General features: G+C 50.3%; 4 protein-coding genes and 1 non-coding gene across 6 annotated transcripts in view; 4 read left to right on the top strand and 1 right to left on the bottom strand.

The window, feature by feature from the left end:
* The window catches only part of MEI1 (meiotic double-stranded break formation protein 1), a 53685-nt gene extending 49170 nt beyond the window's left edge, over positions 1–4515 (top strand). Inside the window, exons 28-30 of the mRNA XM_065405142.1 lie at positions 2747–2853; positions 3599–3730; positions 4162–4515. Of these exons, the coding sequence (XP_065261214.1) occupies positions 2747–2853; positions 3599–3730; positions 4162–4515 (593 nt within the window). The remainder of the gene's footprint in view (positions 1–2746; positions 2854–3598; positions 3731–4161) is intronic.
* A 2372-nt stretch (positions 4516–6887) lies between these two features.
* TRNAD-GUC (transfer RNA aspartic acid (anticodon GUC)) lies at positions 6888–6959 on the top strand. The gene has a single exon. It is a non-coding gene; the product is annotated as a tRNA-Asp (tRNA).
* Positions 6960–26864: 19905 nt separating this feature from the next.
* On the top strand, positions 26865–36625 carry CCDC134 (coiled-coil domain containing 134). Of its 2 annotated transcripts, XM_065414085.1 has the most exons (6): positions 26865–26967; positions 31644–31765; positions 32224–32308; positions 34039–34220; positions 34471–34542; positions 36500–36625. In XM_065414085.1, exons 1-6 carry the CDS (start codon positions 26865–26867, stop codon positions 36623–36625), a joined length of 690 nt encoding a protein of 229 aa, XP_065270157.1. The 2 variants fall into 2 exon arrangements, with proteins under 2 accessions (XP_065270157.1, XP_065270163.1); XM_065414091.1 differs by lacking the exons at positions 32224–32308; positions 34039–34220; positions 34471–34542.
* An 11642-nt stretch (positions 36626–48267) lies between these two features.
* On the top strand, positions 48268–87301 carry SREBF2 (sterol regulatory element binding transcription factor 2). Its single transcript, XM_065411756.1, has 19 exons — positions 48268–48349; positions 57109–57492; positions 58620–58801; positions 63574–63720; positions 64980–65201; positions 66599–66713; positions 66914–67095; positions 68026–68218; positions 69125–69306; positions 70462–70735; positions 72379–72548; positions 74069–74237; positions 74772–74892; positions 77208–77317; positions 78507–78639; positions 79718–79886; positions 81665–81850; positions 83128–83239; positions 84142–87301. Exons 1-19 carry the CDS (start codon positions 48268–48270, stop codon positions 84360–84362), a joined length of 3354 nt encoding a protein of 1117 aa, XP_065267828.1. The 3' UTR covers positions 84363–87301.
* A 15377-nt stretch (positions 87302–102678) lies between these two features.
* Positions 102679–128358, bottom strand: SHISA8 (shisa family member 8). Its single transcript, XM_065399535.1, has 4 exons — positions 127796–128358; positions 106769–106896; positions 103592–103762; positions 102679–103061 (listed from the first exon to the last, which is right to left on the bottom strand). The coding sequence occupies exons 1-4, from the start codon at positions 128356–128358 to the stop codon at positions 102679–102681; spliced, it is 1245 nt and encodes a 414-aa protein (XP_065255607.1).
* Between the last annotated feature and the right edge of the window lie 13439 nt (positions 128359–141797).

Raw genomic sequence — 141797 nt, 5'->3', positions numbered from 1 at the left:
GCCCTAATAAAGCACCAAGTATATATATTTCTGGTCTGGACTTAATTCTGCTTTCCCATTATAAATGCGATTAATTCATGATCACTTGTACCTAAGCTACCATTAATTTTTAGTTCTATGATTTAGTTCTGCTTTTGTGGGCTGTGTAAACATACCCAGAGAGAGAACACCAAAGAATGAATGAACATCAAACAAAAGGGTCATTGTTGGCAGGGAGGAAACTAGTAAATGAAAATGTGATGTTACAGATGAATGCCACTCAGTAGCCCAAGTTTGTCTCTGATAAAGTCCCCATAGAACAAAAGAGAGAGCAGATTAGTAGGAGGTTCCACTGATTCAATATTAAACAGATCACATGCTGTTTCAGCATTTCAGCAACAGTGTAATATATCACAAACTGTGGAGTTTGGAGTATCCTAGTTTGGAATTCTAAGAAAGGGGGAAACAGTATGGATCTGTTTTTATGGCCGTAGTGCCCAGAACCCCAGGTCAGGATTGGGGTCCCATTGTGCTGGGTGCTATAGAAATACACAGGAAGATATGCTCTCTACCCGGGTAAGAGCTTACAACGTAAGAAGGTGAATGACCTACAAAAGGTGGGGAGACAACCAAATGGGTACAGTTTTTCTGTACACTCAGCTTGTTTACACACCCAGTTGCACCTGTTTGATTTAAGGTATGATTTTAAACCGATTTAGCTAAAACTGGTACAGAAGGCTATGTGGATGCTCCTTTTGGTCTGAACCAGGCTTATTTAGCTTAAAGACAGACTAGGAAGGTGCTTAAGCAAAACTGAAATAAGCCACTCAAACTGAAATGGGAGTGTCCACAGGGGTTTTAGTCAATTTAGCTAAACTAGTTTTATTAAACCATTACAAACTTTTGTGTAGACAAGGTCTACTCCTTGGGGAATTCTGCACCAAAAAAATAAAAATTCTGCACACAATATTTGAAAATTCTGCAAAAATCTGTATATTTTGTTTGTCAAAATAACACAATATAATCATGCCAGTTACAATTATTTTGGTAATTTATTTCAAAATATCTGTCAGCAAGTATGTCTGTAACAATACAGACCAAAAAAAAAGATTCTGGTATTTTTTTTTTGACAGATAGATTCCTTACGAGGCATATTAAGACAGAACTTTGTGTTATTTATTTAAATTACAATACAGAACTGTATTTCTTGCATCTGTCAGAAGCAGTGCAAAGGCTTGGGGGATTTGGGGTAATGGAGGAGCTGAGGGAGAGAGAAGGAGCCTAGGAGTGAACCACGAGGGTGTTGGGTGTGGGTGGGAGGTTTTTCTTTGGGGGTGGGGATTGTTGTGTTGGGAAGCCTCCCCCATGCAGACCCTGGCTGACCCCAAACCTCTCCTATTCAATCAGGCACTTCTGCCCCTGTCCCCGCATCCCTCATCCCCATGGGTCTCTGCAGCCCCCCACCCCGTCCCCAGGCTCAACGCTGTCACCCCACTAGCTCCTGAACCCATGCTCCAGTCTGTCCCCCCCCCCAGCCATTCTGAACCCGTCTGTGAACCCCCAGCATCCCTGTGTGCCCCACTCTGTCCTAACCTGGCTCCGCAGGCTGGGTGCTGTGATGGACTTCTACTCCTGGGGGAATTATGCAGAACTGGGCATAGAATTTTGTATTTTCCCACATAAAATATATTTTGCCTAAGAAGTGCTGCAGTTCCGCCTTTTGCCCACCAGAGGCCGCTGTGGCGCTAGTACAGCTGGCATGAACGCAGCTGGCTGTTCTGGTACCACAGCGACCTCTGATGGGCAAAAGGTGGAACTGTAGCACTTAGGCAAAATGTTTTTTATGCGGGAATATACAAAATTATGCAAAACAGATTAATTCTGTGCATCCACACATGCGCAGAATTCCCCCAGAAGTAAAGGCCTAAATGTACATACTGAGCTCTTGTTTTCATTACTAAATGCCCTTCAAATCTAGCTGACTGCCCCATATCCTATCCTTAATTAGTTGGCCTAGTCACTGTGGGCATCACAAAAGAAATGGGCCTTGCAGAAGAATTTGAAAGAGGAGAAGGTAGTGGCCCTTTGGATGAGGCTGGGGAGAGACTTCCAGAGGTAGAGGCAGTGTGGAAGAAGGCATGAAGATGGCTGTGGGTGAAGTGGGCAGACAAGGCTAGTATAAGTCGCAGAGCAGAGGGGAAGGGGTAAGAGGATTTCTCCATGAAAATATAATGAGGTGTAATTATTTATAGGTGTACAATATTAACACACGGCCATATGTAGGTGATGATAATATCTCTCACAGTGAGAGCAGAACCTAGATTTCCCTTGTAGTTCTGGGCTAGGGATAGCTCCCTCCTCTTTCTGAAAAGTGCCCCTGGAGATCTGTTTAACCATCGCTTGTACAAATGCCAGAGATGGGGAGAAGGCAACTGGGTTTACTATCTCAAGACGATTGGCTTATCTGATACTGCAGCCCCCACACCCAGTACTTCAGTGTCTGAATTAGATATGAGCTCAAGTCCTGCTGTGAGGCCCCAAACCAGAAAGCAATGGTTGAAGAAGTGGCTAAGCCTTTGGCCTCCTAGCTGATAAACCCTCCCCTGATGAAGGGATATAAAACAAATACCACTTTTGTCTCCTGTGGCTTGGTGTCTCGCAGGAAGAACAGAAGGATTTGGCATGAAGGAGTGCTCTTACCTAAGAGCACCCTTCCATTGCGGTTTTTAAAACCACCTGTGATGGGTTTCTCTTCTTGCTCCTCCAGCGCTCCATGTCGTCTCACAGCCCTGGAATCGATTCCTGCTTTTCACACTACTGGATGGTGGCGAGAGCTCCTTCCTTCGTCCAGAAATTCTCAGGCTGATGACTTTGGTGAGCAGGGGAGGAATAGACAGTTCTGCGAATCAATTGTGTATTAGTACAATGCAGGTTTGTACGTTATTGGATGGTACATCATAAGTTTACCTCCCAACATGCACACTTCCATTGCTTTCACTCTGTAACTGTATTCTTGGCCCATAATTGGACAACAAACTAATAATCTTGAAGTGCAGAAGGGAAGTCCCCTATACATTTTGACCTTTAGGTGGATATACCCTGTTCTTCCTCTGTGTAACATTCCCATGATATGTGGGGGCGGGGAGAGAAAAGAGAATATGTGGTTTTCTTTGCTTTACTGCATTGTTGAAGCAGTGGTCTCACATGTCAAATATGTGTGAAGATATTGTTGAACGAAAGATGATGGCAGCTGATCTAAGACTCTGCCCTTCCCTACCTGAGGTCTTGCTTGCACAAGAAAGTTGCACTGGTTTAACTTCAGTTTCAACTGATTTAGTTAAACCGGTGCAAACCCCTGTGTGGATACTCTTATTTCAATTTAAGGATGGCTTATTTTGGTTAGGCTTCAACTGATTCTTAATTGACTAAAGCTAAACTGAATTAAGCCTGATTTAAATCATAAGTAGAGTGTTTGCACAGCTTTTTTCATCGGTTTGACTAAACTGGTTTAAAATCTCACCTTTGGTTAAGTGCAGCTTCCTTGTGTAGCTGTAGATGAGTCACCGCTGGAATCAGTGTGACTTCTGTTATTAAATGCCCCTTTTTCCTGTTGGTCAAGTTTGTGAGATATCGGAGCAGCGATATTATTTCTCAAAGTGAAATTAGCCAGATACTCCAAGAGGCAGCAAAAGCCAAGTTAGCAGAGCTTCCTGGTGCCACATCCCACGCTCTACGCCTCTTTCTACTTCAGGTAAGAGTGCTGGCAAGGCCCAGGAGGAAAAGGGAAATGGGGGCATGTGGGAAGAGGTTATAAGAAGGGGATCCTGCAAATAATCTCTTCTGTTTTTGCTATGAGACTTGGGAAACGCTTCGGGTTCTGTGAGGTAGAAGATAATGGGGTGGGGAGGATCATGCAGATGATCAGCTTGGCTGTTTGTGTCTGGTGCAGTCAGGGAGGTACTGTGGAACAGAAAAGCAAAACATTTCAAGCAGTGCCCAGATTGTATCGTTTATGTTGCTATGAGCCCCTCTGCCTATTGAATCTCACACTTTGTAATAAGAAGAGCGTGGGGTTCATTGCCATGGATGGGAGAGTGGGGGAAGTAAGGGATGGAGATGTGAAGGAACAAACCAGTTAGTTGCCCTTTGGTCTGGAAATCATCCCTTTCCTTTGGTATTCAGCTTCAGAGTGGGAGTTGTGAGAGGGAGCCAGCCCAGGAAGGGACCATTCAGACCTTGCTGGAGAGCCTCCAAGCCAGGACCCGGACCCGGACCCATCTAAGCCCACAGGACATGGTGTATCCTTTTGCAAGACACACATCCTTGGTAAATGACATTGCTAAGCAAGGCGCAGCAGTTGGGCTAGGGGTGATATTTAATCTGTTGCTCCATGCCATCTTCCAGCTAAGATTGAATGAGAGTAAGACTGTATTCAGTACATCTCCACTTGTTGCAGATGCCAAGACCCTCATGCCAAGAACTGGCCATGGGCATTGTGTGGTGAAAAAAATCCTAATTGTGCAGAAAAGGGATTAATGATACCTAGCCCCTCGCTACCTGTGCTGGGAACGGTGTCCTGGTGGGATGATGCTTGTCCATCAGAGACAGCTTGAGGAGTGAGCACAGGACTGGGAGCCGGGAACATCTGATCATGGCCCCGTCACTGACTCCTCCCTAGGACAAGTGATTCACTTAACTTCTCTGTCTGCCTGAGTTTTCCCATCTGTTAACTGGTGCTGCTACTCATTTTTCCTTCCTCACAGGGGTGACATGGAGATAACTGGATGCTTGTAAAGCACTTTGAAAACAACCACCATTATGCAAGGACTAGGTATTATTGTTAGCCCTTGTTAAAAGGGCAGGCATGCCTTGTGGCATTGTCAAGCATCTCCCCCACCCAGCCTGGGCTAGAAGCAGAGTTGATGGGCACTGCTTGCAATTACAACTAGCTCTTCTCAACCAGAAGGGTCATTTAGCCCAAAGTTGCCATTGTTGGGGGTTGGGAAATAAATGAGGGAGCCTAGAGTATATGCCTAATTAAGTGGCTACTTCTCTCTAAAATTAGCTGCTTTAGCCTGCCTGGCTTCTTTGCACTGCATTGTCTCAGCCAGCTAATGCCCCAGACACTGTCTCTTTTCTTGTGCCTGTGCAGGGGACTCTGTCCAAAGTGCTGCTGAAGCTAATGCTGTTGCGAGCCACCTGTAGTGCAGTGACTGTGAGGCATCTCTGTTGCCTTTGACAGTCACATGGGAGTCACCCCTTAAGGATCTATCTTTTAAGTAAAACCCCCACTGGGTGGCTGGCGCCACCCTCAGGATTCCTGCCAGAGTGGTTCCACCATCATCCCATGTTGGGAGCAGAGGTTTGCTCCAGAACAAAAGTTCTCAACCTGCACATATTGATCCCATTCCCCGTGAGGTTCCCTGCAATTGTCTTTTTTGCAGGTAGAGGGGGTAGTGCCCTGAGCCATCTCCCTTATTCCTTGCCTCTGGGCTGTTGCAACTGGTCTTGCGATGCGAAGGAGGCCCATAAATCCTTGCACTGTTTTTTACAAAGGATTCTGGATGCATCTGAATAGGAATGGTGATGAATGACTGCATGTGAGGGTCACTGTATGGAAGAGTGAGAATCCTCTAGTTGAAATCCAGGTTTTTAAGTTTAACATTGTCTGGAAAGCCGTTCCCCTCCCCACAGCCAGAACCCAGTTGTAGGGAAAGGACAGTGTAGTAGCTTCTCAGCAACATGTGTTGAGCACTGCTCAAACAGGAAATTACAACAGCGAGTTGGGTTTTCCTGGCTTGTCCTTCCCTTTGGTTTTCCATTCATGCCATTAATGTCAGATGCCTGGGAGGAGTGGCAGTGTCTCTCTCGCACATTGCAGACTGAAACAAGAGGAGGGAGCACATGGAGCAGAGAAATAAGAAATGGACAGAGAAAAAAACCATTCCTGCCCTTTTTCCCAGACAGTGGCTTAGAGAGGAGCAATAACAGAAATGGTTGGTAGCTGGTTTTCAAAAGTTATGTGTTTACTGTTGTTGAAAAGCAATCACAAAATAAAATCTTTCATTCCCTCTTTTTTCTATTCATGTGTTAGAAATGGCTTGGTTGAAACCTGCCCTTCAGGTCAGACTTGCATTCATTGGGAGCACACCACAGCACTTCCCAGGTGGTATGCGTGGGGGGAGGGGGTGTCTCAGCCTGTAGCAACAGTAAAAATAGATTGAAACAGAAGGGGGAGCTCTCAGCACACTAACCAGCAAGGAGAATGAGCGCTGCTTACCTAAGCCAGAGCATGGCAGCTCCTCTCTCCTTATAGTGGAGATGCAGGATCTGTGTCACAAACAGACACAGGTAACCCCTTTACATTAACCCTGGCTCTGCAGCCTCCTCTCAGAGCCCCTTCCTTCCACTTGACAGACTTGTAGATGCAATGAAATCAATTCCCTACTTCTCTATATAAGACTCACTTCTCCAGAACTGTGGTAGCATCTGAATGTGTCATGGATCATAACTCTCATTATCACGAGCCTCCAGCTACTCCTGCTGGCCACAGCCAAACCTTTTATGTTAATTGCTTGTTCCTGAAACACCTCCAGTGGTTTACCATCCATTTTCTTTCCCATTCAAATGCCCTCTTCTCATCCTCAAACACGTTTACAACTGTCGGTGAGGGAAAGGTCCCAGGCAGGTGTTGTGGGAGGAGCTGTGTAGCCCCCAAAGGGGGCCTGCTGGGCAAGCGGATGTAAGGAGGGAGAGGGCGTTTCCCAGGGCTGTTGCTGCAGCCAACCAAAGCCTTTAGGAAGGAGAAGAGAGCAAGCGGTGTTGTTGCCCGCTAGGGCCCATGGTGTCATGTCAACTGGCCATAGGTGGTCTCCCGCAGCTCCACGCAGTGCGCGGCCCAGCCCCTTTCCTCGTTAGTATAGTGGTGAGTATCCCCGCCTGTCACGCGGGAGACCGGGGTTTGATTCCCCGACGGGGAGAGAGCGCTACCTTTTGAATGGGGAGAAAGAAATGCCTTGCCCGGCCAGCACATTCCTCATCTCCTCCTTGTATGGCGACTTCCGCTCACACTTCCCGCCACGGTGCTGAGTTTCACCTCCAGAGAGAAAATTAGCCCGCAAGGCCACCCCTGCCCTAGCGAAAGCCTCTACATCGCCTCCGGCCACTGGGCCCAGCTTCAAGACCTGCACGTCGGGGCACGCTTCAGAGTCGCAAAGGGAAATATTCTGGCCAAGGGCATGAGGACAATCGCCCGGCCTAACGTGGTGGCAGCTGGTCAAGGGGCAAGGAAGAGAGAAAAGCGGACAGGCAGCAGGCTGGCCTCCTGTCTTTTTTCCTTTTGTTACGATTTTAACTGTGACAGTCATGGGGAGACTTGAGAAATAGCTGTGGCCGTAGGTGAGGTGGGCGGCCGCCCCGAGAGCACAGAAGTGGGCAGTTCCCATTCGGCTGCTGTGTCACCCGGCGGCTGGCCGTGATTGTCTAGTGGTCAGTAGTCTGCACTGTGGCCGCAGCAACCTGCCTTCGAATGTGAGTCGCGTCTTTGCTTTTTGGTGGGGGATCTTCTGACGCACGCCCAGTGGCTCAGCCCGATTGCGTCCATTTGCAAAGAGAGCCAGCAGCTGGTGCCTAGTTTCCGCTTGGTAAAGGAACGTCAATGAGGTAAATCCATCAGAAAAAGAGTAACGGGGATGAGTAACGGGAAGTTTTCCTGGGCGCCAACGTCCGGAAGCAGCATATTCCATCCTGGAAAGGGCTGAGTTTGGAATGTGCAGCCACTGCGCGTTGAAGGGAAGGATCTTGCGGGCCTGAGAAGCTACGGCCCTCGAGAGGGGCTTCTAAAGCCAAAGGGAGCTTGGGTGAGTTTGTGATGGCGTGAGTTTGAGGAGCGTGTGAAGTGTGGAACAGGGAGGGTGGAAAGAAAGGGTTGTGAGAGGCAGAAGGTGCTGAGCAGCCCATCGGTGAGGGAAAGGTCCCAGGCAGGTGTTGTGGGCGGAGCTGTGTAGCCCCCACATGTGGCTTGTTGAGAGACTTTTCCCTGCAGCGGGATGAGGTCTAGAGATGGGAGGTGCATCATGGCTGTTGCTGTCCTGGGGTACCCGTGGGCCAGGCCGGGGTGGCTCCAAGCTTCGGCTGGTCCTGGTCTCCTCTGGTCGTGGGCAGGGGGGCTTTTGATCCTCCAGCCAGTGTTGGGCTCCTCTGGCTGAGAGGGGGGTGCGTGGAACTCCTCCAGGCAGGAGGGGACTTGTGGTCCTGGCCCTGGGGAAGGGAAGGGGGTCTCGGGAGTTCTGCTGTGGAAGGGGAGGTGCAGGTGGAATAGGCAGAGCCGGGGCTAGCCTCCCCTAAGGTGGGCTCCACCCCCCGCCTATGGTGCTCCTCTTCTCTCACTGACTGACTTTCCTTCTTATCTCTCTGTAAAATAGAACTATCTCCAGACTCACCTCTTCCGTGGTGACTTCACCCAGTAACCCAACAAGCACTTTTTCCCAATCATGGTCCTTAATATTGGTGGCCCATTAGCTCTTTTCTCGCTGACTCTCAAGTACCTACCTAGCCCTTCTTCTTGTAATATATCCAGAGCCATAACTTTTCTAGGTTGGGAGATATTAATGTGACTGTGGCATTATATGACATATATACTGTGCTTTTTAAAACAGTGATTGAGTGAAATTATATGATTTTCAGAACAAAAAGTCAGATACAACTTCCTTTGTTTTTCTGCTGGGTAGTCCTCTTTCTTTAGCAGATCTTTTCTGCATCCCATCTATTTCAATTTGCTTGTCGCACTCAGAGGTCTTGTGTACAAAAATTTCTTTCTAGAAAAGTTCCCCACTAGTGCTGAACGTTGGTTCAGCTTCACTGGGGTTAGCTGAGTTGGGTAGACTGCTGCAGACATTTAACTGTGGATCATGTCTCCCTACCCAGAACAGATCTAAATAACATGGTGTTACAAGTGCCTACAGTGGGACTCCCAATGTTGCTAACAGTAAGACCAATGACAGTTGCCCCATGGTGGTTGGTGTTTCTTTGAGGTCTGCCATCTAAGTACTGGTTCTGCTTAGCTGATGGATCACAGCACTTGGTGGTGCAGCTGCAGGCGTTCACACTTTAAGGACTTAATCCTGCAAACATTTATGCAGATGAAGTGACCCAATTTTATCCATGTGAGCAGTCTTACTGACCTCAGTGGAAACACTGGAATGAGCAAAGGCATATATGCAAGCACTGGCCTGAGCTAGCCTTTTGCCTGTGCATATTTAACACTTTAAATCTACACATTTTATTTTGAAGGTTATCTTTTCATTTTCGTCATTTATTTTTGATCCATTTCCACTCCATGTTCTGTATGATTCATAGATTCATAGATTCTAGGATTGGAAGGGACCTCGAGAGGTCATCGAGTCCAGTCCCCTGCCCTCATGGCAGGACCAAATACTGTCTAGACCATCCCTGATAAACATTTATCTAACCTACTCTTAAATATCTCCAGAGATGGAGACTCCACAACCTCCCTAGGCAATTTATTCCAGTGTTTAACCACCCTGACAGTCAGGAACTTTTTCCTAATGTCCAACCTAAACCTCCCTTGCTGCAGTTTAAGCCCATTGCTTCTTGTTCTATCCTTAGAGACTAAGGTGAACAAGTTTTCTCCCTCCTCCTTATGACACCCTTTTAGATACCTGAAAACTGCTATCATGTCCCCTCTCAGTCTTCTCTTTTTCAAACTAAACAAACCCAATTCTTTCAGCCTTCCTTCATAGGTCATGTTCTCAAGACCTTTAATCATTCTTGTTGCTCTTCTCTGGACCCTCTCCAATTTCTCCACATCTTTCTTGAAATGCGGTGCCCAGAACTGGACACAATACTCCAGTTGAGGCCTAACCAGTGCAGAGTAGAGCGGAAGAATGACTTCTCGTGTCTTGCTCACAACACACCTGTTAATACATCCCAGAATCACATTTGCTTTTTTTGCAACAGCATCATACTGTTGACTCATATTTAGCTTGTGGTCCACTATAACCCCTAGATCCCTTTCTGACGTACTCCTTCCTAGACAGTCTCTTCCCATTCTGTATGTGTGAAACTGATTTTTCCTTCCTAAGTGGAGCACTTTGCATTTGTCTTTGTTAAACTTCATCCTGTTTACCTCAGACCATTTCTCCAATTTGTCCAGATCATTTTGAATTATGACCCTGTCCTCCAAAGCAGTTGCAATCCCTCCCAGTTTGGTATCATCCGCAAACTTAATAAGCGTACTTTCTATGCCAATATCTAAGTCGTTAATGAAGATATTGAACAGAGCCGGTCCCAAAACATCCCTGCGGAACCCCACTTGTTATGCCTTTCCAGCAGGATTGGGAACCATTAATAACAACTCTCTGAGTACGGTTATCCAGCCAGTTATGCACTCACCTTATAGTAGCCCCATCTAAATTGTATTTGCCTAGTTTATCGATAAGAATATCATGCAAGACTGTATCAAATGCCTTACTAAAGTCTAGGTATACCACATCCATAGCTTCTCCCTTATCCACAAGACTCGTTATCCTATGAAAGAAAGCTATCAGATTGGTTTGACACGATTTGTTCTTTACAAATCCATGCTGGCTATTCCCTATCACCTTACCACCTTCCAAGTGTTTGCAGATGATTTCCTTAATTACTCGCTCCATTATCTTCCCAGGCACAGAAGTTAAACTAACTGGTCTGTAGTTTCCTGGGTTGTTTTTATTTCCCTTTTTATAGATGGGCACTATATTTGCCCTTTTCCAGTCTTCTGGAATCTCTCCCGTTTCCCATGATTTTCCAAAGATAATAGCTAGAGGCTTAGATACCTCCTCTATTAGCTCCTTGAGTATTCTAGGATGCATTTCATCAGGCCCTGGTGACTTGCAGACATCTAATTTTTCTAAGTGATTTTTAACTTGTTCTTTTTTTATTTTATCTGCTAAACCTACCCCCTTCCCATTAGCATTCACTATGTTAGGCATTCCTTCAGACTTCTCGGTGAAGACCAAAACAAAGTAGTCATTAAGCATCTCTGCCATTTCCAAGTTTCCTGTTACTGTTTCTCCCTCTTCACTGAGCAGTGGGCCTACCCTGTCTTTGGTCTTCCTCTTGCTTCTAATGTATTGATAAAAAGTCTTCTTGTTTCCCTTTATTTCCGTAGCTAGTTTGAGCTCATTTTGTGCCTTTGCCTTTCTAATCTTGCCCCTGCATTCCTGTGTTGTTTGCCTATATTCATCTTTTGTAATCTGTCCTAGTTTCCATTTTTTATATGAGTCCTTTTTATTTTTTAGATCATGCAAGATCTCGTGGTTAAGCCAAGGTGGTCTTTTGCCACATTTTCTATCTTTCCTAACCAGCGGAATAGCTTGCTTTTGGGCCCTTAATAGTGTCCCTTTGAAAAACTGCCAACTCTCCTCAGTTGTTTTTCCCCTCAGCAGGGCCGGCTCTGGCTTTTTTGCCGCCCCAGGCAAAAAAGCCTCCGGCCGCCGCCCCCCCCCCCCCCCGCGGGGGGGGGGGGGCGGAGACCGGGGGGGGGCGGCGAGCCCCGGCGGGGGCTCCGCTCTCCCCCCGGCGGCCGGGGGCCAGAGCGCCGGGGGCAGGGCGGCGAGCCCCGGCGGGGGCAGGGTGGCGAGCCCCGGCGGGGGCTCGGCTCTCCCCCCGGCGGCCAGAGCGCCGGGGGCAGGGCGGCGAGAGGGCGGCAAGCCCCCGCTGGGGCTCGGCTCTCCCCCCGGCGGCCAGAGCGCAGGGCGGCGAGCCCCGGCAGCCGGGGGGAGGGCGCGGGGGGGGGAGGGCGGCCAGAGCGCCGGGGGGAGGGCGGCGAGCCCGGCTGTGGCCCCGCTCTCCCCGGCGGCCCGAGCGCCGCGCCGCCCCCCTCCAGGTGCCGCCCCAAGCACCAGCTTGGTTGCCTGGTGCCTGGAGCCGGCCCTGCCCCTCAGTCTTGATTCCCATGGGACCTTACCTATCAGCTCTCTGAGCTTACCAAAATCTGCCTTCCTGAAATCCATTGTCTCTATTTTGCTGTACTCCCTTCTACCCTTCCTTAGAATTGCAAACTCTATGATTTCATGATCACTTTCACCCAAGCTGCCTTCTACTTTCAAATTCTCAATGAGTTCCTCCCTATTTGTTAAAATCAAGTATAGAACAGCTTCCCCCCAGTAGCTTTTTCAACCTTCTGAAATAAAAAGTTGTCTGCAATGCTGTCCAAGAACTTATTGGATAGTCTGTGCCCCGCTGTGTTATTTTCCCAACATATATCTGGATAGTTGAAGTCCCCCATCACCACCAAATCTTGGGCTTTGGATGATTTTGTTAGTTGTTTAAAAAAAGCCTCATCCACCTCTTCCACATGGTTAGGTGGCCTGTAGTAGACTCTAGCATGACATCACCCTTGTTTTTTACCCCTTTTAGCCTAACCCAGAGACTCTCAACACTTCCGTCTCCTATGTCCATCTCCACCTCAGTCCAAGTGTGTACATTTTTAATATATAAGGCAACACCTCCTCCCTTTTCCCCCTGTCTATCCTTCCTGAGAAAGCTGTACCCATCCACATCAACATTCCAATCATGTGTATTATCCCACCAAGTTTCAGTGATGCCAACAATGTCATAATTGTATTTATTTATTTATTAGCACTTCCAGTTCTTCCTGCTTATTACCCATACTTCTCGCATTTGTATATAGGCATCTAAGCTACTGGTTCGATCTTGGTTCAAAGACATTTTGTTTTTTTTAAAAATCCTCTTAGTCATCACCTTACATTTCTAGGGTCTTTCTGCCTGAAGGATCCAAAAGATTTTACAGAGTGAATATTCAGCAAATACTCCTCTGCCCCCGAAATGCAGCCCTTGCTGGGCGGGCATCCTACGGCGCATCTGTGTTATTGAGATTACCGTGTATGTGTGTGCTAGGGTGACTCGACAAGAAGTGTGAAAAATCAAGAGGGGAGGCTAATAGGGTCCTATACAGTGCTTAATTTGTGCTGAGGCAGCCATGGCACCTCTCGGCTTTGCAGTTCAGAGCCCCAGCACCTCTGGGTTTGCCCACTCAGTTATTAAAGTAAAAAAATTGCTTGAGCCCCAGCACCTCTTTCTTTACAAATTAAGCACTGATCCTATATAAGACAAAGCCCCTATCATCGGGATGGTCCTTTTAAAATCGCGACACCTGGTCTGTCTCTCTGTGTGTGACACCAAATTGTTGACCAGATTCAGTGGCCTGTGTTGTCACCAGGTGGAAGTCCAGAAGGCGACTGGAATCACAGTGTGCTCAGAGAACAATGTGATTGTAGCTGTGCAGTGAAACCGGGCCAAGACAGCACCCTGCACTGGTAACCTCCTGCCCCGAGACGCTGCCCCTGCTGCTCCGCCGCGGCTGAGCCCGAGCGCCCTGCACCGGCCCGGCTCGTGGGGCCGGCGGCGGGCTCAGGAAGTGACATCGCCGAGCGGTGCATGCTGGATCGTTCTTCGCACGGCCGGCCCGCACAGCCCGCTCCCGGGCAGGAGAAGAGCGGCGGCATGACAGCCCGGTGCCAGTGAGCGGCGGCCCCGCAGGCTGGAGCCTCCACGGCGGCGGCAGGTGAGGGCGCGGGCCGGGGGGAGGCGCTGCTCGGCCCGCGCGCGGCAGGTGCGATCGCGGCGCAGCCCGGTCCCGGGGGAGCGCGGGCTGAGCGCTGCCCGCACGTGCCGGGCGCGGGGCCAGCTGCTGCCCGCCGCGGGCTGCTCAGCACCGGCCGGCGGGGAGAGAGACCGGCTCGGCACAGCGGCCAGGCCTGCAGGGTGCAGTGGCACCAGCCCCCAGCGCCGGGGAGGCTCGTTGCTCTCTCGTGGGCTTGGAACGTGGCTTTCTGCTGTAGCCCGCCCTCCTGGCGCTGAGCTGCCCTGGGGCCCTGCGCCAGCCCCGCAGCGCTTCTCTTACTGAAATCTCCTGGTTAACAAGCCACCGCGCCGCCTGCGGTGTAAGGAGCAGGAACCTGTTCCTTCCTTTCAGGGGGCACCACCGTAAGTTCCCGTGATGGGTCATCCCTGGCTCGTTCTTCATGGCTAGGCACAGAGCGGTTAACGGAGAGGAGGGGGTGGATTGCTGGAGAACGATGGTAGCCTAACTTCAGGCTGGCCACAAGCCATACCCACCCTACTAGACTAGGCAATGCAGAGGACCTGTCCTGTGCAGGGAGCTATTTTGAGATCAAGCTAATAAAATGCAAGCAAATAACTGGGCTGGATAGTCTTCTCCATGTCACTTAGAGCATCTTTCATCGAAGTATCTCAGAGTGCTTCATAGACCAGCCTCACAACAGCCTGTGAGGCAGCTGTGTTGTTATGCCCATTTTACAGATGGGTAAACTGCAGCACAGCTAAGTTGAGTGCCCCCCCCGCCCCCCATGGTCATGCAGGCCATGAGTCATAGGCAGAGCTAGGCATAGATCTAGTGCTTAATTTTGTAATGAAAGAGGTTTGGGGCTCAAACAATTAGGTGCCAGGGCTCAAGAAATTTTTTTACTTTCATAACTGATGGGGCAAGCCCAGAGGTGCTGGGTCTATGAACTGCCAAGCCTAGAGGCGCCGGTGCTCAGCCGTGATGCAAATTAAGCACTGCATAGATCCCCGTTGTCTTTCAGTTCCTTGCTCACACTACTAGCAATACTTAATTGAGGAGTCTGGCCGGTACCTGGTACGGTTTTGTTCCTGCCTAAGAGGGTAACTTTCTGACTAGATGTTAGTCGGATATGTTGTGTGCCAAAAATGGTGTCCTATTTATAACTATGGAAAGGATTGTGATATTAGATCAGCCCAATGACCTTGCTGATCTATTATCCTGTGTCTCTGATAGCAGCCAAATCTAGATGTTTCAGAGGAAGGCTTAAACTCCCCATAATGCCTCTGACTTTGCATTATTATACCACAAAGGAGGAAGCTTGTTTCTGACCTCATACACCTCTCTCTTAAAGTCTGCTTCTCAGCATCTCTCAGGAGCAGAGGAGTGCAAGAAAAAGACATGAGGGACTGAAGGCCACCAGACCTTCTTCCCCCCGTCCATGGCACCTATGGCCTCTGGTATAGGCTACGCCTGCTAGACTCCAACAGATGATCTCTGCTGAATGCCCCATAGAAACGTGGAATTCACAGGGTTGTTTGTGATGCTTTAATTAATGTCTGTAAATCACTTTGATCTTTCCTGCAGTTACTCTTCGATGTATCCCAATAGATAATCCCTCTGACATGATTAGGAGAGGTAATTTTCTTTTCCCTTTTTCCAGTGTTGGAAGCATGTCACTTTTATAAAATACTCTGTTGCTGTCAAACACTGAAATTTTCTGTAATTGGATCTCTCCTTCACACCCACCCACACATGGCACCTATCCTCATATCATCTATGTGCTGGACAACAATTACAGGGAGTATGCACATTCCATAAAGGGGCTCTCTCCTCTGTCACATCATGGTCTCATTTCCCCCCTCCCCTTCTACTCTTATGCTCCCATTCTAGTCATTAAAAAGCAGTCCTTAAAAAGGACAGATACCTTTCAAGATTTTTCACAGCCTGCATTGTGACAGAATTATGTCCTACTTGTGTGATGCTTGCTGTTCTGTAATTGATGTGTGGATGACAATCAGATGGCTGGGTTTTTCAGAAAGCTGCTGGGGAAATGAGAGCTAATCCAATTTCCACACCATTACCACCCTGTGTGATAAAGACTGGCTCCCGAAGTGCTTAAAGGAAAGCTCCATGGTTCAACCGTACCACACATGAGCCTTTTAAGGTGCTGCTGATTTCCCTCAAGTGAACACAAGCCACTAAAATTAAATATGCTGGGGCCGGATCCGTAGCTGGCGTAAATCATGGTGGCTCCATTGACTTCAATAGGAGTGATGCCAATTAACACCATGTGATGATCTGCCCCAGAATATTTAATCTATCTAATCTGCATTTTAAGGGACCATTGAGGTCATTGTATTTAATTATTCCGTACCTGTGTTACTAATAATATCTTGCGCTGTTCAGATGTAAAGAAGTGAGAATATCTTGTATAGTTTCCACCACTGATGTTGTTTTGTTTTTTACATTTCGTTCAGCTCGGACAAGGCACCTAAATCGATCCATTTCACTAAAGAGGTCTGTGGCTAAAGCAGAGGGCTAGCCAGAGACTTCTGACGATTCCATTCACTGCTTTGCAACAGACTCTCTGTAGACCTGGGGCGAGTGACTTAATTTCTCTGCCCAATTCCTTATATGTGTGTGTATTTTAAATTCAAGTGGGAATAATGATACATCTCTACCTCCTGGGATTGTTGTGAGAATAAATCCCTAACTGCTTGTGAGGAGCTCAGATACCAAGGTGACACGAATCCTGGAAGATGTAGGTAGATTGCAGATTTTCTTCTCATGCACTAGCCAGATGCTGTGGATTTTGAGTTACCGCAGGAGAATATTTACAGCTTACTGCCCCCCTCTAATTGAATTGAAAATGGTAACCATTCTCAAAGCCAGGCTATTCATACTGGCTTTTTAGACACAATCTAAATTGGGAGATTCAAGCGACCAATTCAGACAAATGGATTTTCTGCTGAACCAACCAGCTGGACAGAGCTGGCAGAGAGTATTAGTGGCAACTGCTTCCCATCTGGAACAACATAGGCCTTTGCTTCCCAACCTTCTCTCTGCCTGAGGTTGTGGCAACAACTCTGCTTCAGCAAAGATTGTTTCAGTGGGAGGTGTGGAATGTGTATTTCAAATTTCTCCCTCTCATATGATCCCTGAGATGGTGAAGACAGGCAAGGGTTCCAACTTCCAAGGGGAATTTTTTCCTAGAGAAAACACAGAAGAGCATCACCTGAACATTTCCACCCCAAGCCCTGTAAACCAGTGGCCTGGTCTGGGTGGGAAACATGTCCACAGTATTCTAACCGACTTGAAACGCAGGTTAGCTAATGTGATTTTTAAAGCCCCTTGGAACTGCAGTGTGAATCATGCTACAGGTGGCCTAAACCATTTTCAGAGCCTGCTGAAGATGGTGGCTCAGTACAAATGGTCCAGATGACCTGGAGCCTGGTTTACAATACAGCTCTATAGATTCCATGGCCGGAAGGGACCATTGTGATCATCTAGTCTGACCTCATGTATAAGACAGGCCATAAAAATTCTCCAAAACAATTCCTAGAGCAGACCTTTTAGAAAAGCATAAGATCTTTCTTGATTTAAGATGACCAGTGGTGAAGAATCCATCACAACCCTTGTGTAATGGGGTCAGCACCTACCTCTCATGAGCACTCCCCCTGGTTGATTGTGTCCGCGGTCTTTAAACCAATCCCAGCTCTGCCATTAGGCCATACCCCCAGGGCTTCCTCCCTGGAGGCAATGGTTTTGCCGTCTTAGTCTGTTTTGGCCCTAGTCTTCAGTTGGGCCTCTTGAGAGTTCAGTCCCCTTCTGGTGGTTTACTGATATCCAATTGTAGGCCCTTCCCCAGTGGCCTGTGGCGGGAGGGCAGCCTTCACCAATGCCTTACCCTTAGTTCAGGGCTCTTCTAAGCTCAGGACCAGTAGTCAGCCAGGAGCTCTTCCTTGCTTCCCCAGTCCCTATTAGCACTGGGCTGTCCATTGTGCTGCAGTTCCCTCAACCATCCGCACTCCTCCAACTCTAGCAAGGAACTACTCTGTCTCTGGCTGCTCTGTAGCTCCTTTTTATAGGGCCCTCCTGGGCCCTGATTGGCTGCTTCCCCTGCAGCCACTCTAGCCTGCTTCGAGGACCTCTCCACTGCTCCTTACCTGGGACAAGTGTGGCAAGACCCTGAGGCCTCTAGCTGGGGGCCTCTGGGCCTAGTCCACCCTGTCACATCTTGGTAAATTGTTCCAATGGTTAATTACTCTCACTGTTAAAAATTTACACCTTATTTCCAGCCTGAATTTGTCTCACTTCAGCTTCCAGCCATTGGATTGTGTTATACTTTTCTCTGTTAGACAGAAGAGCCTGTTATTAAATATTTCCCCCCCATATAGGTACTTATAGATTGCAATCAAGTCATCCCGTAACCTTCTCTTTCTTAAGCTAAATAGATAGACTCAATCACTATATAAGACATGTTTTCTAATCCTTTAATAATTCTCGTGGCTCTTCTCAGAACCCTCTCCAATTTATCAACATAAAATTGAATTGTGAACGCCAAAACTGGACACAGTATTCCAGCAGCGGTCGCACCAGTGCCAAATACAGAGGTAATATAACCTCTCCATTTCAAATCGAGATTCCCCAGTTTATGCATCCTGGGATCGCATTAACTCTTTTGGCCTCAGCATCATACTGGGAGGTGATGCTCAGTTGATTATCCACCATGATACCCAAATCTTTTTCAGAGTCACTGCTTCCCAGGATAGAGTCCCCCATCAGGCAGTTTACCAAGCAATCCAGATTGCTCTGTATCAGTGACCTGTCCTCTTCATTATTTACCACTCCCTCGATTTTTGTGTTATCTGCAAACTTTGTCAGTGATGGTTTTATGTAGTCTCGCAGGTCACTTATAAAAATGTTCAATAGCATAGAGCCAAGAACTGATCTCCACAAAACCCTACTAGAAACGCATCTTCTCAGTGATGATTCCCCATTTACAGTTATATTTTGAGACTCATCGATTAGCCAGCTTTTAATCCATTGAATGTTTGCCATGTTAATTTTATATTGTTCTAGTTTTTCTTCAAAATGCCACACAGTATTAAGTCAAAAACTTTATAAAAGTCTAAGTATACTACAGACAATCCAGGAAGTTTTTGGAAAGTGTAGGGGATAATTTCCTGGTGCAAGTGCTGGAGGAACCAACTAGGGGCAGAGCTCTTCTAGACCTGCTGCTCACAAACCAGGAAGAATTAGTAAGGGAAGCAAAAGTGGATGGGAACCTGGGAGGCAGTGACCATGAGATGGTCGAGTTCAGGATCCTGACACAAGGAAGAAAGGAGAGCAGCAGAATACGGACCCTGGACTTCAGAAAAGCAGACTTTGACTCCCTCAGGGAACTGATGGGCAGGATCCCCTGGGAGAATAACATGAGGGGGAAAGGAGTCGAGGAGAGCTGGCTGTATTTTAAAGAATCCTTATTGAGGTTGCAGGAAAAAATCATCCCAATGTGTAGAAAGAATAGTAAATATGGCAGGCGACCAGCTTGGCTTAACAGTGAAATCCTTGCTTATCTTAAACGCAAAAAAGAAGCTTACAAGAAGTGGAAGATTGGACAAATGACCAGGGAGGAGTATAAAAATATTGCTCAGGCATGCAGGAGTGAAATCAGGAAGGCCAAATGGCACTTGGAGTTGCAGCTAGCAAGAGATGTTAAGAGTAACAAGAAGGGTATGTTAGCAACAAGAAGAAAGTCAAGGAAAGTGTGGGCCCCTTACTGAATGAGGGAGGCAACCTAGTGACAGAGGATGTGGAAAAAGCTAATGTACTCAATAATTTTTTTGCCTCTGTCTTCACAAACAAGGTCAACTCCCAGACTGCTGCACTGGGCAGCACAGTATGGGGAGAAGGTGACCAGCCCTCTGTGGAGAAAGAAGTGGTTCGGGACTATTTAGAAAAACTGGACGAGCATAAGTCCATGGGGCCAGATGCGCTGCATCCGAGGGTGCTAAAGGAGTTGGCGGATGTGATTGCAGAGCCATTGGCCATTATCTTTGAAAACTCATGGCGATTGGGGGAGGTCCCGGATGACTGGAAAAAGGCTAATGTAGTGCCCATCTTTAAAAAAGGGAAGAAGGAGGATCCGGGGAACTACAGGCCAGTCAGCCTCACCTCAGTCCCTGGAAAAATCATGGAGCTGGTCCTCAAGGAATCAATTCTGAAGCACTTAGAGGAAAGGAAAGTGATCAGGAACAGTCAGCATGGATTCACCAAGGGCAAGTCATGCCTGACTAACCTAATTGCCTTCTATGAGGAGATAACTGGGTCTGTGGATGAGGGGAAAGCAGTGGATGTGTTAGTCCTTGACTTTAGCAAAGCTTTTGATACGGTCTCCCACAGCATTCTTGCCAGCAAGTTAAAGAAGTATGGGCTGGATGAATGGACTATAAGGTGGATAGAAAGCTGGCTAGATCGTCGGGCTCAACCGGTAGTGATCAATGGCTCCATGTCTAGTTGGCAGCTGGTTTCAAGCGGAGTGCCCCAAGGGTCGGTCCTGGGGCCGGTTTTGTTGAATATCTTCATGAATGATCTGGAGGATGCCGTGGACTGCACTCTCAGCAAGTTTGCAGATGACACTAAACTGGGAGGAGTGGTAGATACGCTGGAGGGTAGGGATAGGATACAGAGGGACCTAGACAAATTAGAGGATTGGGCCAAAAGAAACCTGATGAGGGTCAACAAGGACAAGGGCAGAGTCCTGCACTTAGGACGGAAGAATCCCATTCACTGTTACAGACTAGGGACCGAATGGCTAGGAAGCAGTTCTGCAGAAAAGGACCTAGGGGTTACAGTGGACGAGAAGCTGGATATGAGTCAACAGTGTGCCCTTGTTGCCAAGAAGGCTAACGGCATTTTGGGCTGTATAAGTAGGGGCATTGCCAGCAGATCGAGGGACGTGATCATTCCCCTCTATTTGACATTGGTGAGGCCTCATCTGGAGTACTGTGTCCAGTTTTGGGCCCCACACTACAAGAAGGATGTGGAAAAATTGGAAAGAGTCCAGCGGAGGGCAACAAAAGTGATTAGGGGGCTGGAGCACATGACTTATGATGAGAGGCTGACGGTACTGGGATTGTTTAGTCTGCAGAAGAGAAGAATGAGGGGGGATTTGATAGCTGCTTTCAACTACCTGAAAGGGGGTTTCAAAGAGGATGGATCTAGACTGTTCTCAGTAGTACCTGATGACAGAACAAGGAGTAATGGTCTCAAGTTGCAGTGGAGGAGGTTTAGGTTGGATATTAGGAAAAACTTTTTCACTAGGAGGGTGGTGAAGCACTGGAATGGGTTACCTAGGGAGGTGGTGGAATCTCCTTCCTTAGAGGTTTTTAAGGTCAGGCTTGACAAAGCCCTGGCTGGGATGATTTAGTTGGGAATTGGTCCTTGCTTTGAGCAGGGGGTTGGTCTAGATGACCTCCTGAGGTCCCTTCCAACCCTGATATTCTATGATTCTATATCAACACTATTTTAATCTTTATCAACCAAATTTGTAATCTCATCAAAAAAGATATCAAGTTAGTTTGACAGGATCTATTTTCCATAAACCTGTGTTGATTGTCATTAATAATATTGCCCTCCTTTAATTCTTTGAGTCCTGAATCAGCTGCTCCATTATCTTGCCTGGATCGATGTCAGAAAGACAGACCTATAATTACTTCAGTCATCCTGTTTACCCTTTTAAAATATTGGCACATTAGCTTTCTTCCAGTCTTCTGGAACTTCCCCAGTATTCCAAGGCTTATTGGAAAAATCAACATTAACAGTCCAGTGAGGTCCGCAACCAGTTCTTTTAAAACTGTTGGATGTAAGTTATCCAGACCTGCTGATATAAAAATGTTTAACTTTAGTAACTGCTGTTTAACATCCTCCTGAGATACTAATGGAAAGGAAATAGTGTTATCATCACCATGATCTGCTTTTTTCCCAAATACAGAACAGAAATATTTATTGAAGACTTCTGCCTTTTCTGCAGTGTTATTGATAATTCTACCAATTCCATCTAGTAATGGACAAATAGCATTATTAGGATTCTTTTTGTTCCTAATATATTTTTAAAACTCCTTATTGTCCTCAACTCTACATAGAGTTCTCCTTGTGTCCCTTTGCTTTCCTTATCAATTTTCTACAATTCCTAGCTTATGATTTATATTAATTATTATGCAACTTCCTTTTTCTTCCATTTGTTATCTATTTTTTTTTATAGCTGCTTTCACTTCCCCTCTAAACCAGGTCGATTTTTTTTTTAACTCATACGGCCTTCCTCCTCAATTGTGGCTTTTTGGGCATCTAGTAAAGTATTCTTAAACAATTCCCAATTATCATTCAAATTTTTCTGATTAAATTCTTCCTCTCAGCTGATTTGGTTCATAACAAAGTTTTCAGCTTTGTGAAATTGGCCACTTTTAATATTGATTTAGTGAACCAATTTTAGAACCTGTTAGAATTTTGGGGGGTAAATTCCCCAGCATAGAACAGACGTGTGTGTGCACGTCAGTCAGACAGATTTAACGGGATTTATTAGGCTGGAAACGCAAATGCAAAGACTTAAGCCATCTAACATATGGGACTAGTGTTCTTTAAACAACAGTTCTTTATGTGGTAGTGTTAAAGGTCAGAAGTCCATTGGGAGCGTTCAGGAGCAAGAAGACCTGCTGGCAAATGGCAGCATTGCTCACCCTCTTGTTAAGGGCAGTGAGCAGCTCCAGCTTTCGTCAGCTTCTCTGACACTATGAAATGTAACCATGTCTCAGCGCAGTTGTTGGCAGGCTTGTTAGCCAACCTGGGGCTGAATGCATGTAGACAAGTCAGCCCCGGGTCAGTGAATGTGATGGCCGACAGCCATGTTCAGACACAGTTACCTTTTGCACTGGTGACCTGCCCAAATGCTCTGACTCCTCTGAGGCTCTCATGTCATTTTGTTTCTCTGGGCAGGCGAAATGAGGGTCTCTGCTACAGGATGAGCAGGACTTCAACCTACTTGAGCAAGTAACCTCCCCCGTTGTCAGTGCCGCTCCCTAGTCCTGGCTGATTCACTTATCTGAACCAGGAGGGTCTAGTCTGGGTGGATCTGTGCTCTTTGTAGTCTCATCTTCACAGGAGAATTGAACCTGAGCAGGTGGGATCACAGCAGTGTGAGCTGAACTGTGCAATGTGTCCCACTAGCCTCCTATTTCACTGGATCAGTGTGATGAGGCTGGGCAATTTGGCCTCTGGCTCCCTGCTTCTCTTCCCCCCTTGTTTCTCCCCTCAGGTAGCTGATGAGTTGCTCCCAGTCCCCATCAACTCCTCTGTTACCTATGTCTGCATCTGCTTACATCTCTCCGCGGCAGTGCTGCCCATCTGTTAGTTCAGCACTGATGGCTCTCCACTGCCCCAGAGGGGGCTGCTGCACACTCTATTTCCCTGTCCTCCCTTCAGCCAGCCAGTGTCTCTTCATACTGTGCCCCACTTAAAAGGAGTCTGTGGTTTTGGAGACCCTTGTGAGGAAACAGTCACCACAGATTCTGCCCAAGACTTCTCAGCAGCAGGAGAAGGAGGGCCCAGCCGAGCCACCTTGGGCAGCAGAACAAAGCAGTTACAGGCAGGAATTCTTCCCATCCCCTTTCCAGAGAGCTGCTGGCAGCCTGGTCATTCACTGTACAGTCTGGGGTGGAAGCTCCCAATGGACTGACTAGCTGACTCCAGCTGCCACAGACCTTTCCACCCGGATCCCTCTGACATCTCAGCCATGGTCAGTCTGCTCCTTATGGTTGTAGCATCACATGGGAGCAGACAAGGATGTTGGCTAAGGACACACACACAGAGTCGCACACAAACAGGTGTCTGGATCCCAAGTGACAGCTGATGATCTTTCAGTCCACAGGCGGTTCCTTTTCCTTCGATCCAAAACCCTTAAGGAGAATCACAGAGATTGAGCAGCTGCCTCTGGCTTGGTGGAATTTGCGTCTACTTATCCCAGCTCTGCTTTGGCCCTCACTCTCATTTGCAGGAGGCTCTGCAAACGCTCTGTTTGAGCCCATAGCTTTGATCTCCACTGTAAATTTTTCACAAGGACTAGGCTCTTTGTTGTGCATTGTGCAGTATTGTGCCTAAAGCAGTGCATCTACTTTTCACTGGGACCAGAACATTTCTCCTTGCAGCCTTTGCTCAGCTCCTGAATTGGAGAGGGCCCATGACGTTCTCAGGATTTGAAAAAAGCACCTTACATTTTATAATACTGGATGTGATCACTTTGATACTTTAGCTCCTGCAAGTGCTGCCCTTGGCCATAGAGGTCTCAGAAACATAGCAAAAAGCATGCATTTGATTGCAGCCTTCAGTTTGTCTGCTCTGTAACTCTCCCTCATGCTGCGCTCAGCGTCTCTGAACCTGGTAGTCTGGCGTGGTGGGACTCTGACTCCTATGGGAGAGAGGTTTACCCGATGATTCATGTTCTGGGATTTGCAGCTACCAGTGCAGATCCCCTGTTTCAGTTGGACAAATTACCTATTCAGAAAGAATTGACTTGCAGTGTTTGTTACATTGCAATAAAAAGTTTAGTCCTGTCAACTGTCAGCCTTTGTCCCTGGAGGGAGTGGCCTGGAGGGGGGTGGTTTGGGTGGCTCTGCTGCTCTCCATAAGTAATGTTCTTTTCCCTTGGAGAAGCAGAATAGACTCTTGAAAATGCTCTCAATCCCAGCACCTGAATAACCAGGGACTGTTTTTCTTTGTAGGCCTTATCTATCCTGATATGTGCCAAGAAATCTGTGCCTGGAGAGAAGGCACATGTTGACTTATATGTGGACCTCTCTGACCCTCCTTGACGTCTCTCTCATCCCCTACTTGAGGGATTACTGTAAATCTAGCACTCCAGGCAGGACCACTTCTACCTGATAATGTGGCGTTCTCTTTTCTTGTTCAGGGACTGGATCCCCCACGCAGAGCGATTTCTGTTATGCAGATCCTACAGTGCCTGTCTTTATTTACCACATACACTAGTGCAGTGGTTCTTAACCGGGAGTCCTGGGTCCGCAGGCTGTTTTCAGGGGGGCGGCCGGGGCCACGGCTGGAGCCTTGGTGCCCCCCGTGGGGCTAAAGCTGGGAGCCACAGGGAGGAAGCCAGGAGCCATGAGCTCCAGAGTCCTCCACGGGACTGAAGCCAGGAGCTGCAGGGTCTTAAACCAAGCCCTGGTGCCCCCTGCGGGGCTGAAGCCGGGAGCCGTGGCACTCCCTGTAGGGTTGAAGCTGGAAGACCATGGGCAGATTTGGGGGGAGGAGGGGCCTCGGGGGGGCATTGTCCCCCCCTCCAAACTGCAGTGCTTTATCCAGAGTGAGGCAGTCCTGAGGGCAGCTCCACCCACCCCCCCACACCCACATACACATACACACTTCCTTCTCTCCTGCAGTCCCCTTAGACCCTGCCCCCTGGCCAGGTTGGAGGCTGGAGCTGGGTAGTGCAGGGCAGCTGCTGCTTTGGCTGGTGCCATGGAGTGGGAAACTGCGGCATTCCCTGTCTCCTGCTGCTGCTGGTCACCAGAGTTGTGGCTGCTCCCCAGCTCCCAGCCCCCTTTGACTTCTCGGGCAGCTGGTAAGACCCGCCCAGGCGGGGGTCCCGGCTCCAGGGCCAGCAGAGCCCTCGGTGAGCAGCGACTGCAACAAGGTGTGCCCGCCCCAGCACACAGCTCCAGATACTCCTCTCACTGCACCCTGAGCTACATGCCTCACTGCACACAGCTCCTAGCTACCCCCTGCCTGCACACAGCTCCTAGCTACCCCGAGCAACCCCCTGCCTGCACACAGCTCGTAGCTACCCCCTGAGCTACCCCCTGCCTGCACACAGCTCCTAGCTACCCCCTGCCTGCACACAGCTCCTAGCTACCCCCTGCCTGCACACAGCTCCTAGCTACCCCCTGCCTGCACACAGCTCCTAGCTACTCCCTGAGCTACCCCCTGCCTGCACACAGCTCCTAGTTTAGTGGTCCCCAATCTTTTTTGTCTGGCGGGCGCCAGACAACGAGCCATGGAGGACTGTGGCGGTGGACGAGCATCCGCCGAAATGCCGCCGACAAGCGGCAACGTCAATAGGCATCGGCGGCATTTCGGCGGTGATCCCTCTGGATGATGCTGCTTGTCGGCGGCATTTCAGCAGATGCTCGTCTGCCGGCCAGTACGCGGGCGCACTTAGACGCCCCGGCGGGCTCCATGGTGCCCGCAGGCACCGCGTTGGGGACCCCTGTCCTAGCTACTCCCTGAGCAACCCCCTGCCTGCACACAGCTCCTAGCTACCCCCTGAGCTACCCCCTGCCTGCACACAGCTCCTAGCTACCCCCTGAGCTACCCCCTGCTGGCACACAGCTCCTAGCTACCCCTCTCCGTGAACCCTGAGTTATACGCCTCACTGCACACAGCTCGTAGCTACCCCCTGAGCAACCCCCTGCCTGCACACAGCTCCTAGCTACTCCTCTCCGTGCATCTTGAGCTACATGCCTCACTGCACACAGCTCCTAGGCCCTAGCTATCCCTCTCCCTGCACCCTGAGCAGTTTTCAAACTTTTTGAGCTGAGTCCCCCCCTTTGAATTATAATTGTTGGTTGTGCCTCTCTACCCTGCTCAGGCGATTAAATGGGGGGGATCCTAACAGGACTGCATAGATAATACCCCCAAGGAGCTAATGCCGAGGCAGGAACGGAAGTGACACCCTGCAGTGAAACATAGAACTGTTTGGGCTGGAAGTTCGGAGGAAGTTCTTAAGAAAGTGGCTTTAGGCAGTAACATAGAACACCGTTGCTAAAGGCAAGTTTGAAGAGTAGGTCAAACGGAGTTCAGACTTCATTGAGAATAACTGGATTTGGTGAACGGGGTCAGAGCCCTGTCCCATATAGTCTGATATCCCTGTCTCTTGTGCTGGGCAGTCTTAGGTTCCTGATGGATCTTGACCACCATCCTGCTTCTGCCAGTGACTATTGGATGAAACGTAAGAGGAAATGGCAGCCCTGCCTCCCCCTATTAATGCACCTGTTGTGCAGTGGGGAGAAGACAGGGAAATGGATATAAGACTGATGAGAAAGGAGCCTCTTCAACAAGAACCCCTGTCATCTGTCCAGGGGATGCTATTTGGCTCTGGATGTCAGAGGGTTGTGTGGCACGTGGCGCTGGGATGTGTGGGGAGGTTTGTACATCTTATCCAGCTCATGAAGTCTTTGTTGTTGTTTTGTTCTGATCCAGGACTTCAGACATGGATCTGTTCCGGGTCTGCACCTTTCTCTTCACACTGATGTTGTCCAGGGGCAGCTCTTCAGACACAGAGAAACAGAGCATAGACTCTGGGTTGGAAATCTGTATCCTTCTCTCCAGGCCTGCGCTTGGGCTGTGAGTGAGGGCGGGCGGGGGGAGGACTGCAAGAGCAGTTGACAGGTATTAGAAGGATTAAGCACCGAAGAGGGAAAGGAGTTATTGAGGGGGCCTCAGGGTTAGAATTACGGATAATGTGAACTAAGGAAAATGCAGACTGAATATTGGGAACTATTTCTTCACTGTGAGATCTAACACACTGGGGAACAGTCCCCAGGGGCAATGGTGGGAACCGCATTAACTGAATCAGGTAGAGCTGGGCTGAGAAGAGGAATTGCAAAGACCAAGCCTGTGTTAGCCAGGCGATAGGTGATGTACTAGATGACCCTGACTCTGATTTCTCTGATTACACTGGTCTACAATTTTTGAGAAGTCGTCTGCTTCAGAGATAAAATGTGCTATTTATTATGTATTTTGATGTGCTGAATTCAAATATGACAATTAAAACAACTGATTGGCTACTGTTTCTAAGATATTTAAGTTTTTACATTTTATGTCTATGTATATTGTGTAGATAGTAGAGTTTTAATCATAAATTGTAAACCTAGGTCTTTTCATGTGTTTATGGTTGCTTTACATGATAATATTTCACCTGTCCTGTTTATGTAACACTTTAAAAATCAGCAAAAGGGTTATATAAATAACGTATTATGAAACAAAAGGCAAAAAACTATTCTGTACATAGTTTAGTCCTATTCAGTGTCTACTTGGCGCTTCTTGGCTTGTCTCTTGTATTCATTAAATGGAGCATCTCTTGTCACTGTCCAGCAATAGTCTGCAAGCATTGATGGGCTCCATTTGCCCTGATAGCGTTTCTCCATTGTTGCAATGTCCTGGTGAAATCGCTCGCCGTGCTCTTCGCTCACTGCTCCGCAATTCGGTGGAAAAAAATCTAGATGAGAGTGCAAAAAATGTATCTTTAGTGACATGTTGCAACCAAGGCTTTTGTATGCCTTGAGGAGGTTTTCCACCAACAACCTGTAGTTGTCTGCCTTGTTGTTTCCGAGAAAATTTATTGCCACTAACTGGAAGGCTTTCCATGCCGTCTTTTCCTTGCCACGCAGTGCATGGTCAAATGCATCATCTCGAAGAAGTTCACGAATCTGAGGACCAACAAAGACACCTTCCTTTATCTTAGCTTCACTTAACCTTGGAAATTTTCCACGGAGGTACTTGAAAGCTGCTTGTGTTTTGTCAATGGCCTTGACAAAGTTCTTCATCAGACCCAGCTTGATGTGTAAGGGTGGTAACAAAATCTTCCTTGATTCAACAAGTGGTGGATGCTGAACACTTTTCCTCCCAGGCTCCAATGACTGTCGGAGTGGCCAATCTTTCTTGATGTAGTGGGAATCTCTTGCACGACTATCCCATTCGCAGAGAAAACAGCAGTACTTTGTGTATCCAGTCTGCAGACCAAGCAAGAGAGCAACAACCTTCAAATCGCCACAAAGCTGCCACTGTTGGTCAGTCAGTTTATGCACCTCAAAAGTTGTTTCATGTTGTCATAGGTTTCCTTCATATGGACTGCATGACCAACTGGAATTGATGGCAAAACATTGCCATTACGCAGTAAAACAGCTTTAAGACTCGTCTTGGATGAATCAATGAACAGTCTCCACTCATCTGGATCGTGAACGATGTTGAGGGCTGCCATCACACCATCGATGTTGTTGCAGGCTACAAGATCACCTTCCATGAAGAAGAATGGGACAAGATCCTTTTGACGGTCACGGAACATGGAAACCCTAACATCACCTGCCAGGAGATTCCACTGCTGTAGTCTGGAGCCCAACAGCTGTGCCTTACTCTTGGGTAGTTCCAAATCCCTGACAAGATCATTCAGTTCACCTTGTGTTATGAGGTGTGGTTCAGAGGAGGAGGATGGGAGAAAATGTGGGTCCTGTGACATTGATGGTTCAGGACCAGAAGTTTCATCCTCTTCCTCTTCCTCGTCTGACGCAAGTGAGAATGATTCTGGTGCATCAGGAACAGGCAGTCCTTCTCCGTGGGGTACTGGGCGTATAGCTGATGGAATGTTTGGATAATGCACAGTCCACTTTTTCTTCTTTGACACACCTTTCCCAACTGGAGGCACCATGCAGAAGTAACAATTGCTGGTATGATCTGTTGGCTCTCTCCAAATCATTGGCACTGCAAAAGGCATAGATTTCCTTTTCCTGTTCAACCACTGGCGAAGATTTGTTGCACAAGTGTTGCAGCATATGTGTGGGGCCCACCTCTTGTCCTGATCTCCAATTTTGCAGCCAAAATAAAGGCGATAGGCTTTCTTAACCATAGTGGTTATACTGCGCTTTTGTGATGCAAAAGTCACTTCACCACAAACATAGCAGAAGTTATCTGCACTGTTCACACAAGTACGAGGCATCTCTGCTCACTTTGGCTAAACAGAAATGTGTCCCTTTGCAAAATCAAACACTGACAAGAGAGCACGACACTGTATGATTTCTAGAGCTGATATAGGGCAATTTGTTCAGCAGAGTGATGTAAGCTTCGTTATGATTGCATCATCCATGACTTCTAGGAATAACATGATGCAATTCATATCATGTATGACGCAATACCAGCTTCAGATTGCATCATTCATTGTTTTGCCTAAAAAGCAAGTACTGTCCAAACCCAGTCATAGATTTATTCATAGATCCAGTCAAAGATGTATTTTAGTCATTTCTGGTTTAAATTGAGATCCCTTCCCTTTATAACTCACTTATCCTCCGCCATTCCCAAGTCAAGGGTCGTATATACTGACCCAATAGCATATCTTGAAAACTAGAGCCAATCAACAATTTTAAGCATCATTTTCGTTCTCAGTGGCCCAGAATTAGTAAAGTTTGACTACATTTCTTTCAGAAGCATTTTGGCTGTAGAGCAGTGTTATGGGATAGCATCAGAACTGCTGAGCTGACACATCTTTGCTCTTCTGTAGGGAGGATTTATCTAGGCTCAGTAGTTTGCTTATATAAGACCCATTTCGCTTCATTCTTTTATCCTTGGTTAGCATAGAGGCAGATTCTCAGCTTGGCGCAAAGTAGGTACAGATTGTATTCTAGACAAGAGTTTCAGCCACAGTGTGGTGACCTGTCCTGTGCTCCCAGGGAGAAAAGCACAGTGACCCATAATACACTTTCTCTCCCCGCTTCCAAATACTCTCAGTGAGATTCTTGCAGGAATTGTCAGGGTTTGTCCTGTCTTAGTCCATATGAATTCTCCAAAAATAATCCCAAATCTCCCACAGGCCTGGGATCAAAGCCAAAAGGTCCTATTCCTTCCAGGTCTTAGAGATCAGCCGGGCAATTCTCTTACCAATCAGCACACACCACCCAGTCGCTATTGATTACTTCTTCATCAGGTAAAGTGACTGAACTTTTCAGCCAGATTGTGCACTGGTGTAGCTTGGTGCTGCTCCATTGACTTCCCTGGAGCTATGCTAGCATACACCAGCTGAGGACCTGGACCTGGACCTTACTTCTCTCTTCTTAGCTTGGGGGAATCACACTGGAGTGTGACAATCTGGAGTGCTGTCCTTTAAGTGAACCCTCAAGGAACCAGTCAAAATAATTGCCTAGTTGAAGTGACTTTTAGCTTAAAACTTTAACCAAGTTACACTATGAATGCATGGGGCTATCTCACCATGATTGCCTGACACTGTTGCTATTGGTGAGGGGCTGCTTTGTACATGATTTCACTCGGCCTGGTCTATGTCTCTTCTGTGTTTATCATTCTTACTGGGCATCAGCAGCTGACATGGATCCTTCCTGTCTGTGCCAGCCTCCCCTGGTGAAGGGTTAATCAAATTGGCATTGCAGGATGCTCAAAGCCCCTGGTGTATTGCAGGAGAGGTTGGGAATTAACATGAGTTCAGAGTGGCTGTTCTGGGACTGCCAGTCATATCAGTGGGTTGTAAATGTTAAGCTCGATATAAGTGCTTAGTATTTATTAAATGCCCCAAGGGGGTTGTTGGCAGATGTCTGTGTTGCAAGGTTGTTAAAAGCCTGCTCCTGTTTCCCATCTCTGAACTGCTGGAGCGGATAGGCTCAGTCACTTACACCCTGCCCTCAGACACCGTGGAGGCCCCATAAGGGATTGGTTGTACTGGCCTGGGCGGTCTCTCTTCTGGAGCACTGCATGGGTCAGTGCATCTCAGCTGGAAATCGTTGAGTTTGGAGTTGTGGGAGGGAAAAACTGTTACAAGCCCGTAAAATGAGATCATGGGGCCGAGCCCAGCTCTGGGAAAGAGGGAAGGGGCCTGTCTGTGGGAGACTATGGGCGGGGGTGTGTGTGTGTATTTCGTAACGGTGTATCTACACTACCTTTGGAAGTGAGCCTCCCATCTCAGGTCCACAAATGTGTGCTGGCAGGGCTCGTGCTAGTGCACTAAAAATAGCCGTGTCGATGCTGCAGTGATGTTGCAGCTCAGGCTCTCGAGCATAGGAGGGCGGGGAGGTTCTGCACAGCTATTTTGAGCACAATAACGCGAGCACCACCAACACTACTGTGTGCTCCCGGGCTGGGAGACTCGATCCCAGATGCAATGTAGACGTAACCTCAAAGGCCTCAGTGTTGGACTCTGCGATGCTGTCAGGAGGCAGGGCCTGGTCCAGCAGTGAAGTCTGGGCAGTGGGCGCGATCCTTGACAGAGCTGCAGATAAGAAGCTGTTTGAGGTGAAGCGCAAGGACCAGATGAACGCGCTGAAGAACCTGATTGAGCTCAACGACGTGAACCAACAATATAAAATCATCGACATCATGCTCAAGGGACTCTTCAAAGTGAGCGTCACCCACTAACTGCCGCCCCCATCCCTCCTCCGGGGCTTTGGGTGCTGCTGGGTGCTCTTTGGGAGCCCAGCCCTCCCACCAATGTCTGAGCAGGGAGGGCTCAGTACAACTTACCCTTATCCCATGTTCCTGAGGGCGTGTCCCAGCGCAGAGCACCACAATGGGAACGTAACAATGGGGGGGGGGGAGGGGAGAAGAAGGGGGTTGATAAGAGTGAGCAGTTGGGTTGGGAACTGGACCAAGGTCACTATGGGCGTGAGAGGGCGGGGCTATGTTTTAAAACAGGGTGGGAGAGTCGGGGCAGACTGCACCACCGAGCTGCCGCAGCAGCAAAAAGGAGGAGGGGGAGTGAGAGGAGCCTGGAGCTGGCAGGACGCCTGGGGCAGGCAGGAGAAACATCAGATCTGGGAGGCAGATGGATTCACTGAGTTCACTTTCTGAATGTTCAGGTGCTGGAGGACTCCCGGGCGGTCCTTATAGCCGCAGATGTGCCTCCAGATGGGCCCTTCCCTCAGGACGAGAAGCTAAAGGATGGTAGGACTTCCTCTCCTTTTAATCCCAGTTTCCGCTTCCAGTGCTCTTTCATACTTCTCTCTCCCTCTCATTTGCCATTTCAAATGGGCTCAGTGCAGGGGTAATGGGGGAAATTCGATGGCCTGTGTTGTCCAGGAAGTCTGACTAGATGATCTAATGGTCCCTGCTGGCCTTAAAAATCTATTAAACCATTACCGCCTCCCTGGTCAGTCCACGCTGGGAACCCTTTCTCATCCACTTGGCTCTTTGTCCTGCTTCCTGCATCATTGTTGCCAGCATCTAGAAGATCCTGGGATGGGAGTGGAGCCAGGGGACTCTGCCAGTGATCTGTGAAGCAGAACAGAATCTGGCTGTTTCTTCTGCATGGCTGATGAAAAGTAAGCACTTGGCATTCTGTCCAGTGTGCTGAACAGGGAGGACACTGGAGACCAAAAAAATTGATTGGGCCACCTCATCTGGTATCCTGTCTTCAGCAGTGTTCAATGCTGAATGCTTCAGAGGGAGGTGTAAAACCTCCCATAATGCATCTCTTTGTGCAATGCTATACAGAATGTGGAGGAAGAAATTTCTTCCTGACCCCAGCTAATGATTAGTTTATGACCTGAAGCATGAGGATTGAGAGCCCATACATTGTAGAGGAACACAAGAACCTATGTCAATTACCCTCTTTTTAAGCAGTTGCTGGCCAGTAATGGTTTCAGAAGAGAAAATCACTCCAAGGATGGAGGTTGGGGAGAGTTGTATTTTACCCTGTCCACAGCCTATGGGCCAGTATCTATGATGGCTGGAGGGTTGATTTATGAGGAAAACAGAGACCATCAGTAAAAAGCAACAGAGGGTCCTGTGGCACCTTTAAGACTAACAGAGGTATTGGAGCATAAGCTTTCGTGGGTGAATGCCCACTTCATCAGACGCAAGACCATCAGACAACTCCCACCGAGAGAGAGATGCACAGATTGGTATCTGAGGGATGAATTCAGCCCTGTGGGATGACTGAATTGTCTTTGAGAATTTGGCTAAATGATGGCGGGGGGGAGGGAGGAGGCTATACAAACCTTCTAAAGTACCTGTAGGCTGTAAACGGCAAGCAGAGAGGGAAGGTGAACCAAGGGGGTTTATAACTGACTTAAAAGCAAGAAATGGACCAAGGGAAAAGTTGGGCTGAGTATAAAAACCTACTTCCTAACACCTAGGTCTATTATACAGGAGAGTAGTCTCCCAAGGGGAATGAGTGCTGGAGGCCACATCACCTGAGTTATTTAAAACTAGACTAAACGAGGCCCCTCAAGTTGGTAGTGTATGGAATAATCCTGCATTGGCCAGGTCTGAGGAGGGTGGGGCTCTTCCATCCCTCATCTCTGTCAGTAGGAAAGCGCAGTCTTCTGCTGTGTTTATTAGCGCCCTGCTGAACCAGACCCAGCCAGGGGTGCCCGCTCGTTGGGACGTCTGCTGACTGGAGCAGACGTAGACAATTAGAAGCCTCCAGTCACCCAGGGCTTGCTGTGTTTGAGGGCACATCCTGCATGTCACCACTTAAACTGGGACTGTTATGCAGTCCTTTTGGCAGCTTGAGAGGAGGGCTTTCCCCCTGGCCTGGCCACGCAAGTAGGGGCCACACCGAGAGTTTCTTGGCTGGAAGGCGATCTCTGCTGGCTTACATGCAGAAGGAAGTGGACATGTGCATGTGCAACAAGACCCTCTGCTGACTGTCCCTGTGACTCCGCCCCTAGCCTATTCCCACGTGGTGGAGAACACGGCTTTCTTTGGAGACGTGGTTCTGCGTTTCCCCAAAATCGTCCACCATTACTTTGACCGCAACTCCAACTGGAACAACCTGGTCCGCTGGGGCATCAGCTTCTGCAACCAGACAGGCGTGTTCGATCAGGGACCTCACTCCCAAGTGCTCGGACTGGTAAGGCTCTGCGCTTATCATCCTGACTCCCGGCCTGGCCGGCCCCCCTGCAGGCAGGGGACAGGCCGAAGGGAGGGGGGATGACTGTGGTTATTGGACTGGAGAAATGGGGAGAGAAGGGAACTGAGAGAAGAGAGTCGAGAGGGGGAGAGATGGGGCTGGAGGAGAGGGAGGAATAAGAGAGGTGGGGCAGGGCATGGAGCAGTAGGGTGAGAGATGCTCTCCAGCACTGACTTTCTTTGATCCACAGATGGCTCAGGAGCTGGGAATTAGTGAGAAATCTCCGGATTACCAGAATCCCTTTAAAACCGACCATTCTGAGGTAAAATGGCAAAACCACAAGTCAATCCCTGTGCACGTTTCCTCCTCCACCTTTATCCCCTGCTGTCAGGGTTCCCTCCTCACTCTGAACTCTGGGGTACAGATGTGGGGACCCGCATGAAAGACCCCCTAAGCTTACATTCCACCAGCTTAGGTTAAAAACTTCCCCAAGGCACAAATTCCTTTCCTTGTCCTTGGACGGTATTGCTGCCACCACCAAGTGATTTAAACAACCATTCAGGGAGGGGCCACTTGGAGCCCTATCCCCCCCCAAAATATCCCCCCAAGCCCCTTCACTCCCTTTCCTGGGGAGGCTTGAGAATAATATACCAACCAATAGGTCAACAAAGTGAGCACAGACCAAATCCCTGTTTTTTAGGACACTGAAAATCAATCAGGTTCTTAAAAGAAGAATTTTATTAAAAAAAAAAAAAAAAGGTAAAAGAATCACACCTTCAAGATCAGGATGGAAGATAACTTTACAGTGTAAATAAAAAGATTTAAAACACAGAGGATTCCCCTCTGACTCTGCTTCCCAGTTACAAAACAGGAATAAAATTACCTCTTAGCATAGGGAAAATTCATGAGCTAAAACAAAAGATAATCTAACGCATTTCCTTTCTATTACTTACAATTTCTGTAATTTTAGATGTATCAGTTCAGGATCTTTTTAGGAGCTGGGTTACCTGCTTGGTCTCTCTCTTTGTCCCGAGAGCGAACAAAACAAAAAAAAAGAGCACAAACAAAACCTCCACTCCCCCCCCCCCCCCCCATTTGAAAGCATCTTCTTTCCCGATTGGTCCTTCTGGTCAGGTGCTAACTAGGTTAATTGAACTGATTAACCCCTTACAGGTAAGTGATTCTGTACCTCTGGCTAGGAGGGATTCGATGTTACTGCATACATAAAGGTTGTTATCCTTCCCTTTATATTTATGACACCGGCACTGAAGGCAGCTGGTTTGGGAATGGAAAGGCCAAACGTTTGGGGCTGTTGACGCCTGGGGTGGAGGAGGGGGAGGATTCTAAGTTCACACCAAGCCATTTGTGTTGTCCATGATGGCGGCACCATTTGGTGAGCAGTCTGATCATGCCCTTCCCTTCCCCTCCCCCCCCCGACTCATGGAGCAGTGCCGGCAACCCCTCCCTAGAGGGTCTCAATGCTCCAGCTCCAGAGAGTGAATTCCTTTTGCTGCTCAATGCGTGAGATGCACGGCAGTGCGGGAAAGGCAGGTCCATGCACTCTGCTGTTTATCTCCCCCTTTGCCCTCGAAGGGCCCACGTCGGGGCTTGTCTGTCCTGTTGGACACAGCTCTTCCTGGAGCCTGATTTTGTGTCCAGATTGACTGCCGAGTCCTGGTCTTTCAATACAATCCCCCTGTGGGAAAGCTCTCCGTAGCTATTGGCACACAGCGGGTCTGGCAGAGAATGATCACGTGGCAGCGAGGCAAGGAGCCATCCCTGCTACCAACGGGCCCTGCTGCCCTCACAAACCCATCTCTCTCCCTTCTCTCTGATAGTCTACATTTGGCCCCAGCACGGCCTCAGAGTTGGGGGCCCCTTCTGCAGTCTGTGTGGCTAGGAGAGTTGGGACTCTGAGCTTATGGGACTGCCTTGGGCAAGTCGCTTAATCTCTCTCTTTCTGAATGTCCCCATCGATAAGATGGGGGCAGTCGTACCTGCCTCACAGAAGTAATTGGGCCCGATTTGCCTCTTGCTTAGTATCTGATCTAAAGCCCACGGGAGTCATCAGGAATCTGTTCATGGGCTTTGGATCACCTGCTTTCCCCACTGACGTCAGTAAGGCTACAACTGGCAGAAGGGAGTGGAGACTCTCCCCCCTTTACGGATTAAGAGATTTAATTAATGAACATTGTCAGGCTTCCCGAGACCGCTAAGGCACTGGGATTGCTTTTCCTGTCTGCACCCGTGCGGAGCTGAGCTCCTCCTTGCGCTCTCAGTTTTTCCCCAGTGCAGACACGTTCCAGAAGGCCCTGCGAGAGGAGGAGAAACGGAGAAAGAAAGAAGAGAAACGGAAGGAGATCCGCAAGGGGCCCCGCATCTCGCGCTCGCAGTCAGAGTTATAGCGCTGGCACCGGCCTCGTCGCTGAGACCCCTGCTGGCGGGAGATGCTGCGCCTGGAAGCAGAGCGTCCTACTCCCTCAGCAGCCTCAGGAGAAGGCTGGGCGGGTCACCTTTAATTTGTTTAATAGTTTTTGTTTTCCTTTTTTCTGTGGTGTATCGGACAAGGACTGGATTGAATCCTGAGAAGGGACTGGACGCAGCTCTTGGATACAGCCCCCCGTGGGGAAGCTCTCCATAGTCATTGGCATACAGAGGGTCCGGCAGAGAACATCCATTGGGTGCATGCACTGTAGGGCTTTGCTGATATTAACAATGAGACTGCATGGAGGCAGGGAGGGATTAGAGTGGTACCTGCCCCCCTGGAACCACAATGCAGGATACAGGGCATAGTTATACTGGGCAGGTCTATGTTGCAAGCTGCATAGTTATACCGGTCAGAGGGAAAGCATGGTAGGGTGTGTGGTTAGACCAGATACCCACAGGCCTTGGGAACCTTCAGTTACTGGAGAAATACAATGTATCATGTATTAAACATGCTCCCTTCCCCCTGGAAATGGGGGGTAGGCGGTGTAACTCAGCAGCTCCAACAGTGATGGCACTTTTGTATGGTTCAATTAGCCAGCTAGTCCCTCCCCTGCCACTTATACCAAATCCTGCATTATTGGAACCTCCATCCACCAATCAGATCTCTCCTTTCTAATGGCTGTTTTATTAAAGAAACATAATTTTAAATCTAAACAGACCATTGGCTGATTTGGATTTGAGAGAGCCAACGGGGTGAACCCCCACCCATGTAGTGGGAGGCAGCCCGCTTTCCCAGGGCTGCAGGGGAAAAGGTTGTGTCTGTTTGGGTTTTTTTTGAGGGGTGTGTGTGAAGGAGAGGGGGACTGCTGTGCTTGCAAGGACAGACTGAGCGGGCTCCAGAGAGTGTAACGTCACCATAAGACCTCCCAGCAAAGGATCTGGAGTAAAGACTCAGCCTGAACTGTCGTCTCCCTCCCATGCTGGTGGCTTGCATGAGCTGAACTTGTGGTTTCTGGTCTCGGCTCAGTTCCTGGCAAACAGGTGCCAACATGACAATCACTATGGCCACTGGCACTCAGTGGGAGCCTTGACAAAAAGACCAAGGATTGAATAAGCTATGGAGGCAGAACTCTTCCCCACCTTCCCCCTAGCTCCAGATTTGAGGCACATTGTTGGGGGGATGTGAAGCCCGTGCTGTGACTATCTTTACTGTAGTTGTTTTGTGGCTAAAGAGGGGACCTCAAACTCCATGGGTCCCAGTTTGGCACTTTCAGTCTCACTAAATTCACCTAGTGCTTTGGGTTGTGGATTTTTTTAATTACCTTTATTTTGCTGTGTTAAAATGAAAAGATACCCACCTACTAGATCATCGTGGCTGGCTGACCTGCCACTACATAAACAGTGGGAAGAAAGAGATGATGATCATGTGTTCTGTCAAAAATAGATTCTTTCCATTGGACCAAGCAACTGACTGTAGATTTAATGGTCCAATCAGAGTTATTGTGAGTGCACTGTTACTGACCTGCTGCCTTACTGGCTCAGAGCAACAAGCCTTCTCTTTTGCATGTGCAGCTATTCCATACAGACATGTTCTTGTAAGTGTACTAGAAATATGCTGGTTTCTGACTGATGTTCATTTCAACAGTCATCAGTAAGGTAAAGGTTAGTGATCCAGCCTTGGGCTCAGTGCAGCTAACGCTGTAGTCCAGATCCAGAGCTGGTTGCCTGTTAAATGAATTTGATGGATCTCATCCAAGTCCCCAGTGGATGTTTGCACGTGAGCCAAATTGCGTGGAGGCTTTGTATCAAGTGTTACTCACTGCACAGGGGCTCACGACTGGAACAGCCGGGGATGCTGCAAGTTGGGATTGATGGCCGTTGGCAGAGCTGTGCATGAGTAGCTTGTGCGGCATTCGCCTGGCTCCAGCTAGCGCTATCAGCCTCTTGCTGTCTTGAGCACGAGAACTCAAATTTACTCTCTCAAGATTTGTTTTTGATGTATTTTCAGTCGCTGATCAAATCGCACAGCCCTAGCTTGTTCTTGCTGGGGGATTATCCTTCTGTGGGGAATAAGGGACTCTGTAGTCTGACTTGCTGCCTTCAGGCTATTTTATATGGCCAGAGATGGGAAATGTCATTTATTTTTAAATAAAGAGCCAGTTACATTTGTTTTGTTCCTTGGACATGCATTGAAAGGGGAAGCCTTTTTTTTTCTTGAATAAATCAGAATTTTTAAAATCAAACCATTGTATCTTGTTAGTGTTTCAATGGGAGCTGTTTTGAATCAGGGCATGCCTGGGGGTGTCTCTGTGGTGGGAATGGGTATTGGGCCTGTTGAGAACCTCCTACATTTTAGGAGGCTGGATTGGTGCTGAGATACAATTGGAAGAGTTCCCTTGATCCTGTCTGGTTACCTGCTAAATTAGTTACTGTAGCACTTTAAAGACAAATCTTCCTCTAAAATATACTGTGTCTATATTCCAAAAATTCTGTCCCACAATTACCACCTTCAGACTGACACAAATACCCCTGGGATGTCTCATTTAACATACGCAGTACTATAACTTTGAACTTTTTAATGGTACTCTCTTCCCACACTCCACCAACCTTCCTTGGCATCTAGGGCGAGATTTTCAAAGGTATTTAGGAGCCTAGTGGGATTTTCAAAATACCCAAGCAGGCTAGTCACCTAACTCTCATTGGTTTCAGTGGGAGTCAGGGGCCTAACCTGCTTAGGTGCTTTTGAAAATCCCATTAGTACCTACCACCTGCATCTTTAAGCACTAAATATATTCTAAAATCTGCCCCCTTGTGGCTGCCATGCTAGATCAGACCCTGTTATGCACCATCAGACCTCTCGTGGGGAAGACATAGAACCCACAGGGCCTGCACTTACCCCTGCTCCTTGCTGGCTTCTCATGCAGTTGGGGAGAGATTTGTTGCTTGCATCTCTCCTTGTTCTGTTCTCCCTCGTACGTATACCTTTGCTCCCTCTCCCAAAGAAAGGATGGGGCTCCAGGAACCAACGTTCAGGTATTATTTTGTACTGCAGTCATGGACCAGGACCCCATTGTGCTAGGCATTGTACAAACAGAAGAAAAAAGATGGTTCCTACCCCAAAAAGCTTACAATCTAAGTATAAGACGAGACAATGGGTAGAGAGAGAGGGAGGGGAATACCAGGAAACAATAAGACAATATTGATCGGCACGACGGGAAGTGTTCTCAGCTCACCAGCAGCCTGTTGGCAAGTTTTTTGTAGGCATCACAGCAAAAGAGTTTCCAAGAGGGAGCTGGAGGTGGACAGTGAGGTGACCTTGCAGATGTTTATGGGGCTCTGGTCCCAAGTGTGAGGGGCAGCACAGGCGAGAGCAAGGATGTGATTGTTTGAAAATGAAACAAGCGGACAATGAAGGCTGGAAGAATAGAAGCAGGAGCTAACATCTCAATAGTGAAAGAGATGATAGCAAGGGTGGGGATAGGCTATAAAGGTATTATGATGGTGCCCAGCTGCTGTAGCACCTTGGGTTATGATTGCCTCAGAGCCCACAAGTGAAATAAGACTATGCCAGATCACTATTAGCCTGATTTGTCAGAGGTGCTGAATACCCACAACTGGCACTGATTCAATGGAATCTACAGGAGCTCAGCACCTCTGAAATCCAGGTCCTCTATGGTTGGGACCAAGGCAAACAAAGCAGCTGTTGGAAGTGGTGCTCTCCTCCCTGCGCTTGGTACTGACCTTGTGTCCCTCCCAGCATGGTGCTTTGGTTGTGCTGCTGGAGGCACCATCTTTTGAATGGATAATGAAATGGAGACCTGAGTGCGGGGTCACTGAAGATCTGATAACTCTTGCAAAAGCAGGGATACAAATCCCTGGTCAAATTTCAATTTGGGCTAATTTATGTTTGCCTCTCAAGCCGCTCCTGGCATCTGAGTGGGACACAGGTGGCCTGATCCTTCAGAGCCTGGGTGTGAGGGGGATGGTGGAAGACTTTCCCATGTGAGGTGGGCCACTGCTTGCAGTCCCCTCCAGAGTCTGTACTGCAGCAAAGATGCAGGATTTGATACAACAGACAGCTTCATGTGTGCCAGCCCTCTGAATGACAGCTCTTCCCACAGCCAAGCATATGGCCAGCTAGTTCTATTGCTTGCTTCTTCTACTATCATAGGTGGAGATGGAAGGGGGCAAGAAAGCCTGACAGAGTATTTGCTTACCAAGAAGGTATAGAGGCTAGAAAGCAATGAGCAGGACCAACAGTCAGCAGTGATGGCACAACCCCCCATTCTTGAATCTCAGCTGGCTAGTTGTGATCCTGTCAGCTATCCCACAGTTCCCGCAGTCTCCGCCGCCCATTGGAATTCTGGGTTAAGCTCCCAATGCCTGATACGGGCAAAAACATTGTTGCAGGTGGTTCTGGGTACGTGTCGTCAGTCGCGCCTCCTTCCGTGAAAGCAACGACAGACAATTGTTTTGCGCCTTTTTTCCTGGGTTACCCATGCAGATGCCATACCACGGCAAGCATGGAGCCCGCTCAGCTCACTGCCAATGGAACATGGGGAGGACGGTAGGTGGTTGGTTATACAGTGGGGGTCTGTGCTCTTGTTGGCTTTCCTGAAGCTCCAACAGACGCTTCATCATGTCCGTTTGCTCCCCCAACAGACACTTCATCATGTCCGTTTGCTCCCTGTAGAGGTACAGACTCACCCCCCGGCGCCTCCTGCTGGTCGTCTCCGGGAATTAGCTCATTTCAGCGTTGGGGCACGCCCTGCAGGCCGGTGGTCCACCTGTCCTCTGGCCCCTGTGTCCCTCCCAGACCCCAGTGCCCTTTTATCTGGGGTGCTGCCCCCTGGCAGTACACCCCTCAGTACTAGGGTCTCCCCTCCCCGGGGAACCCCCACCCACTATCCCTACCTCACCTCAGAATAAGGCCACTACCAGTCACCAACTAGCCCCCGCTCCCTGGGGCAGACTGCGGTATAGGCCACCCATCACAGGCAAGGTTGGGTTTGGACCTGCTGCCTTGGCCTACGCCTGGGCTGCCCTCTGCAACCCCCAGTACACCTTGGCCTCCTACTAGGCCGCAGCCTGGGGCTTTCCAGGCTGGAGCTCCCCAGCCCTGCTCCACTCAGGTACTCTTTCTCTAGCTTGCTGCAGCCAGGCCCTTCTTTCTCTAAGTGCAGAGAGAGACTCTTGAGCTCTTGGCTCCCAACCTTTTTATACAGGCCAGCTGTGGCTGCTTCCCCAATCAGCCCAGCTTTTAGAGCTGCAGCCCTCTGCCAGGGCTGTTTTAAGCCCTTCCAGGCAGGAGCGGGGGACCACCCCGGTACACTCCCCCATTAGCCTCAGCATCGTGTCCTGCCTCTGCTCTTAGCACTCACTCAATTCTTTCCTGGCCTCTGCCACTGAATGCCTCCATGCATTAAGCTGTGCCCTCTCAGTGCGGGAGGACTGCATGAGCTTGGAAATCATGTCATCGCGAGTGTATTTTTTTCACCTTCTAATCTGCGATAACCTCAGGGACGGAGATGATAGGGGGAGCGTAGAAACATTCTACGCTCTACAATTCTGGGGGGACTGTATGGTCACCTGTGCTGCTGAGTTCGCCACGCTGACCAAACAGGAAATGAAATTCAAAAGTTCCCGGGGCTTTTCTTGTGTACCTGGCTAGTGCATCGGAGTTCAAAGTGCTGTCCAGAGCGGTCACAATGGAGCACTCTGGGATAGCTCCCGGAGGCCAATAACATCGATTTGCATCCACACTACCCCAAATTCGACCCAGCAAAGTCGATTTTAGCGCTACTCCCCTCGCCGGGGAGGAGTACAGAAGCTGATTTTAAGAGCCCTTTAGGTCGACGGAACGGGGTTGGTTGTGTGGACGCATTCATTATAAAATCGACCTAACGCGGCTAAATTCGACCTAACCCCATAGTGTAGATCAGGCATCTGTATCTGACTTTCCACCAACATGCGTTTGCTCAGAGGATGCCATGAGCAGCATTCCACAAATCATTGCACCTATTCCCTCATCAGAATCCAATCTCTTATGGGTTGGTAACTGATTAAAAGATAGGAAACAAAGGGTAGGAATAAATGGTTAGTTTTCAGAATGGAGAGAGGTAAATAGTGGTGTCCCCCAGGGATCTGTACTGGGACCAGTCCTATTCAACATATTCATAAATGATCTGGAAAAAGGGGTAGACAATGAGGTGGCAAAATTTGTAGATGATACAAAATTACTCAAGTCCCAGGCAGACTGTGAAGAGCTACAAAAGGATCTCTCAAAACTGGGTGACTGGGCAACAAAATGGCAGATGAAATTCATTGTTGATAAATGCAAAATAATGCACATTGGAAAACGTAATCCCAACTGTACATATCAAATGATGGGGCCTAAAGTAGCTGTTACCACTCAAGAAAGAGATCTTAGAGTCATTGTGGATAGTTCTCTGAAAACATCCACTCAATGTGCAGCATCAGTCAAAAAAGCGAACAGAATGTTGGGAATCATTAAGGGATAGATAAAACAGAAAATATCATATTGCCTCTATATAAATCCATGGTACCGCCACATCTTGAGTACTATGTGCAGATGTGGTCACCCCATCTCAAAAAAGATATATTGGAATTGGAAAAGGTTTAGAAAAGAGCAACAAAAATGATTAAGGGTATGGAGCGTCTGCCATATGAGGAGAGATTAATAAGACTGGGACTTTTCAGCTTGGAAAAGAGACGACTACGGGGGGATATGATAGAGGTCTATAAAATCATAACTGGTGTGGAGAAAGTAAAAAAGGAAGTGTTATTTACTCCTTCTCATAACAAAAGAACTAGGGGTCACCAAATGAAATTAATAGGCAGCAGGTTTAAAACAAACAAAAGGAAGTATTTTTTCACACAACGCACAGTCAACCTGTGGAACTCCTTGCCAGAGGATGTTGTGAAGGCCAAGACCATAACAGGGTTCAAAAAAGAACTAGATAAATTCATGGATAGGTCCATCTATGGCTATTCACCAGGATGGGCAGGGATGGTGTCTCTAGCCTCTGTTTGCCAGAAGCTGGGACTCGGTGACAGGGAATGGATCACTTGATGATTACCTGTTCATTCCCTCTGGGGCACCTGGCATTGGCCACTGTCCGAAAACAGGATACTGGGCTAGATGGACCTTTGGTCTGACCCAGTATAGCCGTTCTTATGTTCTTTTTGCCTCCTGGGACACGATGCAGAGGAGTTGGGAAGACAGATGAGAAGGAGCAGTTGCAAATGACTGAATATAGGATCACCTTTTGAAAAACATTCAGTCCCTTTGTCTTAGAGGGTCTCATTTTTACATAGCTACTCATGTTACAGATTGGTTGCTCCACTCTGCAAGGGAAGGGGTTTGCCTGGTAAGATTTCTGTCTCCTTGCTCTGGTCAAACATGGTCCATCTGCACTGCTGAGAATCCATGGGTAGGAATTCATTTTGGAAATGTCTCCATTCACGTGTCTTGTGCTAACAGCTGGTCTTGCAGGGTTAAATTTCAGCTGTGTCATACAGGGAATGGGGTGGATGTGCCACCTGGTGGTGTGATCACCTCACATCTTATATTATACTAAGCAGAGTTGGGTCTGGTTTGGAAAGTAGTTGGATTGGAGCCCTCCCAGGAAAATTCAGGATGCTGCAGGAAATATTATTTGTAACTGATGGTGGTCATCTTCTAGGGTCTATACTAAACCAATGCCCCAGAATAGTGCTAGAAGAGCAGTGTTGTGTTTGTCTTTCAGATGACACACAAACAGAGAGGCTCTAAATTCTAATGATCATCAGAACTCTAAACAGAGCTCATGGCACTTTCCATAAAAGTAGGGTAGCCCCAATGGTCTGGCTAACACATTTTAATGAGAAGTTACATTCTGCTGATCAAAACTCCCCCTGAAATTTCAATTGGATGCTATTGTCTTCACTCCTTGTCCTGAACTGTTGTGTAAAGCTGCTGTTAAATGCCTGCTCTATTTCACTTCTAATTATCGTTACTATTTTTTCATATAGAGCTATAAGCTTATGCAGCACTTTACTTCTAGATCTATGTTTTCTATCCCACAGAACTGACTCTCAAACTATGACCAACACAAGGCACGGGCAACCAGGGCCGGCTTTAGCAAGAGCAAGGCCCGATTCCTGGGGGCGGGGCTTGCTGCAAGCCCCGCCCCCAGGAATCGAGCCGTGCTCTGGCCGGGGTTGCCGGGCTTGGGTCCGACCCGAGCCGCGCCGGGGCCGGGCCGGACCCGAGCCGGGCCGGACCCGAGCCGGGCCGGACCCGAGCCGCGCCGGGCTGGAGCAGGGCCGCGCCGCGGGGGCCGCGCCGGGGCCGGGCTGGACCCGAGCCGCGCCGTGGGGGCCAGGCCGAGCCGGAGCTGCGGGGACCGGGCCGGGCCAGACCCGACCGCGCCGCGGGGGCCGGGCCGGACCCGAGCCGGGCCTGCGTGCTCGGCGGGAACGGGCGGCGCCTCCCCGGAGCCCTTCTCGCGCCCCCACCACCCCAGCTTACCTTGTGCTGCCGGCCCGCCCCTGCTCCTTTTCAGACTTCCCGCGAATCTCTGATTCGCGGGAAGCAGGGGAGGGGGCGGAGCGTTCAGGGGAGGGGAGGAGGGGAAGTGAGCTGGGGGCGGGGTGGAGAGCTGCAGCGCGGGGCCCTCTTGGCGCGGGGCCCAATTCAGCCGAATCGGCTGAATCGGCCTAAAGCCGGCCCTGCGGGCAACGATTCAGGACGGGGAGGATGTGGGGATTATTAATGAGGAAAAGAAGGAGGAGAGATAGCTGGACAAAGATTTGGAGGAGGATACCTGACAGAGGACGACAGGGAGATACTGTAATAGGAAAGAAGGATATAGAGCTGAGGGAGGGGGAAATGCAGAAAAAAGGAACAGTAAAGTAAGAGGACTGGGAAGAGTTTAGATGGTGGGTGGGGAGTTGCTAAGGGAAAGTGAGAGCAGAGGTGTAGGTGGGGAATTACATAAGGCCTTGCATATTAACATGAGCTTGAATTGGATGTGTTGAGGCAGGAAGCCACAAGCATATGAAGGCATCACTATGGAGCAGAAGGAGACAAAGACGATATTACTAGTGGTATTTTGGACAGGTTGAAGAGGAGAAGGTTACAACAATAAGGGCAAGAACTGACCATGGTTTTAATGGTGGGAACAGGAAGGAAAGAGTGGATTCTGGTGATAATTAAGAGGAAAAAGAAACAGGACTTAGCAAGAGCCTAAGTGGTGGGTGTGTTCCTGGGAACATGAGGGAAAAGGCAGGTTAGAAAAGATCAGAGGCAGCGAACTGAATGTGGTTAGACTCCACAGAAAAAGGGGTCTTAGCAAAGAAGACGATCCAGCATGGGAGTGCTGAATTAGATAGAAGAGGAGCTGTGACAGAAGGGAACAAGAGATGACTGGAGAGCTAGGGAGGAGAGCCAGGAGAATGGAGTGATTCATAATACAAAGGCTGCAGTGAGCCTGGAAAGAGGTTTTTAACTATATAGAGAACATGTGTATTTCAGGACCTATGGGAGGCTCATGTGGAATGCACCATGACCAGGTGAGGCACAGGCAGCTGCATGAAGCTGGTTTAACCTCAACCAGCCAGAGGGCCTAATGTTCTTCTTATTTTACTCTAGTGAAACCCCAATGTACTATTGCCAGCCCCAGGTATTCAAAGATCATGAGTCAGGTCCCAAAAAATCACGGAGATTGGCTTTAAAATCATGAGAATTTAAAAAAAAAAATTAAAATTGACTTCTGGTTTCTGAGCCTTTAGGAGCACTCAGGCACAGGCGCCAGCTTCCTCATTTCCCTCAGGGGAGCTATATCCTTGCTCTGCCTCAGGCCCTGCCCCACTCCACCACTAGCTCCAAGGCCCCACCCCTGCCTGCCCCACCTCCTCCCCTCCAGCGTCTCCTGCACACCGCTGTTTGGGAGGCGCGGGGTGGGAGGAGGAACTCATTGGCAGGGCTGCCAGTGAGTGCTGAGAACCCACTATTTTTTCTCCAGGGTTTCTCTAGCCTCAGAGTACCCACGGAGTCAGCACCTACGCACTCAGGTCACATTTGCAAGATTCTCTCTGCTACCAGGAGGGCTAGAAACGTACCCTTTTTATATGAAAGCTGAGATTCTCACGTAATCACTTGCCTCCAGGATCTGGGGCAGTAAGTAAAACACCAAATATTAGGAGACTCACGATAAAAATTGAGAAAATTGGCAACAACAAGACCTCTGACTTCACTGGAATTACTCTTCGTTTTGGGTAGTTTTCACTGCAGCATTAACTTGGTGATTGGCACCTGAATTAGCCTAGCCTGGGCATGAGCAGCCATGCTGAAAAACCATATCCAAGCTACTGTGTCCTTACTGGGTGCTGCACTGTGGTAGCTCTTGCCATGAGGGCATGCTACTGGGCCAAAATTACCCTGTTGTCATTATATTGGGGGCCTGATTTGAGATTTTTGAATGCTTCAGATTGGCAATACATCTGTGCTTCTCGCTTGCCTCGCCATTCCCCCGTCCCTCTCCCACCCCTTCACCTTCCCTGTCCCTTGCCATTACCACACCTGCAGCCCAACCCCTCCCTTGCCATCACCACATCTGCTGTCCCCCCCTCCCTTGCCATCACCACAACCGCTGTCCCCCCCACCTTCACCACACCCACTACCCCCCCTCGCCTTCACCACACCTGCTACCCACCCCCTCCCTTGCCATCACAACCACTGTTCCCCTCCCTTGCCATCACCATACCCGCTACCCACCCCCTCACCTTCACCACACCCACTACCCACCCCCTCACCACACCCACTACCCACCCCCTCCCTTGCCATCACTACAACCGCTGTTCCTCCCCACCTTCACCACCCCCGCTGCCCACCCCCTCCCTTGCCATCACCACAACCACTGTTCCCCTCCCTTGCCATCACCACACCTGCTACCCACCCCCTCCCTTGCCATCACCACATCCTCTACCCACCCCTCCCTCACCTTCACCACACCCACTACCCACCCCCTCCCTCGCCTTCACCACACCTGCTGTTCCCCCCACACCTTCACCACAGCCATGGCCCACCCTGCCATCACCACACCCGCTGCCCATCCCCTCTCTCGCTATCATCACACCTGCAGCCCACCTCCTCCCTCGCCATCACTACACCCGTAGCCCACCCCGTGTCACCACACCTGCTGAGCCCGCCCACCCTAGGCCACTTCGCCCTAGTCCTTGGCTCGTCCTGTCTCTTTAAATCCTACTTCGGGCCAATGACTAATCAGCGTTCTGTCCCCGCCCCCTCATGAATATTCCACCTGGGAAGGAGGCAGGGCTCGGCCCCGTATGCTAATCGCAGCTGCTGATCGCTGACGCGCAATCACACCACGAGCCGCCTCGCCCGCTGATTGGCCGGCGGAGACCTGGTCTCATTGACAACAAGCCGAGGAAACGCGCGGCCCTGGCTCCTGGCACGCAGGTGGGGGCGGGGCTGGCCCAACATGGCGGCGGCAGCGGCGGCGGGTGCTGGGAGCCTGGGCTGAGGCGGTGCCCGGCCGGGGGAGGGTTGAGGCGCTGGGCGCACGGCGGGGGCGGGCCCGTGTGCGGAGTCGGGATGGAGAGCCGCGAGCTGGGCATGGAGGCCATGGAGACCCTGACCGAGCTGGGGGACGAGCTCACCCTGGGGGACATCGACGGTGAGAGCGGGGAGTCCGCAGGGCAGGGAGTCCGGGCGGTGCCCGCCCCTCTGGGGGGTGCCTGGGGGTACTGACCTAGGGAAGCCCTGGCTATGTCTGCCCGTCTGGGGGTACCTGGGGGCACTGACATTGGGGAGTCTGGGCTGTGCCCACCCCTCTGGAGTGTGCCTGGGGGTGGGTGCACACACTGCATAAATCACTTGTGGAACTCATTGCCAGGGGATGTTGTGAAGGCCAAAAGTGTAAGGAGGTTTAAAAAAGAACTAAAGTTAATGGAGGATAGGTCCATCAGTGGCTATTAGGTAGGATGGACAGGGATGTAACCCCATGCATTGGGTGACCCTAAACCTCTGACTGCCAGAAGCTGGGACTGGATGATGGGTGGATCACTCCATAATTGTTCTGGATGTGTCTCTTGGTGCTCTGGTACTGGCCACTGTCAGAAGACAGGCTACTGGTCTAGATGGATCATTGGTCTGACCCAGCATGGCATCTCTTATGTTCTTACGTGGTAGGTGCATGGGGGGGCACTGACATATGCCCAGGCTGTGCCCACCTCACTGGGGGGCATACCAGGGGGCACTATCGTGTGTGGAGAGAGGTGCTGATGTGTGATTGGGCTGTGGTTGCTTCTGGTGGTGGCCTCAGCATGTGTGATTTCAAGTTTTGCCCACTCCCCTCTAAAGTATGTAGTGGATGTATGGCCAGCTTGTGGCCCCCCCTTTCTCTGATGAGAGTGATGTGTGTGGCAGCTTAAGCCTGTGTCTTCCTCTACAGAGTAGCTGGCAGGAGAATGAAATGTGTGGGGTTCACTAATGCACATGTGGCCATTCTGTGCCCATCCATTCTGGGGTGTGTAGCATAGGTGTGATGTACATGTGGCAAGCCTGTGATCACCTGCACAGTATCTAGAGGGGCAAAATCATTCAGTAGACTTGCAGTGTGTGTGGTAAAACTTTCTCCTTTAGATATGTCACTTCCTCTTATGATATGTGTGTGATGTGAGGCCACCCCTGCAGTCCTGGATACATGTGCCTGCCTAGACAACATTTATGTGCCCACCTAGGAATGTCTGCCTGTTATAAATCTGAGTCATGTGTGGTGAAACTGTCCCCATCCCACCCCAGGCAGGCATGCAACATGTGTGTCCTATTCACTGGTCTTCCCATGATGTGCCTGCAGCATCTTGTGTGCCTCCCTGTGAAACAGTACTGACATGATATGGCTAGCATGGTAGCTGCACCCTAGAAACCTGCTTTCTGTTAGTCTCAGGGGACTTGCTTAGGGGATGAAGGTGTGCCTGCTTGCGTCCTTCCTGTACCCCTACTGACTACATTGTTGTATTATGGGTGTGTAGACTGTGTCTCAGAGCAGCATGTATACCACTCTGTCAGTTTAAGACACGTATTTAAGAGTTTACAATGTGGAACTCTATCTAAAAATGCTGTTACTTTGATGTGTGGGAGCAGTCCTGTCACTTGATGAACAATCCTGTTTAACTTGTACCCATTGTTTTTTTTTTTTTTTTTAAACGTTTTTAGAGAGACTGACTCACTGTGGGTGGCGCTTAGATACCCTGGTGGTGATTGTGGTATAGGAACCTATATGAAAGATATTAGAATAGTGCCCTTTCAGTCTAGGACAGGTGCTCAGTCCCAGGTCTAGTAGGTCCCATCCCTTTTTCTAGTTCTTGCTTTTAGCTTCTTGCCAGTACTACCCTGCAGTAATAGGGATTAAAAATATCTTTCTTAGAATCAAAGAAATTAGTGATGGAAGAGCCCAATTAAGTCACATCATCTTTCTCCCAGCACCACCCTTGCTAAAATCAAGGCTTGGCTGTTTCCAACAGCATATTCCCCAGGGCTTTTTCAAAGTCAGTTTCAAATGACTCAAGTGATTAGACTTCCACTAATTGCTATGAGAGGTTATTCTACAGATCATGTACCTTACTGTTAGAGAAGTTTTCCCTTTGTTCGGTTTCATCCTGTTGCTCCTTGTTACATCTCTTTGGATCACTCTAAACATTTCCATCTCTTCCTTACTGTTTATACTCTTCATGTTTGTAGAGAACTCGGGTGGTGGGGCAGTGCCACAGAGGAGGGGAATCTACTTTCCAGCAACCCGGGGCAACCAAAAACTTAGCTTGAACAAATGAGAGCTAATTACTTACTGCTTGACAGACAGCTCTTGTTGACTCCCCAGGGGCTGAAAATGAAAACTGACCTGCAGAAGACAGTGGAGATTTGCCAACCTGGCCTGCTCTTGGGCTAATGGCCTTTTCTTGCTTTGCTCACCAGTTGTGCCCTTGGGTGCATGTGGCTGAGTCAGTGGATGTCTAATGGGTGCAACACAGGCTTGAGTCAGATGTCCTTGAGTAATAACTGCAACTGATTTGCAGTGTAGCCTTGGGCAAATCAGTTATTTCTCTCTGCTTCCCAGTCTGTAAAATGGGGATCATATTCTTACCTTACAAGATTGTGATAAGGTTTAATTACAGTAATTAATGGTTGTGATGTACACTGAAGATTTAGTGTTACTCCATGTGAGTATAAATAATATATGGTCCCCCTGAGGAGCTGCATGGGATGCAACTTATTGGACACTGAGGCAAGATGCAGTTTCTAATCAGTCTGCAGTCAGATGTTCTGGTTGCACTCATGATTAAGTGCAGTTCAAAGCAAAGGAGAAGCTTATCATGGAGGGAGGGAAGGGAAGCCTTTCTTCCTTCAACAAATTGTGGTTCTCATAGACTCATAGACTTTAAGGTCAGAAGGGACCATTATGGTCATCTAGTCTGACCTCCCGCATGATGCAGGCCACAAAAGCTGACCCACCCACTTTCCCTTAACTCAGCTGTTGAAGTCTCCAGATCGTGATTTAAAGACTTCAAGTCGCAGAGAATCCTCCAGCTTGGGACCCCTGCCCCATGCTGCGGAGGAAGGCGAAAAACCTCCAGGGCCTCTGCCAATCTACCCTGGAGGAAAATTCCTTCCCGACCCCAAATATGGCGATCAGTAGAACCCCGAGCATACAGGCAAGATTCTCCAGCCGGACCCTCATTTTACCAGCGATGTCACGTTATTGCCTAATTGACTAAAATCACGTTATCCCATCAAACCATTCCCTCCATAAACTTATCTAGCCTAATCTTAAAGCCAGAGAGGTCTTTCGCCCCCACCGTTTCCCTCGGAAGGCTGTTCCAAAATTTCACCCCTCTGATGGTTAGAAACCTTCGTCTGATTTCAAGCCTAAACTTCCCCACAGCCAGTTTATATCCATTTGTTCTCGTGTCCACATTAGTACTGAGCTGAAATAATTCCTCTCCCTCCCTGGTATTTATCCCTCTGATATATTTAAAGAGAGCAATCGTATCCCCCCTCAGCCTTCTTTTGGTTAGGCTAAACAAACCGAGCTCCTCGAGTCTCCTTTCATAGGAAAGGTTTTCCATTCCTCGGATCATCCTAGTGGCCCTTCTCTGTACCCGTTCCAGTTTGAGTTCATCCTTTTTAAACATAGGAGACCAGAACTGCACACAGTACTCCAAATGAGGTCTCACCAGCGCCTTGTATAACGGAAGCAGCACCTCCTTGTCCCTACTAGAAATACCTCGCCTAATGCATCCCAAGACCGCATTAGCTTTTTTCATGGCCACGTCACATTGCCGACTCATAGTCATCCTGCGGTCAACCAGGACTCCGAGGTCCTTCTCCTCCTCCGTCACTTCCAACCGATGCGTCCCCAGCTTATAACTAAAATTCTTGTTAGTCATCCCTAAATGCATCACCTTACACTTCTCACTATTAAATTTCATCCTATTACTATTACTCCAATTTACAAGGTCATCCAAGTCTCCCTGCAGGATATCCCGATCCTTCTCCGAATTGGCAATACCTCCCAACTTTGTGTCATCCGCAAACTTTATCAGCCCACTCCTACATTTGGTTCCGAGGTCAGTAATAAATAGATTAAATAAAATCGGACCCAAAACCGAACCTTGAGGAACCCCACTGGTGACCTCCTTCCAACCTGACAGTTCACCTTTCAGTACTACCCGCTGCAGTCTCCCCTTTAACCAGTTCTTTATCCACCTCTGGATTTTCATATCGGTCCCCATCTTTTCCAATTTAACCAATAATTCCTCATGCGGTACCGTATCAAACGCTTTACTAAAATCAAGGTATATTAGATCCACCGCATTTCCTTTATCTAGAAAGTCTGTTACTTTCTCAAAGAAGGAGATCAGGTTGGTTTGGCACGATCTGCCTTTCGTAAACCCATGCTGTAATTTGTCCCAATTGCCATTCACCTCAAGGTCCTTAACTACTTTCTCCTTCAAAATTTTTTCCAAGACCTTGCATACTACAGATGTTAAACTAACAGGCCTGTAGTTACCCGGGTCACTTTTTTTCCCTTTCTTGAAAATAGGAACCACATTAGCTATTTTCCAGTCCAACGGTACCACCCCCGAGTTTACAGATTCATTAAAAATTATCGCTAAGGGGCTTGCAATTTCTCGCGCCAGTTCCTTCAATATTCTAGGATGAAGATTTAGTCCCGTTTAGCTGTTCAAGTTTGGCTTCCACCTCTGATACGGTAATGTCAACCCCCCCTCCTTTATTCCCCTCTGTCCTGCTGCCTCTATTCCTAAGCCCTTCATTAGCCTTATTAAAGACTGATGCAAAATATTCATTTAGATATTGTGCCATGCCTAGATTATCCTTAATCTCCACTCCATGTACATTCTTCAGCGGTCCCACTTCCTCTTTCTTTGTTTTCTTCCTATTAATATGGCTGTAAAACCTCTTACTATTGGTTTTAATTCCCCTCGCAAGGTCCAACTCTACACGGCTTTTGGCCTTTCTCACTGCATCTCTACATGCTCTGACCTCAATAAGGTAGGTTTCCTTGCTGATCCCTCCCCTCTTCCATTCTTTGTATGCTTTCTGTTTTTCTTAATCGCCCCTTTGAGACGCTCGGTCATCCAGCTAGGTCTAAATCTCCTGCCTACTAACCGTTTTCCCTTTCTTGGGATACAGGCCTCGGACAGCTCATGCAACTTCAACTTGAAATAATCCCAGGCGCCATCTGCCTTTAGATCCCTAAATATGTTAGCCCAATCCACTTCCCTAAGTAGTTGCCTTAATTTATTAAAGTTGGCCTTTTTGAAATCGTAAACCTTAGTCACAGTTTTAATTCTGTTAATCCTTCCATTTAGTTTGAACTGAATTAGCTCATGGTCACTCGAGCCAAGGTTGTCCCCTACAACCATTTCCTCAACGAGGTCCTCACTACTCACCAGCACCAAATCTAGAATTGCATCCCCCCTCGTCGGTTCAGCTACTACTTGATGAAGGAATTCATCTGCTAGCATGTCTAGGAACATCTGAGCCCTATTATTGTTACTAGCATTTGTTCCCCAGTCTATATCTGGGAAGTTGAAGTCCCCCATGATTACACAGTTCTTATTAGTTTTTACTTCCTTAAAAACATTAAATAGTTCTCTGTCCGCTTCCAGGCTAGATCCCGGCGGTCTATAGCACACCCCAAGCACTATCCCAGGGGAGGCTCTAGTAGTTCTTTTACCCAGTGTGATTATTGCCCAGACAGACTCTGTCTTATCCATTCCATCAGTTATTATTTCTTTACAGTTTACCTCATTATTGACATACAATGCCACTCCCCCACCTTTACCTTTGTTCCGGTCATTCCTAAACAGCACATACCCTTCCATACCTGTACTCCAGTCATGACTATCGTTCCACCACGTTTCGGTTATTCCTACGATATCCGGTTTCATATCATGGACCAGGAGCTCCAATTCCTCCATTTTGTTACCTAGGCTTCTTGCATTGGTGTATAAACATCTTACTGTATGGTGTTTATCCTTTCTCCCATTAGTTATGCAATTTGGTACGGACCCCGTACTGTCCATCCTCCCCCTCCTTCTTATGTCTAATCCCTTACCCCTACCTACATCTGTGCTTATCTCTTCACCCTCCTTTTCAGTGTTTGAATCTGGCGTGGAGATTAACTGGACATCTCCCAACCGTCTCCCCCAAATTCCTAGTTTAAAGCCCTTTTGATGAGTGGTTCTAAGTGTTTAGCCACTGATTTCCACGAGCTCAGTGGTTTGACTTTCTTTAAAACTTGGCAGCAAAGGGGCTGTTTAATGTTACTTTTTTGTATTTAATAGAAATCATTTGAATAGGTTATTTAAAATTAAATTTGAAATTGACAGATTTATTTTTAAAAATAAACTTCTATTTATTTAAATAGAAAAACCAAATTCCAGTCACCATCCAAGGAGGAGAGAGAAATATAATTCAAATATAATTGTTTAATTGGTAAAGAGCTCAGCTTCTTCACTGATGTGAGTGTGGTATTAAATCATAGTTGGACTCAATGTCACAACATTTTGTTGACATTTTACTGGTACTGGGTTGCCTAGAACTGTGTTCTGTAGTAACTTGTCTTGTTCCTCTTTAGTGGTTCACTCCTTTCAAACACATAAGGGCATATATAATCTTTTTGCAAAATAATAGGTTCATCATTTAGTTGCTAGCTGTTGGCAGCCTTCCATATTCCTGAAATCTTATTTTCTGGCTTATGCAGTTTGCGTGGTTATTTTGCAGGTTTCCTCTCTCATTCTTTGCTTTGGCAAATAGGTTTTAGGAAGGAGAGTTGTCATCTGGATTTGTGTTTCTTACAGTTCTTTGTATTTTATTCTCATTGTACTTTTGCTAGTAAAGCTATATAGTTTTTGGAAAATGTGTTCCATATGCATCCTAATGTCCTGAAATTCATCCTTTGGGGCTTTTTCGTTTGACTTTTTGGTCAGATTCAGGTTAAACAACACTCGGTTACTGATAAAAGTGGGATTTGACTTGTTGATGAAGCAATATATTAAAAAAAAAAAAAAAAAAAAAAACCCTCCTAAGATTCCAAGTCAGTAACTTCAGAATTGTGAATAAATGCTCTTTAATACAAAATAATTGAAAATCAGCTCCTAAATAGGAACTACTGTGCCAGAACAAAACCTTGTCCAATTTAGACCTGTTTTCTGCCTCTAATAATAGCCACTGATGGATTCTTCAGAGGAAACTGAAAAGCCTTGTGTAAGACTACAGTGATAAGCATGGTGGGTATTTTATTCCTGACCCCAGTGGGTGATCAGTTTGACAGGTTATGCGGATAAATATCTTTTGTCATTTTATCCACGTTAGCACTGCTGTAGATGTTATCCTTATTTACAAACGTTTAATTCTCTTGACATTTTCCTACGTGCTTCAATAGTATTTTGTGACAGGTTCATTGGATGCTGCATAAAAATGTATGTCCTTCATTCATCGGGCCAAAACCGCAGTTAGTTTTATTAGTCTTTTGCACCATCTGGTAGCTGTTTCCCTCAGATAGCTGATGTGCAGATGGAAAGTAAATTATTGGGCCTCTTGCAGCCAAAGTAACATCAACTTATTCTCAGTGTATAACTAGGCTGAGAGGGGGGGAAAAGAATTCATTTGGGCCTCCCAGACTTGACAGTTTTTTTCTTTAAAATAGATTATCCTCACTCTTGGGGATTTATCCCATCAATTTACTGATATGCCCATTGGGTAGAAGTGAGAAAAGTGAGAAAGATTAATATGGTAAAAGGCATAGAGGATTCAAAGATGCTGGATAATATTTACTTGCTTTTCTGCCATGGAGGCTGTGAAAATTAATTAGTTAATATGTACGTGGCATTTTGGAGTGAAGTCTTGTATAAATGTGGAGTATTAAGAGCTCTTCTGCTGTGTCTGTACAAACTGAGCCAACCTCTTATGAAAAGCTCTTTTTTCCCCTACACCCCTACCTAGCCACCAAGGCAGCCTTATGGGCTTGTTGCACTCTGCAGGATAAAATGGAAGGATCTCTAGGTTAGATCCTTTTAGGGAGCAGCGATGCTTTCATTTCTAATGTCTTATTCTTTGTTTTCATTGTTAATGGATCAATGCTTGCATTAGATTAATGGTTGCTGTGGAACTCTAGCCTGGTTAGAAGGGACATATATTGCAGGAGATCATGAGGCATGTTTATTTTTTAAATAAACACCTTTAAAAAAAAAAAAAATCAATCTAAGAACTAAATGTGGGCATTGCTTCCTCTCACCAAAGCCCTGTAGGATGATGGTTCCGCTAGGTTTTTGTCTTTCCCTTAGGTTTAAACTTTAACTTAAGCTGAATTCTTGTCCAAATTTCCCCACTTCTGAGGTGCTTATTGAGACAGCTACCATTTATTCCTTACGCTTCCCTAAAAGCTTGGTGGGGGAGTAATTGTTGGGTGGGGCTCTGCAATTGTCTTGTTCCTATGTGACATCTGATTGTCTTGGAAGGCAGCTGTGTTAAAATGTGGGGTTTGTAATGTCTGCGCTCGTTTTGGAGATGGCTTTATTAATTCTTGTTTGCGTGGGAGTTGCGGAACAGGCTGCCATCAGACTCAGCATGGGTAGGTGCTGTTGCAGACTCTTCTCATGCAGCTCTTCCGCATCTCACTCCTGACCGTAGCAACCTCCTCCCCACCACTGTTCCAGATGTGACCCCTTGCTGTCTGCAACTACTACTAAGTGTGTGTCATGTAGCCTCTCCTATTCCAGTCCCGGATCATCCTGAACCTCTGCTCCCTCCCTCCCACGCTCACATAACCTTCTGAGTCCTGACCTAATGATGGTGGAGGAATGGAGCAGCATGAGGATAGCACTTAAAAATTTTTCTTATTCTTTTCAGAGATGCTGCAGTTCGTCAGCAACCAGGTCGGGGAGTTTCCGGATCTGTTTTCAGAGCAGTTATGTGGCACCTTCCAGAGCAGTGGTGGAGGTAGCAGTGGTGGAACCTTGGACCATCCACTGCAGAGCTCATACAGCCAGGCACAGCTGCAGTCCTTCCCATCCACCGCTGCCTCTCCCCAGCTCCAGGCTGTGCAAGTCAAAGTGCCCCAGGCAACAGCACCTGCCCCTCAGCGGTCTGCACCCCTCCTTCAGCCTCGTCCCCAGCTCCAGCCCCAGCTCCAACAGCAAACGGTGATGATTACTCCAACTTTCAGCTCTGCTCCCCAGACCAGGTTCATTCAGCAACCGCTGATCTACCAGAATGCAGCCACGAGTTTTCAAGGTAGCGCCTGGGGGCTCAGAACACTTTTTTTTTTTTTGGTATTGTAGGCATGGAAAAAAAGCTACTTTTCAAAGCAAACTTTGGCATGATGGCTCTAGAGGATGCTGTTTGCCCAATAATTCTAATTTATGACCTGGTCTTTGAGAAATCACTGGTACTGCATGAAGAGTTTCAGTCTAGATGAAGTGTACTTTCACTCCGATTCAATGGGCAAGACAGGAAAACTCTAGTGTATGGGTTTCTTACTCTTTTCGTATGATGTACTTGTGACTCATCTACACTTGCTCGCCTCAAACGTGGCCCCACAATCCTTTGCATTGGCTTCTTGGGGGGGCTTTGTAGATGGTGTGTTAGAAATTGTCACAGTTTACTTTTGTAGTGCTTCTAGCTGTGGGAGCAAAGGATAAACCCAGGACCTGAACTCTCATTCTCTCCCACATGGCAGTATGTTTTGCCACTAGAAGGTTGAGCCGTCTTCCCGCTGTGACTGTGCATCCAGGGCAATAAAATAAGGGACTAAGGCATGTGGTATGAGGGTTCAGGTACTCAGTTAATGCTTTTGCTGAGTAGGGGCACTTCCCAGAAGGTTTAATTGGAAATCATCTTACCTTAGTGCCTGGGAGCCCTCGTCATGGACCAGGACTCCCCTGAGCTAGGTGCTGTACAAACACAGAACAAAAAGCCCCTGCCCCAAGGGGCTAAACTAATAAAAATAATGAGCTCTCATTAAGGTCAGTCATCATAGTTCTCTATTGCTTAGGCATCAGATTGTTCTCATTTCAGGTGCTAAGAGCTGATGCAAGGGATAAGTCACAGGGAGTACTAATGGCAGCATAGTAGGGAAGGCCGGGCCAGAGACTCTGATATAATTAAAACGTTCAGCAGATAAAAGGGTGCCCAACCTCTTCCTCCCATGCTCTTGCCATTCAGCTGGTTCCCAGTGCATCCCAGATTCTTATGTGCTAGGCCCAGTGCCATCAAGGGAATTTGTATGGTAGTTCACAAGGTAGTGGTGGTGCTATGAGTTACCTACTCAGCCATTTACAATCTTCTTGGGTGTCACTCACAACCCCCAGACTGAGAGCCTCTCTGCTGTGCTATCCCTCACATCTTTTTCTCCTTTTCAGTGCTTCAGCCTCAGGTTCAGAGCCTGGTGACGTCCTCCCAAGTTCAGCCAGTCACCATCCAGCAGCAGGTGCAGACTGTGCAGGCTCAGAGAGTGTTCACACAGGCTGCCAATGGCACCATCCAAACACTAACCCCTGCCACAGTCCAGACAGTAGCTGCTCCTCAGGTCCAGCAAGTTCCAGTAAGTAAAAATATGGAATATGCAAAGAAGGGTGTGCCTAGTGCCCTCAGCAAATGCAGTGTAGAGGGCACAATTTGCAGAACTCCCCAGGATCCATCAGGGAGGATAATGCAGGAGCAGGCTTGGTTGCTGACTGATCCAGGAATGGGGTGTGGCGGGTGGGGCTGGCTGAAGCTTAGTTGCTTGTTTGATGCTGGGCTTACTCTGGGATCCTGAGTTGTTGGGTGTGGAAAGTGATTCTAACAAATCTTTCTACCTTCCAAAAGCATCTTGCTTTATTTAACCCAGGCAAAAGAGCTCCTCATTGTGAACATACCACTTGGAATGTTTTGGACTTCACCCTCAGCAAGTTTGCAGATGACACTAAACTGGGAGGAGTGGTAGATACGCTGGAGGGTAGGGATCGGATACAGAGGGACCTAGACAAATTAGAGGATTGGGCCAAAAGAAACCTGATGAGGTTCAACAAGGACAAGTGCAGAGTCCTGCATAGGATTCTTTCGTCCTAAGTGCACTGCTACAGACTAGGAACCGAGTGGCTAGGCAGCAGTTCTGCAGAAAAGGACCTAGGGGTTACAGTGGACAAGAAGCTGGATATGATTCAACAGTATGCCCTTGTTGCCAAGAAGGCTAACGGCATTTTGGGCTGTATAAGTAGGGGCGTTGCCAGCAGATCAAAGGATGTGATCATTCCCCTCTATTTGACATTGGTGAGGCCTCATCTGGAGTACTGTGTCCAGTTTTGGGCCCCACACTACAAGAAGGATGTGGAAAAATTGGAAAGAGTCCAGCGGAGAGCAACAAAAATGATTAGGGGGCTGGAGCACATGACTTATGAGGAAAGGCTGAGGGAACTGGGATTGTTTAGTCTGCAGAAGAGAAGAATGAGGGGGGATTTGATAGCTGCTTTCAACTACCTGAAAGGGGGTTCCAAAGAGGATGGATCTAGACTGTTCTCAGTGGTACCAGATGACAGAATAAGGAGTAATGGTCTCAAGTTGCAGTGGGGGAGGTTTAGGTTGGATATTGGGAAAAACTTTTTCACTAGGAGGGTGGTGAAGCACTGGAATGGGTTACCTAGGGAGGTGGTGGAATCTCCTTCCTTAGAGGTTTTTAAGATCAGGTTTGACAAAGCCCTGGCTGGGATGATTTAGTTGGGGATTGGTCTTCCTTTGAGCAGGGGGTTGGACTAGATGACCTCCTGAGGTCCCTTCCAATCCTGATATTCTATGAATATCTGTCATGTCACATAGCACGATTAGATGTAGCACTGGGCAAACTTCACAAGTTTCTGTTTGACTAAGCATCAAAAGTTTGGCTGCATAGTTGCACGTTATCCTGTGTGTCTAAGTTGCTTTGGTCAGCCAAACCAAACTGGAAATCTCATGCTAGCAGTCTTCTATGGTAGATTTCTAATTGTTCCTACTTTTGGTTAGGCTGCCAATAACCTGTGTGCTTCTTCTGTTCCTGTTAGAATTTCACCGATGCAGCTATTAGAGCATTTTCCACTGTGAACGTCTGCCATATGGAACATCATCCAGTATTTCTCTGCTGCTTCATCTCTTATCAAATCTCTTCTGAAAATATACCCACAAGAGTAAAGGGATCTGTTTTCTCCCTTTGCTATTATGTGAAGTGCTTCACCGTAGGGTATACACTCTGTATGAAAGAGATTACTGAGGTTAAGCAAAACAGTATCATGCCACTTATTGTCCCACCTAGGATCAGGAATGGTGAAGTAGCTGCAAAAATGGAAAAGCAAGGAAGAATATTTTAGGGTAAAGGGTAACCAGCCTTTACTGTTGGCTTCAATTCGAGTGAAGTTTGGGTTAACTGATTATTTCAGCCAAATGAGGTAAAACCTGACCTTAATTCTCAGGCCATAGGTAAGAATGATGGAATCCTAGAAATGTAGGGCTGGAAGAGACCTCCTGAGGTCATTGAGTCCAGCCCCCTGCAGGACCAAGTACATCTAGACCATCCTGGACAGGTGTCTGTACAACCTGTTCTTAAAAACTTCCCATGATGGGGAATCCACAACCTCCCTTGGAAGCCTATTACAGAGCTTAATTATCCTTATAGTTAGAAAGTTTTTCTTAGTATCTAATGTAAATCTCTCTTGCTGCAGATTAAGCCCATTACTTCTTGTCCTACTTTCAGAGGGCATGGAGAACAATTGACCACCATCCTCTTTATAACAGCACTTAACTTACTTGAAGGCTGTTATCAGGATCTCCTCAGTCATCTTTTCTCAAGACTAAACATGCCCAGTTTTTGAACCTTTCCTCATAGGTCAAGTTTTCTAAGCCGTTTATCATTTTTGTTGCTCTCCTCTGGACTTTGTCCACATCTTTCCTAAAGTATGGCACCCAGAGCTGGATGCAGTACTCCAGCTGAGACCTCACCACTGCCAAGTAGAGCAGAACAGTTACCAAATGCTATTAGACTTTTTCACAAGTGCACCACATTGACTCCGATTCCATTATTTGATCCATTATACCGTCCAGATCCTATCAGAAGTCCTACCACCCAGCTAGTTGTTCCCTATTCTGTAGTTGTGCATTTGATTTTTTTTCCTTCCTCAATGTAATAATTTGCACTTGTTTTTATTGAATTTCATCTTGTTGATTTCAAAACAATTATCTAATTTGTCATGGTTGTTTTGAATTCTAATCCTGTATGCCAAAAACGCTTGCAGCCATTCCCACCTTGGTGTCATCTGCAGATTTTATAAGTGTACTTTCTACACCATTATCCAAGTCATTCATTGAAAATATTGAATTGTATTGGACTCAGGACTGACCCCTGTGGGACCCCACTAGGTACACCTCTTTATTTTGACACCAAATGGTTGATAACTACTCTCTGAGTACAGTCTTGCAACCAGTTGTGCACCCACATTAGAGTAATTTTCCCTAGTTTGCTCATGAGAATGTAATATTGGACTGTGTCAAATGCCTTACTAAAATCAAGCTATACCATGTCTATAGCTTTCCCCTATCTCTTAGTCCAGTAACCCTGTCAAAGAAGGAAATTAGGTTGGTTTGGCATGATTTGTTCTTAACAAATCCATGCTGGGTATACTTATAAACCTATTATCCTTTAGATGCTTACACAAGGATTGTTTAATAATTTATTCTATATCTTGCCAGGTATCAGTTAGGCTGACTGGTCTATAATTCCCCAAGACCTCTTTGTTCCTCTTTTTAATGATAGGTACTATGTTTATCCTTCTCCAGTCCGCTGGGATCTCACTCATACTCCATGAATTCTTGGAGATGGTTGGTAACTGTTCAGAAATTGATTCAACTAGTTCCTTAAGGACCGTAGGATGAATTTCATCAGGCCCTGCTGACTGAATACATCTAACTTGTCTAAATATTCTTGAGCCGGTTCTTTCCCTATTTTGGCTTGCTTTCCTTCCCCCTTGTTGTCAATATTATGTTGAGTATCTGTTCACCATTAACTTTTTAGTGAAGACTGAAGCAAAATAGGCATTAAACTCCTCAGCTTTCTTGATGTCATCACTTATTAGCTCTCCTTCCCTGCTAAGAAGACGACCTACGTTTTCCTTTGTCTCTTGCTCCTACTGTGTCTGAAGAACCTCTTCTTACTGCCTTTTATGTTCCTTGCTAGTGGAATTCATTTCGTGCCTTGACCGTTCTGATTTTGTCTCTACATGCCTGTACTTTCTTTGTACTCTTCCTTAGCACTTTGTCCACGTTTCCACATTTTTTAGGATTTCTTTTTGATTTTTCAGGAAATTAAAGAGCTCCTGGTGGACCATATTGGCCTCTCACTATTCTTCCTATCTTTCCTTTGCATTGGGATAGTTGGCAGTTGTGACTTTAATATTGTCTCCTTAAGAAACTGCCATATCACTTGAACTCCTTTTCCCTTAGATTGTCTTCCCATGGGACCTTACCTACCAGTTCTGAGTTTATTAAAATCTGCTTCTTTCAAGTCCATTGTCCTTGTTCTGCTGCTCTCATTCCTTCCTTTCCTTAGACTCATGAATCTCTCATTTCATGATCACTTTTCACCCATATTGCCTTCCACCTTTAGCTCCACAATCAAACCCTCCCTGTTGCCGAGAATCAAATCTAAAATGGCTGCCCCTGTTATGTCCTCCACTTTCTGAAATAAAAAGTTGTTCTCAGTATGTTCCAGGAACTTACTAGAGATTTTGTGTGTTGCTGTATTGCTTTTAACTACCCAGACATATATTGGAAAAGACCTCCATTACTATCAGGCTTGTGTTTTGGATATTTCTGTTTGTTCACCACCACCATCGCATCCTCCTGACTTGGTGGTCTATAATACCGCCAGAAATGCTGTGTTCAAACCAGCATTTGAACGGCTGCCAGAGTGCTCACCCCAGTAAAATAGGGTATGTTCTCAAGGGAGCCAGTTATAGGTGCAACCACTGCAGAGGGGAGACTTACACCCACCCTTTTATTTTTGCATGTTAATTTCCCCATAGAAATAGACATGACTTGAAAACCAGTGGCCGTATTGTTTCTTCCTTTCCCATCTTCCAGCCTTGCATACAGGTTGTCTCATTGTGGAGTTTGCGCTGACTTCTGACATTCAGAGAAAGTCCTGGTGGTGTGGGGTGAGGGAAATAGGGTTTCCAGATCCCAGGCTTTTGCTACCTACCAACTCTTCATGCAGTCGGATAGGTCTGTTATGTGACAAGTTTGTGGTTACTGGAGACGGAGATGTATTTCCTGATGCTCACCTGCTGTGTTCCCATATTCTGTAACCCCTAGGTCCTGGTCCAGCCTCAGATCATAAAGACAGATTCTCTTGTCTTGACAACTCTGAAGGCAGATGGTAATCCAGTTATGGCTGCAGTTCATAATCCGGCCCTCACTACACTGACCACCCCTATTCAGACAACGGCACTGCAGGTACCGGTATGAACCTTTCCTCTAAGTTGTTGCCTCTCTTTTAAGTGTTTGTTAGTGCTCTCCATGAGTGACAATGGGAGGGAGTTAGAGTGCTGCCCTGGTCATGCCCGAGATGAGAAATAGCCTCTCTCTTCCACCAAGGCTACATATGCAGTTTGTGCATTTTTGGCAGTATCTGCTGACCAGAGAGCAAAGACCAAGGGTAGACTCCTGTTTACCTTTTTGCTGCATTAGCTGGAGAGGAACATGACCTAATAATCCACTGCCATTTTAAAGCTCATTGGAACAGGAGAGCACTCATAATTACAAGGTAGCAAACTTAAAATAGCTCAAAGAAACCTTAATGCATACTCTGTGAAACTTGCTACTACTAGATATTATTCAGGCAGATGGCATGGTAAATTTCAAAAACAGGTGTCTATATGAACAGCATCCTCAGTGACACTTAACTTGTAATAGCGATTACAGGAACTGTCAGGCATGCTTCATGGCATAAACAGATCACTGACTCAAAAAGAAAATCTCCTGGAAAGGTTCTAGTATTGCATAGACTGGTTCATGATGAGAGGGTTTCTTTTTCTCCCAAAGCATCTACAGTTGGAGACAAATTTACAAGCCTAGATTAACCATTGGCTTGCTCTGGCACGGTAGCTGGTTTTATTGGGTAGTTGTGAGCAAACTGTAAATAGAATTGTCAAAATATTGGCTCCTTTTTAAAAAAAGGAGTTGCTATCCTAGCTTGCAAAAGACCATCTGGCCAAGCAGCACAAAGTTTTGAAGGGGTAGTAAAATAGAAGCCTTGGGCCATACTTGTTAGCTGGTGGAATTATGCGTTTTTTCACTTCCCCCACAAAGGGATTCTCAAAGAGCTTTATTTCTCATTGTATAAAGGTAGCTTTGGAGAGCCATTGGTTAGTACAAAGGATTTTGGGAGCCAGCAGGATCCTGGGTTTGTTTTTCACATGTTCAAATGAAAGTGATTCAACACTGGTGAAAAGTCTTAGGTCAGCAATCCTGGAGAATGAAGTACTTTCTCTCCATACAGATATTGGCATGGCCGATGGCATTGCTCTACTAATGTGTCTTATCCTTGACTTGGGGATGGAGTGTGTACTGAGGTGAGGGGGTGTATTTCCTGGGTCTGTGTAACCCTTTTATTTCCTGATTCCACACTTGGTTTTTCAGACTCCTTTTTCTCATGTGGCACATATATCGTGTGTAACTTGGCTGTTACTCTTAATGCTGTTTGTTCTCTGCCTTTTTAGACCTTGGTTGGCAGCAATGGGACCATTTTGACCACGATGCCCATGATGATGGGACAGGAAAAGATGCCCCTCAAACAGGTGCCTGGTGGGGTCAAACAGCTGGAACCGCCCAAAGAAGGAGAGAGGAGGACGACCCATAACATCATTGAGAAGCGGTATCGGTCATCTATAAATGACAAGATCATTGAGCTGAAGGACCTGGTCATGGGAACAGATGCCAAGGTAAAGAGATGAAAGCTGCTGTCATTAAGCTTGTGTGGTCTGCAGCCCCCTCACCTCCAGATGTGTTAGATAAGAATCCTGTCTGACTGCTTCGTTGGTGAGACCTTAGCTGGTGCAAGCTATTAGTAGTAGTTTTTAATTATTATTATTTTATTGGGATGGTAGACTGCCAAGGAAAACACATGAATAAGAATACTACTGGCTCAGTGTTCCACGGTGATGCTAGGGGCACTGTTGCTGGAGACTGAGGTAACAAAACACATGACCTAACCTGCTTTGGTGGTTAAAGATCCTCTGGGCCTTTTGTAAGAGTTGTGTTAAATAACTCTCTGGTCAAATCCCAACCTGGCTAACTACAGTGTTACACCGTTCCCCAGTAGTTTCAATACAGTATTCTTTGCTTCCTTTCTTAACTGTACTGTGCTGTTAAATAGCTGCCTGGAAGTGGCTGAATTTCCGTGATGGGTAGATGAATCCTATAAACGGTCTCAAAAGAGCTTTGGAATGAAAGTTGTAGAAATATAAAACTATTTTTTTTACACGGAACTGGGCAATTTGATTCCTTGTTGCTTTGGTTTGTGAGAACTACTATTGGTTCAGATGCTAAAGGTGTGCTATGAGAGGCTTTGCCACCATAACGAGACCAGAGTTCAGGGTTGTGCCCTTTCGTCCGTGCTATTTGCTGCCATCACTCTTGCAGATAAGGGAGCTGCAATTCTTAACATTGCTCTGGGGATAGTGAGGTCATCAGCTGTTGCCTGGGGAAATGGGAAACTTGAGATTTGAAAAACCAGGCGATACACCGTTCTTCCATAGCTTTGTGTCTGAGTGGCTCCATGCGCTTTACAAGCTAAACCTAGCAGCATCCCCTAGGAGGCAAATATTTTCACTCTACCAATGAAGGTGGGTTAGGAGGTCTGAGGCACGAAGAAGTTATGGGACTGGCTCAGGATCTCCTAGTGAGCCAGTGGAAGAGTGAGAAATGGTCGTAGTGTTAACCCATAAAAGCAGGTTCCTCCTGAAGAGAGCCCCTTTACTTACTAGCTATGCACTTGTATCTTTTCTGGTTAAGGCTAGACCTGACTTCTGTTACTCTGATTGGGGTTCTTAAACTGTTTTTAATGTTTGTTTCCAATAAATATTAATTCACCCCTCTGGTTCCCAGACACATTAACTCCCCCTCTAGTTAGCAAGCCACTCTGCACTTTTCAAAGTGTAATCTTTCCTGACCTCAGTGCTGACACTTTCAGTGGCTGTGTTGGTGCTACTGGATGGTCATTTTTCCACCCTCTCTGTATATCACATGGAGAAGAGAGTGGCACTGCTTAGGGTGGATGGGCCTCTGGTTATGTGATTGTTCTTATAAACTGCTTTCCACACGTGTTGCTTCCATGCAGATGCACAAATCTGGAGTACTGAGGAAGGCCATTGATTACATTAAATACCTACAGCAGGTCAACCATAAGCTGAGACAGGAGAACATGGTTCTGAAGCTGGCTAATCAGAAAAACAGTAAGTTATCAGAGCCAGGCAGGAGTGGGTCAGGAAGCAGGAGCATGTGCTTCCTCCTGCCCATTTGCACCAGTGGTGAAAGATTGCATGTGAAATAACATCAGTGTTGGCCCATATCTCTGTGGCAAGCTGAGCAGAGTGGGCAGGGCACAGGGCATGGTCGAGAGGTGTGTAGTAAATGGAATCTCTGATCTTTGCAGAGCTGCTGAAGGGCATTGACCTGAGCAGTCTCGTGGACAACGATGTGGACCTGAAGATGGATGACTTCAACCAAAACGTTCTCTTGATGTCTCCCCCGGCCTCTGACTCGGGGTCCCAGGAGGGCTTCTCCCCCTATTCCATTGACTCTGAGCCGGGAAGCCCGCTCCTGGATGATGCAAAGGTAATCGTAGTTAAAAGGAGAGCAAGGGGGCTATCCTCTCCAGGGGTACGTCATGGCCAGGACTTTAGATCCTTGTGAGTCTCAACAGTGCCAACTACTTGTCGTTCAGGAGCAGTGCTGACAGAGCTCTGAAGGGTAGGGCTGCAGGGAACGGAGAGGTTCTGTAGGGCAAGGGATGGTGTGGGAGGAAAAGCAGATTGTCATAAAGGGTGCAAGATACTCTCTGGATGGGACATGACTCTCACCTAAAAGGGCTCTATTTCAGGGGGAGAGCCAAATGTTTGCTCTTGTTTGTTTGTATTGCAATGGCACATACAGGCTCCAACCAAGCCAGGCTGCATCGTGCTAAGCTCTGTACAGATATATATGTAGTAAAAGACCCTGCCTCAAAGAGCTTTTAGTCTTGAAGACAAGACACATGACATGGATGAAATAGGAGATGAAGGAAGGGAGGATGGGTTAATAGTAATAGCATGTATTTACACAAACTAGCTGTGTGCCTAATTTCTACAGGCAATAAGCCCATGAGTAGTTGCAATATTAACTCACCACCTGCTTAGTTATTATCAGATAAAAGGATTTTGTAGGCAGATAAAAGGATTTTGTAGGCATCACAACCAAGGTGGGCAAGGTGGCTACATGTGGCTTTGATGGAAGCTTAGTGCTCGCCTAAAATAAGGAATCAAAGAAACTGAAATGATGGGGGCCAGAGTGAAGGTTAGTCACTTTGCTACTCCGGGCCCCTCTTACTGAGCCAGGAAAGGCTGCCCCAGAGTTCTTGGTGGCATTAGTCAAATATGTTGAAACTCGTGCTCTCCCCGTCATGCGTATGTGCGCGCACACATATACACACACCCACTTGCTGTTTTACAGTGTGTTTAAAGTTATGTCTCTTCCCACTCTTCCTCTCCATCCCTGCCCTTTGTGAAGGTTAAAGACGAACCCGACTCTCCCCCTGTGGCCCTTGGCATGGTGGATCGCTCTCGAATACTTCTCTGTGCTCTCACATTCCTCTGCCTCTCCTTCAACCCTCTGACATCCCTCCTGGAGGGCCGAGGGATGCCTGAATCAGACAGTCCTGTACACCATGGCTCTGGAAGGAATGTGCTGGCCATCGAATCAGGTAACCATTTAAAAACAGACTTTCAGAGTGCATCAAGCCTCCTTTGTTTACAAAGTATTGTAGTAGTGAGCTAGAACCCCGGCAAAGGGGGAGGTCAGAGACCTGAATAGACTAGTGAGTGCTTTGGCATGATTAGTACTTACTTACAGGAGGAAAACCAGGGGTGCTAAAATCAAATAGTCCAGTGGGTTACCAGAAGGTACCTGTACGTAGCCCATCACCACAAGCTACCCTGGTTGGACAGATGCTGCGGAGTTTTGAACTAGGTCACGTTTTTCTATTTCCATAAGGGTGAACTTTCTAATGAAGTTCAAAGAGCTATTTCTCTGGTCATTTTCCATAATTTACAAATCAAGTCATTTGTGAAAATCAGTGCAGAAATCATGGCTCCTGCCACAATGTTAACTTGGCCATGCTTCCCAGACGGTGTGGTTTATGGTGTGTGTTTAACAGCCTACACAGATGCGTTAAATTACACTTTTAATAAGGGCCAGGAACCCTATAGGGACCTCTGCAGTTCCCTGATTGTAACTATGCAGCCGTCATGTTGCACTAGCTTACCTTTGTGCATTTAATTAATATCTTACTGTGTCCCTTTCAGGCATCAAGCATCCTGGGATGCCCAGTTCTTCACTAGAACCACTTGCGCTGTCCTCCCCTCAAGGGGAAGTTTAGGGTTTTTTTTTTTTTTTTAAATTAACTTTGTGAAGCGAGATTTTTTTTTTTTTTTTAACGTTGCAAGCTTCTAAGTCAGTGTTCAGATGTCGAGAAATCAATAACTACAGTCAGTTGAAGAAAATCAAATCTTTCCAAGATTCAGGACATGTTAAATGGGCTCACAGTGACCTGTTGCCTGCTGAACTTGTGCTATCCCGGCTGACTTCTCTGTATTTCTCTTTCTGCCAGGTGCTGGCGGCTGGTTTGGCTGGATGATGCCCACTTTGCTGCTGTGGCTGGTGAATGGTGTAATTGTCCTGAGTGTGTGTATAAAGCTCCTTGTGCATGGGGAGCCAGTGACCCGGCTGCACTCCCGCTCGTCTGTAATGTTCTGGCGGCATCGCAAGCAGGCTGACCTGGATTTGGCAAGGGTAAAGCAACCCCGCACTATGCAGAGCAAATCCTGCCCTTCCCCCAGTGAACCCTTTGGCGGTCCCGATGGCTGGCACTTGGGAGAATGCCAGCATTTCTAGGGTTAACCTTCCTGTGCAGTGTGAAGTGGAAAACATGGAGAGAATTGGTGCCAGATAAAGGACACCAGTCTGCACGAGACAAACAACTAAACATGTACAGCACAGACAGCAGCGCTGTAAGCCTCCCATCTACAGCCCCTGCATCTGTGCCTCACTCCTGCCTTGCAGGGCAGCCTCTGGGGGGAGAGGGGAGTTCAGTCTTCATTCCCGCTCAGTACTTGGCAGCAACGACATTCCTCAGCCCGGAGAGCTCACAGAGCTGCTCAGGATGCCGCTCCTGGGCTGAGGAGGCTGTGGGAGAACTCGGAGGGAATCACAGAATCATAAGCATGCAGGCAGAGCGGGCTGCTTCCGGAGAGACTGCTGTGCCGAGCAGAGCTGGGGGCTGACATGGGGGAGGGGTGTCCCCCTCCCCCTTCCTCAGGATAGGTCGGTCAGCCTGCTGTCTCCCTGCCCAACACCACTCTCCTCTCCCTCCCACCGCACACATCCCTTGAAAAAGAGGCTGACAATCTACTAGGATCTCCCTGGAATAATGGGATTGAGAAACCTGCATCATGTGATGCTGTATCTGCCCCATGATGCATTGCAAACCCTTCCCAAAGCACCCTGCGGCCAGTTGCACAGTGGGATAGCTACCCATAGTGCACTTCTCTCTGTGACGATGTAAGAGTTGCTAGTGTGGATGCACTCTGCCAACATAGGAGCTAGTGTGGACATGCAACAGCGATTTTAATTAAAGCGGCATAACTTTTGACCACAAAACTTAGTAGTGTAGACAAGTCCCTACACTGGCACTCAGCTGAGAGGTGTCAGATTGCATGGGCCATGGAGACTTAACTCTCTTGGTTCCTGGAGGTGGGGCTCCAGGGCTTGGGAGGGGAAGGGGGTGTAAATGGGTGTGGAGGTGCATGGAAGAAGCTTGCACTGTTTCTGCTCAGACTGTACATGTTCTGGGGGTAAATAGAGCCCTGTGGTCTCAAGGGCTGTCAATGCAGCCCCATTCAGCAGCTTAAATGAACTTTGTTTAACCATTCACCATTGCATTTGCAGGGGGATTTTGCGGCTGCTGCATCAAATCTGCAGATCTGCCTGTCAGTTCTGGGCCGAGCGCTGCCTGCGTCCCGCTTGGACTTGGCCTGCAGCTTGTCCTGGAACGTGATCCGCTACAGTCTGCAAAAGCTGGGGCTGGTTCGCTGGCTACTGAAGAGGACTTCACGGCGACAGCGAGCAAGAGAGGCTGCTGCCGGTTTTGAGGATGAGGCCAAGACCAGTGCTCGGGATGCAGCTCTGGCATATCACAAGCTCCATCAGCTCCACATCACAGGTAAGGGCAGAGGTTGCAACAGAACGGTCTTCCCCTGACAGAATGAGGACGCTTGTAGCTGCCCTTCTCATTGGGTCCTTGGCAGGGCTCCTTGTCCTGATCTCCCCAAATCTGCTACTAGCTCAAGGGGCAAGTTACACACAGACTGACTTGAAATATCACAAAGGAACACCACCATTCAGAAGAACATCTCAGTAGGCGTCACCTCTCCAGGGGCAATAGTATCGCCTCTGGGGTGCTGTGATTTGTAAGGCACCTCCAGGGCTTTAGTTGGCATGATTGAACATTGTTTATAAGGTCCTGTCCACACCACAAAATGGAAGTGTGTTGAACTGAGTGGGGGGGTTAACCACGTAGTAAGCTGATTACCCTACTCAGTTGTAATTGTACCGTGGATGGCCTCCAGAATTCCCCGTGGCACATTTTGCAAGAGTAAGCTGTTAGCAGGTGCCCTGGACAAATTCCAGATTGGTTATGCCACCCTAAAATTCATATTTTTTAAATAAAACCTGGGGTTTCTCTGACTCTCCTCCCCTGAACTGCTGGGTGGCAGTGCTGTGTGCTGTTACACAGCTGATGCAGTCCACCTGGCAGGTTTCCGTAGTAAGTGATCCATGTACATTTGGCTTGAAAAATCAGCTTGTTCCTGGGGAGGAAGAGGCTTTCCCAGGTGGCTGCCATTAACTGCTATAGAACCTAAGCTTTCATTGAAATGATAAACATTGTTTCTAGCCCTTCCGGTTGTGGAGACAATCCTCTAGACGTGAACAGCAGGGACCGATGCCGTGCCGTCTGCAGAAAGACGGCTTGGAGTCTTTGCTGCTGCTTGGAGCTTTCCCATGCAGCAGCAGATTGAGAACGGACCTGAGTCTCGTCAGTGTTCACTGCTGCTAGTCGGGATCCTGAGGGTCAAATTCACTCATGTCACTTAAGCAAGGGAAGTGGAAGCAGGTGCCGAGCTAATCACTGGAAGAAGACCCTAAAATCAGAGGGGGGGGAGGAGTAGATTAGCAGAGACCACTACCAACACACTCAGGCTTGCATCAGCCAGTAGGTGTGGTACACCTCTGAGCTCTGCTTACATGTATGTACACACACACTGACGAGCTTTTGGCAATCGTTACGTGATTAGTGGAGCTTTCACCACTTCCTTTGGTAGAATAATTCACAGTCTAACAAACCTCTGACACATCCTAATGTGTAGCCTAAGCTGCCCTTTGCCAATTTTATCCAATTAATGCTAGTTTGGCCCCATTGGACCACCCTGAGCAATTCTCCACCCTCCTTCTGGGCCCCGAAGGAAGCTGGGTATTCCAGCGATGAGGCGTGCAGCAGCACATGGCTCCATGACTCCTTCCATGGCTGTTTGGCTCTCGGAGAGCTGGGGTGGGGAAGCAGGGAAAGTACAGAGCTGTGGCTGCAGCTCACAGAATGCAGGCAGAGAAGTTCAGGTGCAGCTGCTCTGTACGCAGAGCACTGGGTCATGATGCCTATGGCATGATAAACTTTTTCTGCCAAGATGGCCCAGACTCCGTAGGGTGCAGGCTGTGAGATGCACGGTAATTGTATTAGTTGCACTAGGATCTGTTTTGCATGGTGACTGTATAGGAGAGGTGAATTCTTCTCCTCTCTCCATGGCACAGGTAAACTTCCATCCAGCTCAGCCTACTCAGGTTTGCACATGGCCCTGTGCGCTGTGAATCTGGCTGAGTGCGCAGAGGAGAAGATCCCACCCAGCATGATGGCAGAGATCCACCTGACAGCTGCTGTCGGCCTGAAAACCCGCTGCGGAGGCAAGCTGGGCTTCCTGGCGGTGAGTGAGTCCCACTGTTCTCCCCCCAGTGCCTCCCAGCAGAGCTCTGAGCAGGGAAGGCCTCTCCAGTCAGTCACTGTTTAGCCAAAGGGCGCATAGTTAGGTCTTGGTGGTTGTGATGCTTTGGGGTTCAACCCAGACCAGTGAGGGGTTGTCACCACCTTCCCTGCGGCTCTGGGTGCCTTCAGTGCTGTGCTGCCATGGCTCACAGCCTGACACGACAGCCAGCCTACAGGCATGCAGGTCACACACCCGGTCTTCTACCACCTGGTTACTTTTTTCAGAGTGACCCCAACACCCTCCCAGTCCTGAATTTCCCCCAAACCGTCTCCCTGTGACAATCTGCTGGGGTTCCCAGAACTGAGAGTTACTATGTTCCCCCTCTCAGCCTCAGCAAGGGAGAGCTTTGCTACAGCTAAGCTGTGTGACCGCTCCCTGATGCACCAGTTTGTCTGCCTTGCCAGCAAACTCTTCGGGACCCTGCCAGTCCAAACCTTGCCTTGCAGATAACAGTGAACCCCAACTCCTGAGTTCCCCAGAGACGTCTCCCCCTTTACTGAACACCCTCAGAAGCTTCAGTTCGTTGCTCCTTCAGCAAGACAACAGCTCATTAATGCAGCTCATTAATTTAACTGGGGTTTGACACTCTTATTTCAATCAGTGCACTGGAAAGGGTTATAGTAAAAGTAAATCAAAGTTTGTTTACCGAAAGGACACAAGTTTAAGTGTTACCGAGTATACGGCACAAAGAGAGAGGGTTACAAGCAAACAAAAGTAAAAAATACGCTTCTAAGACTAAAACTTAACTTCAGCAAGTTACAATCCTTACCTAAACTCAATTCCCAAAGACTTCAACCCCTTTGCTTGAAGGATCCAATGTTCTGTGTTTTCAAGAGCTCTGACCCCCTCGAAGCCCAAGGGATGGATAACTCAAATGCCTTTTTGCCCCCCATAATGTTCATTGTCTCTGTTATCAAAAGCCGGTAAGGCTTCTTGCTGTTCTTCCCTTCCAGTGCACTTTCCATCCCCCTGCTGATTTGCATGTCAATGGGGCTTCCATTGTTTTGATTCCACACTGCTTAAATTACACTGGAGACAGGTAGCTGCCTTTCCTCCTGTCTGGGAGAAAACAGGTTTCTCCCTTTTGTTTGGTCACACACAGCATAATATCAGCGAGTATCCATAATTCCTCATAGTGTTAATATACACATTGTGTAATATTAATCACCAGTGTGACCTGCTTTCATAAGCTGTTACTCTATGCTTTTATAGTACAGTAATACTGTATACAATCAGCTGATTCAATTGCTTGTTCGTTGGGGTTTAGACCCCTCTGTTTTCCCCCTGGTATGTCTGGCCCCTGATTCTCACAGTGGTGCCCAACAATTCCACTGAATTGGAATTATCTTATGAGCTGGCCTGTAATGAACCTTGCCCTTGTGCTTGCTGTCACTGAGCCATATGCATGATGTTTGCATGTGTCTCTCCCTCTTCTTGGCACCCTTCTCCTTTCTCCCCAGGGTTATTTCTTAAATAAGGCCCAGAGCCTGTGTAGTGCAGAGCGGAGTGCCATTCCCGACTCCTTGCGCTGGCTGTGTCACCCGCTGGGACAGAGGTTTTTTGTGGAACGGAGCTGGACAGTGAAATCTGCTACAAAGGAGAGTCTGTACTGTGCCCCGAGGAACCCAGGTAAGAGCCACTGTGTGTCTGACACCCTCAAATGCATGACCGTCCAACATCTTGCACAGGGATTCTTTTCTCGCCTCTAATATCTGGAACAGCTTACAGTACCTGATCCCAGAAGATTTTCCAATTCCTGCACACCCCCCAAGTCAAGATCACTTGACTTCCTCCATTGCTAGCAGCTGAGAGGGCAAGTTTAATCCCTTCATTTCCTATCGTGTGCTGTGTCCGTATCATACCTATTCTTTTACATGGGTGAAGTGGCATTTCTGATTGGGATCTGTGGGCTGGCTGTGCAGAGCTAGATCACTAATAATGAACAAACCAACAGAGGTGTGGAGGGTCACTTTGAATAAGTCAAAAGTTTGAATTTTTGGGATCTTTTAGGTCCCTGCACCGGTCCCTCAAGAACATCCCTCTTGCTGGCTCCTAATGTTTCTGTCTTGGAGTCTGCTTCCCTCCTCCAGCTGGTCGTCTTGTGTCTGGAGATGCTTGGGTTTGTGAATAAGAGAAGAGCAAGACTCTTGTTCTCTTTTCCAGCTGATCCCATAGCCCAGGTTCACCAGGCCTTCTGTGAGAATCTGTTGGAGAGAGCTGTGGATTCCCTCGTGAAGCCTCAGGCCAGGAAAGGGGCCACGGGACAGGAGGAGGAGGAGCCCTGGTGAGTTTCAGTGCTTAGGTTATTATTGTCTAGATGAGGGGGACCCAATACTCTGGGGCATCAAGGGCTGCATTCATAATTTACTAGGAGCCCTGAGGACAATAACTAACTTGCATCTTTTCAATCAAACTTACCACCCTAATGTAACTAATAGGGGCCACTGATCAGTAGCGGGGATTGATCTCAGGACCTGCCAAACCCCCCGCCACTTGAATTTGAAGGAGAAAACTTAGCTGTAACAGTTTTGGGCCCAGACACTTGAAGAGAGACCTGGTGACATACACCAGCTCCATGCCTAACATCTGTTTGTTGGTATCTTGATAGCTAAATAAAAAATGTTAGGTTGCATTTACCAGCAGTGTAAACCAAACCAAAATATATAGATGTGTGAGTGGCAGAGCAGGTTTTGGCTGCAGTCTTTGTCATTGGTCTCTGTCACCACATCTGAGTGAAATGGAGGGAAAGCAAAGAGTTGCTTTTTATACTCTGAGCTGTCTAGTTTAGGACTGAACTATGGTCATGCCTTGTCCTAGACCAGTCCTAATTGTCTCTCTCAAATCTGAATTTCTGTAGTGATCTGCCCCCCCAAAAGAGGGCTTTGGTCCAAGAGGACACCACACTTCTCCCCTCCCCTCCCCTCCCCACCCCCCGATCAGTTAGGAAAAAGTGTAGTTTTTATTATAGTGCAGGTTTAGTTACATTTTTGTTTGTACATCTAAGTACTGGTATAGTCCCAGTGGGTGACAAACAACTTGATCCAGCTCATTGAAATGGATGTATGACAAGCTATTGCTAATGAAGCGGAAAGGTTGCAAGGTGTTGTACACCGTGCGTGGACTGCTGTGAGAAGGTAGCCCTATGTCTCTAATTGGCAGGGGTCTCTCTTAATACGAATACATTTTCCACGGACAAGATCCCCAAATCCTCTGTGACAGACACAAAGGAACTGGATAAGTACAACATGTGCTGTTGTCTTTGGCCAAGGTTGAGAACATTTGATAGCTTTTGTGACTTGCTGAAATGTAGTTCAGATTGTCTTGGAAGCCACGCATGGAAAGGAGCCTATAAAGGACTCGTAATATTGTCTCACCTAATGGCAGCGGGTGTCATACTGGAGAGAAGGCTGGCAGCTTCCAGACAGCATCTATAAAATTTAAAGTGCTAATTAAAATGTTAGAGCAAATGTTGCCTTTCCCATAAACGTCACTTGTTACACACAGTAATTCTCCTCTGTTCGTTCCAACTAGTCCTTCCCATAATAAATAGCCTTTTTAGGGTTTGTGTTTTCCCACCTATCAACTGACTTACAGAGCAGGTAGAGCATGTTTGTTGTGACCTTGGGGCTAGTACTGAGTGTACTCCTGGCCCTGATTACACTGACAGTGAAGCACTAGCTAACACTGCCCCCTGGAGACTGAGGAACTGCCTACATTGAAGCCGGAAGGAGTAATTCCCAGTTTGAGGAGACCTACCTGAACCGGCTCTGATTGAGCTAGCATGCTAAAAACAGAATGGGAGCTGCAGTGGTGGGAGGGGCTAGCCACCTGGGTCTCAGTCAGGATCGTACTCAGGGTAGGAAACCCCTTGTATGCCGTGTGCTTGCTCGATCAGAGCTGGCATGGGTATGTCTCCTCGAGCTGGACATTTAACACCCCCCCACCGCACCCCTGCCAGCTTGAAGTCCAGACAGACCCTGAGAGTAAACATCTCTGCAATTACACCGGAGGTTAATTCAGTGTTCTGGGTGAATCCTAAACCTGGCCTCTCTTCCTCTGCCCAGCACAACCTGGATGGGTCTGTCTACACTGCAGCTGGGAGGGCGCGTCTCAGCGTGGGTAGACAGACACAAGCTAGCTTCACTCGAGCTAGTGCACTAAAAAGAGAAGTGTGGTGGATGCGGCTCCAGTGAACGCTCAGGTTAGCCACCTAAATCCAAGTCTGCCCAAGCCCTGGGTCTGAGCTCAGGTGGCTAGTCTCCGTCTCCGTCTCCGCTGGAGCTGTGATGTCCACACTGCCCGAGCTAGCATGAGTCTGTTGACCCGTGCGGGGAGGCACATGCCCAGCTGCAGTGTAGACATACCCAGCAGGGCTTCGTCTTGACCCAGTCGTATTCTTCCAGGCTGGGGGAAGGTTGCTCGTAGTAAAGCAGCACTACTCAGAGCTTGAACTCCTGTACCTGCCCCCTAACTCACTAACCTAGTGGGTCAGTGGAGCTTATGAATGCAACTCATCCAGATTATATTGTCACACGCTGCAAATGTGGCATCTCGTGCCTTGCTGCCTAGTGAATGTCGTTGTCTTGCCTGTGCTTGCAGCGAATTCTCCAGTGCTTTGGAGTACCTGAAATTAGTCAACTCCTTTGTGGACTCGATGGGAAGCGGGACTCCACCTTTCAATAGCAGTTCGGTGCTGAAGTCAGCCCTGGGTGAGTGTCGTGGTTCAAAGCTGCTCCATCTCTGGGAGTCTTAATGATAGCCCAGCTTCTGAAGCACCCTTCTTCTTGGGGGTTTACTAACTACAGGGGAATCCGCCTCTGCTGACATGCAGCCCCTTCTGGGCTGGGACAGAGCTATTCAGCAGCACACCACCTACAGCAGTTCAGCTCCATGGAATAGAAACTCCACTGGTAACTTCAGGTGGACGGAGTGGATTGTGGTGGCTGTGTATGTTGCTGCAGTGCCCAAAATGTGATGGGCACTTTCCAAACCCTCGGAAGGACCACTCCTGCACTCGAGAGCTTCCAGCTGTCGAAGAGCAAAGGGGTGCAACATACACACAAGTGCAGTGGGCAGGACTCTCTGATCTCACAAGGGGAAGACCTCTTGCCCCCCAGGAATAGGATTGGCTAGTGATACAGTCACTGGAGGGATAGCTCAGTGCTTTGAGCATTGGCCTGCTAAACCCAGGCTTGTGAGTTCAATCCCTGAAAGGGTCATTTAGGGATTTGGAGCAAAAATCTGTCTGGGGCTTGGTCCTGCTTTGAGCAGGGGGTTGGTCTAGATGACCTCCTGAGGTCCCTTCCAACCCTGATATTCTATGAAGCTGGAAATAGGTCAGGCTAGTAGAAGCAAACACCCTTACCCTAGCAAGGTTGGGTCTGGTCTGTACTTGGATGGGAGACCTTCAAGGCAAAGTTAGGTGATTCAGTAAACTCCACTCAGTCAGCGGGAACCAATGTGCGAGCATTCTGTGTGCTGCTGGAGTAGCTGCTCTTTGGATGAGAGAGGAAAACTGAGATCTTGACAGCTTCTCAGCTGAAGATCCCATGCCCCTCTTCATTAGAGTAAGGGAGAGAGTCTGGCTAGGCTGACTATGTTCTGAAGGCCAAAAATTCCCCTTGCAGTTTTGAGTGAGTACAGTGTTCTTCACTTCTTGTCCTAGCCTGTTGTGTAGCATTATTATGTGCTGTCGAGAAGTTGCAGCATTTCACCCTAGAGACAGCTGCATTTCAGTGCTGGGTGAAATAACTTCTATCCATACATTCCCTAAAGCTCTTCTGGATTCATCAAGGTGGAAGGCACTAGAAATATCAGGCATTATCCTTCTACTTATCTGATCTCGGCACAGTTTTTTGTGCTTTCCCTGACTGCAGTGTTGTCTTACTGTTTCCATAGGCCCTGATTTGGTGTGCAGATGGTGGTCAGCGGCAATCGGCATGGCAATCAGTTGGCTCAGAGGGGATGATGCAGGCGTGAGGTCACGTTTCACGGAAGTGGAGCGGATGCCCAAATCCCTGGAGATGTCTGAGTGCGTGGGCCTTTTACCTTGGTCAAACCACCATATCTTTCCAGAAATGACTATATCAATGGCCCAATTGAAAGCAGATGTTCTGTGGGGCAGGCACATGTTGACACTTGTCCTGTTGGCTAACCCTATTAGTGCTGCATCAGAAGGTGGTTGCAGTGTCATGCTGGGAGATTGCTTCAGTGCCTGCTGATGCAATGGCATGATGTGGAAACATCCAACACGTAGGAGTGTTCATTGTCATGTTGATCAGTGCCTGTGTTGCAGATCTCTGGGCAGTGGGTTGGGGAAAGTCCCGTGGGAATGTAACGCCCCTGTACGGGCTATCTAAACGAAAAATTGTGGGGGAAGGTTATCCTCATCTGGGTCCTTTCTCTCTGAGTTCCCTAGGCTGACGCCCTGTGTGAGGGGAAAGCATGTAAACCTTTCCTAATAACACTGAAAGCAGCAGCAGTGCCCCTCACTGATGAAAGCCCCTTTGTCCAGCTGCATGTGGGCTCCTGTAGACAGAAACTCAGGCTTGGTCTACACTACAAACGTATGTTGGTATAACTACGTTGCTCAGGTGTAGACAGTGCTATGGAGAGCTTCTCCTGTCAACATAGCTACCGCGTCTCGGGGAGGTGGATTACCTACGCCGATGGGAGAAGCTATCCTGTCAGTGTAGATAGTGTCTTCGCTAAGTGCCACAGCAGCCCAGCTGCACTGCTGTAAGTGTAGACAAGCCCTCAGTGGTCCTAGAGCTACTAGCACATGTACAGACACAGGCTTTGTGATGGGTGCCTCCCATGCCCTTGGATCTGCCTGTGCTGCACATGTGTCTAGACCAGTCTGCAGCTTCTCCGGGTTGGCAGTCCTCTTATGCCAGATTATGTGATGTCTTTTGTGATCTGAACTGATTGGGGTGGGGAGAAGGCTGAGACCACTGAACTCATTTCCCTTAGGACTTAAGGTCGGTTCAGTAAAGGTCCTTGGAGGCTAAAGGCTTGTTTGATTAGAACTGGAAGGTGCTTTAGAACAGCTGCTGGAAAGGCCTGGACACAGCACTGTTTGAAAGTGTTGCCCTGTCTCTGTCTTTCAGGAATGCCCTGGTGAAAGCGATCTTCCATGTATGCAAAGCCATGCAGGCCTCCCTGTCGGGGAAGGCAGATGGGCAGCAGAGCTCCTTTGGTCACTGCGAGCGGGCCAGCAGCCACCTGTGGAACAGCCTTAATATGAGCAGTGGTGTCTCTAACACTGGCCTCAACAATGTAAGGGTCCAGGGTGCCCTCTGCTAGCTTGTGCTTCCTTCCTGATTCCTGCAGGGAACTACCATGTAGTTTTCACTAATGCCGGAACGTTGCTCTGGTCTCCCCTTGTGGAGGAGTTCAAGGCATGTCACACTTCCCCCCACTTCTGCTCTGCTCCAGGCTGGAGAGGATTTCCCTCCCCCCAGCATCCCATGCTTATGACTGGAGAAGAGGGAGAGATGGGCTCCTCATCCAGCCTTTCCGCCCCTCCTGCTTGGTGTGGAGGTGACTCTCTGTTGTAGTGCCATGCTGGGGGCACATGGTCGCAGCTCAGTGCTTGGCTGTGTCATCTTGCCTGTTGCCACCCCTTCTCTTAGTCACCTCCTTATTGATTTGTTCCCGTAGCAGCCCCCATCTCTGGTCTGCTCTGAGGCCACTGATAAATCTGTAAAGTAGGGACTGCTTATGTCCACTCTGGTCTGGCTCGGGGCACTTGACATCATTTGAACGGTTAGTTCCCCTCCTCAACAGGAGTAAGACTGTACAAAGCCATTTCTCTGCATCGGTGCATCTCTCGTATCTTTACTTTTCAGAGCACCGCAAAGCGCGGGCTTCCCTGCAGGACATGTGGGATGCTGGGCTCTGGCTCTCTCTGTTATTCCTGGGGGGCAGCTGTAGTGCATTGTAGTTGCATTGCATGTTCTGGCAGTACTTGTGCAATGTTTCTGCAGTGCAGTACAGAGGCACTCTCCATTTCTGCAGCGCAGGTAGACTCTCCGAAGGATGGCTAGGATAACACCCCATCTCCCCTGCCTGGGAGCAGCAATGGGTGGGATTCAGGGAGCTTGGGTGGGGACAAGGCCTCCCTTTTCTGCGTGTGGTAGAGCTCTCTATGGCCTGTAGCCTTCTACCTCTGGTGGGGATCTTGGTCGATCTCAGTAAGCTAGGGCCTGGTCAGTACTTGGAAGGGAAGACCGCCAAGGAAGACTGTGGCGCTGCTGATTCCATTTGGAACAGCCTCTTGGTGTGTAACTAGAGTGTGTGTTTAAGGGTGGTGTCACCCTGGGTGACACCGTGGAACTCTGAGGTGGGGCTGGTGGCTCTGCCATAGCCATCTGCAAGCGGGCTGGCCTGTCACTGTGCAGCTGTGGAGGGCACTGATGTGGTTAATGGATCAAGCCAACTGTGATCGTCAAAATTTCCTTTCTGTGGTTCAGTGTAACAATACAGAGCAGGTTGTGGTGTGCTGAAGGAGGGCACATCAAGTGCTTGCTTGCTTTAGGCATACTGTCCTGCAGTCTCTAGCTTTAAGGGTCTCAGGTTACCGCAGCCTGGCTCGGGGGTAACTAACTCTCTGGGGCAGGATGGTTCCAGGTGACGGGTCAAATGTGGAGCCTTTTGCCTCGGCTGGTGGTTTGAATCCAGCTCAGCTTGGTAGTGACTGAAGGTTGTTTTGGATTTTTGGTGGCTGATCTGCTGAGCCGGCACCACATCGCAGAGCCATAACACCATGTCAGCAGCACTCACCCTCTAGAAATGGTCCTTTCTGTTCTGAAATGAAGGAGAGGACTTTGGTCCCCAGAGCCATTGATTTGGGCACCTCTCGGCAGCACTAAATTCCCCTTCAAAATTACTCGAGGCATTTAGCAAAGTGGTTCTGCTCAGGTGGGCTGGTCACTCTGCCTGTTCGCAGCTAGAGGGCACTGCTGCTCCCAGCCATGGATAATCCTGGCCACTCTGCAGTGGGCAGCTGTTGGGTCACTTACCTTCTCCGTCCTCTCTTGGGGGGCTCCTTGCAGATGATCCAGCTGCTGACCTGTGACTTACTGCTCTCACTCCGCACCACACTGTGGCAGAAGCAGGCAAACTCCAGCCAGGCTCTGGGTGAGACCTACCACGCCTCGGCCTCTGAGCTGACGGGTTTCCAGCGAGACCTCGGCAGCTTGCGCAAACTGGCCCATGGCTTCAGGCCCGCTTATCGCAAGGTAAAGTCCTGCCTCTTTTCTCATTCCCATCTGCCTTCCCCTCAGTCCCACAGAGCAAGCAGTGTTCATTTTCAGCCTGCTCTGCACAGCACCACACTTCCAAATAGTCGCCCCAAAGAAGCTTCGTCACTTGAGTTTGTAAATCTGAAATGCAGAAGAGGACAGAATGGCCCAGGGGCTGGAGACGGCGCATGGAGTTCTCACATCTCCAACAGCATTCAGTCTTTCCCCAGGCACTTAGTGAGCGAGAGCCACTCCCCTCCGACAGCTGGGTGGGGAGCTGGCAGTATCCGTCCTGTTTCCAATGGGCAGGTGTCTATATTAGTTAATTGGCCTCCTTTGTGGTATACACTGCTGAGATTGCCATTGAGAGACTACCCCTCCTGTCCCTAGAGGTGACTGCAAGTTAGGATTGAGGCCATTGGCAGAGGGTAGGACAGGGAACCATGCCCTGTCTGTCCATGCTGCTCCTGCTCTGTGGATAAATGGAGGACTTGGGTTCTGTCATTTGGATGCTTTTCACTGATTGGACAAAGCACCAGGGAGCATCCTGTGAACAGAGTCCTGTAGTGTCCTGAGGGGATGTGTGTGCCATGTGGAAGGGATGGAGGTGAAGACCTGGGGTTTTTCATTTGTAATTCCTGTGATCTCCCTGCTCAGGCTGGGCCACCGGGGAGCCGGGTGGGGGAAGAGTTTGTGCAATGTGGGACTCTGTTTACCCATGTGCTAAACAGTGGCTGAGAAGTACGGTGCAAACCCCTCGTGTCTCATCCGGGGTCCTCCCTCTCTTCCCACTCCATGTCCCTAGTCAATGCAGGGTTACTCCTTATGTTCTAACCTGCAGAGCTTTATCCTGTCTAGTTCTATATGTGTGTAAACAGCGTGTGTTAAACAGCTAACCCCACTGTCCCGGTTCTCATGGCCAGCTCTGTTCCCGGGACATCAGACCTGTTCTCTGAGATAAGGAGGCCACACCTCTTCCATTTTCTGCCCTGGTTCCTGTGTTGATCTGCTTCTGCCAGCCTCTTCCACCCAGCCCCTTCCTCGTCCTCCTGTACCCTGGCAATGTAACAGCTTTGCTTCTCACTCCTTTCTTGCCCCCATTTTGGGACCACTCAGTAGGGAGTGCCAGAGGCCTGGCGCGAGGGGAAACCATGTCCCTGCTTGTGAGCTGGGAGCTCTGTCCCACGTGGCGGCAGCATGGGATATGCAGTATGGACGTAGGATCTTCCCAGCGTGAGGCTGCCCATCGTTGCCTTCTGCTCTCTTCCCCCCAGGTGTTCCTGCACGAGGCTACTGTGCGCTTGATGGCAGGCGCCAGCCCCACCCGCACTCACCAGCTGCTGGAGCACAGCTTGAGGCGACGCACCCCCCAGAGCGGCAAACAAGGTCGGTGTGGGAACAAGCTCCCTGTTGGGAGAGGGGTCTGTAGCATTCTTTTGTGCCGTGGGCTATTTGGCAAGCAGGGGGTTATTTGGCAAGGCTTAGTGTCTGGAACTGAGCTGCCCGGCATGGTGCGTGTTGGCAGTGACCTTGCTGAACGATGCAGGGGTTGGAGGCAGGCTGCAGGATCTGTTAGGTCTTCCTGAAGTCCGTAGCTGAGCTGCTGGGGTTTGTGGGGCTTTGGTGCTCTGGTTCAGGGAAATAGATCCCAGCAGAGCCTGGGATCCCTACACAGACTCCAGCAGAAGATGGCATCTCACTGGAGACTCCTATATTCTAGCAACGGAAACCAGGCCCCGGGGCTTCAGGTCACAGGGCAAGCCTTAAAATGCTTCTTAAAAACCATCATTGAGCTGAATTTAAGGGGAGTGAAGTACCCTAATGAGCTACCCTTAGGAAGCCGGGAATTCACAGATCAGGGTAAAGTTTAAAGTGCTGATCTCCTAAAGAAAAGCCATCAGCTTAAAAAAAAAAAAAAATCCTCTTAGCAAGCAAATGTCTTTGCTCAGGTCACAGTGAGCATCCGAGATACTAATACTGGCACAAGTTAAATTTGGAACCGACGGCCTGGCCCCTGGTTATAGATCCAGTCCGTGTTTACCCTGGGATCTGGGTGTTCAGGCTGCGATCCTGGCCAAACTGCAGCTTGGGCCACCTCACCTTGCTGCCTTAAAATAACTCCCTGAAGGTTTCATCCCATCCTACTCAGGCGTGGTGTATTGACCTCCGCGGCGGTCAGCCAGCCCGGAGAAGGCTGCGTTTTATGGTGACCGACAGGATCCCCAGTGCCGGGGTTGGGCTAGAGCTATGCCAGGCTTGGTCACAGTGGTTTTTCTTCTCCTGCACAGGTGAGCTGGACACTCTGCCAGGACAGAGAGAGCGAGCCACGGCGATTCTCCTGGCCTGCCGCCACCTCCCCCTCTCCTTCCTCTCGTCCCCGGGCCAGCGCGCAGTCCTGCTGGCAGAAGCAGCCCGCACGCTGGAGAAAGTGGGGGACAAGCGCTCCTGCAACGACTGCCAGCAAATGATCGTCAAACTGAGCGGGGGCACCGCTATCGCCGCCTCCTAGCCCAGGGGCCGTGCGGCCAAAGCCAGCCTTGTGGGCCATCAGACTGGACTCTTCCCCCAGTATAGTCCCTCTTTAGAGCAGACCGTTCTAGATTAGGGCCATGCAAGTGGAATCACTTGGGCCGGGGCGGGCTCTGGACTAGCCCAGGGTTAGCTTTCCTAGTGATTGGCTGCGTTCAGGCCTGGTGGCAGGACTGGAATCTGGCTAGTGCTGTTCTAGTCTGTGTAACCAGGCCAGCGGCTGCTAGCAGCTCCCCCACTCCCTTGCCCCTCGCTGGGGTTAGAGGCGATGCCGGCTCAGGAGGAGGGGTCAGCAAGCCCTGAGAACAGAAAAGTGCCATTTCCTGGTGCTGGGTGGGTCTGTGTTCCGGGGGCTGCTCTCCCCTCCCCTCTCCGACCCCTCAGGGGAGCCACCCGGAACCCCCTCCCAGGCAAAACCAGCATCTCAGGCAACTCTCTACCTGCAGGCTGGCTGCCCGCCTGCTCCGGGCTGGCTGGGATGGGGAGGGAAGAGCACTAGCGCGTTCTCCTCAAGGCGGGGCTAACGACGCTGTTTTTATGGGAGCCTTTTTCTATAGACTTTGCGTGTGTGGGGATCTCCGGGGGAGGGGTGGTGCTTGGGGCCAGCCCACCCCACCCAGGAAATCTCCCTGTGGTTTTTATACAGTTTTTTATAGGGATGTTTGTGTCTTTACAAGATGTCGGGAACAGTTTCAGTAGATTTCTCTTCTCAGCACCCCCTGCCCCATGTGCTTCTCCCCCCTCTGGTCACAGAGCTACCTCCTGCCTCTGTTGGGGCTGGGGGAGGGCAGAGTTCTAGTGTAAATCAGCAGCATCCATAGTGAGGGCACAAGGGTGAGGGACCTAGGATGTGCAGAGACCTGGGCTGAGGCGAAGGGAGAGAACTGTCCCTGCTGGGCCCTCTTCATTGGCACAGATTAAAACAGGTTTTAAAAAAGAGAAGGTTTGATACTTCATTACTCAAAATCCTAGACCTGGTGGTTCCCCCCGCTCCAGGCCCCTTTGTCTGTCCTCACCTGCACACCCGTCAGTCTGATCTGCATGTCAGGATGTGCCCCCGTGGGAGGGAGCTTACATAAACCTGATGTCTGCCACGGTTTGGAGGATCCTGGAGCTGGCTGGATCCTCTGTGTACTAATGCCAAGTCATGTGACTTTGAAAGAGGGTGGGGTTGGGGGAGTGACCCAGTTTTCCTTTTTGCTCCACCGTTCACATTGCCTCTGTCCAAAGACTGTGTGAAATCATTCCTGTTCACACCTGCAATACGGAAGCTAGCGCTTGGCAGGAACGCATTGCTGCTGCTCTCAGTGTGTGTGTGTGTGTGTGTGTGTGTGTAGCTAGAACTACAGTGGTACTGGGTACAGTCCTATCCTGAGCAGGTGCCTGCAGCCCTTCGTTACCCAGCACGGTGTCTCATTGCAGAAGCCGAACTCAAATTTTTGTTAAACCTTTCTAGATTTATTCGGTTTTCTGCAGCAACCGCCGTTGGAGCTTCAGTTACTGCAAAGAAAAGGCTGTTACAATACACGTGGGACCTTCTGCCTCTGTTTTGCAGCGAGCTCCTAGCGAAAGTTTTAAAATGCCACCAAACTAAACACCTTGGGAATGTTGTCCACCACAGCTTTACTAAGATGTAAACCTTACTGACGCAATTCCGCCTGCCATCAAACCACACTTTGACAGTGGTTCCATGCTCACCGTTATTGAGCTGCAGGGCATTCTGCAGTGAAATGCCTCCCCCCTGCCCCCGCATCTCTCCCACCCCTTTTGGGGGGCATTTAATGGAAGAGTCATAATTGTAATTATTTCCTCAAAAGAAAATGTCCTTTGTCTCTTCCCAGCGTGTGGGTGGATGCATTCAAAGGCTCCACTTAGAACTCCTGCTTCGCATTGGCGTCAGCAGCCCATGATAAGTGGGACACTCAGGAGTGGTTTTCTTGCCTCTGGTTTCTGGCTCCTGATATCTCGGTAGATCAGTGTACATGAGATGTCCTACGTGTTGATCGTGTTGGCTGCTTCTGCGTTAAATCTACATGAGTACAATAACGTGGTGATACGAGTACCTTGGTAGTTTGGCACAAGAACAGATGCTGCTTTTTATGGCTCAGCACCACAGCTTCTTGGCTCGTCAGATGGGACAGAGATACAACTTGTTTGTGGAGAGGCTAATGCCCACCCGCCCTCCAAGGCAGGATGAAACTAAGACCCTGGTTTCCAAACAAACTACTCCCATAAAGGCTTCTTGCTCTAAAGCCCCAGACTTTTTAATCTGTTCAGGAATGTATCTGCCCGTGGCATCCTCCATGTCATTTCAAACCTCACTGGTCGGTCTGCCACGGCAACAGTAGTATACTAGGGAGGGGAGGAGTTCCGCACCCATCCCTGTTTGCCCAGGCACTCATGGGAAGTGGTGAACCATCTCCTCCCCTGGTCACTTCATTTAAAGGTGAACAGAACACTGTCCTGGAGTGTTAGTGGGGGGAGGTGGGATGGACACCTAGAAGATGTTGAGGGCAGTACTAATAGCTTAAGGACAGTGCAGGCTGCCCTTGTGCAAATGGTCCATGCATGATGTTTGTTCTTTACACCTGTGGCACTTCTTCAGGTGTGAGGTTCCTCTCTGTGCCTGTTTGTGTGCTGTTATTTATGGACCCGCTGTCTCTGTCTATCCCCCCATATTTTTCCATGTATACACTGTAATATTTTGTTTTTTGGGGGGTGGGGGGGCGTGTTTATGGATGATGTGAAAAACTGTCTATTTATCCAACTGATATTAGGAGTAGGGACACTTCACTGTAAAAGTTATAGCTGGTGATGGCTCTAAGGAACCATTTCTGCTCTTTGAGAGGTGCCCAGTTATGTACCCTGTCCCAGTGCTAGAGAGCAACTGTTGCCTAATAAAGACCGATGGTACCACCTGGCCCTGTGTATGGTGTATTTATTAGCGCCCCCCCACCCCCCGCTGCCTTTTGGCAGTGGAAAAACTGAATAGCTTTTAAACTCAGCAGTGAAAGGGGCTGGACGAGAAATGGCCAAACCACCAAAGTTCTTAAAGGGGAGTCGCTTCATAGAAGTATCTACAAGCCCCAGTGCTTATCTAGACATCTGGTCTGCTAAATTAGGCTGGAAAACTTGCCTCGAAGGACTTCCTACTGCTCACCACACCAGGAATGTAAGCAAGAGCAGCATTTCTTGGTAGTTTGGGGTTCCTGCTTCTTGTGGAACCTGCCAGTACAGCGCACCAGATTGCACTAGTGGTCCATCTAGTCCAGGATCCTGTCTCTGCCAGTGGTCATCACCAAATGCTTCAGGGGTAGGTGTAAAACCCTGTAATGGACAATTATGAAATAACATGCTCATAGGGGAAACTTTTGCATAACCCGTTATTCCTGCTCTTTATTTGATCCCTTAGATTCTTTTATAGCTCCTTGTGAAGGGCTTCTGACAAAACCTTTTAAAAATCCAAATTAGAACAATGCCTTCTCCTTTATCCACTGTTTTGTCCACATGCTCAAAGAATCCTGGTTGACAAGGGCTGTACTTTCCTTTTTGAAAGCCCTGCTGGCTTGTCCCATCACATAAATCTACGTCTTCATTTTACTTGTAATTATAGCTTTCAACCAGTTGTCCTGGTGGTATGAAACTCCTAGGATCACCTCAGTGCTTAAGGTAGGCACAGCATTTGCTATAGTAGCTGATCTTAACAAGTGGATGTTTTTGTTTGCAGATCAGCTACTTCAGTCTTAAATACCTTTAAATACAGTGTGTATCCTCTGGAGCTCATGAATTGGTGGTCTTGAATCTAGCTATTGTTCTGGCTTCTTCTCCTTGGATATCTTGTGCTTCATCTTAGCCACGTGAAGAGCAGTTTTGGATAGACATCTCCCCCAACCTCCTCTAAGTGATGAGGACTGATGCAGAGAAATGTTTTACTCTCCATTTCTCCCTTTATGTTTTGGGAGTTAAGCAGATTGATCCCCAGGCTTCCTGCTTCAGAGACACACGTCACACACACACTTTTCTCATTTTAATGTCGGTTATTCAAAATTCTCTTGTAACCCACCTGATTTCCATGTTACCCGCCATTGTTTGGTTGGTTATTGGCTTCACTAGGGCTGGATTTCCATTTTCTGAAAGATGCTTGTTTGACTCAAATAACCTCTTGAAGCTTACCATTTAGCCATACTGGTTTATTCTCCTTGCCTTCCTACTTCCTTGTTTGGTTAGGGGTATGCCTAACTAAGTTCTGTGACTCTGTTAGAGTTGCTGACCTAGCCTCAATGCAGACCCCAGGTGTCTTATTTTCCTTTTTGTGTGTCTTTGACTAGCTTCCTCATTTAAAAAAATAATAAAATGAAAAACCTCTAAAGCTGTCTGTGCTATGTCTAATTCTTTCCCTAAGAGTGTTGCACTTAATTAAATAGTCTCAGATTCACATAGGTATTTATTTTCCTAACTTTCAATGAAAGTTAAGAGCCTAAATGCCTTTGGGGATGTGGGCCTTTGTGATCACTATTCCTTAGTGGGTTTGCTATTGTAAACCAACTCCTGTGTTAGAACCAACTCAAGAGTAACCTCTGCTCTTGGGTGCTTTAGAACTAGCTGTTCCAGAAACTGTTGGGAAATTGCTTCTCTAGCCCTTGTCTGGCTGGGAGATTTAACCAGATATGAACAGCTGACTGGAGTTGCCCATTATGTTATATTTGACTTAGTTCCCTTGTCAATCAATCTTAACAGGGTGCATCTGCTATTCTTTTCCTGAGTAGGTAGTGGTATAACCCTCATAGTAAGTTTGTGCTCTTATTGGGGTCTGTACCCATGCAGATACTACAGCATTTCCTTTCCCTCGTGAACCTTATTTCATCACGTGCTGGGGACTCTTGGGACCTGTGTAAATGGAAAATGAGGTGGCGGGCGGTTGGTGAGCGAGGGCCCTTAGGACAGTAGCTAACTCCCCCCCCCCCAACATCAAAGAAGGAGCTAGTCTCAGTTTTGGTGGAATCTTGGGTTGGATTTTTACCTAGAGTCGTTTGCCAGCTCTGCAGCTTTACAGCCGTTGGCGTCTGATTCTACTTGTACATACTTCAGGTGCAACCTGTCAATGTGCCTCTATCCTTCAGAAACCCGCTGTAGCTCCGACAGCCCTTTACTCTTGGGTGCTGATGTCAGTTGCACTGGTGCTGTGTGGGTGGTGGGAAAAGCTCCACACTAAAGCTGGACAGAGACCTCTGCATTTCTTGCAGGTTTCTGAACTGCAGCCAGACACAGTAACAATTCGCATTTGCTCTCTCTAGGCTCTTCTCTTCCCTGGTGAAATGATCTCCAGCCTAGTCCTTGGTTTGTAACTCAGGACTTCCTCTCTGAAATCTCTCAGCTGCAGGGCAGGACCAGGCCCCAAGACCTGTGCCCCTCTCCTGCAGCTGGGGCCGTGAGTCACCCCTGCCTGGAGGAGTCCCAAGCGCCCCCCCTTGGCCAGATCGGAGGAGTACCTGTGCCGCACCTCCCCTCCCCGATCCCAAGACGCTGCAGGGAAAAGTCTCAGTAGGCTGCCTGTGGGGGCTACACAGCTCCCCCCACCCCACCACACCTGCCTGGGACCTTTCCCTCACTGACGGGCTGCTCAGCACCGTCTTCCTCTCTGTCCTTTCTTTCTACCCTCCCTCTTCCACATGCTCCTCAAAGTCACGCCTTCACAAACTCACCCAAGGCCCCTTTGGCTTTCAGAGCGCCTCTTCAGGGCTGCAGCTTCTCAGGCCTGTAGATCCTTCCTTTCAACGCGCAGTGGCCAGACATTCCAAACTCAGCCCTTTCCAGGATGGAATACGCTGCTTCCCTGCTACTCTTTTCCTGATGGATTTACCTCATTGACTTTCCTTTACCAAGCGGAAACTAGGCACCAGCTGCTGGCTCGCTTTGCAAATGGACGCAATCAGGCTGAGCCACTCGGTGCTTGTCAGCAGATCTCCCACCCGAAAGCAATGCTGTGACTCGGATTTGAACCGAGGTTGCTGCAGCCATGGCACAGAGTACCAGAGGAAGTGAGGAATGTGCTGGCAGACAAGGCATTTCTTTCTCCTCATTCGAAAGGCAACATCCTCCCCATCAGAGAATCAAATCCCCATCTCCCACGTGACAGGCAGGGATATTCACCATTATACTAACAAGGAACAGGGCCGAACCTTTCCCTCCACGGAACTCTTACAGACCAGCTATGGCCAGCTTACACAACACAAAGGGCCCCACTAGGCAACAACACCCCTTGCTCTCTTCTCCTTTCCCGGGGCAACAACAGCCCTAGGAAGAGCCCTATCCCTCCTCACATGCAGTTACCTCTCTCTCTCTCTCTCTCGTCAGAAGCCGCTTTTGATATGCCCCATACAGTTCCGGGGCTGCTGAGGAGGCGGTATTTGCTACTCAGCTTCCTGGGTCCATCAGTAATGTCCCTGGAGTCCAGAGAGACTACTGATGAACCCAGGAAGCAAAATAGCACATACCACCTCCTCAGCCACCCTGAAGCCTGCATGGGGCATAAAAGCAAAAATTCCCCCCCCCCCCAAAAAAACTCCACAACTTCCTCCCCTGGCCTATTATACCCACCACCAATGAGGAAGGCTCAATATGATAGTTTCGAGGAAGCTGTCTTGTGCAGTGTTGTTAAATTAACCTTAAAGAGAAGATAGGCTCCCAAAGTTACAGCGCTAAAGCTATTTGTTTTATAACCAATCTGTTTACCATAAAAGCTATGGTGTGCATTAGCTGAAATGAGATTTAACCAATCCGCTTTCTATGTTGTCTTTCTGGTACTAGGCTGTACCGCTTATATCTTTGTTCTGAACACATACATTCCCCATACCAAGGGGGGGGGGGGGGGTAAAAGTACCTCCCAGGTTTGAACCAGGATAGAACACTTATGACTTGTCCTTTGGGAGGTTCCAGTACTGGCCTATGAGAATAACTCCCTATCTGTTGCTATGGTAAAACACTCGTATGTCCTGATCCTGACAGTCTTACTATCTACTTAAGCCAAAACTTACTTCAGCTAATGCAAGGTGTTATGGGATACTTGGCATAAGTGAAAAGGGTTATAAGAAGCCACAGGCCAATTCAGGTGGAAAATGTCATATTAATATGTGGTGTGAATAATACATATATAAGCCCAGCATATATTGGTCAACACAGAGTACTTCTCTCTGCTGTAGTACATAATCCACCAGGCATTTAGTTCAGCAGAGACCATCCCTAACACAAAGTACTGGTAAAGGGGCCACTCTGAAAGAGCCTCGTTATAAGACAAACGCAGCGGGGGGAGTATCAAAGTTAATTAATTTGCCATGCCTGTGGCCACCAGAGGGCAGTAGAACTCTAGCAAAGAAATAGCATGTGAACACAGCGAGGGAAGGACTGCAGCTAGCTGGGAATTTTTCACCCACTTTGTTGTTGTTGTTGGCAGACAGTGCTGATTTGTTGAAATCGTGACTTTCTTGGAACGGGCTGGTTTTGATGAATTTCTCAACTTGAAAACATTTTGAAATTTTTTTTGCAACTGTCTGTTTAGTTTTGACATCTTTTGAAATGAAAAGCTCCAGTTTTCTAGTTAAAAACTACTTTTTGTGTATCTATTTAAGCTAATTATAGTCAGGGCCGTAGCAACAAAGAACGTGACCCCCTCCGAACAGTGGACCCCTCCGAACATATGTCCGGGCGGGGCCCCTTACAATGCAGAAACTGGGTACGGAGGATGGAGGACGCTCGCTACGCCTCTGATTATAGTACCACTAAACAAAAGTGATTAAATCAAACCGAAACACTTGACCCAAACCATTTTTTTTTTTTTTTTTTTTGGTTCAAGAAAATTTTTGAGTTCTTGATTTTTTTGTCCGGGTTCAGTGTGGGAAAGTTTTTTTTTCAAAATCCCAGTTTTTGATGGAATGGGAAAAGTTTCCTACTCAGGTCTACTAAAGACTTCCAATGCTACTACCATGAAAGGAAGAGCTTGTGCTACATCTGATGTTTCTCTGGGGCTGGTTTTGAGGGACATAAGAATGCAGTTGTGCCTGGGTACCGGTGTGCTGATGGGTTGAGCGAATCTGGGCTTTTGCCCCTGCCTATCTCAGGGTTTCTGATTACTACAGCGCTGTACATTGTAACAGGCATGTCTGAACGCCCTGCAGCAGTGGCCAACTTGTTTGCAATGGATCAGTGATGATCTACACAGCTGGGGTTGGAGCTGCACCAGCATGCAGTCAGGTCTCCCTTGGGCTTTCAGAGCAGTAATGATCAGGACACTAGCAAAGGCTTGGGAGGAGTGGAGGTGTCTCCAAGGAGGCTGATGTAGCTGGGGCTTCTGTTGTCGGGTGCAGAATGATGCTTCAGCTGTGCAAGTTGAGTTTTATGTTGCGCTCATCATTATGGTAGGAGAGCCCCGGTCACCAGATTTCTGTGTGTAGCTGTTTATTCTAACTGTGGTGAGTGCCCAGGGCCTACCCTCTGTGCTCTGATTGTGGACTCTCAAGTTAAGCAGGGTGGTGCCTGGTTAGATCTTGGTTGGGAGAGCTGTGCTGCAAACCAAGTACTACCTAAGAGGTGGTGGCAATCCATGCTCAGGCGCACTGAGGCAGGAGCTCGCTCATTCAGGGGCACTGCTCCCAGCGGTGCTGTGTGTCAGACGAGCTGGGACCCAGCCTCTGACCCTGGCTTGCCAGTAAAGATTTTATGGCACTTTCACCAGGCTGGTGTGTTAGCCAGTTCTGCAGGGCTATCAGCCTCCCGCTCTGGTAATTCCATTGTCTGCCTAGAGCCCCTCAGCTAGCCTCTCTTGGAGACCTCACTTCCTGCTCCAAACTGCTGTGCAGCGGTACCACACGGGGCAGGGCTGCAGCCTGCTCCCCCAGAGGTGGTTGCATCTCGGGACACCGGCCTACTCTGCACGGTGGGTCAGGCGCTGTGGGATGGAAAGCGCCATTGAACTCTAAGCCGTTCTCATTAAGAAATGACGGGAGCGTTCTTGTGGGATTCCACTGAGACCCCCCCCCCCCCGTCCTCTCCCACCCGCTCAGGAAGCGAAATCAGGTTGGCGGAATGTCGCTCTTTGTTCAGAGGGTCTGTGCCTGTTCTGCTATTAAAGATTAATACTCCTGGGGGACTCCCTGTTGTAAGATATTAGAATGAGGACAGGCTGCTCTGGGCGCTTGCAAGCGCTCTGACTTCGGTTCTGTTGCTGGGATTTTTTTTGGCGGGGGTGGGTGGGGGGTGATTCATTGCTGCTCCCTAGTCCCAGCTGTGCAGGAAACCACCAGCAAGGTGCAGCTGCCCTGATAGAGATGATGGGGCAGGGTCCTGCTGTCACCCTCAGGGCAGCAGCTGCCTGGCAGCTGGTACGTGTGGGTGAGGGGCACTGAGCTGCTCCCGGGAGGCCTGAACGCTGTGCTGGCCCGGTGCCAATGCCAGCCTTTGATTTCTGCCACCACGAATTGGCAGGGGACAGATAGGAGGGGGGTGGGGAAGGGGAAGGAGGGAGAAATGACTGATTAGAGCAGCACGTGCCTTCCCCATGGCTCCTTGCTCCTGGGACATGCTTTGTATGGCGCGGTGCAATACTGATGCCTCTCACAAACCTTGGGGACGGGGAGTTGAAGAATCCTCCCCTGGGCCTTTTCTCCATCAAAGGCCTAGGGGGGGGGAGCAGGGCTCTATTCCCAGCCTGAGAGTGATTCACTGCGTGACTATAGCACATAACTTCTTGCCTGCCACAAGTTCCTCCTCCGTGGAGTGTGTCTGACTGTCCCTTGCAGAGCACTGCGAAGGGCTCAGCCAGGGCGGGTAAAGTGCTCCCAGGTGCCCCAGTGTCAGGTGCTTTGTACCTGCCATGGTTTACGAGGAAGCTGTTGTGATGCAAAGGGCCCATGCGGCTGTCTCCTCCCTGGAGAACCGGTGTGTTAACAAAGGCAGGGGCAGCTGATGGTTGGAGGGTGAGGAATGAGGTACCCTAGGGCCATAGGCGTGCACAGCACATTTCATTAGGGTGTGCATCCAGGGAGCCCCACCCTACCCCCGGCCCCGCCCTAACCTAGCCCTGCCCCCATCCACTCCCTCCTACTTCCCACCCCCGACTGCCCCCCTCAGAACCCCCAACCGCCCCTGCTCCTTGTCCCCTGACTGCCCCCTCCTGAGACCCCCCCCCCCACTGTAACTGCCTTCCTAGGACCCTACCTGTCCCCTGACTGCCCTGACCCTTAACCACACCCCTGCCCCCAGACAGACCCCCAGGACTCCCATGCCTATCCAACCGCTCCCTGTCCCCTGACTGCCCCCGAGACCCTCTGGCCCATATCCAACCCGCCCGGCCCAGCCCCCTTACCACGCCACAGCTCAGAACAGAGTCCCCACCAAATCCCACCCCCTGGACATCCCCTTGACCAATGGCGTGATGGCAATTACAGGGCGGGTGCAGAGAGCGCCAACCAAGCTGGAGCGCAGTGGTGGAAGAGCGCTATGACTGATGTAAGTCAACAAAGGTCATGTGTAGCGCTGGGGAGGCGGTGATTGGCTGGGCGGGGGTAAGAGGGTGTGTGGGGCAGTCTGGGTGTAGGCAGCTCAGTGGGGGATCTGGATGTACAGGGAGATTCCAGGTGCAGGGGTAATGGGAGTCTGCAGGGGGGACCAAGTGAAAGTGGTTGGAACTCAGCGGGGGGGGTTTGGGTGCAGGGGAGGTGGGGTTCATTTGGGTGGGGGTCAGGGTGTAGGTGGTTGGGGCTCAGTGGGGAGGGTGTCTGGGGGGGTTCATCAGGGTGGTACAGATGCAGGGGAGGTGGGGCTTGTGAGAGTGAGGGTTTGAGGGGCCTGCTTAACAGGGGAGCCCCAGCTGCTGCCAAGGGGATCTGCATGCTGGGCCCCCACTTCCCCATCCCCTTCTCTTCCCCATCCCATCCCCTTCCTTCCTAAACTGCCTCTTTCCCCCTGCCCCCGCTTCCCCTATCCTCTTCCCCACAGCTCCATCTCCTCCACATCCCACCCCCTTCCTTCCCCCCTGCCCTCACTTCCCCCATCCCCTTCTCTTTCCCATCCCATGCCCCTTCCCCACCGCTCCATCTCCTCCACATCCTTCCTTCCCAAACTGCCTCTTTCCCCCTGCCCCCGCTTCCCCTATCCTGTTCTCTTCCCCATCCCATGCCCCTTCCCCACCGCTCCATCTCCTCCGCATCCCACCCTCTTCCTTCCCCCCTGCCCCCACTTCCCCCATCCCCTTCTCTTTCCCATCCCATGCCCCTTCCCCACCGCTCCATCTCCTCCGCATCCCATCCCCTTAGTTCCTAAACTACCTCTTTCCCCCTGCCCCCGCTGCCCCTTCCCTACCGCTCCATCTCCTCCGCAACCCATCCTCTTCCTTCCCAAACTGCCACTTTCCCCCGTCCCCGCTTCCCCTATCCTCTTCCCCATCCCATGCCCCTTCCCCACCGCTCCATCTCCTCCCTATCCCACCCCGCCCCGCCCCCCCCTGCCCCACAACTCACTGTTGTACAAAATGAAGGATGGCTCCCAGCACACAGAAGGGAGCTCAACCAGCACTAGGACCCAGACGGTCGTGTCCAGCTGCAAAGTCCGGGGAGCTGAGCAGTACCTCCTTTTTTCAGTGGGGCTGCAGCAACTCTGTGTTCACAGAAATGGGGGGGGGGCAGTGGCGTGACCTTGCATCCCATGTGGCCCCCACCCCTCACCTCACCTCTATTTGGGGGGTAATGCCCCCAAACTATGCCATGAACATTCCCAATCACACACCCAGGGCCGGCTCCAGGCACCAGCTTACCAAGCAGGTGCTTGGGGCGGCCACTTCGGAGAGGGGCGGCACATCCAGCTGTTTGGCGGCAATTCGGCGGACGGTCCCTCACTCCTGCTCGGAGCGAAGGACCTCCCGCCGGATTGCTGCCGCAGATCGCGATCGCGGCTTTTTTTGTTTTCTTTTCTTTTTTTGTTTGTTTGTTTGGCTGCTTGGGGTGGCCAAAACCCTGGAGCCGGCCCTGCGCACACCCCCGTTTCTCCTTCACTTTCTGCAGGGAAGCAAAGAACGCTGCAGGAGCGGGACCTGGGCTGTTTTCATTCCCCCTGGGGCCCAGGAGTACCCCACACAGACCCCCACTGCCCAGCACCATCCCCAGAGACCCAGCGCCCCTGCCTGCCTGCCTGCCTGCCCCCCCAGCCACACTCACCGGCCTGCTCGGTGGGGGCTATTTGCCTTGCCTGGCCTGAGCCAGCGTCACAGCTAGGGTTGGTGGGGGAATCAGAGTGGGAGGGGGCCTGCCCCCCTCACAACCCCCTTGCCTGGGGCCCAGACGAGCCCTCCCCCCCCCCGTGCTGGCCGAGAATGACCCGGCCCCTGCACTGGTCCCAGGCGGCTCAGCCCCGGGAGGTGGCAGGCTGAGCAAGAGGAGCTGGAGCAGCTCCCTCCCCCTCCCCGCTGGGGAGGCGCAGTCAGGGAGCTCTAGCACCGCCCCCCCACAGCTCCCATTGGCCGGGGTTCCTGGCCAATGGGCTGGGAACCGGGTCAACGCTGGGAGGGAGGCAGCGGGCAGTGTTGCCTCTGCCAAGACTCTCCCTGCTCGCAGGGACGCTGGGGAGGGGGGAGCTGCCCCCGAGGTGAGAGCACCCCCACCCCCTGGCGCAACCCACCCTGCTCCCTGTCCCCCGACTGCCCCGGCCCCTTGTCCAACCCCCCCTCAGGCTCCTAGCAGCGTCTGGCTCAGCGCGGAGCCATACACACAGCCACGCGGGAGCACGCAGCCCTGCCCCCCACAGCTCTGACTGCCCTGCATTAGGGTGTGCACGGGCACACCTGGCACACCCTGTGCGCACGCCTATGCCTAGGTCCAATGGGACCAAGCTGTGGTGGGGGTGAGCTAGTGCCAGGCTGGCACTGGGCTAGCCCAGGCTTGGAAGGTGAGCTGACTGTGGGGGACTGCTGGGCTCAGGCTGTCCCTGGCAGAGGCAGGAGCTGGGACTTAGATGCCTGTGATCTAAAGGGGCCCAGGCAAGGTGCCCGTGTGGTGGCAGGGCAGGGCGTGAGCAGGTGCTGGGCTGGCAATGGGGCAGGGTGTGAGCTGATACTATGGCCATGGGTTGGGCCCCAAGCTGGTGCTGGCCCAGGGGGTGAGCTGGGCCTCAGATGAACATTCATACCTGACCCACATCCTGCTGTAGCCCATGTAGCTTTACATATGGCACCGAGCAGAGGCTGCGTCCTCCCACATTGCTAAGGATGGCTCCTGAGTCCAGCCAATCTGTCACTGCTCTCGCCCCACCTCTCCCTGCTCCCAACAGCCATCCCCCCTGGGAGCGGAAGATGGAAAATGAAAAGCACACGGGGTTTTATACAGCACCGGAGTAGCTGACCACACTATGTGCAGCCAGCTGGCCCCTGCGTGCTGTAGTGCTGCCTGGCTGCTGCTCGGACCTCGTAGGAGGAACCTGACCCCAGCCGATCAGCTGGAACCCCCTTGCTCCGATTGACAGTATCCAGGGGCCAGGCGTGGCCAAGGGCCGCGGAGGGCTAGTTCCGGGTATGGCTGAACTGGGGCTGTGTGATCGGTGTAGCTGCACCGGTGTTGACCCCCAAGGCTCGACCAGGACATACAAACTCTGCACTGATCCGTCCATTCCCATTAGCAGCAACCCTGCGTTTGCCCTTCTCTATGTTTGGAGCTTAAAGCTGCTGCACTTGACCAAGCGCTGGCTCCTACCCATAGCCAGAGCTCCTTCGGAGGGGGGCTGATGTGGCCATGGCTGGCTGCGGTGTGGGGGTGGGGACTTTGAAGGCATCTGTTCAAGGGTGGCTGGCGCTGGCAGGAATGTGTTTAAAATGCAGAATGCTTTCCCTGCGGGTGTTGCTCCATTTGTCACAAGCGGAGAAAGAACAGACCCACCCCCTGGGGGACATGATTAATCCTGGGTGCCCCAAGTGGGTGGAAACTCTCCGCCGAGCACGCACTGCACTGGGGAAGCAGAGTTATGGGGCGTGTAAAGCAGCCAGCGCTGGGGGAAGTCGGGCGTTGATTGCCACACAGACCCATAGTGCTGCTCCGGGCACGGCTCTTGGGGATGAGGGCTTGCTGGCCTGCTCGTCTTCTTCCGTCCTAGGACTGAGACCAAGGCCAAATGAGCCCTTCTTCAACCTTTCTGCTGTAGGGAACAGCACAAGGCCCACGACTCCGTTGCCCTATGGAGGTCACAGGGGAGACCAGAGTGCAAATCTCTGCCTTGACCCATGCTACAACCTTCCTAATAGGCTGGGCATGCATCACCCTCCCTGTACGCAATGGGGGAGGGGGGGAAGGGGCAGCACAGGCTCTTAATGGGGACAGCTCTACCCTTAGTCACTGACACGGTCCCACTTCCCCACAGCAATCAGCGTGGGGGAAGCGTCCCAACCGCACCCACTGACCCAGCTCCATTATGCCTCAGCCTCAGGCTGCTCATGTGTTGCTGTGACGGGGCTGGTGCCTGGTGCTGAGAAACACTGAATGAAGCACAGCTGGGCTGAAGGGCTGCAGTAACTTATGTGCTCCCCCCCCCCCCCCCCCCGAGCCAGTAGGGTGGAGGGGAGGCCGTGTGGCCCTGTGTCACAAGCCCTTGTGGTGCAGAGAAGTCCTGTTCTGCCCCTTACTAAAGCCCACAAGGCTTCAATGCTGGTGTAGCTCTTCATGGGCCTAAGGCCACACCCAATGGCTGAGCCCTTGGGCCTAAAGCTGCCAGAAGCAAAGGGGCGGCTGGATGTGTCTATCTGAAAGAGGGTCCCTCAGAAATGCTGCGCACACTCCCCGCCCCCAAGCTGGGAGCCCAGGTCTGCATATGCACAACAGCCACTGGACACACACTCAGTCTGGCAACAGGGGCATTTTATTTCTGTAGGAGGTGGGGGGAGAAAGTGGACCTTACAAACAAAAATGACCCAGGGCTGGCAGGACACAAGGGTTGAGCCCCCGTGGCCATGGCCCTGGCATGCGGCCCTGCCCCTCATGCAGCCAGTGCCCTGGTTCTGCTGTGGCTGTCCATGGGCCGGGCTGTCCTACCCAGCCCTCTCTCACGTTGCCCCGTCACAGCCAGTTGCACCGCTCAGGCTCCTGGGGGTGGTATTTATTGCTAAGGGGTCCAGCGGCTCAAAGGACCCAGGGCTGGAATGAAGAGAATGGGGGGAGAGGAGCCTTTCCCCTTTGGGGCATCAGTCCAATCCCCAGCCCCCACTTGGCAGCTTTGCCAGCTGATTGCTGCTTGGTGGCCCACGTGAAACACGTTAATGGCTTTATTCCAGCATCCGCCGGAGGGGCCAGGTGGCCGCAGCGCTCTCTGTCTCACACACCTGGCAATTGGCACTGATTGGCCTCCTTGTTCGCAGCCTCAGCAGAGGCCAAGAGCCAACTGGGCCTTAATGAGGCAAAGCCCCTTGGTTTACAAAAAAGGCCCGTTTGGGCTGGGGGGGGGGGGGGGAGAGTGTGGTGTGGCAGCCTGCACTGCAGGGCTAAGCCCAGCCTCACCCACCGCAGGGCTTGGGCTGGCACAAGGCCTAAAGTCACTTAATATCCAGGCATCAGAAACAATATGGAAGCCCTAGTTCAATGAGGGGAGGAAGGTAGGCACCCTGCCTGGCCTCAGCATGAAGTGGGTTGCAGCCCTTGGTGGTGGTCTGCACTGGCATTCATTGGGGGTGTGCACCTCAGCCAGGAGCAGACATGACAGGCCCACCGCATGGGCTGGTGCCAGAGGAGGCAGCCCATGGTGCTAACATGGCCCCGCCCCCCCAGGATTGAGCAGAGGTCCAGGCCTGTTGGAGGCTGTTCAGTGCATTGCACAAAGGGCATGCACTGGGTCCTCCCCACCGACGCCTTTGCCACCTTGCAGCAACCAGAGCGCAGCAGGAAGGAAAACTGGCGGCTCTTTGTCAGCTCCTGTAGGGCCCTAAAGTTCGTGTGTGAACTTCAAATCAGCAGGGGGGGAAGCAAGCCAGGACTAATAGAACGTTTTTGTTCCATTTTTCTTCCCGCTCGTCTCTCTGCTGCTCACTGTTGCCCTGTGGACAGATGAACAGCGGGGGGGGGGGGGGGGGGGGGGGGGGGGGAGGGGGAAGTGATGGGGGTTAAAAGGTAACCCAGTGTGGCATGTTTACCTTTAGTAGCTGGTCCAGCTAAGAGGTTTATGTGGCTGTTGCTGCTCATTAGAGAAGCTGTCCTCTAGCTCAAGCATTAGTGGCTCATTATTCTGGTGCTGAAGGTCCCCAGTTCAAACCTGACCTCAGCAGCGTCACCTGTACCCACCAAGTAAGCTGTATCTGTGGTTTGGCCCTGCCAATGGCCAAGCATGTGCTTCTTGCCCAGGTAGTGGAAATATAGCTCCAGAGAGGGACTGCTCAGGGGAGTGGCCCCCTTAGAGTCTGGCAGACAGCCACACGTGCCAGTGGTACAAAGGCCTTTTGAAAAGGAATGGAGCAGAATTAAGGAAACAAAAATCAACAAGGGCAGCAACTGAGTGAAACACACAGGTGACTAGAAAAGCCCAGCCCCTACAAAGGGTTGAGCAATGTGGCCGTTTCCCCAGGCTGACAGCTGCAGTGGCTTTTCAAACCTATGCCGGGGGTGGGTCTAAACGGCTTGGGCACAAAGGAGATTGACCACCTCCATGGTGGACCACGATGAGTGGTTGAACATGGTCAGGGAGACATGGGCTGACCCAGCCTGAGACCCTGTGGATACAGTTCCATGGGGCTGGGCAGCAGCCTCTTGTCGGGGCTGCTGGGTGGGGCTGTGACACAGGTAGCCGGTGCGTGCAATAACTGGTGGTAGGGGCGTGACTGAAGCCCCACAGGCCCAGCAGCTCCAGCACTAGCAGCAAGCCCAGCGGCCAGCTTGGCACTGCTGCCTGCTCTGGAACCTGTACGAGAGGAGAGGGGAACATGGCTGGGCCCGGGGCAGGGGTGTAGGGGGCAAACGACACAAGGTGGAGGGGGAAGGAGTGAAGCGCGTGACACTTATGGCCATCACACCCAGCGCGGTGGGAGAGGTCAGCCTCTGCTCTGGAGCCACATCTCCACCTAGGGTGACCAGATGAAGGGAAGGAAATATAGGGACACATGGGGGGAGCCCACCGGCAGAGCGCAAAAAACAACAACAACCCCACAGTGCTGCCGGTGGATATCGGGACGTCTGGTCACCCTAACTCCACCCCCAAGCCCCACACTCTCTGCTGGGCTGTAACCTGGCAGGAGTGACCGTCAGGGCCTGGTGCTGGGCAGTAGCTGCAGCCAGAAAGGCTCCATGGAAAATGTGATGCAGCCAGGCCATAGAGCCTACCCACTGAGACCGGTTTGCACCCCCTTTAAACCACCGTGCCCCCATCAGCCCTGCCTGAGCTGCCAAAGCCAGTGCTCAGCCTTGCCCCTGCTGGCAGAAATGTCCCACAGAAACTAAAAATAATGATCAGCCCCCCCCCCCCCAACCTCAGCCAGCAGTCACTGTTTACGTAGGACCTATATTTTGCTACTCTGCAGCCAGCAGGGGCAGCCCTGCATACGCCTACTGACCCACAGCCCTGGCCCACGGGAGCTAAATGCAACAAGAACTGCAAGGTCAGCCAGGCCATCGTTCAAAACATTCAAAAATGGGTGTAAGAAAAATCCCCAACCCCACGCAGCGCTGGTGCCTAGCGTGTGCAGGGGAGCGAGCTGAGCTGGCAGTGAAGGGAAACGTAAAACTCCTTGTGAGCCCTTGCCAGCTGCCCTTTTGTACAGTTTGTTTATACTGGCATGACTGGTGGTTGTGTGCCCTTGTTTAAAACCCACGTGGAGGGGCAGAGGGAGGGGACGGGTTACATGTGCTAACCCAATGGACCTTAATGGCTATTGCAATTGCTTGTCTCACATCTCCCACCTGTTGTCCTTCCCCTCGGGGTGGGGGGGGGTGCCTTCCCCCTCGCCAGCTGGGCTCAGACGTGAGTCCCCCGGCTCCCGTCAACATTGACCGTTCTGGTACAAGTGTGATGTGATGGACAGGTGAACTGGAAACAACAGCCGTGCATCAATCACAGGGCAACATGCATGCCTGTTTCACCATGCACGTTATCCGCGTACTCTCAGGAGGTGTGGGCACCTGTGCTGGTGGGTATTCCCCTACCTTCCTTGCCCCTCCTGACACCCACCCTAGTGCCACCAGCTATAATGGGGAAGCACCTCTGGTACTTCGCTAGCAGGTGGTCTGGGCTGGCAAGACAGTTAGCCCCAGAGGCTGCTGGGACATAAAAAGAAAAGATGAAGGTTCTTTTTAGACAGTGACCTCAGTCTTGCTATTGGTGGAGAAGGGTCGCGAGGGCTGGACATAGTGAGTGGGCGTCTGGCTGAAGACCTCCGGCAGCTTCTCGACGCTGAACTGGCGCTTGTTGGCATAGATCTGTCGGCGGACATCAGGGGGGTGGTGATGGCTGGGGTCCCAGCCTCCCTTGAAGGCAGGGCTGGCCACCAATGGGTGGGTGTTGGTTTTCACCACTTTGGCCTTCTGCCCAGGTGTAGCCAAGCCAACCAAGGCACAGCTGTCGTGCAGGGGAGGCATGTCTTTCTGATGCAGCCCCATGGGTGGGAAGGACAAAGGACCAGGCGGAGGCATGTCTACCATGGGAAACCGCTTGTAGAATTCTTCCGGTGCGCTCTCTGCAGGGGAAAACAAAGCAAAGGGCAGGAAGTCAGACAGACAGGGAACACACACACCTTCCACCTCTCTGCCTGCCAGGATGGCTCTCCTCCATGTATGTCCCCGCCTCTCCCCGCCTGGGCTTCAACTCTGCTGGGCGGGAAAGAACCTTGGCCATCTCAATCTCTGGCCCCTGCTCCATGAATGCAGCAGCTTCCCTTGCTCAGCCTGCCCCAGGCCCCTTTCCTTCACTGACGCCTGTGCTGAACCCCCACCCCTGAGCTAAGCTTTGCTCAAACTCAGCACACACGACACTTGCAGCCCCTGCCTCTCTCTCCAGGCCTGCAGAACCGCCAGAGCTGGGGGCTGCGCTGCTCTCCCTAACAGCACCAACGGTGTCCCGTTTCCTTCCCTCTGGCCTTGGGGAAATCACAGTCACTGCTGCCATGGGATCAGGGGAGGGAGGAGCTGAAGCAAAGACAGAGGAAGCACAGGCTGGTGAAGCAGCCCTGTCTGGCCCCTGGCCCAGCGATGCGGTGGCAGCACATACCTACGGCCTTGAGCGTGGCATACTTGGCGTAGTCCGGAGCTTGATGGGGCATGGTGCTCGTCATCTGCAGCCGGTTGCTGTGGGCATGTGGCAGCCCCATCTGGGGGGCGATAGGGGTGCTGACCACAGCGTTATTCAAGTGCATATTGTCTGGAAATGCAAAGAAAGATTCTGGGAGGGAAGGTTTAAGGGGTCAGAGAGTCAGAGTTTAAGGCCAGAAAGGACCATTAGATCAACTAGCCTGTCCTCCTGTCCACCACAGGTCATTCCATTTCACCTGGCTACCCCAGTGCTGAGCCCAGGAACTTGTGCATGGCTACAGCACAGCTCCCAGAGAGGTCTCCAGTCTTGATCTGAAAGCAGCAAGAGCCTGAGAATCGACCACTTCCCTTGGTTTCATCGCCCTCACTGATAAAAAGCTGTGCCTTCATTTCAATCTGAATTTGTCTGGCTTCAGCGTCCAGCCATTGGTGCTTGTTACACCTTTCTCCAGCACATTAAAGAGCCCGTGTGTTCTCCCCGTGATGGTGCTGGTGCACTAAGCAAGTTACATCGCCAGCTTCTTTTTGCGAGGCGATGCAGACGGCGCTCGTTAAGTGGCTCACTGCAAGGCATCTCCTCCCGCCCGTCAATCCTTGGCGGTTGCTCTTTTCTGCACCTTCTTCAGTTTTTAAACATTCTTTTTAAACTGCCGACCCCAGAACTGGAGGTGGTATGCCAGGGTCAGTCTCACCAGGGACATACACAGAGGTAAAATCACCCCCCCACACACACACCCCGTTTATACACCCAAGGAGCGTAATAGCCCTTTTTGCCACAGCATCACACTGGGAGCTCATGTGGAGTTGTTGGTCCCCTATGACTCCCGACTCCTTTTCTGAGGCACTGATTTCCAGGATAGAGCGGCTGGCCTGCCTGCCTTGGTTCTAGTTATATATATTTGCATTTAGCTGCATAAAAATGCATTATAATGTTAACAAGCTCACCCTTCCCCCATCCTGGCCTCAGGTTTGGATACTCCCTTCCCCCATGCGCCCCACAGTCTCCCCTGAGCAGTCAGACATCTGTGCTGAGAGCAAACGTCACCACCTGCCTAGTGGGACTGGAGACCTCGGTAGATTGATCAGGGAACCTGCCATGGCTGTGGCTCTGGTGGCACTCTGTCCCCAGATCAGGATTGGCCAAAAGCCCTTTGTAACTGACAGCTGTTTGGTGGCCGGTGTGAAGGGCGAGTTCCCATTACAATGCCCTGACACCGCCATTCCCGTTGGCACTAACTGGCCCCCTCAGCAGAGAGACCAACAGCTGAATGGGCCACAGGCCCTGACCTCCAGTCACTCCCAGCAACAGTCCTTTGGTGCCAGGCTTGGTGTGGGCCGTGTGGGTGCAAAGCTAGGAGAGTGGCTGCCAGTGTACCTGTTCAGACTTCAGTCTCCAGGCTCTTGGCTGGGTGACATTCACCAGCGGTAACTTCAGATCAAAGAGTTTCAATGCAATTTCCCCTTGCCCCCTTTAATAAGCGTCACCGGCAAATGAAAGAGAAAACAGAGTCCTCCCCATCTTCTCTGGGCCGAGCAGAGCTGAACTAAACTTAAAGGCCATTGGATTAGCAGCCGATTTCCCTGTGTTACACAGCTGGGGACCACAGTGGTACCAGTGACTTCTGGCCCCACCAATCCTCCCATTGCTACCACCCAGGGGAGTCCCAAGGGGACAGCATGGGATAGCGATCAGCCCATCCTTCAGCAGAGGAGAAACACTTCCACACCCTCCCCGAAAGCAGCTCCCCTGCGGGGACATCCCCCCTCCACATGCTAGATGACCTCACCTGTCGCCATTCACCAGCACTGGGACTAGCTCCAGCTCTGAGGGGGAGATCCCAGCCACCCCTGCTCTAGAAGGATGAGATACAGAATGGATCCCACCCATCCCAGGTACACTCTGGCAGTGCCGGACGCTGACCTGCAACGTATTCTGTGGTGCTTTGCACAGCCTAGCTTTAAAGAACCCAAGCGATGGGACTTTCCCCAGCACTGCCCCACCACGGGACTGTTCCACCACCTAACACACCTCACGGCTAGGACAGGTTTCCTCCCTCCTCCATGCTCCCACCCGCTAGTCCGGGTGCAGCTAGTAACCCTCCAGCCTTGGGGGCTCCTGCAACTTGTCCTAGCCGGATGACTGCACTGCGCTCTGACCTGTGAGCTGCAAACACACACTGGCTGCTGCCAGGGCAAATGTCACTTCCGATCTTTCAGAGAAGCAAGCAGGGGACTGTCAGCCCGGAGGGGGAGCCTCCCCCCAGAGGCAGCAGGGAGTGCACTGGAGAAGGGGCAGAAGGCACAAATGCAACTTATGCAAGCCTCGAAATCTGCCACCCCACAGCAGGGGCAGACACAGCCGCCACGCATCCAAATCAGTGTCGTGTTTCACCTGCGCCAGCCGTTATTGGTGAGGACTGTCCCAGAACCAGGAGCAGAAGCCTCAGGGAGCCCAACGCTCCTGAGCCTCAACATACCCCTCACCCACAGCCCCTGCAACATCCACGAGAGCAGTAGATACAGGGAGGGTGGAGAGAGGCACGTCCAGCTTCCCAGGGGAGTGTCGACAAAGAGCAGTGACAGGGTCCCAAGTGGGAAATCTGGCCCCTTGAAGAGGAAGGAATTCCCCGTTTGAGAGTAGGGTTCGGGTGAATGAATTTCCAGGGGCTGTATCCTCCCTCCCTGGGAACCCCTGATGCCAGCATGGTGCCCCCAGAACTCCTCATGACCAGCGCCCCATCATGCTGGGTTGACATTAGGAGAGGAGCTCAATGCCTGCAATACTCCCCATGACCAGCATTTTGGCGGGGGGCGCTCTCTCACCCTGGAGTCCACTGCAGGAGGTAGCTCCCCATGGGCGCCGGGCTGCCTTTCATGCTCTACTTTAAATAGAAAATAACAGAAACAAGGGAACAGATTTCCTCCCATGCATGTTCTGCTACAGCCAGACACCTGCACCTCCGTGAAAACTGCCCTGCTTGGTTTGCTCCACTCAGGACCCCCCAGCTTCCCTCCTGCCCCCCTCAAACCTCATTCACAGAAATGGAAGGAGACCGGGAGACCCTCTGCTGCCCACAAACCGGTCCCTGCCCAGCACAGATGGGACTGTGAGGGGGACGGGAGGCGATGCTCTTACCTGTGCCATTTCTGGGGGAGCTCCGGGCAAGCCCGTCACCCATCTGGACCTGGATGCTGCCCATGTGGCCGTCAGTCATGTGGTCAGAGGGGCCATGGCCTGGCTGCTTCAGTAAGTCTGTGAGTGTTCTGGAGAAGGCAGAAAGGAAAGTAGCAAACCAGCGTCATATGAGGGGAGTCTGCACATCTCCCACTTCACGGGCGTGTAATACAGACACTTGGTGCAGACATCCTATCACTCTGCCAATGCACCTCAGTTCAGAGCCATAGGGCAGGCCTACACTTAATATGCTGCATCGGTGCAGCCGCACTGCTACAGCGTTTTAGTGAAGATGGTTGACGCCGATGGGGGAGAGCTCTCCCGTCGGCATAGTTAATCTACATCCCTGAGAGGCGGTAGCTGTGTTGGCGGGAGAAGCTGTCCTGCCATGATAGCGCTGTCTGCATCAGCACTTAGGTCGGTGTAACTACGTTGCTCAGGGGGTGGATTAGTCACATCCCTGAGGGACGTAGTTACATTGAAGTAATTCTGTGGTGTGTAGACCTCCCCATAGAAACCCTGGTTACTCCAGCCTAGGGCTCAATACAGCACTGCCAATGCACCTCCACTCTGGCCTGTAGAGCCCACTGCTATTCCAGTGCTGGGCCACTACATGGGTCTCCCAGTGCCTCTCACACAGTCGCTTTCCAGTCCTGCGCAGCAATGGCCGAATAAACCAAACGTCATGGTGGCCAAACACCAAACTCACCTGCCAACCAAGGTGGGATCTGAACTCTGTGCTAGCCAAGGATAGAAGGAAAGGCCAAGCCCCATGTAGCCATGCCCCCCCCAGCACGCTCAGCCTTGTAGCATGAGCCACTTCCTCTTGAAAAGCGCGAACACTGTGGGGCACTTTGTCAATGTTACAAGGGAGGCCCCTGTCTCCCAGTACATGGTCAGTTGTTGCTAATGTTAAAGGGGTGGGGTCGGGGGGCAGGGGAAAACCTTTGTGTTTATCACACTGCCCTCTTCCCCCTCCTGCACATCCAGAAGCTGGAGAGACCCATTTGCATGACTAGATTAAAAGAAAGAAAGACACGAGGCTTGGCAAAGGCTAAGGGCTTGGGGACACAATACCTAAAGGGTGTAATAGCAGCGAGGGAGAGGAATTGTTCCGAGAGAACCAAAGGTGCATAACTAGGAGTAATGGGATGAAACAGAGGAAGAAAACTCAGGCTGAGTAACAGGGGAGATTTCCCAAGAGATAGAACTACCAAAGTGTGGAATTGTCTGCTAAGGGAAGCGATGGAAACCCCAGTGCTTGAGTCAGTTCAAACGGAAGTGGAGAAAGCCCTGGAGAAGAGACAGTAGGGAAAGATCCGGCTTCAGCAGGGATGTGGATAAGCCAGATGTGACCTTTCTTGGCTGTTCTGTCCATTTTTAATCATCCCTTTATTAATAATGACATTAAAGAACATTACATAAGCGTAATTTGTTTAACATTCATGTCTGAAGACATCCCAGAAATTCCATGGTGCACGGAAGCTCCCAGAGCAACGTTCACGCTCAGAAACCAGAACAGCCAGGGACAGCAAGTCCCAGGATCAGATACCCACGGTGCTATTTGCATGAAAATTAGCATAAAAACCAAGCCTATCCTGCAAGAAAGACCACGCAAGGAGCGTCTGGATAGATTTTTTTCTGCCTCCAATCCGTATGATCATTCTCCACCCCCCCGCCCCCACTTTCCTTCTGAACACAGATTCACTCCTTTTACTCCATATTTATCGCATATTCCACTGCGGATGCTTCTGTCACAACCTGTCCCTGTCCCGCCCCTCTGGACAGACACCAGTCTGTTGTGAGTGGACCCAACCACTGGATCCCACAAGCTCCTAAGCCAAACAGGTCTGGGCAGAGCCTGGTCATTGGTCCTAGCTCTGGGTTCTCAGACTCACTCCCAGGTATCTGTTTGTGACCCTGCGTGCCTAGGGCAGCCCTCACTGGAAATGCCAACGTCAGGGCAGGCTGCAAAAGGGAGAGCAGATACTCCCAAGACTGGTGGGTAACACTGAAGTTTAAGTCCACAACCAGTCACAAATGGTGCTTCTGCTCCACACACTGGTTATCAAGAAGCAAAAAAATAAATCTCACAGCCCCCTTTATTTCATTCCAGTTCTCTGGCTCCCAGTCAGCACATAGGTCCAGTACAGTGAGAAGTTATTTTAAACTTGGCTCACATATACAAAATGTTCTTCTGACCCCAAAGGGTCAGTCATGTTATCAGATCAATGAGTTTGGATCTTACCCAAAATACCACGCTGCCAGCCAATCCTTAAGCATCTAAAAGTAAAGGCTTATTATAAAGAAAAAAGAAAGAATAAGTAGTGAGATGTTAAATGGTAAAACAGTCACATACAAACAAAGATTCAAAGTCCATATATCTGTTTCTTAGCAGTATTGGTGAGTTTGCTGGCTTGAAAGTCCCTCTGGAACACATCCACAGCTTTATTCAGAGCTTCCTTTGTAGGAAGGTTACTCCAGAGGTAAGAAGCAGGAATGAAGACAAGAAGCAGGACTGAAGACAAAATGGAGAAGATGAAGCTGCCTTTTATAGTCTTTTGCCATGCCGCTTGTATTTCCTTTGTTTCAAACACAAGCTGCCCAGCACATGGCCTGGACGCCTTAGAATTCTGTCTATAGGCACGCCCCTGCATGCCTTGCTGAGTCATAAGGTGTATCCCTGACCCTTTCAATGGGTTCATTGTGCAGTTGATGTCCCTTGATGGGCCATCAAGCAGGCTAGGCAGTGCTGATGCCAATCTGTCTGGGGGTGTCATCCAGATGCACAGCACAAGTTTGAAATACAGACACACCCTACATATCTATAACACATAATACAAAGATGATACAAATGTATAAACAAGATTAGCATACAGTAACTCCTCACTTAAAGTCATCCCGGTTAACGTTGTTACGTTGCTGATCAATTAGGGAACATGCTCATTTAAAGTTGTGCAATGCTCCCATCTAATGTCGTTTGGCAGCCGCCTGCTTTGTCCACTGGTTGCAGGAAGAGCAGCCCGGTGGAGCTAGCTAGTGGGGGCTTGGAACCGGGGTGGACCGGCAGCCCCCTATCAGCTCCCCGCTCCCCTAAGTTCCCTGTGCAACAGCTGCCCAGCAGGCTAGCAATTGCAGCTGTCCCTTCCCCCACTGCCATGTGCTGCTCCTGGCCTCTGCCTTGGAGCTGCTCCCTGAGACTCCTGCTTGCTGTGTGGGGGGGAGAAAGAGGGGGCTAATGTCAGGGTGTCCCCCTCCCCCTGCTCCTGCACCCCACTTACCCCATCTTCCATAGAGCAGGGGGACACACAACAGAGGGAGCTTCCAGGCAGCAGCAGCAGCAGTCCCATCTCAGCTGGCTGATCTAATTAACAAGGCAGTGTACTTCTGACCCCACTCTTCATACTTAAAGGGGAAATGCGCATCTCTCTCTCTCACACACACACAGGATGTGTGTCTCTGTCTCTGTCTGCCCTCCCTCCTTTCCTGCTGCCTTGTACAGTAGAGTGTGAGTGTTAACCCTTGAGGGCTCAGCCAATTGCTAGTTCATCATTAGCAGTAAGGCATTCCCTGGGAAATATCCCACCCTCTGACTCCTCCACCTCAACCAGGCTTCACAATCATCATCACTGTGTACCAGTATTAAATTGTTTGTTTAAAACTTATACTCTGTGTGTGTGTGTGGGGGGGTATATATATAATATATAGTCTTTTGTCTGGTGAAAAAAATTTCCCTGGAACCTAACCCCCTCATTTACATTAATGCTTACGGGGAAATTGGATTCACTTAACATCGTTTCACTTAAAGTCACATTTTTCAGGAACATAACTACAACGTTAAGTGAGGAGTTACTGTACTTGGCAAATTATAACATTTTCGCAGATACCTCACTTGACATATCTGGCACAACTCATTTCCATTTTACAATATTGGTCTTCATAATATTCTAAAGTGGCCCCCAGATTCCATACAGCATCACACTGCTACCCTTCCTTGTGAAGTAGACTCTGCAGCCCAGCCACCTTAGACCCCAGAACCAGTGCCCCAGCCCTTCTGAGCCCCTAGTTGCTCAGAGACACTCTTCTAACATTCCACCTTGCTGTGAGTCCTCTGAGCTTCTTGATTAACCCTTTCAGGGACAACATGACAGGCAAGCAAGCAAAGCACTAAAGAGTTACAGAGCTTTGCAAAATGAGAGTTCTGAGACATACCCATCCCGAGTCTGCTCTCATCCTTTCTGTGAGGCCAAGGTCTGGTCAGCATCTCAGGCCAGGCAGAGTGCCTTCTGCCTTCTCTCTCTCTCCAGCCTGGTCTCCTGGCATGTGGCAGTGGCCAGCCCCCCTCACAGAGATCATCCTCCTTAAATACCGTCTCTGACCCCTTGTGCCCATGTTCCCAGGCTGAGAAACTCCAGCCCCTTCCCCTTCTGTGTAGCGAGCTTGTGTTCCATGTGGATGGCCAATAGTTGAGAGACAGAGCTGATGACTCTAGTTTGTTTTGTGATGGCTTCTCAGTCATAGTCTTTCAGCAAGGCCCCCCCGCACCGCTCCTGGGAAGGGCAGTGTGTGGGATGCAGCATAATAACCTGGCCCTGGACAAGGTGAGACCCGGGTTCAGCTCCTAAAACAAAAGGATATCCTACTCCAAAATGGAGGTTACCATCCAAAATGGAGTTTGCAATTTGATACAGACATAGCCTACTTTGTCACAGCTTCTATACACAGGTCATTCCTGTATCACATTTAATTGTGTCTTGGCATCTGGACAAAGAACTCAGACTCAGTACTGAAGTACATAACCATGAACTTTACACTAGTTTCCCCCCGCACTGCAAGGGAATTCTCACAGCTTTCACCAAACTTCTAAAGTCCTGGACTAGCATTCACAGTGCTGAATGTAAAACCAGAGATGGATTCTCTGAGGCTAGTCCCTTTGTTGGTTGTTCCAGATCCCAGTCTGGAATATGGAAGGGCTGTTCCCAGGATCTTTATGTTTCACTCCGGCCCCTGTCAGCGATTGGTGGACATCATAAGCTAACTCTAATAGTAGCCACTGGGGACAGTGCTTAGAAAGCACATGCCATTGGGTGATCATCTTGCATCATTCTCTGAGAATTCGCACCAACTGAGATCTTGGGCTTTTTGTTAATCTCAGAATATTTCAGTTCTGGTCTTTCGATGGCAACCTTTGTTTAATTCCCCAACATTTTTCTTTTGCCAGCCATTGCTGTACCATTCTGTATTAGTCTCCAAGAGCTTTCTGCCTGTGACAAATGAGGGATAATTTGCTTAGGTTGACTAACATGTCCACGAATCTCCATAAGTGTTCCTTGATTTTGGGTCTTTCCATTTGCACAATTGACTCCACTTTTCTTGGGTCCAGTCTTTGTCACTGAGTCCATGTCCTACATAACTGCCCTCACTCAGCCTGACCTGGCATTTGTTCCTGTTTGATCTCTGGCATGCTGCAGGATTGTTTTTGTTCTAAATCAGCAGATCATCAACAATAATTACTTCCACCCCATCCAGATCCTCAAAGATCTAGGACAGGACACATTAGTACAGCTCAGGTGCTGAGGCAATCCCAAAGGGAAGTAGCTTTAGCCCTCTCCCCTCCCCTTCCTCTCCCCCCCAACCCAAGAGGGATGTTGAAGGCACCACAGAGTTTTGGTTTGATTTGTATTTTGGGGTGAGGATTTGAACTGGGTTTTCTTTTATAGGAATTGATTCACATTCCTCCCCACTCTGTGTCCCCCCACTGAAAATACTAATTTTTCACCTTTTTACAGCCATAGCTATGAGTCAGTTTCAGCAGGCTGGAAACTGGTGGGCTAGACTTTTATCTTTTGTCTCTGGCAGTGGAAGGACATCTCTGTCCCTGAAGACCATACTACCCGAGGCAACTGGCTTGTTCTTCCTTTATCAGCACTCAAACGGGCCTGTTGCATCAGCAAGTTCAATGTTATTTGACCTACATTTTCTTGGGCCTCTTTGTGAAGTCTGGTAATTCTTTATACGTGACTTTCCCCCTTGAAATAAAAAGAACATCAATACCAGCAATCCAAAGCAACCTTACAATATCAAAACAGTGTAGACAGCTGTCAATAAGAATCTATGCTATAATAAAAACAGAGTGCAAAGACCAACAGTAAGCAGCAACCCTATAAACACAATGAAAGTTTGCAAAGCTCTATGTGCATAAGCAACCCTACAACAACAAACGAAGCTCACAGCCTCAAGCAAACCTCCCCCACTCCCAACCAACACAAAGAATATACCAGGAACTGCTACAATATCCAAGAGAACTCTTAAATAGGGACGGTGTCACAAGCACGTTAAAGTATCCAAAAATATTAGATTTCACCAACCTCCACAGTCACTGTCTAGAGCAATGGTTCTCAATCAGGGGCACATGTATCCTGGGGATACACACAGGTCTTCCTGGGGGTACCGCAACTCATCTAGATATATGCCTAGTTTTACAATAGGCTACATAAAAAGCACTAGTGAAGTCAGTATAAACTAAAATTTCATACAGACAATGACTTGTTTATACTGCTCTATAGACTATGCACTGAAATGTAAGTACAAGATTTATATTCCAGTTGATTTATTTTATAATTATATGGTAAAAATGAGAAAGTCAGCAATTGTCAGTAACAATGTGGCTGAGTTCTTATATCTGATTTTGTAAGCAAGTCATTTTTAAGTGAGGTGAAACTTGGGGCTATGCAAGACAAATCAGACTCCTGAAAGGGGCACAGTAGTCTGGAAAGGTTGAGAAGCACTGCACTAGAGCAACCCCACAACAAATCTATGTGTGCCATGCACTGCTAGTGTAACACTGAGGGGGTCATTAGCAGCAGGACTTGAGTTTGGAACCTCTGGAGCTTAATGCACAAGCCTATACTGCTTGAGCTAATATGCAGGGCTGTTAAGCTTGCTACAGGGTGGGCTATCAACCTTTATGTGGCCTAACCACCACTGAGTGGGCATGTCTTACACTAGCAAAAACCCATACAATAGGCCATTGTGAACAGACCAAACAACGAACCAATGAGCGTATGCAAACAGTCATGAGAATCCCTCCAAGACAGACTGGTGTGAGCACCCCCATGGTTGTTAGCAAGCCAGAAATCAGAAACCCATGTGCACAAACCAGTGCTCAGAAAAACCCTACAGTAACAAAAGTGTCACAGCCTATCACTCAGAAACAGCCCTCTGACAACAAACATACACTGCCCAGTGTTCTTCAGCAAACCTAAAACGATCGCCATGCACGTGCAATGACGGAAACCTGTTAGTAAAGCTGGAGATATCAAGCTGGGGAGCCAGAGCCTGACGATCCAAACCAAGCTCCCAGGTCTGACTAACCCCCAGCTTCTGGATACTTTGGATCCAACCCCGACTGCCGTTGAGGCCCATCTCTGGAGGGAACCACTGGCAATTCTTTTCCAACCCATCAGCCAGAGGACCCAGAGCAGGGCGAAGGAGACAATATGGCCATCCAAGAAGCGGAGCGGCAAATTAGTGGCAGTCACGGGTGACATTGCCCAAAGCCAGGATGAATTCTTCACCTCTGCACTCAGAGGGAAGCTGAAGGTCGCAGGCTGGTGACTGGGAAGGAGGAGCGGGGAAACCAGTGAATCACTGAGTGAGTAGAAATGTGGCGGCTCAGTGGGGGTGCTGCACGGTACCTACCTCAGGGCCGAGTTGGGTTACTGCACTGGCCTCCCACACTGAAGTTCAAATCATTAGCTAAAGCAACACGTGAGATAAGCTTGGGAGTCTCAGCTTAGTCTCCAGTGGAACTGTGTCAGCATTACTTAGATTGTAAGCTCTTTGGGGCAGGGACTGTCTTGCTCTGTTTGTACAGCGCCTGGCACACTGGGGTTGTGGTCCATAACTGGGACTCCTAGGCACTGCCCCAATACAAATAATAAAGCAGCCATCATCACCACCACATATGGACCACATAATTCATCAAGAATAGCAATCAATCACTGAAGAGAGGCCCACTATAGGAGTGGCAGGAGAGGTTGTAGGTCAAGATCAAGGTGCATTGGCTAGACTGGGCCTGGAATAGCAGGGGGTGCTGACGGTAAGGATTGAGGAGACCTGACAAAGGAGTGGGAGGTGGAGGGGGTTTGGCCCTTGGACTGAAATAGGGGGTGGGGTAGGTCAGGATCATGACACTGGAGCGTTATGAATGTGTTGTTGCTGCTAGACTATTATTTGTATTCTGGTAGCAAATAGAGGCCTATTGTGATAATTGGGCCTGCAAATTTACCCTAATTGTAAGCTCAACTGTAAAAAGTGTGTGAAAGTTCCTGAGATGTCACAATAACCTGTCCCAACACATGCTGATGGGGGGAAAGGTATGAAATGCAGACAGAACGACTGGTGTACGCAGACACGATAGTGCTATGGAATTAGTCCAACCACAAAGGCCTACTGATATAACTCAAGGCCTGTGTTAAGATCACGCTTGGCAAACAAGAAAGTGTGGGTCCAGAAATCAATTAACCAAAACTGGTGGGTAAAACATTCAGCTGAATTGGTGAACAAAGTAAGAGGGGGATGGGCTATTCCACCCATCACTCCCTTTTTGGGTCCTTAAAGAAAGAGATGTAGTGTGGGGAAATATAGAAAAACAAAACAGACGGAGGCTATTGGAGTGAGCTTCCCCATGAGGGCTGCCACCGCCATCATCTTGTGCGACCCTTGATCTTCTTCGTCCTAATCCTGAGAGATATCCTGACCAGAGCAGGCCAGAGCGGGGGACCCAGATGACAATCGCCACCTCTACTGGCTCCAGTTGAATCCCAAATGCCACCTGAATAAAAAGGAATCGAACAACAGCAACGACGACAGGTCCAGCCCATCTCAACTAACTTCTTCTCTTTTCCCCAAAAAGGACAGTTATTATCATCTTTGACGCCACCTCAGAGCCTGCCAAACAAGGGGGGGTTCCTTCTAAAAACTCCGTACAGCTGAAGAGAAAGGGAACAAGGGATGCTGTTAAAATGAAAGCCTCACTTAATGCTTTACATCTCGGATGCTTTCACTGTTTTTGTCCCTTTAATAAAAAGTTAAGATTTTCATTAAGGTGTTTTCCATAGTACTAAGCAAGCGAATGTCTGTGCACACCAAACCATGAACCTTGTTTAACACTCTTTAATGTTAGACAGGAACTATGTTACGTTAAAACCTTTGGCCCATTTATTCTATCTAAATGAACACAAGAGGCCCTGCCCAAGATCAGGGCCCCATTGTGTAGACCAGGTGTGGGCAAACGTTTTGGCCCAAGGGCCACATCTGGGTATGGAAATTGTATGGCGGGCCATGAATGCTCACGAAATTGGGGTTGGAGTCCAGGAGGGGGTGAGAGCTCTGGCTGGGGGTGTGGGCTCTGGGGTGGGGCCAGAAACGAGGAGTTCAGGGTGTGGGAGGGGGCTCCGGGCTGGGGCAGGGGGTTGGAGTGCGGGGTGTGTGTGTGAGGGCTCCGGCTGGGGGTGCAGGCTCTGGGGTGGAGCTGGGGATGAGGGGTTTGGGGTGCAGGAGGGTGCTCCGGGCTGGGACCAAGGGGTTTGGAGGGTGGGAGGGGGATCAGGGCTGGGGCAGAGGGTTGGGGTGCGGGAGGGCTCAGGGGTGCAGGCTCTAGGCAGTACTTACCTCAGGCAGCTCCCGCTCTGCCCTGTCCGCAGACGCTGCCCCTGCAGCTCCCATTTGCCGCAGTTCCTGACCAATGGGAGCTCTGGAGGTGGTGCTTGGGGTGGGGGCAGTGCGCGGAGCCCCCTAGCTGCCCCTAAACGTAGGAGCCAGAGTGGGGACATGCCGTTGCTTCCAGGAGCTGAGTGGAGCTGCAGCATGGGCGCTCGGAGCAGCTGGTGACCCTGCTCCCCAGTGGGAGCTCGAGGCCCGAATTAAATTGGCTGGTGGGCCGGATGTGGCCCGCGGGCCGTAGTTTGCCCACCCCTGGTGTAGACACAGCACACTAGGTCCAATTGAGCTAGCAAGCTAAAAATAGAAATATAGCTGCAGCGGCATGGGCTGTCTGCCCCGAGTAGTCCCACCTGGGACCCTAGGTACTTCCTAAGGCAGCTGCGCTGTCTTGCCGCCCGTGGCCACACTTCTATTTTTAGCGTACTAGTTTGATCAAAGCTAGTGCACGTGTGACTAACCAGACTGGAAAGACACCTCCAGCCCGCAGAGCAGAGGTACCCTCTGAGACAGTCCCTGCTCCAAAGAGTTTCTAATCGAAGGAGTGGCAAGGGAAGCAGATTTGCCCCAGGCCACATCGCTGATCAGTGGCTGAGCCAGGCCCAGGTCTCCTGAGTCGCATATCCACTGCCTCCCAATTCACGTGACTGTCTCCCTACCAGTCAGACAGTCCCTTCCCTGAGGCAACGGTACTGCTGCTCGAAATATGCTATTAGGGCAGATCTAAGGAGACATGACGGATGTCAAAGAGCCATAACCTTGTCTAGCATTCTCAAGCTGTCCCATATGGGGGCAATGGATCAGCAACCGCTGTGAAACAACGGGACTAGGATTCCTGCTAAGCCTTTCAGTTACACCAGAATGCACTAGCCCCAAAGCACCTCTGCTCTGTTCTTTTCACTGGCTGTAGGGGCTCCTCGCTCTCTGGGCAGGTTTCAGAGATCCCTCAATCCAGAGGGAGCAAGTTGCCATGGCCTCAGCGTCAAAACGTGTCAGAGTCCTGACTCCTCTACTGACTCATTCAGGTGAGAGTTCAACTTAGCCAGAAAGGATTAAAAAGCTCATTTTTGTCCCTCCCCACCGGGACCTTGCTCTGCAAATCAAACAAATGAGCAGAATTCTACCCCCTTCGCCCAGCTCCCCACCGCCCTGGGTCTGTTATCACTGCAAACGCCAGGGGCTAAATTCACACCTGGAAATAGCAGGCTGCCCCTTTTGGCCTTTGGAAAGGAGCAGAGGGACAGTATTTGGCGCGCCCATACCACACTTATGGAGAGAGATGGACAGACAGAAGCGGGCGATGGAGAGAGATAAAGAGAAAGGGCCCGATCCTGCTCTCACACCAGGGCCAGTGAGGAACAACTCCTACTCCTGAGGGCATTCTGTGCCAAAAAATTAAAAATTCTGCACCAAAAAATTAAAAATTCTGCGCACTATATTTTAAAATTCTGCAAATTTTATTTGTCAGATAAATGTGGAGGCTCCAGCATGGCATTGGGGAGCACAGGCCACTGGCTGCACAGAGGTGGGAGATCACTGTGCAGCTCCGCCCAGGACACGGACTTAGGCTAGGTCTACACTGCAGCGGGGTTCCGACCTAAGATACGCAACTTCAGCTACGTGAATACCGTAGCTGAAGTTGCGTATTTTAGGTCGGCTTACCTAGCGGTGAGGACGCGGGAAAGTCGACCGCTGCCGCGCTGCCGCCGACTCCGCTGCCGCCTCCTGCCGAGGTGGATTTCCGGAGTCGACGGCAGAGCGATCAGGGATCGATTTTACCGCGTCCTGACTAGACGCGGTAAGTCGATCCCCGAAAAACCGATTGCTACCCGCCGGATCGGCGGGTAGTGAAGACAAAGCCTCAGCAGTGAGGCTGCACCCAACCCTGACACAGCGCAAGGACCGGGCCTGCCCCAGAGACACCCCAGGGCCCTGCCCCTCTGTGCGAGATGCACCAGCTGTGGGCAGGCAGGCTCAGCAAGGCAGGATCCAAGTGTGGAGGGGCTTAGTATGAGGGGATCCAGGTGTGGGTTGAGAGGGTTCTGTGTGGGGTAATCTGGGTGCAGGTGGCTCAGTGGGGGATCCTGCGTGGGGGGGATCTGGATGCATAGGGGCTTGTTGGGGGGTTCTGGGTGAAGATGGTTGGGGCTCAGCAAAGGGGTTCTGGGTGTGGGGGAGATAGAGCTCAGCAGAAGGTCCAGGTGCAGCTGGTTGGGGCTCAGTAGGGTGGGGATCTGGATGTGGGTGGCTCATCGGGGTGGTCCAGGTGCAGAGGGAGTGTGGCTCATGGGCGGGGGTTCTGAGTGCAGGAGGGGTGAGGCTCGGCAGGAAGGTCTGGGTATGAGGGGGTCTGGATGCACAGGGGTTGGGTGGATGGGGGAGCAGCTCCCTGTACAGGGATCCCTCTCTCTGCAGCTGAGGAGCGATGGGTGTGGGTGTGGAGGGAGTTTGCAGAGTTTCCTTCAGCTGGGGGAGAAATCTGGGGGTGGGTCTGACCTGGCCCCAGGATGCTGTGCAAGGAAGAGGAAGTCCCATCCTCCCCAGCCCAGCTGGGACTAGCAGATGAGCCTGGCGCAGGGTAGGAGCCACCAGCTGGGTCTTCCCCAATCCTGCCCCCTGACCTACAGTGATTTACCTCTCTTCCAGCTCCCCTGAGCCCCCAAAACATACTTTTGGGGAGGGTCGCATGACAGCTCTTGTGGCTTCCCTTTGCTTCCTTGTCAGAAAGTCATTTTTCTGTAGGGAAGCAAAGAAATCTGCGGGGGACATAAATTCTGCACATGCGCAGTGGCACAGAATTCCCCCAGGAGTAAACTCCTCCACTGAGGTCAGTGGAGTTCACAGCAGCATCAGCCTGGTGCATGCAAGAGGGACAGGATCTTCTAATACAGTACTTTAGTCTGTGGTGTGACCACTCCAATCTCGTCATGCATATCCCCCAATAGCCATTCAGGCCCCCTTCCCTGCAGCTTCCACCCTTCTCTTCTACTGCTTGGTTACAATTGGACAGATTTAAGGAAGTAATATTAAAAGGAACTCCCTTTAATGTGATGGGGCAGCTGCTGCTTAGGTTTCTGCACTTGCGGGAGGCTACGATGCTGCTGTCCTTACTCTCAGCGAGTAGCACCACTGCCGCTAATAGTGCTCCTAGCAGAACAGGGTCTTAGCCCACATGAGGCAAGGTGGCAGGCTTGGGGATATCGATTGGAAGCTGTTAGGGGCAAGGGCTGTATTTACTTCTGGGGCAGGTGTGATGCCCTTCCTCACACCAGAGAGTACCTTGCTCCATTGGCTTCAGGGGACCACTATGGTGCAGGAAGGTACAAGCACAAATAAAGGCAGCACAATCGGTCCCTCTGTTTCTGTACAGCACCAAGCACATCCTGATCCTGACTGGGGTCCCTGAGCACTATCATAATGCAAATAAGGAAATAATACATCTCCCCCGCCCTGTACTTCTCTGTCAGTTTGTTTTCTCCCCCCAGATCTAGGACTTTACATATCCTAGGACCAGTCCTTTCCTCGTAGTCTGCAACCTCCCCTGCCCTGCGCCAATCTCCCCAGATCTCACTGCAGTTTGGTTCTGCCTCCTGGGGCTTTGTCCCCCCTCTGACCATGCTTTCAGCCGCAAGTGCAATCACAGTTGAATCCACCCCAAAGAAACACCCGCCCCAGACAGACGTAAAGCAGCCCCACAGAGCGCTGAGCAGGGCTGACTTTTATAACGTCAGTTGATCAAAAAAGCTTCTAGAAGCTTATGACAGCAGGACTAGGCCACAATTCACTTACTGACGGGTGGAATTTCTGCTATTGTGACAGATACCACCCTGGAAGTGCTCCAGGAACCATTGCGTCAATATGAAGTGAGCCTGACTGGCTGTCATGGTACACAGCCAGTACATACCGTAAAGGGTACAAGGTGCTACCAGCCACCCTTTGCGCCAGCTACATAAAGAAGGCAGTGATATTCTGTCGCCCTGTGTGTTTGTGGCGAGCACGAGCATGGACCCAGCCCACTACAACCTGGGCCTGCTGCATGCAAATTGAGACAAGGCCATCGGGTCGCCTGCCTGCACTGTCTGCTCCCTCTTCAACCTGTGGGATTTAAAGACTTCTGCTCTAGCTCTTCACCCAGGAGCCTGATTCTCCTCTCACCTGAGTGTTGATCACATGGTACTCCACTGAAGCAACACCAGTGTAAAACAAGACCAGTTAAAGAGGGGGTTAAAGAGGGAGCCATGGGGAGCCTCCACCAATAGCCTTCAGGGGCTGTGGTGAGGGGGCCAGGAGATAACGTGGTGCACAGATATGCTGAGTGTGTAGCCGATCGCATGCTGCCTGTTTTTACAGTGGTTGCGGCCAACAGCCTCTCCAGAAGAGGCTACCCACAACCTCTGCCAAGCATGAGCCATGTGATCGTTGTCGCAGTCAGTGGCGCTGTGTCTTCTAGAATCTGGACTAGATGACCTCCTGAGGTCCCTTCCAACCCTGATATTCTATGATTCTATGATCTCTTCAGACCCATGGGCTGTCCTCTGCTTTCCTCGTGCAGCACAGACCCCGTTGTACCAGAGTCAGGACTCTGACACATTTTGACACTGAGGCCATTGCTCCCTCTACATCAAGGGATTTCTGAAACCAGCGCAGACCCTGTGCTACTTCTGCACAGACACTTCATGCATCCTCTCCTGGCCCAGGCAGCTTACGCATCCGCTGTTATCTTCTCCCTCTGGTGTGGTCTTGTTAGAGGCCATCTGTCCGGGGACAGGTTACCAGCTTCGACACCTCTTGCTGCTGGGGTTGCTGGCCTGCATCACCAGGCCGCCTGGATTTGTCACGGTTGCATTACTGCTTCTGTGCGCTTGCATATGTTGTGAGACACACCCCACTCCTGCCTCTGCACATAAGTCTCCAGTGCATTTCAGGGGAGAACGCTGGCACGTAACATCTACTCCCTGCTATTAGCACAGTATAAGTGCAGCTCTCCCCTTTCCAGGACATTTTGTGTCAAAGGGAACTATCAGGACCATAGACAATATATTTCATAATAAACTGGCTAGAGCGTACCCGTGCTACTGCCCTCTGCTGGAGGGCATCAGAACTCCTCAAGTGTGTGTCATAGAGCCTATGCTGCTAACAGAGAGATTATTTTAGCTCACTTGGTAGAAGCCAGAGGATGCGAGTTCTACACCTGCTTTTGCTGTGAAGTTCAGAAAGACCATGGTGCTCAGCACAGCAACAGCCATTAAGTGCTCTGGTAGGTGGCCAGCGATTAGCTACCATACTCCATACGGAGGATGGGCTGGTGTGGGGTCCTACTTTTGTCACATGGAAGAAGTGCAAAGGCATGCAAGAAAAACCTGCCTTTTCCCACTCCATATGCTCGTGTCCAAAAATACGCAGCTTCTGGGGAAGAGATCTGTTCAGTGATGACCCACATATTTCAAAGTACCATCCCATGTGATTGGAACGTATGTTTATGGGGAGCTAGACCCTGAGGGGGAGCAGAATACATTACCAGCTTGGTTAAACAGGGACCACTATGACTTGTACTAGCGAAGGGAAAAAAACTGAACGCTCAGCTCTGGTACCACAGAATCCAGGCTACAAGTAAAAAACAGGTTTCCTCTGGTTAACACAATCTGCCAAGAGGACAGCTCACACGTTAACTCCTGATGGCAAGAAATGCAGGAGAATAAATGGAACCCAACCACACGTGTCCTGAAGAAAGATCTGATGGTTCTCATTATTGGACTAGGAAGATGTGATTCCCAACAGTGGGCTAAGCTTTTAGGGTACTGGTGTATCTGCGTATCACTGCTAAGCGCTACCAGTTTCATGGAAAGTCTCTCTCTCTTTCTGTTACCCACACACATGAAATGGGAAATTACCCCCCTCCCTGACATCATATGACTAAACACAGCCCCAGGCATGGCCAGGGCCAGGCGAGAGAAAAGCACACGTTGCTGAGATTCCAGCAGCTGGATCTGGCAGCAGACAGCTCCTGGGGATCTCGCTGATGAAGTTGGTAGGGCACCGATTGAGTCCTAGTTCAAGCGTGTAGGTAGGCACTGCTGGGAGGGAGCTCACATTGCTGGCCAGAGAGGAACTATAGCTAATGGCCACCAGACAGTACTTTCCCTCCCCGCTTTTCTCATTGGTTGCCCTTGGAGAGGGCAGGGTTAGAACATCCCCCTTGCTCACAGGCACATTCTTCATACCCCACCCCAGCCCCACCAAACCCTCCCATAGCAGAAAAGGCAACAGGCCTTCTTGGTACGCCCCAGCGGAGCTGAGAGAGATGTGTTATGACAGGAGTCATTGCAGCATCCCTGGGGATGTAGCATTCTTCCTCCAGTTGTCCCAGCCAGGAAAACGAGCGGGCGCATACACGCACACGCACTCTCGGACGTGTGCACACCCCAAGAATGCAGAGAGCTCCTTCCCAGGAGCAGGCTAGTGGCAGAGGAGTTGGAGCGGAGGGAGGCTGGGGGAGTTTGTATCGATTCGGTAGACCTGCCAGGCAAACGAGGAACAGGGAGGAGGTGGAAGGCATGGGGGCAGACACAGAGACAGAGAGGACTAGGCTTCATCTCATAGATGGACTGAGACTTAATTGAACCTGGATTCACCAAAATGTTGGGCCTCCTAGTCCTGCCTGCTCCCAGATGGACACTTGGCTTCCTCCTTAGCCCTCTGCCAAAGTCAGGCAGCCCCCAGCTCAGCAGGCAGCTGGCTACTAGCGATCACTGTGCATGGCACCGCTGTTTGCTACTCTCCTGGATGAGTGAGTCCCCTCGGAGCATGGGGCTGAATCTTGCCTTCATCTGTTCCTGTCATCACCTCCTCAGCGCTCTCATTCCTCCTCCCCCCTCCCAGCCCTGAGCGGCAGCTGCCTTTCAAGGGATTCTGTAATCACCCTGCCACCCACCCCAGCCTTCTCCTCTACACCCGTCACACCCAGCTGCTCGGCTGAGTCAGCCTTTGGGGGGGCGGAGCTTTCATGTCAGTGACTGGCGGGAGGTGGGGCTTCTCTCAGTGCTGACTCAGTGGCTGCCAGCGATGGGGGAGCAGAGGTTGCTACCCGTTTGGAGACCGAACGCAGGGCATCTAGCTGCTACAAAATTGTATAACAAAGCAAGGCGGGGTGGGTGCTAAGGCCCCAGACATTTCAGGGGATGTAGATATTTTGAGATGCTCTCCTGATCATTATCTGTCCTGGGCAGTCATTTCCTCAGGCGCTGCCTTTTTACTAGACCCCCTAACACAGCCCCATATAATGGAGTCGTCACCAGATCTAACCCCCGGGCCGACAATCTGCAAACTAAAACATGCACCTCACCGATTAGAAACTCACCCAAGTGCTTGATGGATTCATGTCTACGCTCCGCCCTCTTTGTCCCTTGCCCTCTCCCCCTCCCTTCTGTCTATGCCTTTCCCCATCCCTCTTGTCCCTATCGTCCGCTCCCCCTTTGTTTTAGATCATACAACTTCCTTACTTCTGCACAACTGCTGTGTTCTGCGAACAAGGGATCTCGCGTCCCACCGGCAGCGGTGCTGCTATCAGGAGGGAGATGCCCTGGCAGCGCTGTGGCTGCCGTCGGTCAGGGTAGGGGAAGGCTGGGCTAACAGGAGGTGCTGGAGATGTGGAGTCACGGGCACTGGCAAGGCTACATGTGGAGCCTCCATGACTGGCTTAGGAGGGGCATCTCGGAGGCAGCACTGAGATGCATTGGCAGAGCTCTGCATGGGAACCTTGTGCCCTGCCTGGCAACACTGGCTCTTATTAGCACCTCACAGTGCGGAACATAAAACTCACTAAAAAAAAGAAAATAGCCTGAAGAGAGAAGCTGCAAAAAAGTAAAACCAACAAATCTGTGTCAATTGTGCTGCTGCTGCTGCCCTTCCTCCCCGCCCCGCCAGCACTGCCAACGCCTCTCCATCCTGACCCCCAGCACTGCCAACGACCCTCCACTCCCCGCCCCGCCAGCGCTGCCAACGCCCCCCCGTCCTGACCCCCAGCCCCCCCCGAACACTGCCAATTCCCCTCCACCCTGACCCCCGGCACCCAGCTACTCCAGTCCTAGCCCCCCAAGCACTGCCAATGCCCCTCCGTCCTGACCCCCAGCACCTGGCTACTCCAGTCCTAGCCCCCCTACCAAGCACTGTGCCAATGCCCCTCCGTCCTGGCATAAAGGACACATTTTTATTGCAGTGCCTCAGCTCTGTTTTGCACCACTCCATGGTATTCCAGTTGGGGGCCCTCTGCTGCCCTTGGAGCAACAGCCCCCATCAGCTGTGTGACAGCCCCTAGAAGACAATGTCACCACATAGGGCTTTGTCTACTAGGACCTAGGATGAAACCCCAACTAAACTCACCACACTGGTGACCAAAGCTGGAGCTGAGATATATGAATAGCAAGAGGCTACATTACTGATTTCCTTTTCATAGCAAAGTGCTGTACAGAATGAATGTTTGGGGATCACTCACATGGCCAGGAAATGCAACCGTCTCTGGGGTGGAATGCCATGGCCATGCTCACCTAGCAGAACGATCCAGCCACGCCATAGGCTGGGTAAATTAGGAGAATCCTCTCCATTGAAATTTGAGAAGGAATTTGGGAGGTGCAGTGCAGTTACCTGGGGTGGATTTGACTGAGATGCTAGTTTTAACCCCCCATTCTCTGGCAAAAAGTGCCGTGGGGCCTTTAAAACCCACATGCCTGCCCCTCAGGATGGTGTACATTGACGCCAGTGGAGGATCCGGCGCCTGCGAGTGGTCAAGGCAGCATTTGCAGGCTTCCCCTGAGAGACGGCACGGATTCCATGACCCCAGCGCGGGACCGTTCAGAGTGCGGCGTCAAGGGACCGCTCTGAATGGCACAATATACCCGCTTTGTGTCAGGCGCCCTGTGGCCAGCGCTGGGCACTTGGCATAGCCCTAGTCTGTGGTCTCACAACATGCCAGCCAGCCCTAGAGACCTGGTGCACGGAAGTCAGGACTTTCCTAAGGAGTTTGGCTCTGGAGTCGCTCTCCCTGTCTGCAGCTCGTTAGCGGCTCTCTCCCTGCCTGCCACTCAACAGGGGTCAGTGGAGCAGCTGGTTGCAGGCACAAGGCTGAGCGAGTTCCCCCAGGCCATGTGAGCTGGACTCTCTGGCAGCCCCAGTGAGTCTGTCAGTGGGCGATACACTCTCGCCTTAAATACGTCTTCCCCACCGAAGCACCGTGGCACCTCGCTGGCTGCCCCCGCCCTGCCCCAGGTCCACTAGTGTCAGGCGAGGTCTCATGTTCTCCTGAACTGCCACAGCAGGAAGCAATGGGGAGGGGAGGCCCTGGCATTTTAAGGAGCTGGTATCTCAGGTGCCACTGCCTCCCCCTGCCTCCCCACACCTGCCTCCCCACACACACGCTGCCTTTCATCATGGACAAGCCCCTGAGCCACCCCCCGCCCTGACAGAAAACTGATAACAGCTGAACGTGCTTGAAAGGACGTAGGGCCTCTGGGGGCCATCGCTGGGGCAGAGTGGCGTGGCTGGGGGTGACATACCTCTGCCCCGAGCTGGGACTGAACCTTCCCAGAGTGCTGCGGGGGGCGAGATGTTCCTGGAGGGCGAGAGGGAGGCTGAGTGCAGAGAGCTAATCAAAAAGGAAGCGTGTGCATGTGTGTGTGTGTAGCGGGGACGGGTCGGGGGGACACGCAGAGACGGTGCTAGCCCATTGGGGGCCCTAAGCGGAATATTTTTGGGCCCCCCCCCCCCCCAGAACACATAATAAAAAGTGAATTGTGTCCCCCCCCAAGCTGCTTGGGGCCCTGAGCAATTCCTTAGTTGGCTTCTGGGAACACAACAAGAAGAACATTTATTTGAAGTCAAGAACTGACATATTAAGAGAGCGCGCGCCAGAGAAGAAAAGAGAGAGCAGGCGGCACACGGGGGGGACAGACAGCAATACAGAGATGATGAGAGAGTGAGAGAGAAGGAAAGAGGGAGAAAGTGGGTGCGGGGGGGGGGGGGGGAGCCTGTAACTCTCCCCATCCCTGTTACTCTCTCACTGCTGGGAGGTCCCGCCCCTCGGACTTGCTGGACAAACGAGAGGAGACACAGAGGTTGAGCAGAGTCCCAGCAGTGTCCAGGTGCTGCAGCTGCAGTCCCACCTGCCATCCTGATCCCTCGCTCCACCACCCGTCCCTTCAGCTGGCTGCCTCCTCCCTCCTGGCACCCACATGGTAGCAAAGCCCCCCCGCCAGAGAGAGGAGGTGCCCTGGCTGAACTTTCTGCCCACAGCATGATCAAAACCAGCCCGGACAATGCTCATAGCCCAGCTGCCATCCTCTGGCAACCTGCTGGCAAGGAGGGGTGAGGGTCATATGGTAAACACACACACACACACACACACACACACGCGCGCACACACACACACGCACATGCACACACGCGCGCGCGCGTGCACACACACACATGCGCACACACATGCACATGCACACACACACACATGCACACACGTGCACGCACACACACACACACATGCATACACATGCACACACACACACACACATGCACACACACATACACATGCACACGCACACACACACACCCTTTGACAGGACAGAAACTAATGAAGTTGCTCAGCAAGCTCTCTCCCAAACTGGATGCTGCAGGAAAGCGAAGACATTCATTGTAAGTAATCATCCTGTATAGAATCGAACTCTGAAATGCCCCCAAACAGATGGCAAAAGCCTTACACTCAGAATCACAGAAATCAGGGCTGGAGAAGACAGGTTAGAGTAGGACACGCCTTGTCCATCCCCTGAGGACTGTTCCCAGGATCTGACCAGTCCATTGTTAAATGACCCGAGTGATGGGGCTTCCATCCCTCCACCCCCTTTGGGGGACTATTCCATAGCCCAGCAGGCCTCACTGGTAGGAAAGGGTTCCTGATCTCCAGCCTAAATTTCCCGTTGCTCAGCTTCACCCGACAGCTCCGATTTCTACCCCCTCCACTCATCCCTCTCCCTCCTCGGTGTTTCAGACACCTGGCTCCCCCGTAAATTCTCTTCTCAGGGTCCAGAGCCAAAATCAAGGAGGGTTTGAGGGGTGGCAGGTCACTGTGGGGATCTGGGGTTGGACTGGGTCTTGCCCTCTGGAAGGGAAGGTGAAAAGGCAGCCAAGAGGGAAGTCTGGAAGTATCATCTATCTGCTGTGGAGGGAGACAGAGGGAGCTGGGACAGAGACAGAGAGGAAGGGAAGGAATGAGGTCCCTTTTACCTGGACATGGTCATCTCTGTCGGGGGGCTCCGTGATTTCTCCAGGCCCAGCTTGGTGAAGATGCCCACCAGCACCATGATGGCCACCACGCCACAGATGATATATACAATCATGTTGGTCTTGTCTCGGGTAGGATCCTCGGGGGTCTCATCCACCCGGGCCGGCGGCTGGCCTGTGTTGACCCAGTTGGGGGTGTCGTAATTGGAGCATCCACTTTGGTCCAGCCGCCCATGGTTGAACTGGCAGCAGAAGCGGTAACCGCAGGTCCCACAGCAGTACCGGTAGATCCCTGAGTTGCAATTGAATGGAGGGTCCCATTGCCCCATGACATCGTAGTAACCACGGCACCGGTCGCCACCTGGCACAGCCTCAGTGGGGGCCACCACGGTGTCCTCCAAGGTGGGAGCCCAGCTGGTGTTATCATGACTCTCCACCTGCCCCTCCAGCTCAGGATCCTGGGTGCTGGGAGCCCTGGTCCAAACCCGCCCTGGGTCCAACAGAACCAGGCAACAGAATCCGAAGACGTAACCTCGCTCCATCCGTGCGCCACTCCCGCTTGCCATCGCGGTCGCCTCGTCAATGGGGACGGAGGCTGGTTAGCGCCTTGCCCGCCTCCTTGGGGGAGAAAAGCCCCTCTCCTCCGGAGACGCAGCAAGGAGGGTGTTCAAAAATTCCCAGCCAGATGCTAGGACACAAGCTGTATCACTCCGTCAGCCCGCGGGAAAAGACGAGTCACCCCCTCCTCATTAAACAGCTCCCCCCAGCAAACCCCACAACTAGAACGAGCCACCGGCTGAGCCAAGGGCTTAGGGTGGGGGGGGGGGGGCAGGGAAAGGAAAAAAAGAAGAGGAAAATACTAAAGATAAAAACAACAGTATGGGGAGTGTCAGCCTGGCATCAGGGCAACCCCTGAAATTCCTAGCGAGAGCCTGGGTGCAAGGAGGCGGGAGCTGCAGACCCCCCTCTGCTCCTCGTCCTTCAGGAGTGAATTTTGTATCTTTGTAGTGTCAGTCGAAAGGCTGCCCTGGAAACAGCGAGGGCTGTTCCCATCTCGGCTGCTTGAGGCTGGGAGAGGAACCTGGAGGCAGCCAGCGCAGCTCTGTCTCTCTCCCCCTTCCTCGGAGACACTGAGCTTTCTGAAAAAAACAACACACACACACAACCTTCACACCAGAGAGGGAGGGAGCGAGGGAGGGAGCAACTGAGAGAGCGGGAGGGAGACCAAGGAAGGGGAAAGAAGGAGAAATAGTCCTTATTCCTTCCTAAACCCGGCAGGCTCCTGCGCCACAATTGTCTGACAGTTACCAAAGGAAACCAGGGAAGAACCTTAGCCAAGTCCTCTAGCTGCACATCCACTGTCCTCCGTGCAGAGCCTTGGATGGCAGCCAGAGCCAGGCTGTCACCAGGCCAGAGGGGATACAAGAGGATACTAGCGGCTCCTTATCGACTGTAGCCACAGGCACTGGTGCACAAGTGGCATGAACAAGAGAGACACCCACAAACACACACCTGTCAAGGGAGGGATTGAAAGAGTCTGGACCTCTGCAGGGCTATCCCCCCTACACACACACACACACACACACACACTGCAGAGCTACCCCCCGACACACACACACACACACACACACACACACTGCAGGGTTACCCCCCCTACACACACACACTGCAGGGTTATCCCCCCTACACACACACACACACACACACACACACACACACACACACTGCAGGGCTACCCCCCGTACACACACACACACACTGCAGGGCTAACCCCCCCTACACACACGCACACACACACACACTCTCCCTCCTCTGGCAAAGCACTACCACCCCTTATGGGCCCACTGCAGTTAGAGCCCCAGCCCTGCAGTAACCCGGTTTCAGGCCATCCTGTCTGGAACCATGACTGGAGTGCATTTCCTAAGGTGCCCATACAGTGCTGTCACCATCACCCTTATCCCCGCCCACCTGAAGTTATAATAAATTTGTTAGTCTCTAAGGTGCCACAAGTACTCCTGTTATTTTCACCTGAAGTTAGACCTTCCAACCAGGTGGGCGGGTGCGGGGGGAGGGCACTTCTCTGAGGCACTTGGAAGGCTAATACATGACACCGTTTATAAGAATAACCCTCTGGCGTGAGCTTTTGAAGCTCCAACTTGGGCAAAGCTCCCTATTGACGTCAGTGGGGAGTTTTGCCAGAGGGAGGATTGCAGGATCAACACATCCCCCCAGCCTTGCCCATACAACCAGCCATCAACAGGGGTGCGTGACATTAGGCTCCCAAGTCCAGATGTAGGCACCTAGATAAATGGGCTGTTTGTCAGGAGTTCCGAGCACCCAATGAAGTGCTGAGTTCAGTGGGAGCTGCTGGGCGTTTAGCACTTTCGAAAGCCAGGTCCCTTATTTCGGAATCTACGTCCATACTGAGCCACCGAAGTAGAGGCCCTTGGTTTTGAAAATCTTGGCCCTAGTTAATGGGCCAAGGGCAGGGCCGGCTCTAGCTTTTTTGCTGCCCCAAGCAGCAAAAAAAAGCGCCGCCCCCCCCCGAGCTCCCCCGCTGAGCGCCGCGCCGCCCCCCCACCGAGCGCCGCGTGCCGGAGGCTCCCCCCCGCACCGAGCGCCGCCGGAACCCCCCCCAAGAGCGCCGAGCCCCGCGCCGCCCCGCCGACCGCCGCGCCGCCGGAGCCCGCTCCCGCCCCCTGCCGAGCGCCGCCGGAACCCCCCTTCAGCGCCGCGCCCGCGCCGCCCCCCCCGCCGAGCGCCACGCGCCGGAGCATGCCCCCCGTGCCGAGCGCCGCCGGAACCTCCCCCGCTCCCCCCGAGCGCCGAGCCCCGCGCTGCCCCCCCCCGCCGAGCGCCGCGCCGCCGGAGCCCGCCCCCGCCTCCCACCGGAACCCCCCGCCGAGCGCCGCCCCCCTGCCGCCCCTTACCAGGTGCCGCCCCAAGCATGTGCTTGGGTGCCTGGAGCCGGCCCTGGCCAAGGGGGCTGTGCTGGCTCCAGAGGTTGAGCACGTGGCATGGAGCCATCCGCCTTTAAGTGGTTCCAGTCCAGACTCAGGTGGCTGGTGACCAAATGCCCTTTATTGGACGCTCTGCCAGCTCTTACATGGAGCCCACCACTCTGGCCCGAACGCCTTCCAGCAACACATAAAGCAAAGATATTAGCCTCTGGTGCAATGTGGATTCTCCACAGGCCTCTCCCCAGAAGGACAGATGGTGGGTGGGGCTCAGTTTTCCCAGGCAAGTCTTTCCTAGTGAAGGCAGGGGGCGGATGTGCACCTTCCCCGGCAGAAAGAAGGGGCAGCTCTTGGTTTCTGCAGGAGCTAGATGTGACGTCCAGTGCAAAATGCCCTGCACAAATGGGCTTCCCCCCAGCACTGTTCCCTGGGTGAGCCAAGGTGAGGCCAGGCCATTTCCTGGTGGGAAGGCCAGTCCTCTGAGTGCAGTTCTCAATGGGCAAGTCATGGTATCCGCACCACACGTGGCACAGGTCCATGAGTGTTTTTAGTCTCAGCCCAGAGCAGCCTCTCCCAGCTAGAAAATAAAGGCCTTTGTCCCCCTCCCCTCCCCATAGAGTGCTGAGAATGCAGAGGCTTAGCTTCATGCATACCCAAGGATGCGCTGGACTCAGCATCCGAGTGACCAGAGCACCCATGGGCCACAGTGAAATACACAAATAAATCGGCATGACGATGGCCATGTATTATGGAGAATCATCTGGGTAGCCATCACCTCCCTCTTCTGACTGGGCCGTTTTGCGCCTTTGTTTATTATTGCCCTGGGAGACGCGCCACATCCAATCCATGGGTTAGTGCATCCTTTTTGTAGTGGCGGTCTTAGCACCCTGGACTGCATCTCAGGAGAGCTGGATTTGACTCCTCGCTCCGTGACAGCCCTCCTTGGGCAAATCACTTCACTTCTCTAAGCCTAAATCCCCTGTCTGGAAAGCGAGGCTAGCACTCTCTTCCTTTCACCCCCGTGGGTGTTGTCTGTTTACATGGTGAGACCCAGTCTGTGCTATAAGGTTAGGGTGACACAAGCCACCTTGTGTCGATCTAGTTGTGTATGTATCTACACTTAGATTTGCCTCCCACCGATGTAAGTGCCCCATTACAGCGATGCCGTGACAGCACCTTCCTGAACAGCGTTGAGCCATGGTTGATGTACTGAGGTTAATGCAGCATGAGTGTAGACAGTGCATTACCTATGTTGAACATAACAGTCCTCCAGCAGCTGTCCCACAATGCCCGACAGTAACCGCTCTGGTCACAATTGTGAACTCCACTGCCTGGGGTCACAGAGACTGGAAGTCCCTCCCTCCCACCTGCGTTAAAGCCCCGTGAATTTTTGAAATGCCTTGTCCTGATTGTCCAGCTTGGTGCGCACACCTAGCAGCACTCTACTGCTGGGTGCCCCTGCCCAGATGACCATGCTGGCAACACATCACACTCATGCTCCGACTTGGAGTAGACAGGAGATATTGGATCTCCTGGGCCTGTGGGGAGAAGAGGCTGGAGCAGCTGTAGAAACACGGACATCTCTGAACAGATTGCATGAGGGATGCAGGAGAAGGGGTCTGACAGGGACCAGCAGCAGTGCCACGTGAGAGTGAAGGAACTGCGGCAGGCACACCAGAAGGCTAGGGAAGCGTATCAGCAGACCTGCTGCTTTTACAAAGACCTGCATGCCAGACTTGGTGGAGACCCCACAACCACCCCACACACCACCATGGATACCTGCAAGGAGCTCAAGTCACACACCCCAGCGTGAACAGCAAGGACAAGGAGGAGATGGAAGAGGACAATGGGGGCCATGCAACCAAGGGGTGGTGATCCAGCTAGGTCGCTTGCCAGGACTGCACTGCAGGCCAGTCAGTCCCGGCAGTTGAGCACAGGTGAGCCCGATGCAGGAGAAGCAGCCCGGTGTAAGTGTATAAATGTATTTCCCACTTCAGCGATGTACCGATGGCACCCCCAACCTAGCAAGACACAGCTAGCGACTTTTCAGGCACTTACTCGTACTAGGAACGACGGAGAGAGGTGGTGTTAGCTGCTGCTCATTCCCCTGTACAGTGAGGTGGGGGCATGCGGAGCAGCTCAGGCACACAGGGATGTCCCTTGAATCCTCCTGAGAGATCTCCATGAAACTTCCCTGGAGCTACTCTGCAATCCCCTCCCGAAGGTTTCTAGGGACGGCAGCCTTACTTCTTCCTCTGCGGTGGGACATGTTCCCGCGCCGGTCAGTGATCACTTTGGCAGGCACCATTGCAGAGCTACAGACTAGCAGCATACAGGCCCGGGCAGCTTTGGGACGCCTGCAGCAGCTATGCTCTCTGTGCCTTTGTCACCCTCAGGTGTGAGATATCAGCTAAAACCACGACCACCTGTGGAAAATGGTGCCCGTATTCAGTGCCAGGGCCCTATATTCATAGTTTCATGCAACGGAGCAGTTCCCTCATTTTCCTCACCCCTGACAGGCCATACTCACCACGGCTGGTGTTGTGAGTGGCACCATGCACAAGCACTCAGAATCAGAACAACAATAAGCACATCTTGTTTAAAACGGGGGACTGAGGAAAGGGAGTTCTCAATCTTAACTTTCACTTTCCATTGTGACTATACTGACAATGGTACCTCTGGGTGTGGTATCTGCAACTGCTGCTGTTGCGGCCTTGAGGGGTTCCCCCTCCACACCCGTGGAACGCCTGAGCCAGATGAGGAGAAAGAAGAGGACTCGGGATGACATGTTCACTGAGATCCTGCAAGCCAGTGCTGCATCAGGCCATGAGCAAAGGGCCATTACAGCTAGGGTTGCCAACAGTCCTGTATACAAGGGATGTCCCTTATGTAACCCTTCTGCCAGTTGAAGTCAGCAGCAACAAGGGCTGGGTTCAATATCTAGGAGTTCCTTTTCAACAGTGCAACAAAGAACTATCTGGAGCCCCACCCAGTGACCTAGGACAATCACACATCATCCCTTGGGCACCTCTAGAGGCAACACTTCCCCTCTCACAAGCACAGAGTCTAAGCCTAGAAAAGAAACATAATAAAAAGGAGGAAAGTAACTCAGCATTAGCTTGGGAAAACGCCGCACGCAGGATTCATACGCATAAAACCATGAACAAAACCTGCACCCGAGAGCATGTTGGGCAGTGTCCTTTTGCTTCAGGTTCTTAAGTCCAAAAAACAAAAATTCCTTTAACATGCCCCTCCCTTCTCCCTCCAATGTGCCCCACTCACAGTGGTTGTTCTTGGTCAATGAAGACCCAGAGTTCAGAGGTGCATCTGTACAAGTTCACCTCCCACCCTGGTAGGGGTGAGGAAGGAGAGAAGGCATCTTACTTGCTCCATTGTCCAGATCCACGTACTCATCCCCACCCTTCCTCAACTCCACTGGAGTTTGGCACCCCTGTCCTCTAACTAGCGAGTGCAGTTCAGTTGAGGGTGAACCCCTCAATCAGGGCATGCTAAGCACAGTTCTGCCCACCTCTTGGTTCACACAACAAGGATAATGACCCTTTATTACCCCTGCCCCCAATAAGAAAGTGACTTGTGATCCAACAACCCCATCATGCTGAGCACCTAGCCAGGGTGAGTGTGTCCATGTAAACAAGGTTGGCTCCTGAAGTCTTCTTCCCCAGCTCAACACTAGATGTCAGGGGAGAGCTCATTCAAACTCTGCTTACACTTATTTAAATAGAAAATTGCCTGTCATAAGGGATGCCTTTTAGCCCGTATTTCAATGTGTTAAACATATTCTCATTATGCAAAGCCAGTTTTATCATTACCTCACTTTCCAATTATATAAAGTTTGTAAAATTAGACAATTTAGAATTGGTCCCATGATTTGCTGAACCAATGTGCCTGTCGTGCAAAGGTTCACAAACTGTGGGGCACGGCCTCACGAGGGGTGTGTGTGATAAGGTTATCAGGGGGGCATCAAGACCTGATGAGGCCATGCTGAAAGGCTGGAGTCCAGAGGGGGGTCTGTCCGGCAGGGGAAGCGAACAGAGCTCTGTGCAGGTGGTTTCGGCTGCGAGGACCAGGCTCCCTGCCTGCCTCACTCCCCCACTGCTGCAGCAGCCACCAACCAGCAGTTATGCTCCTCTGCTAGGGATGTTGGCAGAGCCTCTGCGAGCAGGGAATGGAAGGTTATACCCCAGGAGTGCTGACCCCCCTGCCAGACAGAGCCCCTTCCTGTCCCTGTCCCTTCAGTGCAGTTCCAGGGCACACGGCCCCGTCCACTTGCCCTGCCAGATGGAGCCTGCACAGGGAAAGCAGATGGGGCCATGCTCAAGAGCTGGAGTCAGCAGGGGGCCCTGTCCAGCAGGGGGCCAATACTCAAGGGTGCATCTTTCCACTCCCCTCCCTCCTCCTCCCCTGCAGTGCTGCCCTGTTCACTTCCAGAGCTGGGTCCCGGCAGCCAAGACTGCTGCAGGGAGCGGAAGGTTTCCTCAACTGTTCCCCACCCCTTGTGATATCAGGAGCCCCCCTGGGTACAGGGTACTCCTCCCCCATAGGAGTGCTAAGAAAACAATCCTGTATATTTTTGAAATACAATGTTGGCAGCCCTATTTACAGCACCTCCCTAGCCCCTCTCAACATTCCACGTGGCATCAGGGGCCGCATCCCTAGCCCTCCCACTCCACCTCGGGGGGGGACGACATTAAAGGGCAACCCCAGCTTTATATACACTGACCTGTGAAAGCCACAGTTGCTGTCTGTGTAGGAAAAGGCATGTTCTTTCCCCTAGTTAAGTTCTGTTCCATTCCTTCATTAAGTTTTTAGTGTATTTGCTTTTAAATCGCACAGATTTTAATTTGCACTGGTTTTGTTGCTCAATAAAATTCTATTATTTGGAAAATAATTCATCTTTATTAGTTCACAACATATGCTGCAGAGTGCCTAGCAGTTCTGAAAGCACCCGCTTACTTGTTATTGTATAGAGCGACGACTCGTAGGATCAGTGAAGAACAGTGTAATAATCATAAATGTGCAAGCACCACACAATTAGTAGGTGCATTGTCAGTGTTATATTCAGAGATGTACACCAAGCACTGCACAATTTCTAACAGGCTCTGAAACAGCAGGGCCACGTAGAGCACAGTACATCACAATGCATCACTGCGGCTCACTGTTAAAGTGCTCTTTCAAAGCCTCCTTGATCCACTGAGCTCTTCTAATAGCCCCTGTGTTCAAACACAGCAGACAGAAGACAGCTGCTCCACCTGCACCCCGGCGGCAACTTTGCTTCACAGACATGATGCAGGGCACAGCAGGCAGCTATAGCCATTGGGATGTTTTTTTCCACTGAGATCCAATCTTGTGAGTAAACAATGCCAGCATCCCTTCAGACTACCAAAAGCACATTCAACTGTCATTCTACACCTGTTGAGCTGGTAGGTGAATCTTTGTTTGGTGCAGTTGAGGTGGCTTCATGAGCCAAGGAGCAAGGGGTAGGCTGGGTCCCTCAGGATCACTACTGGCATTTCAACATCGCCAGTGGTAATCCATTGGTTGAGAAAGATCCCTGCTTGTAGCTTTCTGAACAGTCCTGTGTTCTTAAAGATGTGAGTGTTATGCACCTTCCCTGATGAGCCAACACTGATGTCAGTGAAGTATCCCTGGTGATCCACCAATTCTTGCATAACCATAGAAAAGCAGACCTTTCTGTTGACGTACCCTGTGGCAAGGTGGTCTAGTGCCAAAATAGGGATATACATGCTTGTTGTACCACCGCAGTTTGGCAATTCTATTGCCACAAATCCAGCCACTCTGTCCTGCACATTGATGAGAGCCACAGTCCTGCATAGCAGGAGACAATTAATAGCCCTACACACTTGCATTACAATGGTCCCCCCATTTCTCAGGCCCAGAAGCAGCGCTCCACCCTCTGCAGCTGCTCCGTGAACACCACCAACAACGGTGAACTGGTTCTCGCTATGTCCCACAGCCATCTGTTCTCCATGAAACCACCACATTCTCTGCTGATTTGGTTCTTCTTGCAGCTCTGCAAATACTGGAGGATTGTGCCTCCTGTGCTTGCGGCACTTAAAATAGTGCAGAGCTTTGCAGGCTCCATGCTTCTGTTAGAGATGGAGGGCAGTGAGGAGGGCTACACGGGTTCATGGGATTTTTTTTTAAAGGTGCAAAAATGATGGGATGTAGCTGACATTATGGGATAGAGACAGTTGCACCCTGGGGAGTTGACCCCTTGCTCCCAGACACCCGTGCACGACTCATTTCTGCCCCACCATGCGCTGCCAAAACTTCCCAAAAGACACTGCGCTGGACGGTGGCGGGTTGCACACTGATGCACTGCACTGTGCATTGACCCAAGCACTCCTGGTGAGTACCCGCAGCACTGATGCAAGGAGCCAAATATGCATGCTCACAAGCGAAATACTGACTGTGGTGCCTTCATGCTGACATAATTTGCATTGGCAAGAGTTTGTAGTATAGAAGTGGCATTAGTTTCTCAGGGCAGGGATAGTCTCTTACCAAGTTTGTACAGTGTCCAGCACAATGGAGCCCCCAGAGCCTCCAGGCACTAGTGTAACATACATACTAATAATAACAACAACAGAGAAACAAACGATTGAATGAGTCATAGAGATTCAACTCCCTCCTAGAGGTGGCTCCTTGTTACAGGATGACTGGCCCCTTTAAGAGGGAGCAGGATCCAGTGCACCTGTGACTGATTACCTACTGTCCAACTGGGCTTCAGGGAAAGACACTGCAATGTCTAGTGAGGAGGGGAAACCAGATCACAAGAGGTCAGGGGCTAATTTTTTTAGCCCCTGCAAGTGCTATACAGGAGCACTGGTTCATGGCTGACTGACCCAGCAGGAAGAGTGCCCCTTACTGAGTCACCCACATCGCTTCCTGCAGCACCCTTAGTTCTCCCATCCAAGTACTGACAAGGGCCAACGTTGCTTGTTAGAACTGAGAGGATTACAGCCCAAGTTACTACAAATCTCAGCAGCAGTCAAACCCTTTAACCAGTCAGATCACCCAGTTCACTCTGAAGCCCTGCCTGAGATCCGTTTTGCAAATTAACTCTGCTCCTGCTGCCTTCACAAAATGACAAAAAAATTACATGTAATATTATTAGCAGTTACCAGATGGCACTATTGTGTATAGTCTTTCAAGGTCTGTTTAACTGAATGTAGAGGCAGTTAGATCTCGGAGACGAGCTTGTTGTTAGTTGTGATACAATACTTTCTAGAAGTTAGTCACCAGTAAAGTTTGTTCCCTGCCTGAGTGCCAACCGGAATAATCTCTTAGGTGCAGAGATGCTGCTCACAGTCGTGCATGAAGAAAAAACCATTCCAGGGCTCAGAAGGCCTGTGAGTGCAGAAGCAGCCTTAGAAAGGAATTGACCAAAGTTAGGGAGCTTACTGGAGTCTAGTTGCCCACGAGGAACTGGGAAAGAAAGAACCTTTCTGAGGGCTGGATGAAGTTCACGCAGCAGGAAGCACTTGTCTTCAAGGGTCCCCTGAAGTCTGAAGAGGAGAAAAATGACCTGTGGGCACAGCACACTATATTTGATTCAAATGCCCCACCTAAGAGAACCCAATTGTTTGCACGTTATACAAAGACAAGGTCCAAGTAGACCTATAGAAGAGCTTGTCACAGAATTAATGTTTCTATCTGGAGACTGTGCAGTCACTGACATGGATGCTCTGAAGCTGTGGTTGCTCAATCTTATTGAGCCACATTCCACCTTCTTCTTCAAAAAATGGATGTTTGAAATACCACATGCAAATATCTTCTACTTGTGTACATTTATTTTAAGTATTTCTGGACTCTATAGCAACATAAGTGCCTAAGGAACCCTAAAACATTGGATTATAATATCCTTTTTAAACATTGCAGGTTTTTATCAATGCATCAGTGTGGTTTTTTCACGTGAGGTGGGCTCTGGGAGAATTACACAGAACTATGCATGTTCATCTCAGTAGCCCAAACTGTATGGCTTGGGGCAAGCTGAAGGTAGGCCTAGCAGAAAGCCACCTGGGTGCTGGAGAAGAGGACAGTGCCCATCTGCACAGCCACAGCGCACGGCACACCGCTTAATAAAACTATGCCAGTAGGGTTGGTGAGTGTTAGCCACCATTATGGCTGAAAGCAACCAGGAAAATGCATTTTGATTCTGGGGCATTTTCTGGCCTGCCACAGTGCATGCAACAATTGTTTTTTTGAGACTGAAAGATGTTTACGTTTTTGGCATCCCACTTCCAACAAACTCACATATTGCTGCTGTTTGGAACCTCTGCTCTAAAGTAGGTTGAGGCTGGTGTCAGCACAGAACCAGCTCCAAAGTCAGGGAACCACAACCAGAATCTGGCCTGTGCCCTAATGAGATGCCCAGCATGGTTCTGTGTTTACCAGAATGAGACAACAAATTGCCAGTTCAGGCGTACTGTGATATAAGTCAAAACGTGTCAATTCTAGCTTTTACATCCAGCTTGGAGGGGCTGTGCTACTGCATGAAGGAAAGCTGGTGGTTTGTGCATTCAAGACTCACTTGCATGCAAATAAAGTGTGCACAGACTGAAAAAGCAGTGTGTGCAGTTGTCTTGTCTGAGTCCTTTCATGAATAGGTGCACAGGAGAGGCATTACAGTGGACTCTGGCCATAAGCCTTAGAGGCCATCATGCTAATAATTCCTCATGTGTGTTAGCTAGTGTATATATTATACATATAACCTGTACCCAGTGATGAGCTGCCAGAATGTTAATAACCAGTTCCCTACCAGGTCTTCGGCGGTACTTTGGCGGCGGGTCCTTCACTCACTCCGGGTTTTCGGCGGCACTTCGGCGGCGGGTCCTTCAGTGCCTCTGAAGACCCGGAGCGAGTGAACAACCTGCCACCAAAGTGCTGACGACAACCCGGTAGGGAACCGGTTATTAAGCGCTGCCCGGTGAGTACAAGCCCGAGACCCCCCCACCCTAACTGCTCCCCAGGGCCCCACCCCCTACCCAACTCGTCCCGTTCCCTGTCCCCTGACTGCCCTGACCCCATCTACCACCACCCTGACAGACCCCCGGAACTCCCATGCCTACCCAACCCCCCCATTCCCCATCCCCTGACAGCCCCCCCCCAGAACCTCTGCCCCCTCCAACTGCTCCCTGCCCCTTATCCAACCCCTCCTCCCAGCCCTGGCCCGGCCCCCTTACCATGCTGCTCAGGGCAGTGTGTATGGATGTCGCGCGGCCCAGAGCGCTGGCGCCGGGCTCTTCGAGAGGGGGGAAGGCAGGGGAAGGGCCGGGGGAGCCTCCCCAGCTGGGAGCTCAGGCGGGCCGGACAGGACGGTCCCACGGGCTGGATTTTGCCCACCCCTTTAACAACCGGTTCTAAACTGGCTTCTACATTTAACAACTGGTTCATGTGAACTGGTGCGAACCGGCTCCAGCTAACCACTGCTTGCACCACAAGTTAAGCATATGATGTGAATATTGTAGGTATTGGGCAGTTCTGCCAACTGAATTGTGTTGTTTTTCCCACAATGCTGTTCACTCTTGTTCACTAGTATATCCCACAATGCCTTGGAACAGGACAACTCAGCATTTGGCATAAACTGATAGGAAAACGGTCAAAGATCAAATCAATATTCTGCCCCAATAAAAGCTGGGGCGGTACCTTCGCAGACCAATACCTGGAACACTCGTATCAAAAACAATAAGAATGGTACAGAACAAGTTAAGGAACTGGTACAAACTAAGGGGTTGGATCTTAGAAAACACTTTATACATCACCTAATTTGTAAGCAACCGCCTTGTAAATACAAGTGGTTCTGAGGGTGTATCTCCGAAGCACACCTACTGTGTAAGGTGAACATGCTGGGAGATGAGGATTGCTGCCCAAAAGGAGGGGCATACAGGTCTACCTTTTATATTGTGCTAGTTTGTCTTAGACAAGAAGTTGGCTAACTTTAGTTATTTGGTCTCTTGAATATTTTTCATAACAAACCATGGGTATAGTCGACTAACTGGCTAAACAACATAATCAATATGTGGCTGCACCACCAAGGCTACAAAAGAGTGATGTGGTACCTGCAGAAATACGATCCTGTGGTTAAACGCAGACTAGAGGAGGCTATACAGATCGCTGACACTGTAAGCAGATCCTTTGTGGCAGGGCATGACAACATGGAGGAGTCATTCGAGGCCTTAGTCCTTTTAGTCACAGCTGGTTAAACTGAGTCAGACAAGAAAATCAACCAAACTAAGGGCTGCAGCTAAGTAGGAGCCTCAGTGATCTGCGCTGCTGGAAACAATCGTCATTGACCAGCCAAAAGAGAACTTTTGGGGGGAGGGATAGCTCAGTGGTTTGAGCATTGGCCTGCTAAACCCAGGGTTGTGAGTTCAATCCTTGAGGGGGCCACTTAGAGATCTGGGGCAAAATCAGTACTTGGTCCTGCTAGTGAAGGCAGGGGGCTGGACTTGATGATCTTTCAAGGTCCCTTCCAGTTCTAGGAGATGGGATATCTCCATTAATTATTATTATTATTATAACTGTGTGTCGCCAGCACCAGCATAAGATCATGAAGCAAAGCAGCTGGGAACCACCACTGTCAACAGACACATGAGAGGGCAGGGAGCTGCCACAGGGGCCATCCGCCTGCTTCCCAAGGAATAAGCACAGAGTCGCCTCCTCACTCCACTGGCAGGGAGACGCTTGCACAAGCCAGCCTTCCAATACTGTGGGCCAGGTTGCGAGGTTTTTATTTCCATTTCTTTCTTCCCCTGCTCTCCCCAACTGCAGCTGCATCAATTCCTGTGGGCTGGGCTGGAAGGAAGGCCAGTGCTGTGGGTGAGCCATGTGGGGCGTGGGTCGGGCAGCGTTACAGCAGAGGGGGAGGTGGTGAGTAAAGCGAGGAGAAATTGCAGCTAGCCGGCTCTGAACTTCTGCCAAGTTCACTGATTTGTTGTTTGTCTGTTGCCTTCCGTTTGTCTTTCTGCCACCTTTCGTCTGTTTCTGTTTGTCTTGTCTTTTGTGAC

The sequence above is a fragment of the Emys orbicularis genome, chromosome 1 (genome assembly GCF_028017835.1).
Source record: "Emys orbicularis isolate rEmyOrb1 chromosome 1, rEmyOrb1.hap1, whole genome shotgun sequence".
In the NCBI taxonomy this organism is placed as follows: Eukaryota; Metazoa; Chordata; order Testudines; family Emydidae; genus Emys; species Emys orbicularis.
This window is presented reverse-complemented; position numbering and strand designations above follow the sequence as displayed.

What these genes read in the sequence shown, in the direction of transcription:
- CCDC134 (XM_065414085.1), top strand. Translation starts at nt 26,865, where the DNA reads ATGGATCTGTTCCGGGTCTGCACCTTTCTCTTCACACTGATGTTGTCC. An exon ending in GGACGAGAAGCTAAAGGATG is followed by an intron (nt 32,309 to 34,038) that starts GTAGGACTTCCT and finishes CTCCGCCCCTAG; the next exon opens with CCTATTCCCACGTGGTGGAG. An exon ending in ACTCCCAAGTGCTCGGACTG is followed by an intron (nt 34,221 to 34,470) that starts GTAAGGCTCTGC and finishes TTTGATCCACAG; the next exon opens with ATGGCTCAGGAGCTGGGAAT.
- SREBF2 (XM_065411756.1), top strand. Translation starts at nt 48,268, where the DNA reads ATGGAGAGCCGCGAGCTGGGCATGGAGGCCATGGAGACCCTGACCGAG. An exon ending in TCATGGGAACAGATGCCAAG is followed by an intron (nt 65,202 to 66,598) that starts GTAAAGAGATGA and finishes GCTTCCATGCAG; the next exon opens with ATGCACAAATCTGGAGTACT. An exon ending in GCTGGCTAATCAGAAAAACA is followed by an intron (nt 66,714 to 66,913) that starts GTAAGTTATCAG and finishes TGATCTTTGCAG; the next exon opens with AGCTGCTGAAGGGCATTGAC.
- SHISA8 (XM_065399535.1), bottom strand. Translation starts at nt 128,358, where the DNA reads ATGGCAAGCGGGAGTGGCGCACGGATGGAGCGAGGTTACGTCTTCGGA. An exon ending in ACAGAGATGACCATGTCCAG is followed by an intron (nt 106,897 to 127,795) that starts GTAAAAGGGACC and finishes TGCCTTCTCCAG; the next exon opens with AACACTCACAGACTTACTGA. An exon ending in CTCCCCCAGAAATGGCACAG is followed by an intron (nt 103,763 to 106,768) that starts GTAAGAGCATCG and finishes CTTCCCTCCCAG; the next exon opens with AATCTTTCTTTGCATTTCCA.